Raw genomic sequence first — 121,896 nt, 5'->3', positions numbered from 1 at the left:
ATATAAAAGTCTGATTCCCCCGATGTGAACTTTTGATCCTTCTGCCAAGCTCCGCCCACTAAGTCCAGCTCTTCTCACCTGTCTCCAATCCATCCCTCCCCACTGCCCAGACTACTACCCACTTTGGGAATTGTCTAGAGCAGTGATTCCCAACCCTGTCCTGGAGGAACACCAGGCCAATTGGGTTTTCAGGCTAGCCCTAATGAATATGCATGAGAGAGATTTGCATATGATGGAAGTGATAGGCATGCAAATTTGCTTCATGCATATTCATTAGGGCTAGCCTGAAAACCCAATTGGCCTGGTGTTCCTCCAGGACAGGGTTGGGAACCACTGGTCTAGAGGCAAAGCCTGGGATCAAAATGTATCACTGACCCCTAGCAACAGTCTCATGGTGCTACTGCTAGGGGGTAAGCCATCCATATGAGGGTAATCCACTGGAGGAGGGGCAGGGGGCACGGGTGATCTGATCACTACAATATAATCTCGTTATAACGGACTCACTTATAACGGAACCTTGCCTATAGCGGACGAGGTCCGCTGGTGCCGGCCGAGCACCATTATAAACTTACAGAAAATCATTGGATATAGCGGACTCGCATATAATGGATTTTTGGATATAACAGACAACTATTTTGGTCCCCAAAGCCGCTTTTAGCTGTAGTTTTATTCGGCTATAACGGACATGCAGGCTCCGCCTTCAAGGCACGTGGCATGCCAGTGATATAGTATCAAAATACAGCCCAGAAAAAAATGACAGTATTTTTCTTTCCAGTATAGTGTTCTGGTTTGCAATCATTTCGTGCCATACCAAAGTTTTGCTGAGTTGTTATTGATGTTGCTGCTATACTTGTGCATCGATTTACGTCGTTTCAAGTTGCCCTAAATAAAGTTTTTAAAAAAAATGCAACTCTGGATATAACGGACTATTTTTCCAAGTCCCTTGAAGTCCATTATATTGAGATTATACTGTACTGAATTGCCAGTACCACTTCCTCATGAGGTGGTGGTAAGTGTAGCCATGCTATTGGCTGTCATGACCACTAATATGTAATAATGACCCACATGCTAGCTGTCACAGCCAACCATTCCTTTGACCTGCCTATGACGATGTTCAGCTCCTGCCTACTCCAACATTAAGCAGCTAATGCAGGGGTGTTTTGGGGTTTTTTAATTGCTTGGCTGCTTTCCAGTACACATTAACCTGTGTTAACTGCTTGATGTGACTTATTGAAAGAGATCCTAAGAATCTGTGTCTTTTCTGTGAATGTTGTATTGGTTAGTTCTCTAATATTGCACTGGAGAAATGCCACAAGAGGACAGAAAGAGCGCCAAAATCTTGAATCCAACACTACTTGCAAATAGCATATGTTCCATACATGCATGTTGCCTATAATGAACATGTTTCTCAATAGCAGCAGAAAGTAGAAAATCTTGCTCTTCTCAGACAGCATCACAAGATTTTATGATAATAAAAAATGGTAATGAAAAATCCACCGTGGAATATTTTCGGTTTTAACAAATTAAATTATAGAAATGTCCTTTAATGAGAACAGCTTATTCTGAAAAGAAATCATATTATTTACTACCCATTTAGAACAAGAGACAGAAAGCACGGGGCTGTATGAAAAGAGTTATTTTACACTGGGAAATTAATAAATAAATAATAATAATAACTTTATTCTTATATACCGCCACAATCTTGCGACTTCTAGGCGGTTTACATTCAAGAGAGCTGGACATTTCAGCGAGTTACAATATGCAGATAGTCAGAGGAAATATAGAGTAAAGAAACTTTGAGAAAGCGGAAATGTAAGCTGTACAGTTTGCTAAGCGAATTTATAAAATATACACTTTGCTAGGAAATTTCCAAGAGGACCTGTTAGGAAAAGGTTGCGAATTACAAAAAAATACAGCGAAAATTTCAATATACAGTTCGTTAAGGATTTTCAGTGGGGACATATTAGAAGACAGGTCCCGAATTACAAAATGCGATTTGGTTAGGATTTAGAGGGGGCATATTTGGAACGAAAAAAGAGAAACATTCTTCATCTCAGAGAGAAGTTCTTTGGAATAAGAAGAGAGGTTTGTCTTTGACCCGAGCAGGCCGGCGCATCATTTCTCCTCAGCCATGAATTCCTGCAGGCGCCTCGAAACAATTAAAAAAAAACAAACCAGAACAGGACGCCAGGAAGTGATCTCACAGCTGGGAAAAGGGAACACACCTTAACCTGGGTAGAACAGAAAAGCACGAAGGTGAGCAAGGTAGCAGGAAAAGAGCAGCATGGAGCGAGACGCCTCGGCCCCGGCCCCTTGGGACCTGGGGCTCCTCAAAACCTTCGACTTCACCGAATTCGGGAGCTGGGAGAAGATAGGCTCCGGGGGCTTTGGCCAAGTTTACAAAGTACGGCACTTGCACTGGAAAACCTGCTTGGCGATCAAGTGTCCTCCCAGCCTGCATGTGGACGAGAAGTAAGTGGCTTAAAATGAAAGGGAGACTCTGGGCCCCTGGCTCGCGCCTTGTGCAAATCAGGGCTCGGGGCTGTAGCTGAGAGGAGCGCTAGGAGCCGGTTTTTATCTAGGGTGACGGCGGGAAACGCTGCGGTTCCCCGGACCTTCTCTGAGCTTTGCAGTTAATAATTACTTCTTGGTTTTTAAAATTGGTTTTATTACTTATCTCTTGTAAAACTTTGCTTTGTGCAGCCTGGTTAATGAGTCCTGCGGAGGCAGCGCAGCGTCTCACCCGGGGGAGGCTCGGCTCTAGACTGGGACAGGGAGTCATGCGCTCTTTTCTGGCGCTGTTCCTCCTCAGGTGAGGTGATGCCCACCTTGCCTGTATAACTTGCTGTATTCTGGCGTGAGGTACGAGTTTTATGGCCCGCCAGGTCCTGTTTTGAGGCCCTCGGTATGTTTATCATAATCACAAAAGTAAAATTAAACAGTTTCTTAATCATATGTCTCTCTAGCTATAAATGACAATATTATTATTAAGACTTAGGCAAAAGGAAAGATTTATAAACTATAAGGAGTTTTACCTCATGCAAAAATTGTCATTTCTTTAATAAGACGTTAACTATTTTTTTTCCGAGGTCCTCCAAGTACCTCCAAATCCAAAATGTGGCCCCGCAAAGTTTGAGACCACTGCTTTAAGGTCTCTTATCTTATGCCACTTGGCGATGCAAAGAAGGGTGGCAGGTTCAGTGCTAGTACTGCCACGTTAAGGTGGTTAAGGCTTCACCTTGGACTTTTTAGATAACAAACGGAACAAAAGGTCCCTGTTAAAACTAGTGGAAATATATTTTTAAATCCGTGTTTAGTTTATAAATCTCAAATTGATAAGGTGAAGAATAGCAAAATGGATCCCTGCATTTTGCTATGCTAACTAGTTATTTTGGATATTGACTAGCAAACAGTATCAGTTTGTATCCTTTGCCGAGTGCCAGATGTGGACAGCTGCTGCTGTTTAAAAGGTGGATTATTTAAAATACTAGTCTTCCTTTATTTCCTTGCAATAAGCTCTTTTATGGTCCACAGATCAGTAGATTTATGGTGTTCTCCTTGTAGGCCTGTAGAAGTTTGTGTTTTTTTTCCAGTGTTTTCCTAGTAGGATGAAGTCAGTGGTGAATGTTTAATCTAGAGTCTTGTATGTGCAGAAGCTGTGGTTGAATCTGGCCTTGAACAGACCTGCCTTTCTGTCCTCAGTTAATAATTTACCTGTCAGCCCTCATTCCTTTCTTATTGGTTTTAAGTGTGGAATTTTGCTTGCCAGTAGTCGCCAGACTTGGCAGAAATTCTATGGTCTTGCAATGGATTTGTCTTTATTATTTTGGTTTTAAGATGGTCCTAAAAGGGGTTGGGGTGTGTTGGTGAGAGAACATTTTTGTCATTCACTTTTCATTTCCACAAAGAGGTCCAATACACCCAAAACCAAAATTGGATCAACTTTATCAGCTGTCCTGTCGCATGTCGCAGCTTAGGACCTTTCTACTACCATGACAAGAGAATTAAAACATTATTGGGCTTTACCAACTACCAGACCTCTATGATTTAGGGTGGGGGAAATAAAATTTTGTGTTTAAATTTCCCCGATTCCTTACGTTTACATTCTCACTACACTGGAAAATTCCTCTCTTCTTCAGTGAACTACTTTACTGTGAGACGGTATGGAAAAATATCTACTATGAGTCATTAAGTAATATTTTAATTTGCTCACATGTTTTTTAGCTCAGTAGCATTGGCATGAACCTGTTTAGATCCCTGTAGCTTAGAAATAAGTAAAGACTCGTCTTCAGTTCATTCATTTATTGTATTCAATTTTAGTAATCCAGTTGGAATAGGAATAGGTTAGACAATCAGCCTTAGGGGACATTTTATTCTGCAAAATTGGCTAAATTATTTGGAGATGCTCAACCTTGAGTGTGTGTCTTCCCCAAGTAAAGTGAAAAAGTATGCCCTTTGCAGTGTAATAGGCATTTGTGTGTTTTTTTTGTTTTTTTGAGGGGAGGGGGAGATTTGGTAGAAAGGCTCATGGTGTCTTCCTAGGTTGGTAGTGGGCTGTATTGGGAGTGTGCTCACTCACAAGTGGCATGCTGTATATTTGTCTGTTTTGGAAAGTGTAGGGATGTGTTTGTTTCAGTTGACATGCATATAGATGTATTCTTCTTTGCCATCCCTTCATTTGCTTCCATTCCCTTGCATACACTTCCTTTTTGTACTCTCTTCCCTTCTCATTCCTAGTACCTTAATCTGTGGCTGTGTTTGCTCCTACCAGTGGTGTAGCTAGACACAGTATTTTTGGATGGGCCTTTCCACACATCCCTCCTGAAGATGATAATAAAAAAAATAGTTGTGGGTTTTTTTTTTTTGTTTGTTGGGGGGGGGGGAGTTAATATACCCATCCAATATCTCTCCCCTCTCTCCTCTGCAGTGTCCTGCCATCTGCCCACCTATCTCTCAAGACCATCCCTCCCCAGTATACCTTACACGCATCCCCAGTACCTGCAGCGACTCATTATTGCTGCTGGTGCAAATTCTGAAGGCTTCCTTCTGCTGTGACCCACCAGAGAGGAAACAGGAAGCGACATCAGGGAGGGCCAGATGCAGCAGAGGGAAGCCTTCGTGACTGGCACCAGCAGCAAAAATGAATTGCTGCATACACCAGAGAGGGACAGGCTTGAGAGAGAGGAGGACGGATGGCAGGGGAGAAGGCTGTGTGGTGCTGTCACTGGGTGGCCCTGAACAAAAAATGATTGACGTGTGCCCATGCAGGCTCACTTGTAGCTATGCCACTATCTCCTACCATCAGGGATTGGATCCCTGGTGGTAATGTACTGGTTTGTTTGCTGTAACCACAGTTTGTGGGATTCCCTGTGACAGGCTGCCCATTTCTTCCTGCAGCTGACGCTTTTTTTTTCATTCTTCTGCTGCAACTTGAGGTAGGATCTCTTGGAGCATCTTGCAGGTTTCTTTACAATGGCCACAATTCCTTTGCTCTTCTGCTGCTATTGGGGGTTGGATGCCAGGTGGCACATAACCCAAGGTGGTGCCATTTTCTGTCTCACTTCTTTGGTATTTCAGGACTGGCTTTCACATTTCCCACTTGTCTTCTGATAGCAGGACCCAACTACCCTGCCACCTTACTAACTGTCCTCCATATATTCTTCCTTTTATTCTTATGCATAATTTGTTTCAGTGGGTGCAAACAAGTTTGTACATACAGAAGAACAGACCATCCAACACACAAATAAAACATACCTAAAAGAGAGCAAAACCCAGAAAATATCCCAGACTACACTATGACTGTAATAATCCATGGAGAAAAAGAACTAGTTAAAATAACCAAGAAAAACAACAAATGGATAGAGAGAATTTGTGATACATCAAATCATCGGCTAGAAAAAGGAGAGGAGCCCACAAAAATATGTAGAAAGAAGCTGATAATTTCCCCTGTTTGAAAGGAGAGATTTTGGCTTGCACAGGGCACATACAATTCCATATACTACAGAGATTTGATTCTTGTGCTTAAATTTTCACAAACCTATGAATTTTGCAAATCTTCCATAAAGGGTATAGTTCTCTTATAGTTCAATGAAAGGGTGATCTGACTACCAAGGTAACACTTTTATTTTTTTTTAATTTCACTTCAACCTAATTGGTTGTGGCTATGTCATGTTCCGGGGACAGAAAACAAACAGGTTGCATGATAACTTCTTTTTTTTTTTTTTGTGCAAAATGCATTTAGTTAATCTGGTGAAATATGTATTGACTGTAATTTATCTGTTGACCTTTATTTCAATGTATCTACGTGGGTTGACACAACTACAGTGCTAATATAACAAGCTGGAACAAGACAACTGCATCCCTGGAGTCATTACAATGAGTGAAGATTTCATCTAAAAAGAGTACAGGGCAAGACTGAAAATTTTATACCTTGGGATAGAAGTGAGAGGTGTACTTATAGGCATGTGACTGTGGTGCTGAGCATAACTGGGTCTCCAGAAGAAGCTGGAAGATTAGAAGGTAGGGCTGAATATGAGGATTCTTCAGGAAAGAAGGTATCTAGAAGCAGAGGATCACAGTTCATGGTCAATGGAGGAGCAGCCATTGGGCATTGTAGCATTGGGTGGACAGGGCAATTTATAGTAAGCAGGGTGATAAGTTGGAGTTTTGGCCAACTGCATCCTTTTCTAGTCCCTTCCAGTAGATGTCCATGTGCTGCAGGGCCTGCAACATGTATAGCATAGTACTCTAAACCTCTGGAATCATCTAAAAGGGTCCTTCAGTGTTTGAGTCATTTGGCAGCTCCTTGTCTTTGATTTTGATGTTTTGTTAAGTTCTCTGTTTCTGCTTGTTATTGTAGTTAATTTGTTAGGCTGGTATAAGATATGAGAGGGCTCCCAGTCTTGTGTGCCCAGACTTGTCTGGCGTTGATGTTCAGATGTCAGGAGTTTCCGGAGCTCCAATGATGTATGTGACTTGGGGGCAGGGAGATGCCTGCTATGGAATATTCATGAGCACTCCTGTGCAACGTGCCGTTGAGGTGCTCTGCCACCTTGGAGATAGTGAACAGTTCAGAAAGTGCTACTGGAAGCACTGCATTTTAGAATTAAGTGGTGGTAGGGGTTAGTGCACCCTTATGAACCAGGGCAGCCCCCTTCCGATTGAATTACAGTAACTCTTATTGTTGGGTATTACTCAAACTAACCTAAAATGTATTCAACTTTATACAAAATACAGCTGTGAAATTGAACTACAATGCGCAGGAAATGGATTATGCAACTCCTCTCCTAGTGGAACAACAATGGTTTCCTATTGTAGACAGAATTCAGTTAAGATATATTTGATGCTGACCCATCAAACTTTATCTACCCCTCTATCCGAATTCACTGTCTGTCCTGTATCAACCACTATTGTTTCTACATTCATCACAAGCAAATTTTTGTTCTCCCTACCCCTACCATACTACTTCTGGATTTTACTAGGCATTGGTGTTCTCTGTACTAGATTCCATTCTTTGGAATACCTTTTCCTCATTGTTTGGGGTCGAAGCTGGTAGTAGAGTTTCTGCTGCCCCCTTGAAATGGTGTGAATCGATGTCTGCCTTCTTTCTCCCCAACTCTCTGATCTAGCATTTTCCCTTAATCAATCTACTTTCTTCCCTTCTACTGACAATTTCATGCCTCTGTGCCTGTGGTAGCAATGAATGAAGGAATCATAAACACCAGAGTAGAGAATGACACAGGAATAAATTTGTCCCCATCACCGCAGGGACTCATTCCCCCATTCCATCCCGTGAATTTTGTTGTCTCTGTCCATGGCTTTGCCTTAACCGCATAAGCCTCAAACACTTATGATTTTAAAGTGTTTGAGGCTTGTGCAGATGAGGATGGAGCTTGCAGGAATGGGAAAGGGACAGGAAAAGAACTCACGGGGATGGGAAAAATGAGTTCCTGTGGGGATGGGGAGAAATTTATCCCCATGTCTTTCTGTACACCAGGGAGCCTACAAATTCATGTGCTCATGAAGTCCTTGCTTGTCCTGCTTTCTCTAACACATATGGAACAAATTGGAAGGAGGTGGGTGGGCCCTGTAGAGCCTTCATGAGCATATAAGCTCAAAGGCTCTGAAGTGCTTATTTTGATTCCTTCATGCTTTGACCCACGGACCATAAGGCAGAGGCAAAAGGAAGGGGGGGGAATGAGGGAGGACCAGCCTGGATGCTGTAATCTGATTCCCCCCTTTTACGTGTTCTCAGGGCTGCTAGTGCAACAGGTAAAGAGTGGTCATGTCACCTGCTCCCCACTAGCCCCTGAATGCCTACCCTCCCCCCCCTCAATTGAGATCAAAGCGTTCTCACTGTAAATTTAGGACTGGAGTTAATTTAGATTATTTGAATAATGGGTTCATTGACTAGGAAAAAACAATATTCTGTTGCAGTAAATCATTTTATTCTATATTTAGTCAATGTTTTGGAGATACTTAAACTCCCCCCAACCTCATTTTCTGTTTTTAGTGTTGCGCTATTACATTTCCTTACCTGTGCTTTGCCATTATGGTTTTATTCTGTCAGTTTGTGATGGTCAGCCTTTTAAACCTCTTCTGTAAACTGCCATGGTTCTATTTATTTCAGTTTTGAATAGTAGCATATAAAATATTTGAATAAATAAGTAAAGCTATGCTACCCAGGTAAACATGCATTCCCTACGTGCTACAGAGACTTTAGTGGGAACAGAAGTAGTTCAGAATCCCATTATGCTACTTGCCAAAGGCTGAAAAAATACAGGCATCATTGCCCAGGCACCTAAAATTCAGGGCTTAATATGTCTGAGAGGTGTAAGTAAAGCCTGAATCGGAGAGGAAACTGCTGCTGCCGTGGCTAAATCCAGGGACACAGACATTGTAGGGGCTGCAAAGAAGAAGAATACTGGGATTAAGTGAGTGGAAGGGAGGAAAGAAGAAATGGATAAAGAAAGATGTGTGAGAGAAAAAATTTCTCTGCTTCCTAAACATTTCTGGCTGGCAATTGTTTTTCTAAATACCTTCCACCTTTTTATTACATAGGACTATATTTAATGTGGGGATGGGGAGGTATGTTATGTGATTTAATGGGTTTATTCCTGATGAATGGGATGGGTGGGGGAGGGGTCTTTTTATATGCATTTGACAATAATTGTTAGAATGTCAAGTGATTTGTACGAATTATCTGACTGAATATTGTACATTTGTTGCAAGAGTTAAAACTGAATAAAGAATTAAAAAAAAAAAAAAAAAAATTACCTTCCACCTCTGCACATGCTAGCAATTAGTTCTCTCTTGTGGCAAGGCATGCAAAGGGCAGGGTGTCATCAGAACATTCCTTTTAAAGACACACCTCGGAGTGTATTATTATAAGCTATAAAATAGCCATACAACCAACGCCCACAAAATGTGTTTTGGTGGTGGTGATGGATATCATTAAAGTAGTGCACACAGCTTTATAGTGCATGGTCCTAAGATCCTGTCATATTCTAATCAATCTTAGAAATCACTAAGCTATGATCAGGGCTGGTTTAAAAGATGCTGGGGGCCCGGGGGGGGGGGGGGGCTGATCACCTCTCCTCTCTGCACCCTCCCCCAATATCCCCATCTCCTATTACTACCACATATAAAACAACTTTAAATGTCTTCATTACCCATAAAACACACTGACCTTTACCAAATACAGAACAAGGGATCACAATTAGAAATTGAACTGGGAATCCCAATAAATTAAAACACAAGTATTATGACGCTGGAGAAATAAAAACAGATATGCACTTTTTAGTACTGAACACACAGGGGGCCCAGGTTCACCAAAAATTAGCCACCTCCCTTGCTTTGGATGGTGGGGATCCTAAAACTTTGCCAGTTGAAGACCACCACATCCTTTCTGGCAGTCAGAAATTTCCAAGCTCTGCAGCTAGTACCAGGGTCCCTGAGCTACCGCCAGCTGCAGAGCTTGAAGAGGTCTGGCTCTCGAACTGGAGGGAGAAGTCTTCAGCTGGCAGGGCTTTGGGAAGCCCAATAACTTAGGTATTTATATTTTGCATTTGGGCAGGGCATGGTGGGAAGAGAACTTAACACCCACCCACTTTGGGTTCAATGCCCATCCCGTACCCCTCCCCCCAATCAGCTGTCTGATAAGCCTTTGAATTCACTACAAATATCTGTAATGCACATATTCCAAAGCTAACATGTTTTAGGTAATACATTTCAAATAAAACATTTGTTTCTACCTTTGTTGTCTGGACATTTTATTTTTCCATCATGTTGGTCCCATTTTGTCTCTTCTGCTTTCCTGTGGCTGCTGTCCATATGTCTTTTCTCCTCTCTCCTGTCTTGTTTCATTCCATCACTACTCCTATCTTTGATACATACACTGATCTTTCCTTTTTAGCTCTTCCTGCCTTTTTTTTTTTTTTTTTTTTACTTTTCTGTCTACTCAAATTTCATCCTTGCCCTTCTTTTTAACTTTTCAGTTACTTAATCAGCTCTCCATCTCCCTTTCTCATGCTCTAACTCAGTGTTTTTCAACCTTTTTACACCCGTGGACCGGCAGAAATAAAAGAATTATTTTGTGGACCGGCAAACTACTAGGAATAAAATTTAAAAACCCCGTTTCTACCCCATCTCCGCAAGCTCGGTCACTTCAGTAACTATAGAAAAATAGACAAATACTGTATAGTGCAAAATATAGACAGCAGATATAAATTCTCAAAACTGACACGTTTTGATCACTAAATTGAAAATAAAATCATTTTTCCTACCTTTGCTGTCTGGTGATTTCATGAGTCTCTGGTTGTGTTTCCTTCTGTCTGTGTATCCTTTCTTTCATTCTGCACTCAGGCCCAAGAATTGTCCCTTTCTATTCCCTCCCTCTTTCCTTCCCATGTCTTTAGTGCCCCCGGTGCCTCCATCCCAAGTCCTTAGTGCCCCTTCCCATGTCTTTAGTGCCCCCAGAGCCTCCATCCCAAGTCCTTAGTGTCCCCATGTCTTTAGTGACCCCAGTGTTCCTTCCCGTGTCTTTAGTGCCCCCAGTGCCTCCTTCACAAGTCCTTAGTACCTCTTCCCATGTCTTTAGTGCCCCCAGTGCCTTCTTCCCATGTCTTTAGTGCCTCCTTCCCATGTCCTTAGTATCCCTTCCCATGTCTTTAGTGCCCCCAGTGTTCCTTCCCATCCTTAGTGCCTCCTTCCCATGTCTTTAGTGCCCCCAGTGCCTCTTTCCCAAGTCCTTAGTGCCTCCTTCCCATGTCTTTAGTGCCCCCAATGCTTCCTTCCCAAGTCTTTAGTGTCTCTTTCCCATGTCTTTAGTGTCCCCAGTGCCTTCCACACTTTGTCCCACCCTCACCCCCGAAGCCAGCCTGCCTGCCTGTCTGCCTCTCTCCCTCCCTCCCTGGCCAAAGCCAGCCTGCTTTGCCTGCCTATCTCCTTCCCTCCCTGCCGCGCAAGAAAAAAAGCCTCCCTCCTTCCTTTCCCCGGGTCGGCTGCTACCTTACCGCCCTGCTGCTGCTGCTAAAGCCAACAGGAAGTCTTCTTTCCGACGTCAATTCTGACGTCGGAGAGGACGTTCTGGGCTAGCCAATCGCTGCATGGGTGGCCCAGAACATCCTCTCCGACGTCAGAATTGACGTCGGAAAGAAGACTTCCTGTCGGCTTTAGCAGCAGCAGCAGGGCAGTAAGATAACAGCCAACCCGGGGAAAGGAAGGAGGGAGGCTGTCCTGCTGTCCTGAAGCTGTGTATGGGGACAACGGGACAGAAGGTCTGAAAATGGGACCTATGGTCACCTTAATCTTGCTGGCCCTGCGCAGACTGGCAGAAATTTCCTGCGGACCGGCATCGGTCTGTGGACTGGCGGTTAAAGAACAGTGCTCTAACTCAGTGTTTCTCAACATGCGGTACGCATACTCTTAGGGGTATGGGTTGCTTGTTTGGGGGTACATGGCCTGGCCACTGCAGAGGATATTCCCTGCCTGCCCGTCAAAGCAACAACCTTAGCCAGGGATCCCTCCTTGTAGCCCACCCCACCCGCTGAAGCCGCTGCCGGAGATCCCTGCCCGCCCATCCATTGAAGCCGATTTCTCCTTGCATCCTGCCCCACCCACTGCCTGGGTTTCCTGCTCCTCCCTCCCTCCCGAAGCTGACCCACAGAACTTCATTCCGACATCAGGGAAAGCCTTCTGGGTAATTGGGGGGGGGGGGGGATGGCTTACCAATTACCTCCTCGCTCATTCTGCCTCCAGTGGCTTGTTGCGGGGACATGTAGCAGGCAGCGGTTCACATGCTGCATACAGCTGACCCAGAAACCTTCTCTCCAATGTCAGGGCTGACATTGAAGGTAAGGCTTGTGGGTCAGCCAAGTGCAGTATGCAAATTGTTGCCTGTTGCGCATCCCCTGAACAAGCTGCTGAAGGCAGGAGCAGTGCGGTTCGAACAAGTAAGAGGACAAAAGGATAAAGGAGTAGGGGAGAAGGAGCGCATTAGGACACTGGAGGGGTACGATTCTTGGACAACGGCTGGAAGGCAGGGAGGGGGGGAGGGGGCATAAACGATACAGAAGAAAGGGGGGCATGAGCAAGAAACACGGGCGAGAGAAAGGGGCACTAACTTGGACAGGAAGGAGGGAATAGAAAGGGAGAATTGTTGAGCATCAGTGTGTGAGTGAGGGAAAGGAAGAAAGAGGAAAATTGGGCTTAGAGATGGATGAGAGGAGTAATGGTGGTGGGACAGAGGGACAGATTGAAGGGGATAACGGGGAGGAAGGTTGGACATAGTGATGGAGGGAGAGATGTGGAGTGGTGCTGCAGAGGGGTAATAGAAGGAGAAATGGGCATGGGGCTGGTGGGCAGTGGTGAAAAATGCTGCACATGATCTGGGGGATGAGAGAGGGAGAAATGTTGGCTGTGACAGTAGAGGGGGTGGGAGAGATGCCTGGATCTCTCAAGACAGATGGACAGTGAGAGAGGGAGATTTGTTGCCAGTATGGATGGAGGAGAGAGGAATAATAATAACTTTATTTTTGTATACCACAGTACCATAACAGTTCAGGAAGAAATTCTTCTTTACGGAGAGGGTGGCTGATGTCTGGAATGCACTCCTCAGGGAGGTAGTAGAGAGGAAAACGGTGACAGAGTTTAAAAAAGCATGGGATGAACACAGAGGATCTCAAATCAGAAAATAACGATATATATTGAAGAGCTAAGGCCAGTACTAGGCAGACTTGCACATTCTGTGTCTGTATATGGCCATTTGGTTGAGGATGGGCTGGGGAGGGCTTCACAGCTGGGATAGTTTAGATAGGCTGGAGTGAGTTTTGACAGAGAATTCAGTAGATGGAACCTAATCATAGTACTGGGTAGAGCTTTGGGTTCTGGCTTAGAAATAGCTAAGAAGGAATTTTTTTAAATTAAATCAGTAATTTAAAGAGAGTAAGGCTGGGCAGACTGGATGGACCATTCGGGTCTTTATCTGCTGACATCTACTATTCTACTATGTTACTATGTAAATCATTAGAATTGTCCATAGTATCTGAAAATTGAAGTGACCAATGTAATGTCAATTTATAAAAACGGTGCTGGGGTAATTTGGGACACTAAAGACTGGTAAACTTGATGTCGGTGCTGTGAAAAATTGATAGAAACTAATACATAGAACAAAAATAATGAACTCGTAGATAAACTTGGTTTAATGAGACGGTTAATATGGATTTGGCTATGTACTGTATCTAGAGTTTAAAAAGATTTTGATGGTGTCTTGAGGAAACATAAAAAGCCATGGGATAGGGGGTGATTGATCTGTTGTGGATTGGGTCCAGGTTAAAAATAGCAAACATGGGTTAGGGTTAAATTAACAATTCTCTCAATGGAGGAGGGGGAAATGGTGGAGTACCACAGGAATCTGCACTGGGACCAGTGCTTTTTAATATATTCCCATTTCCCGATCATTTATACATGATTTGGATTATCAAATTTACAGATGTCGCAGAATTATGCAGTTTTTTTAAAATCACATTTGGGTTATAAGGAACAGCAAAAGAACTTATGAGATTGGAAGATCGGACAGCCAAATGGCAAGTGAAATTTAGTGCAAAGTGATGCATTTTGGGAAAAATAACTCAAATTACAGCTATGTGATGTTAGGTTCCATACTTCCACCACCACCCAGGAAAAAAATTAGGGAGTCAATATTCAAAGCAATTTTAAATAAGCAGGAGAGACTTCTGCTCAGTTAAATTGCTCCAGCAGACTAGCTACGGATTTCAGTGGCACTTAACCAGCCATGTTAAATCTGGCCAGTGGAGGAGTGAACTGGGGAAGAGCCAGGAAATTTGTGGGTGCTTGTGTCTGCATAGCTAAGTGAGCAAATAGACCCACGCAAAAGGCTGCCCTAATTTTGGTTGCTTTATCTTTGCAGGGGCTGATACTGAGTATTGGCTGGTTTTTACATGACTACTGGGTACTGGCACCCCATGCCTAGCTTAAGAGAGCTAGTGTTATAGTATAGGAATGGCAAGAGCAATCTCCACTTGCTCCTGCCCATAGTGGGTCTAGGTTTAAAATAGCTGTGGTGATCTCTATTGGCAGTCTCATGGTTCATTAGAGTATCACAAGACTGACACTAGATGTCAAGGCAGCCATTTTGAATCCAAAGTTGACATGGGCAGGAGCGAGTGGGGATTGTTCTTCCCTCCCTACAGTAGACCAGTGTTTCTCAACTCAGTCCTGGAGTACCCCCTTGCCAGTCAAGTTTTCAAGATATTCACAATGAATATGCATGAAAGAAATTTGCATATAATGGAGGCAGTGTATGCAAATCAAGTTTACTCAAATTCAATGTGAATATCCTGAAAACCTAACTAGCAAGGGAGTATTCCAGGACCGAGTTGAGAAACACTGCAGTAGACAACCAAGAACACTTAAGGTAGGCCTAGCAGAGTCCTATAGGGGGTGGGGGTGGAAGCCTTTATAATGGGAGCTGTTTGAAGGGAAAAGCTTTTTGTGTAGAGGGGCATTGGAATTGTGATGGATAGATGTAGTGGGGTAAAACCAAGACTGGTTCAACTCATCCTTCATGACTTGGATTTTATGTAGCAGCACAAAGATGGTCATGGACTGAGTGTTTTTTCTGTTACAAAGTTCAGCGGAGAGTTCCTGCATGGAGAGAGAATCCATTACTGGCAGCTGTAGAAATCTTTCTCATACGAATTGGCTATTTTAAAAGTGGGCTTAGTTGTTGTCAAGCAGTGATTAATATCTAGAAACCAGCCTAAAACAAAATGAGGTTATTTAACTGGCTACAGTTATGGAAAGAAGGGGGGGGTCCACTTGCTTTCCCCATTTATCCCTTTTCTCTCTCTTTTTTAAATTTAAACTTGTGCATTTGGGAGCAGAAACTAGAATCTGTCAATGATCACTTAGCAATCCGTTGCCATTTAACTAGCTATAAATGCTTCCTCCTTTCACTTAAGAACATAAGAATTTGCCTCCACTGGGTCAGACCAAGGGTCCATTGAGCCCAGCGGTCCGCTCCTGCGGCGGCCCATCAGGTCCTTGACCTGTAAGTGATCTTTTGTCTAACCCTTGGATTCCTACTTCCTTATATCCTGAAAACCCTCTTCTTCCCTCTTATCTTTGCCCTTTTTGCTCCTGTGTCCTTCTTTATCTGTAGCCCTCAATCCCCTTAAGTTTCAGGAATTTATCTAGTCCCTCTTTGAAACCTCTTAATGTAGTCTGTCCTATTACATCTTCCGGGAGCATATTCCAGGTATACATCACCCTCTGAGTGAAGAAGAATTTTCTGGCATTGGTTCTAAATCTGTCCCCCTTCAATTTCTCTGAGTGCCCTCTTGTTTTTGTAGTTCCTAGTACGTTGAAGAACCTGTCCCTCTCCACCCTCTCTATATGTTTCATAATCTTGTAAGTCGCTATCATGTCACCTCTGAGTCTCCGCTTCTCCAGGGTGAAGAGCCCCAGCCTCTCTAACCTCTCAGCGTATGAAAGGTTCTCCATACCCTTAATCATTCGTGTCGCTCTCCTCTGGACCCTCTCAAGTATCGCCATATCCTTCTTAAGGTATGGCGACCAATATTGGACACAGTACTCCAGGTGCGGGCGCACCATCGCCCGATACAGCGGTAGGATGACTTCCTTCGTTCTTGTTGCAATACCCTTTTTGATAATACCCAACATTCTGTTTGCTTTCTTCGAGGCTTATTACATTAGTGTCCCTCTGTTCATTAGCTGCAATATAAGATGTGAACTGTTCTTGTAAAACATGACTGACATTACATGCATCACTAATCGGGCCCATCCATCCTCGCCTTGGACTTAGCTACTCGAGAGCATTCTGAGCACAGATGGGACAAATGTAGTATTTTCATTTTGGGTCCAATTCTATATAGTGCGTCTAAACAATTGGTGCTAACTTCTGTAAAAGATGCACTATATGAAATCATACTTGGTGTCGTTAGGCATTTTAACGTTAGGTGTACCCTATTTATGCCAGGATTTTCTTTTGCGTAAAAGTCCCAAACAGGTGCCTACATACAAAACATGTTCACGATTCGCTCCCTAACTACACACATTTTGTGATAGGCATCTTGGACTAGGCGCCTACCCCCAAAGCGCTAGGTGCCTACTATGTTAGGTGCTTAACATCCAATTAAGTGTAATTTATATCAATTATCAGCGCAGCTTGCCTGTTAAACAATTAGGTTAGGTGCCTGACTTTAGGCAGACTTTATGGAAAGTTTCAGTTTGTACCTAAGCTACAAAATCAGAGTATTTGTTCAAAGGCTTTTGTAGGATTATTATAGGAATTGGAGCTTTGGAAGGTAATCAGTTTCAAAAAGGGAGTCGAGACTGATCCAAGTACTGCAACTGGTGAGCCAGATATTAGTGCTGGGTAATCTGGTGGAAGCTCTTGCTAAAAACAGTACCACCATGAATTTAGAAAAAGGAAGTTATGTTAATTTATTCAGAGTTTTTATAAAGGCATGAATAAGCATGTAGATACAAATGAACTGACCAACACTGCATAATTCTTATGCCTTAGTTTCTTGCTTTTAACCTCCACTTTCTTTCAGACTTCTATCTCCATTCATTCCCTGTCTGACTATTATCAGATGCACAGTTTCATCCAATTACTACCAACTCATTTAGAAATCTTCAGGCTATTGACCCTTGCAGTTTCTCTATTGGTGTCTCATCTGTCCTCCTCATCTACTATATTATTCAAATCTCTCAATGAGGTAGTCTCCTCCTGTAACATTATAATCTTCACTACTTTAGACACTCTTGCTCCTCCTATTTTCCATCCTGTAAAGTGTACCAAACTTCATCCTTAATTGACCTTCAGAATCCATTACCAACATTTGTGTTTATTCCGCATAGCACCTTTTGGCTAAATTCCTAATGACCTCCTTCCAATCTTCTATTGCACATGCCAAACAAGAGTACCTTCCCTAGCAACAGCAGCAGATGAATCCAGAGACCAATGGGATAGCTCACATCTACCAGCAGGCGGAGATAGAGAAAATGATTAACAGGTGGTCCTATTGGCTGGCACTCCTCCTGTCTCATCAGTAATCTCTATCTCCCAGCAGGAAAAGGTCGCTATTCAACTAGCTCCTGAATTCTGGCTATGGCTGGAACTTTATTTTCTCCTGTTGAGGTTTCTCTTCAGCGAGACTGCCATTCTGTTTTTCCTGTTGAGATTTCTCTTCAGTGAGACTGCCATTCTGTTTCTCCTGTTGAGGTTTCTCTTCAGTGAGCTGGCAGTGCTATTTCTCCTGTTGAGATTTTCTCTTCAGTGAGACAGGGGTGTCCGGCTGAACGGTGCCGGCTTTAGAGGTTACACTTGGGCCCCCCCTTGTCCCTGCCTCACCCTCCCTCCATTGCTAGAGGGTCTGACTGGGTCTCAATTTTTTTCTTCTTTCCCTTCTCTGTAAAAAAAAAAAAAAAAAGAGACCACAGTTGCTACATTATGCCATGCTTTTGCTGCAAATTGGCTTCAACCGGCCCTAACAACAAGCTGTGAGTATGTCTGGCTTTTACAGTTGTTTGAACTTCAGGTTCTGTTTGGGAGTCTTAGTACTGTGGGTTCGGTCATCGTACATTTAAGGCATGGATATTTTATTGTGGCTAAGTTTTATGACTAGAAATCCTTGGAGGGAGCCGGGACTTCCCGCCCTTTACATGCACGCGCTTGGTTTCCTTGTTGGTTACAGCGTGGCAGTAGCGGTGCGATTTCTTGGCTCGCACTTGTTCTCATTGTTGGGTTTCAGTGCAGCAGTAGTCCTGTTTATTCTGAGGCTCTCTTTCATCGGTGTTTGTCACGGCCAAGTGCAGCTGATTGTGCAGGTGCCAGTTTATAGCAGCATGAGATGGGACATGTTTTTTCCGGCACTGTGTGCCGTTCTTCTGGTTATTCCCTGAGTCTGATTTTATTTCTATGCAAGCCGCGGCAGGGTAAATTTTGCGGGGCTTGAATCCGACTATGTTTCTAGGAGCGTTGATGCAGCGGCCACGTGTCAGAATCAGGCGTATGCTTGGGTCTCCGGCGATGGCAGGAGAGCTGCGGCGTTCCGGTAGTTTATTTCCAGCTGACTTTGCTCAGGGTATGCCGAGGCTTCTCTCCTTTCCGGTTCAGACAAGTTGTATGTATTTCACCAGCTTTGGGATAAGCTTGGGCAGCTTTATATGTCTGTGTTCCTGCTGTACTCCCTTGAAGGAAGCTGCTTGTTTAATCGGACTCTGGGGTTAGCACTCAAGGGGTTTACCAGAGAGACTCTGACCTGTGCTAGGTCACCCAGTCTCGGTTTGTCTCCGGACTGGGGCGACATACGGCAACTCACGGCACGGTGAGATCAGCAGTAAGATAGTGCCCTGTATTTCACACAGGTATCTCATTGTCTCTCTTGGGGGTCCCTGCAGATTGAGCCTTTGTCTGTTGGTAACTGTCCTTATTTGGGCCTCTGTGCTGAGCTGCATGTGTCTAGTATTGGCACAGGATATATATGCCTAAAGGTAGTACAAACAGTTTCCAAGTTTGGGCTGTCTCTGTGGGCATAATGACACTGCGCATCTTCCTGTGGCCAGGACTCTCTTTCTCTATTTCTGAGGGGGACTGGACTTCAGATTTCCATGCTTATCACGCTGGTTTCTCCTGTCACCATTTTCTCATGGCACATGCTAGACGGGCCCCCCCGAACAGACAGGAAGGGCTGTACAGCTCCTTTTAACCAGGAGCCAGTCACCTATTCTATCAAACCCACGGAGGATCACGCGCTATGTGGCTGTTAGCCTCATCCCTGAAGCTCTCATTAGCGATGTGAGCTTTGTCTGCTACCTGTAAGGATGCTGTTGTTTTCCACAGGGCGGTAGATGCAACACCTTGATTGAGTCTAGTACGTATTCACTTTAAAGGACATACGTATTTCGCTCATGTTGCATGGGGCTAGTACTGTTTTCATGGTTCCAGTATATTCCTCTTTAAATTGTGAAACTTGATTTTTCCTAGGAGACTCTTCTTGCAGATCCTACAGTCTCATCCTGCCATTCCCTGACCTTCTGCACTTCATTCTGAGGGGATCTTGACTTCTCCCTCATGAGAAAGCCTGAAGAGTCATTGGAAGAAGATGCTATAATGTCAGGTCAGGGGGCTGTGAAGATTTTTCAGGATGCTTGCATCTTTGCATCCTCCTCAGGTTCCAGTTCGTTCTTGGAGTCTCTATGTTTTGTATTTCCCTTTTCAGTGTTACTGGTCCTCAGGACAGTTCTTGTAGTCCTTCAGGAACTAAGGGACGTTGTTCCACTTACTGCAAGGTGCCCGAGACGGGGCCATTGGGCAGGCTGGATCCCATTCTGCTGAATTAGTTTCTCGGGGTTACACATTTCTGCAGACAACCTGGGAGTATATTTACATTTTCTCTATGGACTCCAAATCGGCACTTGGTTTGCCTGCCTCTCTTGGAGCGGCGCTTTTGGTTTTGGCACATGCCATTTCGCCTACCCAAGGCTTCACGAATGTTTTAGGTGATGTGGGCGGTGGTACCGTTTTGGTGCTACCAGGCGATTCATCTAATTTCTTCTTGACTGCCTGCTTGATTCGGACAACTTCCAGTCGGGCCATTTGACTGACACGAAAAGGGTGATATCTTTTCCTCAGTTCTTTACACGTGCATCTTTGAATTTGCACAGCGCTCTTTTCTCCTGTACTATTTATAGGTATATCTGGGTGATGTTTTTATTCATATAGGAGAGACATGTGTTTCTTTCCGGAGACTTGGGCGTGGGGTCTCGGTCTCAGATTGGTATTCTTCTTCGCTTACCATGACCAAGAGTATGGGATTCTGTACAGTTTCTGGGATCCATATTGCTGACTCCACTGGGGACTTCGGCTTGCTTTCCCCTTCTTACGCTACAGCAGTCACTTTTGTTCCGGTGGTTCCCGGTATCTCAGGGCACCAATTATTTGGTATGCTCCTCCTGCATCATTCTTTATGCTTGCTTGCTGGCAGGGAAGCGGTTGGCGAAAGAATTTCATGACCATTCCGCTGGAGCGATGGCTACTTCTTGGGCTCGGCCCAGAGGTTTTTTTCTTGGAGGAGATTTGTCTTGCGGCTAATTGGTCTTCCGAGAGTGCTTTCTCTCCGCATTTCTGCTTGGATGTGGGGAAGCATGCGGTAGGGGCGTTTTGTGCTTTGGTTGTTGCGGAGGCGGCGTTTGCTTCCCACCCAGATTGAGGATTGCTTTGCTACATCCCATTGGTCTCTGGATTCATCTGCTGCTGTTGCTAGGGAAGGAAAAATTATGTTCTTACCTGTTAATTTTCTTTCCCTTAGACGCAGCAGATGAATCCAGAGCCCCACCCTTTCTGGATATTGTCTCTCGGTTTTTTCTTTTGCAACTTTCGCAGTTTGTTATTATGGCAGGTTGTTTTCTGTATTATTGCATTTTGAGATGTGTTATGGGAAAGAAGTTTTTTACATGCTATGCCTATTGCTGGTTACGTGTGCTTGGGCAAGGAGCTATACTGATGAGACAGGAGGAGTGCCAGCCAATAGGACCACCTGTTAATCAGTTTCTCTATCTCCGCCTGCTGGTAGATGTGAGCTATCCCATTGGTCTCTGGATTCATCTGCTGCGTCTAAGGGAAAGAAAATTAACAGGTAAGAACATAATTTTTCCATGCCCTCTTTTGCTTTTGGCCCTCAGTGTCTTTGCCAACTGAATTCCTTCTTTAAAGTGCTTCTTCCCCCTTTTTAGCTAAGCCTATGGAAGAGTACCCCCCATGATAAAGTTCATAAGATTAATCTTGAGTTCTGTAGCAGGTCACATACTGTACATCTCCTCTGCCTTCATTTCATTCTCACATTTTCAATCCCTGCCACCTTTCCTTCTCCAAAATCTTAGAGGAGGAAACTGCACATCTTCTCCTCTTTCAAATTCATGATTTGTTTCTTTAATCACCAAGGGGAGAGTTAATGTTTTATTTGTAAATGTTTATTATATTATTGTATTTGATGCATCATTATTGTACTATGCACCTTGGGGTCCTTGTGTTAATATTTTATATTTGTTTGCGTCAATAAAAATTGTTTGCACCTAATCACCAAAATTAATCAAATATTAACCTTTTTTTCTCTCCCCTACCATTATCCCTTCCATCTGTCAAAGCCTTAACCTTTCATGTTCCACTGCAACTGTTCCTGATGCTTTCAACGATGCCGTGATTTCACACCTCAAAAAAACCTTCACTGGACCCTACCTGTCCTTCCAACTATTGTCCCATCTCCCTCCTCCTTCCTTTTGCATCCAAGCTACTTGAATATACTGTGTACTATTGTCTTGACTTTTTTTTTTTTCATCTCAAGCTATTCTTGATCCTCTCCAATTTGGTTTTCACCCTCTACAGAAATGGCACTTCCTAAAGTCTCCTGTTCTTCATCAGGTCCTAGAGCATTTTACTCAATCATCATTCTTCTTTGACCTATTTGCTGCTTTTGACAGTACTGATATTACTTACTCCTAGATACATTGCCCATGCTTGGATTTCAGGACTCTGTTCTGTCTTGTGGTTCTTATCTTTCTTTCACTGTTATCTCACTGTCAATCAGTACACCTCATGGTTCTGTTTTAGGACTCTTATCTCCTGTACTTATTCCTGTAGTACTCTGCTCTCATCCCATGGTTTTTTCAGTACTATCTTTATGCTGATAACTTTTAGTTCTAGTTCTACCTTACTACACCAGGAATCCAGGACCAAGTATTGGCCTGATATTGAGCTTGTTGCCTGGATGTCTTTAACTGAACATGGCCAAGAAATAACTCTCCCTTCTCTGTATTTCTGTGGATAACATTATCATCCTCCCTGCTTTGCCTAAGTTATTTAAATTCTGCTTTGAAGTATCTGGGATGACCCTTTTAATCTTGTTTGGGTTATGTTTATTTCTAGAGAACGTACAGAGCTGCTAGAGGAGGCCAAGAAAATGGAAATGGCCAAGTTTCGCTACATCCTTCCTGTGTATGGTATCTGCAGGGAACCTGTTGGATTGGTCATGGAGTACATGGAAACAGGGTCCCTAGAAAAGCTCCTGGCCTCTGAGCCTTTGCCATGGGAATTACGCTTCCGTATCATTCATGAGACTGCAGTGGGCATGAACTTCCTGCACTGCATGTCGCCACCATTGCTACATCTGGATCTGAAGCCAGCTAACATCTTGCTGGATGCCCATTATCATGTCAAGGTATGTGGTGGTAAAATTCTAATTCTATTTGAACTACTACAAATTAATGCAACATTCTAAATGATTTGCAAAAATAAAATTAAATGAAAGGAGCAAGAAAAGGAGAAACAAAAACACAAGGATACAATAAAACCTGAAATGTGTATATAAAATATTTACATATGTTTTTTTCCTTGTTTAAATTATAATAATTTATTAGGATTTTAGGGAGAAGGGTCAACCAGGCTCAGTGTTCTCTGATTTGGGATGAAATAGATACAGAAGTGCTATGCCACAGAGACAGCTTTTACGGGAAGCAAGGCTGGGTGAAACTTCTGTATTTGGTAGTGTCATGTCTTGACTGTCTAAGAGAAACATTGAAGATTAGATTGTGAGCAGATAACCTAGGTCACAGGAGGTCATTGGGACTGAAAATTCCAGACTGAATGATGAAAGGTTTGTGGTTCTCCTGCAAGACAGTTACCTTTTTCAGTGTTCTTTCTATGTTGTTTTTGTTTAGTTTTTTTGGTAGTCACTTTTAGTGTGCATTCTGGCAAATAATGCTTCATTTGCTACTTTGGCAAAAAACTTACATATTTAAGATGATTTAAAGTAACAGTACAGTGTTGTTGGTTTCTTTATCACATTTCACAAATCAGTATACAGTATAATTTATCAATATAACATAAACACTGAGGGGCAAATTCTGTAAAGGACGCCTAAAGTTAGGCGTCCACAATGTGGACATCCAGCAACTTAGGTGTCCAAATTAGATGATAAAGCCCAATTAACGACTGTCACAAGCAATAATTGAAAGTTAGATGTCCAAAGGCTGTGCATGATTCACAAAATAGGCATCCACAATGTTATGAACACCCATCAAGAAAAGCTGAACCTAATGGGTTAGGCTTTAATATAGACGTCCATTTACAGAATCGCATGCCACTCAGCATCCTAACACGTTTACATTCTCACCTAAAATGTAGGCGTTGCAAAAGCAGATCTACTTTTGAGTATTAGGTGGACATCACTTAGGCGTCACTTAGGTGTGCCAGAGGCGTCTACATATAAGTGAACGGGGCTTCTATTTTGGGGGTAAAGAGGACTCCAGTTCCGGACTGGGGACGTTACTGTTCTTCTTGTTCTAGAAGCTTTCCTGTGCTGTTTGCCTGTATTCACACTCCTGCTTTGTATTCTGTTTAAGTCTGGTTGTAACCTTTTTTACTTTCAATAAAAATGTTAAAAAAAAATATATAATGCATTACTTAAACAAAGCACATTAAAAAATGTATATATTGCAAACTAAACCTCATTTCCAAAATGTTAAGAAAATAAAAAGAGAAACCCTACTCACAATGGCTGTGGTTCAGAGCAAGTGGACATGTCTGATGCACAATCTTGACATCATTGTGACATATCAGTATGCACCTAGATGGCAGAATGTCACTAAAAAATAATAGGAACCCCTGTCTAAAAGGAAGTGCCTAAGGCACAGTGGTTAAATGCACTTCTTCCACAGGTTATGGGTTCAAATCCACACAACCCCTACCCCTCAGTACCTTAACAGCTTTTTTTTTGTTTCATAAGCGAGTATGGATTATGCACTTTGCCATTTACATTTGCACTCTGCCCTTTCCAGGGTCCAGAGAAAATTTTTTTTAATTTTTACCCTGACATGGCTATGATCTCCTAAGATGATAACTTACATGGCAGGAATCCTTGCTTAAAAGAAAATGCCTGTGGCTCAGTGGTTAGAGGCACTGCTTCCATCTTCCACAGGTCATGGGTTCAAATCCCTAGTATGGTCAGGTACCCCAGTACATATTCCTATTTTTTAGTGACAGTCTGCCATCTAGGTGCATATTGATGTCACAATGATGTCAAGATTGCATCAGACATGTCTACTTGCTCTGAGCCACAGCCATTGTGAGTAGGGTTTTTCTTCTTATTTTCTTAAACTTTGGGAGTGAAGTTTAGTATGCAATACATTTTATCATGTGCTTTGCTTGAGTAATGCATTATTAAACTTCATTTTCCATTATTATCAAAGATGAGTTCTCTTTACCCTCAAAAATAGAAGCCCCGTTCACCTATATGTGGATGACTCCAGCACGCCTAAGTGACACCTAAGTTGTGTCCACATAACTTATGCCCAACTAACGTCCAAAAGTAGATCTGGTTTTGCAAAGCAAGTTCTCTTTATACACAAAATATTGAAGGTTTAGTATGCAATATATACGAGTATACATTTTAAACTGAACATGGACAAAACAAAATTTCTACTCCTCAAAGGATAAGAACCCCTCCACCACAGAACTAGAAATTAACTCCACCAAATACCATATACAACAAACCCTTAAACTCCTGGGAGTAACAATAGACAGATGCTGCACAATGCAAGCCCATATCAACAAGACCACCCAGAGAGCATTTCTAACCATGCGCAACTCACGTAAAATCAGAAAATTCTTCGACAAAGAGCAATATAGGCTCGTAGTCCAATCCCTAGTACTAGGTCTACTGGACTACTGCAACATACTCTACCTGCCTTGCCCTGCAACAATGATAAAACAATTACAGACAATCCAAAACACTGCACTCAGACTGATCTACTCGCTAAGAAAATTTGCCCACGTCACCACTGCCTACCTAGACTCACATTGGTTACCAATACAAGCGTGAATCCAAATAAAATTATACTGTCTATTATTCAAAGCAATAAATGGCTCAGCCCCCAATTACCTAAACAGCCGCCTGAACCAAAACCTCGCCGCTAGACAAAGAAGATCTAAGACTACATTTACCTACCCCCCACTCAAAGGCACCCAGCGCAAGAAGATGTTTGACAGTCTACTAGCGACGCAAGCAGTGAAATTGGACCACTCCATCTCCAACCTGCTGATGACAACAAGCGATTTCAAATCTTATCGCAAAGAAATCAAAACCCATCTATTCAAAAAAATTTATACAGATGTTGTAACTCCAACCTGGATTCCCCTCAGTGTGACTCCCCCATCCTCCCTTCTTCAACAGTTACCCTTCCCCTCAAAGCTCAAGCTTGTCAACTGCTTCCCTAACTGCATATATACTGAAACTGCACTATATCCTATCTGTACAGCATCCCGAATTATATATCCACTGGAATAGCCCAATCCTCCTTGCCGTATCCCATTCCCTAAACTATACTACACCTTTCTTCTTGTAACTCCTCTGGAAATGTTCTTCTTCTCGTAGAAGTCTCTTTGTAATCATCCTGGAAATGTCCAGATGTCTCTCTTGTAATCCGCCCAGAACTGCAAGGTTGAGGCGGAATAGAAATCAGTAATGTAATGTACTTTGAGGAACACAGAGGCCAAAAGAGGAACTGGACAAGTGTTAAAGGTACATGTTTGTTATTCATAAGCAGTCATTTCTCTAGGACAGCGATGGCGAACCTATGGCACGCGTGCCAGCTGTGGCATGCGAAGGCCTTGCAGCTGGCACGCGGGAAGGTCCGCAATAGAGAGCTGCACGGGAACGGGGCTGGATGTACTAAGTCGCGCGGCTTTTCTCCCTACCTGCTCTGCTTGCAGCACAGAGCCGAACGGAAGTCTTCCCGACGTCGGCGCTGACGTCGGAGGGAGGGAGGGCTGACGTCGGGAAGACTTCCGTTCGGCTCTGTACTGCAAGCAGGGTAGGTAAGGAGGAGTAGCCTCGCAGCTACCAAGGGAGGGGGGCGGTCCACCCCGCCCCGTGTGCAGCACAGCCGGCCAGGTCCCCTTACTTTTGTGGCGCTAACCCGACCGACAGGGCTGCCATCAGTCCTGCATTCAGGGGCCCGGAGCTGACCGGGGGCCCAGGCTCCCCAGTGTTCTCCCCAGCGCTTTTCAGCCGGGCGCAATGCCTAGCAAATTTAGATGCCCGCCCGGCTGTCATCTGCCGAATCCTGCTGCCGCCACTGCTTAATGCGCAGCCTGAAGAGCCGCTGAAAAACCCGCCGGACTTTAAACAAAAAAAACCCCCAGCAAGCGACTCGAACCCGGCTTCCCTCCGAAACCGGAAGTTACGTGGGGGGGTGGGTAGAGGGGGGGGGGTAGAGAAGAGAAGCTGGCACAGACCATTAGAGCCCCGGAGCATGCGGGAGATAGGCCAGCCACGGAGGGAAGCTTACTTGCTCTTGCTTACTTCGGGCCTTTCTCGCTGCCGGGTCCTGCCTACTTTCTGTTTCCGTGAAGGCAGGACCCGGCAACGAGAAAGGCCCGAAGTAAGCAAGAGCAGCAAGTTGTAAACTTCCCTCTGTCGCTGCCCTTTGGGAGATAGGTCAGCGACCAAGGGAAACTTGCAACTTGCCTTTGTCTGTAGCGAATCTCCCGGGTGTGTGAGACGGGGGGGGGGGAATGGGAGGAGTAATGCTGCTGCACCCAATTAGGGGGGAGAGGGAAGAGAAATGCTGCTTCTGCTGTACCCAATTGGGGGGGGAAGAGAAATGCTGATGATACTGCTGTACTCAGTGGGGGGAGGGGGAAGAGAAATACTGCTGTACCCAATTGGGGAGAGAGAGGGAAGGAGGGAGAAGGAAGATCAGGAAAAGGAGGAAAGAGATGCAAAGACCATGGGATGGAGGGAAAGGAGATACCATACCATGGAGTGGAAGAGAGAGATGTCAGGGCATATGGGGGGGGGGGAAGCAGGGCCAGATTAAAGGATAGGCCCTGTAGGCACAGGTCTAGGGCCTGAAATAGTCAGGGGGGCCTGCCAGTGCTGTGCTTTGGGGCCTCACCCTTGCTGGATTCGCTGGCAGCAGCAGCAGCCTCATCATCCCGGGCGAACCCCAACCCGATCCGACCCTCCTATCTCTCCCTCCTTCCCTCATCAGTGACGTGCCAGAGGGAATCATGGCAGGAGAAAGTCCTGAAGCAGCCTGCTTAGAGTAGAGCAGTGCTGTTTAGAGTCTCGTGATGGGAGGGAGGGAGAGTTAGGAGGGTCGTGGGGGGGAGAGTAGCAGTCTGCCCCAGGTGTTCGACCTGGTGTCATGAACTTTTTCGGCTAGCATCAGCATTTACAATTCACTGCTGTTGCCAGCTTCAGGCCTTCCTCTCCGCTGGGTCCTGCCTACTTCTGTTTCCATGAAGGCAGGACCCGACAGAGAAGAAGGTCCGAAGCTGGCAACAGCAGCAAATTGTGAATGCTGCTGCCTGAAGAAGTTCATGACACCAGGTCATGGGTGACAGAAGGAGGAAAGGGAGCAGAGGGGGAGAGACTTGCTGCACCCAACTGGAGGGAGAAAGAAGATGAGGGAGGGAATGGAATGAGATGCCAGGGCATGGAGGGAAGGAGGAAAGTATGCCAGACCAAGGGAAAAGGAAGGGGGAAAGGAACGAGGAGAAGACAGAGCATGGAGGGGGAGGGAGAGATGGAAGAAAAGGAAAAGAGTGAGATGCTAGAGAATCAGGGAAGGGAAGATACCAGACTATGGGGTGCGAAGGAAAGAAAGGAGAAGAGAGAGATGCCAGAGCATAGGGGACGGGATGGTGACAGAGAGAGAAAAATGGAGAGGTGACAGAGCTGAAATCAATCATGTACAAAGGAGAAGAGAAGGGGCACAGGATAGAGTTTATTGAAGGAGCATAAAAAGAGGGAAGATGCCATATGGAACGGGGAGAGGGCAGACAGTGGATGGAAGGGGCTGATGCTGTATGGAAGACAGAGCGGACAGATGCTGGCTAGAAAGAAGAGTGAAGACAAGATGATTAAAGCAAAAACGACAAAAGGTAGAAAAAATTGTTTTGTTGCTTTACGTAGAATCAAGTAGTATTGTATCTATTGATTAAAGTTTATAAATAGGAAATAGAAATAAGGCAGTTTTTTGGGGACTAAACCCCTTTCCTCAGGTCAGGACAGGATACCATAACAGCAGGGGTGCCCAAATGGTCGAGTGCGATCGACCAGTAGATCGCAAAGGCAATGTGAGTCGATCGCGTTGCCTTGCCAATCTTTTTCTTCCTGCCTCCCTGAGCCAGGCTAGGCGCGTAGAAGCGCCGGACTCACAAGACTTCACTTCCGACGTCAATTCTGACATCAGAGAGGAAGTTCTGGGCCAGCCAATCGCTGCCTGGCTGGCTTGGAACTTCCTCTCCGTCGTTAGAATTGACATCAAAGGTGAAGTCTTGTGAGTCCGGCGCTTGTACATTCCTGGCCTGGCTCATGGAAGCAGGGAGAAATCGGCATGGTGGCTTAGGGGGTAGGGAAAGAATCGGGGAAGTGGAGAAATTGGCGCGATGGCTTGGGGGGGCGGGGGGAGAGAGAAAGAAAGAGACAGAAAGAAAAGGGGAGGGGCAGAAAGAAAAAAATATTGGATTTATAGTCAGAAGAAGGAAGTGCAAACAGAGACTCATGAAATCACCAGACAAAAAGATTGGAAAAATGATTTTATTTTCAGTTTAGTGATCAAAATGTGTCTGTTTAGAGAATTTATATCTGCAATAGCGGTTTTTAGCGCAGGGAGCCTATGAGCATCGAGAGCAGCACAGGGCATTCAGTGCATCTCCCTGCTCTAAAAACTGCTATTGCGATTTAGTGAAAAGGGAGGGGGTATATTTGTCTATTTTTGTATAGTTGTTCCTGAAGTGACATTGCATAGAATCGTCTGACTTGACCTCTTTGAAAACCCACGGAATATAAATGATAATTAACATTTTCTCTGCATACAGTGTGCTTTGTGGGTTTTTTAAAAAATTTTATTGTTGGTAGATCATTTTGACTTGGTCATTTTAAAAGTAGCTCGCAAGCCCAAAAAGTGTGGGCACCCCTGCTGTAGAAGCAAGGGCAAAGTGGAAATGTCCAATCAAGATGATGCACAAAAACAGTGTCTTTCAACTCATCTGATAAATCCAATGGTCTTTATTAATCCAAAACAAAATCGTACATCCAAAGCAACTCAATGACTCGACATGATCACGTTTCGGCCATCCGGCCTGCATCAGGAGTCTTAGAAGTCTTTGGGTAGCAAGTAGTCTTTAAATGGCAAATGGTCAAAAGTGAAACAATCATACCATTGCTCCAAGTCTGTAAATGCTGCAAAACCACACAACCTCATGTTCTTTACAGATTTTACTAACCACTTTAATGTACTAAACAAAAAATTACAAGGCATGGGAAAAAACAGCAGAAAGCATGTTTAGTGACATCAAAGCTTTTGAGAGAAAATTGCATGTTTTTGAAGAAGACCTTGAGAGTGGACAGCTAAAATATTTTCCCAACCTAAAAATACATTTGGATAATTCTACAACATTTGTGGACAGTCATAAAAAACACCAGGAAATCCACAAAGCATATTCCACCATTGTAGCCGAAGCAAAGGAGAATTTTAGTAAAAGATTTTCTCAGTTCCGTAAGATGGAGACAACCCTTTCATTTATAACTTCCCCAGAAAAGTCCACATTTGAAGATCTTGATCTTTCCTGCTTACAGTGGTTGGATATTCAAAATTTGGAAATGGAACTACTGGAATTTCAAGAAAGCTCTATCTGGAAAAGTAAATTCAATGACCTGCGTGCGGCTCTTGAACGTATTGAGTGTGACAAGGGTGACAAATGAAATCACTGCTAGCAGTTCTGAAAATGAAATCCTAAAAGCGTGGAATTCTCTGCCAGACAATTTTAAGTCCATGAAAGCACTTGGGATTGCTCTTCTTACTTTGTTTGGGTCATCCTATGCTTGTGAGCAGCTGTTTTCGGCTTTGAATCATATAAAATCTGATGCTAGAAACAGATTAACGGATGACATGAGTGCTGCATGTGTTGCTCTGAAATTAACGCACTATGAGCCAAGGATTGACAAGTTATCAGCATGCATGCAACAACAAAAATCACATTAATTTTTTTCAGAGCATGCCCAATGCATATGTTTACATGAATCAGTGTTTTCAGTTTGCAGTTAAGACACTTTCTAAGTTATTTAAATATTATTTAAAGATGTTATTTAAAAAAGGGACTTTACATGGCCCTGTTGTATTCCAATCTGGAATTTCCAATAAAAACGGTTGGTTTAATTGAAAGCTCTTTTGTTTTCTTTACATCATATTATTAGAAATGTAATGATTTAACTATTTTCTAATTTGATTGTAAATTTTACAAAAAAACATGTATAGACTCTTTGGGAATACACACCGAGTCTTGACACAGTTAACAGTTTTAAGAAGTTTATCTTTTTTTTTTACTCAGGATACATTTGACATGTTATGTGAATAATACATTTAAAATATATTGTGTAACTGAATCAAATTCTTCCTAAATTCATTAAATTGAATGAAATCATTAAAACATTATAAATTGCCAATAAATTGAAATGAAAACCAAAGGATTGTGAATCAAATTTATTCTCTGACAATACAAAGATTCCAACCTTTAAAAATGATGTTACATAGTTCAGGCAACTTTATAAAGATTTTTTAGATACTAAAATCTTGTTATTAAGGTTTAATTGACGTGCTGGCACTTTGAGGAAATTCTTTGGTTTTGTGCAGCAGTTTGGGCACTCGGGCTCAAAAAGGTTAGCCATCACTGCTCTAGGATAAATCAAGAGGGTATAAGCTTGACTTTTAAATTAACAGTGTGTGTGGTACAGTGGTTAGTGCTAAAGCCTCAGTTTTGTGAGGTTGTGGGTTCAAACCCTTCACTGCTCCATGTGACGCTGAGCAAGTCAATTAATCCCCTTGAGCCCATCAGGACAGATGGGAAATATGATAAAGTAGCCGAAATATAAAATCGGGCTGCCTTCTGCATGCCGTTTTACTACATACAATTTTAATATAAAAAACAGCATAAAATTGACGTTATAATGACATCATAATGCTAAAATGCGATAACGTTATAGATGTTGTGCAGACATCTTTGTAATGCCTAAAAGGCGATTCTATAAAGCATGCCCAACTATATAGATGCACTTAAATTCACTGAGCTTGATTCTCTATTGTTCATCTATGCTTAATAGAATCATGCTCAGTGTTGTGCTGCTGCACATCTAAACGACACCTAGCTTTTAGACGTCCTTTACAGAATTTGTCCCTGAATGTTAACTTCATGACTGTTCACTCCTTTGCTCTATCATTCTACTCCTGCATTTTCTGTGCGTATGTAAACAGACTAGTCTTTGTATACAGAGTACTGGCTTCTGTTGGCTTTAGACCAGGGGAGTCCAACCTTTTGGCTTCCCTGTGCCGCATTGGCTGAAAATATTTTTCTGGGGCCGCACAAACACTGCAGCAAGACAGAGGAGGGAGCCGGCAAGACGGTAAACACCCGGGGGCAGCAGAGGAAAACACTGCATCGCCCTTGACCGGGGCTGCACAAAATACTTCTTGGGGCTGCAGGTTGGACAACCCTGCTTTAGACTCTTGTTCAGACTGGTTGTGTTTTTGTTGTTTTTTATCTGGACTGGAAGAGAGATAAGCGCACTACAACAATGAAGCAAAAAAGGGGGAGTATGCATACACTTCCTTCCTAACCCACAAAATATGACAAAAAACGAATAACAGAGCATCTGAAGAGGCAAGTGAGAGATCTGGTTTCCAACCTACAGTTACGTTTATTATGTCAAAAACAATTCCATAAGAATCTTTGGAGATATCATGAACAGTCCATGTCTAGTACATAAGTCCCAGTGTAAGTGCATAACGATCCCAAGAAGGATCCAAGTTTTGGCAAATAAGTTGCCTTTCTCAGGGGAATATGTTTGGTGCATTGTCTTTGAAACTGAAAGCACGCCAAAAAACAAATAACAAAATGCAGAACCCTTTTTTTAAATTTTTTTTTTGTGTGTGTTTTATTGGTTCACAGTCATAAGCGCGCAAGACAAAAGCGCGCCAACATTACAGAGCAGACAATTGAGCGCAAGACTCCAGCACGCTGCCATAAAAGTTTATTTTAAAGAGAGCTCTGAGGGTGTGTGTGAGGGGAAACTTATAGAGGAAACTTAACTTTTTTTCCCTATTTTTTTCAGTGGAAAAGTTAAGGTTTCTGTATAATGTGGGGGGGTTACACCCCCCACATCCAACGGCAGCGTGAAAACTATTAAGTAAAGTGAGGGGGGTTCCCCCCACACACCCCCTCAGAGCTCTTTAAAATAAACTTTTAGGGTGGCGTGCTGGACTCTTGCACTCAATTGTCTGCTCTGTAATGTCGGCGCGCCTTTGTCCGGTCACCGTTTTATTTGCACTGGACAGAAAAACACTGTTTGACAGCTTTACTCTTTAATATTTCCTGGGCAATTTGACTTCAGCTTTTGCTCACAAATGGTTCTTTGTTCTATATTTATGCCATGTTGAGAGAGAGAGAGAGAATGAAGCTGTCTGTTTTGGGTCTGTTTGTTTGTTTTGTTCATTTTATATCTGGTTACAAACTTACATACAGAACTATAATATTACATAAAAAATACATACACCATCAACAAATACTCCCACAATACAAAACAAGAAAATGCAAACCATAAAATACATAGGCACGGGTGGGCCAAGATGGCGGCGATGTGAGGAGCCGTGAGAGACACATTGAGATCGCTCCATGTCTGTTTTCCTTAATTTAAAATAATACCTCGTTTCCTGATGCCTCACACAAAAAGGAAAGGGATGGTCAGGGTCATTTCCTCGCTGGCCCTGGCGTCCATCCCGGTACAGCAGACTATGGACCGTTTATTTTAGGCCCTCCCGGCAACTGCATATTCCAGAGTGGAGAGCCTGGCGTTGGGCAGAGATGAGAGGGAGTCTCTTGCCCTTTCGGGCACGGAAATATCTTTGCCTCCTCCAGGGGCTCCCTCATACCTCTGTGTCCAGCGACCGCCAAGACGCTGAGGCGAGAAACACGCAATCCCGGAAGTGGAGATGCAGGGTCTTCCAGCGAGGGCACGACGTCTACGGCAAGACAGCTGATGGAGGCAAACAAGAGAGGGGAGTTCTTATACTCCCCGACGGAGGTTTCCATGTAGAGCATCTGACTGCTGCTTCAGCGGATGGAGGGTAAAATGGAAAAATCAATGGAAGAGGTAACTAAAATAACTGAAAAACTGTATTCATTAACTAAAAACAGTTGAAGCAATGAAATTAGATTTTACAGTTCAAACTAAGCAGATGCAGGAAATACAGCATTTACAACAGTTTAAGATGGCTTCAATTAAAGATAGTTCCTCTATACATAAGAAACTGGAACAATTTGAAAATTTTAATAGATGTTTAAACCTCCTATCTTAAATTTTCCACAAATTCTGGGTTTGTTACCCCTTGACTTATTGAAAAGATATCTGATTGAAAATTTAAAAGTTTTTTTCAAATTGTATTCCTCCAATAAATAAAATCTACTATTTACCAAATAAGAAGATTCCCGGAAGAGAAGAAGGTGGAAATGGGAATTAAAGAGATAGAGGGGAAAAAAATGAGAGAGATTTTGCTAACATGACTGCTCTTCTTGAACAATAACAACTGATACTGATAGAGCAACTCTTGTAATATCATTTGTATTTGAGAAAGATGTAAATATTATTATGAAACTGCTCTTTAAAAACTCACAAAAACCATTTGGGAAACAGAAAATATGGATTTATCCCGACGTCGCTAAGACCACTCAAGAACAGAAGAAAGAATTTCTTTCTATGCGTCACGAGACTATTAAATTGGGAGCAATGTTTCTTTTAGCATACCCTTGCAAATGCTTGGTTAGGTATTTAGGAGTTAAATATACATTTTTCTCTCCAAACCATCTGAAGGAATTCTCAGATGTTAAGAAGATCATCAGGGATTGAGGGATAATGGAAGTACCGGTAAAGCAGTTCTATAGATACATTAAGCCTATTTGTTTTAAATAAATTCCTCTTTAATTTTCTCAAATAAATCATTGCTTGACCATTCCCCCTTTATGGTAGTCTAAGAAGGGGATAAAGAATGTATTATTGTAAGAATGAACTTTCATTATTCTTGGTTTGGTTTTCCTCCCTGTGTTTATTGGTGCAAGATATATTCTTGTAAATTTTGATGTATAATTAGAAATAAAAAACAAACAAACAAACAAAAAACCACATATGCGACCAGCACCTTATTATCTTCTCCCTATATTTCATCTGGCAAAAAGATGCTGCTTCAACAGTTTTTTAAAGTTCTGTATATTCTGTTGCCGTTGAATATACTCAGGAAGAAGTTTCACGTTAGCTACCCCTGATGCAGCCTTTTGACAAAACATATTGGGTTTTATGTGATCACCTTTTGCAAATGAAGTTCTTTTTGCTGCTGCTGCTTTTTTTTTCCTTTTTGGAGGGCAAACTAAAGGCAGCATTGGAAAGAAGTTAGAGTGGGGCTATGATGGGGGGAGTTGGGGACAAATTTCTCTGGGGGGAAGACATTTTTATTGTGGTAGTGATGGGAATAGAGAAACCCATTAAATAGAGTAGAAATAGTGTTATGTTAGCATAAAGCTAAAGAAGCATAGCCTGGAGTCTTGCATGGCTGTTGGCATTGTATGAAGAAAAAACAAAACCACAAAACCTAATATGCAGAAACCAGAATGGAATTGTCCAGATCAGAATGATGTGCACTAAAAAAGTGTCCTCCAATTCATCTGATAATATAAAAAAAACTTTATTTCTCCAATGTCACAATGATGCATACAACGACTCAATGACTCGACATATACATGTTTCGGCCAATAGGCCTGCCTCAGGAGTCTTAAGAGTCACAAATGTGGACATTTGAAGTGTACTGCCGCTCAGATAGATTTTATACAGAATTCAACCATACCAGAATGTCATCTATGTCTTCTTGTAGTACGAATGCTGTTAACTTGCAACGAGCATCGGATAAGGCCCGACTTAGTGCAGGAAGAGGCAGTTGGAGCGTACCGCGAGTGACTTCCTGCACTCGCGGCGCTCCGGCTGCTCTCTCCTGCCTCTCCTGCTGCCCTCGCCATGGTCAGAAAATACCACGAATGACCGGGACCACGAACCGCGAACCACCAGGTTAACACTATATATCATTTATTACTGTGGGGTAGTGAGGGTAAAACTGGAAAAATAGGTAGGGTTTGCAGCAAGAATGGAAAGAAATAGAACAGAGAAACTTCAAAGCTTATCTCGTTTGTCCAATGTAAAATAAAAATAATTTCTCTCTAAAGAATAGTCATGGGCAGTTATCAATCAACTGCTAGGCATCCTTTTATAGAATCGCACCTAGCGCCGAAGTGGGCTTAGGCTTCGCTGGGCATTCTAGAGGTAGGCGCTGGTGTATTAGGCCTAATTTCCCAGCACCTACCTGCAACACCTAAGTCAGCCATAACTATTCTCCGCCCCTAACTATGCCTGCTTTTTAGGTAGGCTTCATTAGGCATCACAGAGCGCCTCAGCTTAGGTGTTGCTAGGTGCTGTGCGGTATTCCATGTGCAACTCAAATTTAATAATTTTTAAAAAATATTTTTTTATGGGTTTTTAATGACTTGGTCAATTTATCATGCCATTTAACTCATTAAAAGCAACATAGGTGTAGATTTAAGTTAGGCACATCGTTAGGTGTCCTCAATGCAAGCACCTCTTACAGAATCGGGCCCTTTGCATATAACTGTACATAGCAGAATCTTTACTGTTCAGATGCTTTAAACCAGGGGTGTCAAACTTGATCGCATTAAGGTGCTGAAATCCAAAACGCAAGCTAAGTTACAGGCCAGACCCTGCCCAATCTCCACCTCAGACCCCGTCCCCATAATAGTACTAATTATAACACCATTTTATTCATTTTTCATATATACACACACAATATAATCTTATTAACACATAATGGCAATGGTTAACCACAAAATTAAACTATACAAAGCACACTATATGCTTCTCAACATTCATTCCTACCAGAACACAGATAACCCCTATGCAAATACAGGACCAAAAACTAAAAGTACTAATATATATTTTTTTTAAAATACCCAAAAGTTCAAGATTCTACATGCAGCAAAACCCCCATAGAAAAAGAAACAAATGTGTTTCTTCCTGAGCAGTGCAAAACATAGATAGTAGATTAAAATGCTCAAAACTCAATTCAAACACTAACTTGAAAATAAAACCATTCCCCCTACCTTTTGTCTCCCTCCCTCCATGCTGTGCCTCCCTCCGACGGGTGTCTGACCTTCTGGCCAGCTCCAATCTGGCTGTTTTATGCGGCCCGCAGTCTGATGCCCCCAGTTTTACCTTGTGGGCAGCTCCCTCCTTACAGCCGTAGTGTGCATGGAGCCACATGCAGCGGCTCCTCATGCATCCTGTACCTGAACCAGAAGCCTTTTCTCTGACATTGCAACATTATGGCTGTGAGAAGGAGGGATCCAGCCACAAGGTAAAACTGGGGGCATTGGACCGTGGGCCGCATAAAACGACTACTGCAACTGGACATAGCTGTTGTACAATTATAGTTTCAGTGTGAGCATCATAAACTATTTAGATATCAACATAATAAATATATATACTGTATATATATATAAAAGGTAGGATCAGGCACTAGGCCTTTTCCATACTTTTTATTAACCCAAAACTGTTTTATATAAGGAAAAATAATGCAAAGAGACTCGACACAGATCTGTTTCAGCAGGATGCCTGCATCAGGAGTCACAACATTAGAAAGATCCATATAAAAGTATTGATATTCCCTCATTGGTATCACCATCTGAATACAGGGACATATAACAGGATAGAGTCGTTTAGAGGAAAGCTACTAAAATGGTCGGTAGTCTACATTATAAGGTGTATGGGGACAGACTTAAAGATCTCAATATGTATACTTTGGAAGAAAGGTGGGAGACGGGAGATATGATAAAGAAGTTTAAATCAAAACAAAAATGTTATTAGCCAAGTGGTGGGAATACCCACTGAATAAAAACATTTCATTCAAGTATAGAGAAAGCCTCAACCCAATTTCATATGAAGACGCCAACCCAATTCGTTTTTTAGTCATTCTTATTATGTATCATAGACAAAAAAAACTCCACAATTACTCAAAAATGTAATTTTTCAAAACGGGAAAAGGAAAAAAAAACAGGGAAAAGGAATACAAAACAGAGACAAAATTTCACTTATTTTCATGGATGTCATCAGTCAGAGCAGAAACCGCAATCCAGTGCGTTGATCTTCCTGCTGTAACATGCAACAAGTGGCTGCATCAGGGAAAAGAAGTTTAAATATCTATGTGGCATAAATATGCATGAGACGAGTCTTTAATTTGAAAGACAGCTCCAGAGTGAGAGGAGGCATGGGATGAAGTTAAGAGGTGATAGGCTCAGGAGTAATCTAAGAAAATAATGTTTTTACAGAAAGGATGGTGGATGCATGGAATAGTCTCCCGGTGGAGGCGATGGAGACAAAAACTGCCTGAATCCAAGAAAGCGTGGGACAGGCACGTGGGATCTCTCAGGGAGAGAAAGAGATAGTGGATACTGTGGATGAGCAGATTGGACAGACCATTTGGCCTTTATCTGCCATCATGCTTCTATGTTTCTAGTTGTCAATTGTCCAAACATCTAAAAAAAACACTTACTCTTGATTTTCATACACAACTGTTTTTGGTTAATAAAGTATCCTTTGGATTACAACTTATAGTTAGAAAAACCAGTGCTTGCCCCTACTTTTTTCATTATTCATTGGTTGTGTTGCTTAGGGACTGTTTGGGGGTTTTGTTTTGGGTTTTTTTTTTCGCCTCCTTTTTTTGTTTTTCTTAGTTTAGTCAGTTGCACATGCTAAGGGCCTGTTCTATATATATAATGCCCAAAAAATCAGCGCGGACTAGAATTGGCAGTTAACACCTCATAATTTACACCGAATGGAACAAAAAGTTACACACACAACTTGAAAAGCATAATTCTATAAAAATTATGCACCAATTCTAGTGCGTGAATTTGAAAAGGGAGCATGGCCAAGGGAAGGGCATGTGTGAATTGTGGGTATTAACTAGAAGTTAAGTGCACTGTTATAGAATGCCTGATGTATGCACAAGTTGGTTTTCCTTAGCCTAAATTGGTGCACTTAAGCAAAATTCTAACGTAAGCAAAATTCTATAACATAAGCGTGCTAAACACTGTTGTTGGTGCCAATTAGGCTTGTTCCTCAGAGAAGCTGCTTTTTTCTGTCCCTTCTCCACTGCCAACTCCAGACATCTAGCTGCCCCATATGCCTAGAATAAACTGAGTTTGCCCATCACGCCCCTTCCCTGAAAACCCACATTTTTGATACAGCCTTCAATCCATAACCCTACTCCTACTGCTCACCACCTTATCCAGCAGATTAACCATTCCCCCTAACTGTATCCAAAGCATCCTGTTTGTTTATCTTGTCTATTTAGATTGTAAGCTCTTTCGATCAAGGATTGTCTCCGTCGTGACTCTGTCCAGCACTGGGTGTGTCTGGTAATGCTCTAGAAATAGTAGTAGTAAATTGTGCATGCAAATCAGCTGTGCGTACCAATTTGCATGCACAAATGTAATGCACCATATACAGAATTTGGGGGTAAGTCTGCAGTATGGGCAATTGAACATGTCGGATGGAGAATGGATGTGATGCTATCCAGCTTATGTGTTGGGACTTCACTGGTGCATTAACTGGTTAGCAGATCCATTGTGCGGGAGCCCTTAGCAGCTCCTAAATAGGAGGCAGTAAAGTCCTAATTCTATAAATGACGCCTAGTGGCACCTACTTTGTAGGTGCCGCTTATAGAAATTATCAATCAACTGCTAATCGCTTTTATAGAATCACGCCAAGTGCCTAAGCGAACTTGGGTCTCGCTAGGTGTCCTAAGAGTTCGTTGCCGAACTCTTAAATTATTTAATGTTTGGCTGAAAAACGGTCAGATACCATGTTGATTAAGCCAACGTAAAAAAAAAAAAGTTTGGGATCTACATGGAACTTAGGTATTGCTAGGTAGCTGCAATTAGGGCTCCTAGCAGTGCCCAATGTAGGCTTCCTATATAGAATCGGGCCCTAACTGTTACAGCATTACATTTTTTTAAAATGGTTGTATTCTCGCTACCGCAAGTGCACAGCCAGAACAATGGCTGTTTTATGGGCTCAGCATGTAGGAAAGCTCTATGTTGCCGCTTGCTAAGCATATTTACTAGCACAGTTTACTGAAAAGGTCCTGTAATTTTATTGTATGACTTTTTTTTTTTTTTAATTTTAGAAAAAATATTTTTAGATGTCTTTAAAGATGAATGACATATATTTACCGGTAATTTTAATGTATTTTGATCTATTGCAAACAGAGGAATTTTAAGTGAAATCAAATGACATTCTGACCCTGACATTGTTGCTCTAATATCAGGAGATTGCTTTTTCTGTGCGGTCTGTGGTCTATGTCATAAGGTGTACGGGGATAGACTTATTGAGTGAGTACTGAGTGATAGTGGAAGTGAGAGAGTGGAAAAGAGTTAACTTATTTACAAATCTAAAGAGTAGGAGGTCAAGAGTGGAGAAAGCAAACTCCTAAAGAGATTTTTTTCTGTGAATCAACAGAGGAATTTTGATTCCCTTTTGAAAAGTCTCGGATTGAAATTTCAATCCACCTCGTAGTATATGTTGTGGGTTTATTGGGGAGAGTGGCAAGAGGGAACTGTACTGAGTTGTAACGGGAGAAAAGTATGGAGCAGGATTGGAGCCAAACCAGTCTTTTACAGGTGTGTCACCCCCCCCCCCAAAAAAAAAACCAACAAAAAAAACACAACAACAACAACAAAAAAAAACCTATCCCTACAGTTCAAAAGTGGGAGATTATCTTTAGAATAGTCATTCCATTCGTGTTCTGAGGAAGGGGCCTTGGGGATCTTTTGCCTGCTCTTCAGGTCCTAAAAGAAAAAATTGTTCTGAAGCCTACAAATTTGCTACCAGAAAAGGGGTTTGCCAGGGCTACCTGCTACAACAGAGGTATGGTACTTGTGATATCAATATAATATTTATTTTGTTCTTCAGAAGAAAAACTCAGAATATGATTTGACTGGGTTTCAGATTTTTGTGGAATTAAGAAATGGGAGACTTTTTTTCCAGGAGCCGAGAATACACTGCTTGAAAACACCCTTGAAGGGTAATAATATTGAAGTAGTCTAGGTCAGTGTTTTTCAACCGCTGTTCCGCGGCACACTAGTGTGCCGCGAGATGTTGCCTGGTGTGCCGCAGGGCCGCCATCAGGGCAGTACTACCAGTCCTGCATTCAGGGGCCCGGAGCTGACAGGGGGCCCGAGGCAGGGGCGCCAGTAGCTCGCCAAAGCAAAGTGAGTCGATCACCCAGGACTCACTTTGTCTTGGCGATCTAATCTATCGAGCCGATAAGTCTTCTTCTCCCCGACGTCAATTCTGCAGTCGGAGAGGAAGTTCGGGCCAGCCAATCGCTGCCTGGCTGGGCGGAACTTCCTCTCCGATTGTAGAATTGACGTCAGGGAGAGCATGCGTCGGCGTCGGCTTTGGGGCCTGTTATCCATTGGTGGGTCCTGTTCCCCAATGGCAGCGGCAGTGGCAGTGGCTTGGGGAACGGCAGGGAGAAAGAAAGAAAGGGGGCAGGCAGGGAAACAGAAGGAAAGAAGAGAAACAGAAAAAAAGAAAGAAAGGTCAGGGAGAGAGGAAGAAAAAGTTGGGGGAGGGAATGAGGTGTGGAGGAGAGAAAGCATACAGGCTGATAGAAGGGAAGAAAGATTGGATGCACAGTAAGAAGAAGAAAGTGCAACCAGAAATCACCAGACAAGGTAGGAAAAATGATTTTCTTTTAAATTTAGCAAAGTGGAGGCAGTATTACCACAGTTTTCAAAGGAATTTGCCCAAATAACTTAATAGTTAACTGGGTAAATTCCCAGAGATGAAAACTTCCCTTCACTTACTATGCACAGTTCTGAATTTATATCTGCTGTCTATATTTTACAATATGGTCACCTTTTACTAAACCGCAATAGTGATTTTTAGCGCAGGGAGCCTATGAGCGTCAAGAGCAGCGCTGGACATTCAGCGCAGCTCCCTGCACTAAAAACTGCTATTGTGGTTTAATAAAAAGGATGGAGGGTATATTTGTCTATTTTTGTATGCTATAAAAACCAAATACAGAGAGAGACTGAGAGCTGTTGACGAAGAGCTACGTGTGTGTCTTTCTTCGATTCCAGCCAGAATATCAGCTTTGTGTTCAGCCAAACAGGCCCAGGTTTCGCACTGAATAAAGTATTTTATAATTTTTATAATTTTTATTTCGTAATAAAGTAATTATAAAATACTTTCTTTGTGTTTATTTGATTCTTATTCAAGAGAATTACTTTATATATAGTCAATATAGGCAGAGAGTTAAATTTTTTAACATTTTCTAATGGTGGTGTGCCTCGTGATTTTTTTCATGAAACAAGTGTGCCTTTGCCCAAAAAAGGTTGAAAAACACTGGTCTAGGTGAATAGGATATGTATGTCATGCACAGAAATATAGGGCCTTTAAATATATTATCAAAAGAGGAAGGGGGGCTGAGAAGACATTCAAAAGCACTGGGGTCAAGATCAAAGCCTGAGCCACCCCACAAATGACAGTTTGAGAAAATGACAGTTGAGAGGCTGATTGAACCTGATAAGAACAGTCAGAGATGAGAACCACTGAAGCACTGCTGATCCCAAGGCTGTCGAGCTGCTGCAGAAGAAGGGAATGATAAACCAGATCAAAAGCAGATGAAAGGTTGAGTGAGATGACAGAATGTGTATGATCAGTGGTGGCCAAATTTCAGTGAGCACTGCAGTTAGTAAAGTTTGTAGGCAAGATTCTATGCTAGACATTGTATATCATGGGTGAAGAGCCAAAGACTTTTGTTCTCTTAAGTATGTACAGAGAAAATTGCAATAGTATTAGTTTCTCCAGAACTTTTTCTAGTAGAAGTAGAGTGCCTCTGATTCTTGAACCATCCAATTAATCGCCCAAAGTTACAGTTCTTAAGGGATGGAGGGTGTTAAGAGGGTAACACAATGTGTTTCCACATAGCCCTGGGTTAGGCTAGCCTGGAGTTTCAGAAAAACTGAAGGAATAAAATGGGAAATCCAACTTAAGAAGCAGAGGGGCTGGCCAAGCTCAACAGGGGTGGAAAAGGGTTCAAAGTAGATGAGGCTTTTAATGACTGAACAAGGAGTGGGGTGTGGAACTCGCCGTAAACAGCTGTGTGGAGTAGTAGAAATGGGACCTACCAGGCACAAAAGACTTAGGCATGGAAGCATGAAGTACTTCTATCTTGGCTTGCTAGAACTTAGCCAAAATGTCTGATGGCAGAGAACTAGAAATGGTGACCAATTAAAGGGCAGAAACAAAATAAGATAGCAATAAAGTTAAAAATGTAGTGAATAGAAGGCACTGGAGGAAGCACTCCAAGGAGAGCAGGTTCTGCTCCTTAAGCACTTGCTCATTGTAAGTAACCTTACAGGCAGTGTGTTCTTGTAGCATTCTAGAAATTGCATCACCTTGTGGAAGCACCAGAGGTTCTGGGGCAATTGTGGGAGAACAGAGCAGAGTAGTGGGATCTGCAAGGGAGGGAGAGAGAGCAAAGTACTGGCTGAAAATATGTAGCGCAAATACTTGTGGCCTTTTCTTTGTGTGTTGCTTTCTAGAAATAGGTGGTTCCTTGGAGAATTACCCTTCTAGAGAATAGGTTTATACATAAAGACAGAGGGACATTCTATAAACAGTGCCCTATTGGCGCCTAAGTTAATTGGAATAAGCAGTTTGAAACGGCAAATATCCCAATTTAAAGCGCCTACCAGTGCCTAAATAAATGTGCTGGAGTCGCCTACCAGCGCCTAACCCCACTGTAGGCATGGCTAATTCCGGATGTGGAGTTAGGTGCTATTCATGGCAAGGCTAGGCACTGGAAATGTAGGCCTTGAAAACCTTGGCATACATTTCCAGCGCTTATCTTTCCCAGAGGTGCAGTTCTCTAAAAGGCGCCATCACGTGATTGGTTGTTTTTCAGGTGGCCACCTGTATCGGCACTGTTTAGAGAATATAGATAGATAGAGATGGAGGGAGAGATGGAGATGTGATTTTGTAGCTGTTGAAGTTTCAGTAAGGATGTTCTATGCCTGGTTGTTTTCTTGGCCCTTTCATAAACCATTTTGACACCTTGTCATTATTGAAGGGATATGGTCTCTTGATCTCGTGTCTCACAACACCATTGTGAAGAAATTTTAAAATCCTTCAACTAATATTACCTACAGAGGCCAGATGAGCCAGTCTTACCTTTACTTTGCTGCATGTAAGAACTTGTAAGTTTGATTTTCTACAGGAAGGGAGGAGTGTAGGCCATAAATGCACAAAGGTAGATAAAAGCCTGCCTCAGCCTGCCTGTGACGTGAAGCCATGGGGTAATTCTGTAAATACTTTCCAGCATGTGTACAAACACCTTCAGCAACCAAGCAGCATTAGTATTGTAAATGGGTGAGAAAAAAATCAAATTTCAACACCCCCACCACCCCCAGCCCAGAAAAAATAATTTGCATTTGCTAAAGTAAATTTTAAAAAAAGACAGTAAGAATATTCAGTCCCAATTCCTCCTTGTGACTTTTCGGTGAAGCCCAATCTTCTGAATCTCTGTTCTTGTCTTACATCCTGAAAAAGAGGGACTAATGGTAATGGGATGGGGATTTGGGTTTAGTTTATTCCTCTGAGCAGTAGTTCAAGGTACATTAAAATATTTATCTGTCCCTGGAAAGAGTGCAATATGTTTGTACTTGAAACAAGGGAAGATTAAGTAACTTGCTCAAGGTTGATCTGTGGGATTTGAATCTTGGCTCCTCTTCTTTCTTGGACTGCGGCACCTGTGTTTATAGAACCCAGCTCCAAATCATTAAAGAATACAAATGGAGCTATTGTCAGTGGCTGCCTAAATAACGGCCACCGATCGTGTGTCAATCATGCAACGGTGGTGTTTTCTAAAATCATGGCTTTGTGAAAGGGAGGCCCTAGAAATGTAGGCCAGGTTTTTAAAAGCCTACATTTCCGGCACCTACCTTTCATGAGAATCGCAGCTATGGAGGTGCTTTGTTGCCTAATGCCATTTCTGGCATTAGCCACACCTACATTGGTGTTAGGTGTCATAAAGTGCCTCTGTAGATGGGAGAATGGCAACAGTTTGGTTGCTACCATTTTTTAATCAGTTTTTAATTGGTTTTAAACAATGCAGGCAATTACTGAGCCACCTAACTTGACCCCCCTTTTTACAAAACCGCCATAGCAGTTTTTAGCACAGGCTGGCGCGCTGAATGCTCTGCACTGCTCCTGACACTCGTTGAGTTCCTATGTGCGTCGGGAGCAGCACAGAGCATTCAGTGAGCTCGCCTGACTAAAACCACTATCACAATTTTGTAAAGGTGGTGTTGGGGGGGGGGGGGGGGAAATACTTCTTCACTGAACGGGTGATTGATCGATGGAATGATCTTCCCCACTAGGTGGACGAGGCCAGTAACGTGCTCGACTTCAAGAGTCGATGGGACAAACAGGTGGGAGTATGCTCAATTGATAGATACTCCAGGGAAGAAGGGTCCTTGAGCAGGCAGACTAGTTGGAGGGAGGATTCTCGAGTGGGCAGACTTGTTGGGCCATCGGCCCTTTTCTGCCATCATATTCTAAGTCTAAGTCTATTACTAGAATTGGGGCCTTTAAGCCTATTTTATTATAACCCACCTAGGAATAGGTGGGCTGTAATGTTTTTTAAATAAATAATAAATGGCGATTAGGCTACTCCTGTACTCCAGCAGACATTAGATGGCAGTCTTCAGAAATCCTCTGCTAATCCCATGTGGATCTTATTTCCACTGCTAGAAATAAATTGGGTAACATTTCAATCGATGTACTATAGCACTGCTGTTATATATATTTTTAACACCAGGAGTTTTGATTGCATGATCCCCCCCCCCCATCCAGTACAAACTAAATCCAAAATTCCTTCCCTTCTCATTCAGCCAAGGTATCACTGGCCCCTGGTAAGTAGTAGAATAAAATTCAAAATCATGATGCTGGCCCATCTGGGATTTGTTGTATTTAGCATCTCTTTTTGATTTTGTATTACCCTAGCCGGTCCTTTAAATTCAGCTCAGTATTTTGGCTATTCCTCTTCTAATTCCTTACACTGCCCAGCCTTCTGTTTTTTTTTCTCTCTAACTCATTGCCTACACACACATATTAATGGAGGGTTGTTGCACAAAGTTCAGATCTAGTGTAAAAACACAGTTACTTATTCTTATTTTGATAATTAGGGCAGGTGCTCCAGTAATCCTGGCAAGTTCTTCTTTTTTCTCTCTTTACCTCCACTTTATTTTGAATAAGGGTGTAACTGCTACTACTATGCCACACAGGTTAGCCTTGTGCTTCATTTCCATTTTTGTATGCTTGGAGATCTTTTTTGTTTATCTCGTGCTATTTTGAATTCTGGTACACTTTTTGTTTTTATCTCCATAGTTCTTTGCTGTAAAATAAAATTTAAAAAGTTTGCTGCTTGATTAATATTTTGTAAGTATTTATGTACATTTCTCGATCTCTTTTCCAAGGCCCGCTCAAGGGTTTATTTGATCTAACCTATTTTTTGCACTATAAGACACACCTGACCATAAGACGCACCTAGGTTTAGAGGAGGAAAACCAAGAAAAAAAACCCATTCTGAACCAAATTGTGTACTAATATATTTAATAAAATATACCAGGCTATGCACCCAACCCTACACTCCTTGCCAGGCTCTGCACCCTGTCCACCCTTCCCTATGAGGCTCTGCACCCTGTACACCCTTCCCTCTGAACCCAGCCCCTTTCCCTTCCTGCCCTTCCAGGCTATGAAGCCAGCCTCCCTCCCTCCCTGCCCTGCCAGGCTCTGCTCCCTGTTCCCCCTCCCTGCCAGACTCTGCACCCTGTCCCACCACCCTGCCCTTTACCCTGTCCCCCCCTCTGGTAGTCTAGTGTTAGGCCTGGGCAGGAGGGATCCGTCTCAGCTGACTTAACATTTTTAACACACCCCCCCGGTACCTTTTTAAATCCTGGTGACCCAGCGATGTATTGGCAGGAGCGAGCTTTCCACACTCCTGCCCCTCGTTCACTAGACGGCTGCCTCAAAAGTGATGGTAGTCATTCAGGGAGCGGTGCGGGGCCAGGCTTGTGCGCAAAAAGTTTGCTCCTGCCTTGTGTGCTGCTGGCCGCAAGATATGATGAGGCACCCGTCCAGTGAAGGAAGGGCAGGAGTGCGGAAAGCTCACTTCTGCTGATACACCACTGGACTACCAGAATTTAAAAAGGTACTGGGATGTGTGTGTAAAAAAATGTATATTCGCCCCCATAAGACGCACAGACATTTCCACCCACTTTGGGGGGGAAAAGTGCATCTTATGGAGCGAAAAATACAGAATCTATCTAATCTACCTGTTGTTCTTATATGCCAACTGCCAGCCCAAAAGCTATTGAACCAATGTACATTTCCAATACAGTAGGCATTTTTCTGTCCCTTGAGGGCTCACAATCTGTGGGGGCAGTTGATTCCAGTGGTTCGGTATGAAGTGGAAATAGGAATGTTTGGCAGTTTAGAGTTAAAGGGCACGACTAGGAAGCGTTTTGAGGCATATTTCATCCTGGGAGTGGAGGGACGTATTAGAAACATATAGAGGAATCTTGCTAGTCATATAGCCTGGCGCCATGTTATGTAAGGATTTCAACGCTAGCATCAGGCACTTGAAGACGCAACATTTGGCTACGGATAGGCAGTAAACCGATGATAGAGCCTGGGTGACAAGAGTCACGGGCACGGAGGTTTTTTTAGGAGTCTGATTGTACATACTGGAGACATATGTTCTTTGCCGTGAAACCATTGAATAGCACATTGAAGTAGTCCATGCGGGAGAGGACAAAGGCATAGAGTAGCTGGGTGAAGTCGGATTCAGAAAAGTAGTTCCTTATTTTTTGCAGTTCTTGCAGGTAGTAAAATGAAAGAGATGGTTGGAAAGAGACAGGTTGGAATCAAGGAGTATTTCTAGGCTGCGTGCTTGGTCTTTTGCAGTTGTATGGCATTTAGGCCCATATTCTTAAACGGTGCTGGGTTTTTAGGTATCAGTAGGTGCTCAAGCTAAATTTAAAAAACTCCATTTAAGTGATGTTTTTAAACTAATTTTTAGGGTGCCTAAAAAAACGGCGCCAATCGTACCTCCATAGGCGCTATATGGCACCTAACGCTACTGTAGGTGTGGCTAACACTGGAAGTGGTATTAAGTGACATTCACGTCAAAGGTAGGCGCCAGAAATGTAGACCCTGAAAACCTTGGCCTATATTTCTGGTGCCTACTTTTGCCGGAGGCATGATTCTCTAAATGGCATCATATCGTGATTCACATGAGATTGGCGGCAGCTTTTAGAGAATCTGGGCTTTAGTGCGCATAACCTGAAAGTAAATTGATGGGGAGCACTTAACTGCCTCCTATTTAGGAGTGCTAAAAGTTCCTACATTAGGAGTGCACTAACCAATTAGTGGTAATTGTCCATTCTCTTCTGACATGTCCCCTGCAGAAAATACATACAAAAAATAAATACCATATGCTTAGCAAATAACAAACAAATTACTTACATCTAAATACTTTAACATGCTTTGTAGTAAGCGTTTTCAAACACGCTAAGTGTGTTTTAGGGCTTAACACCCTTTAGTGGACGTACCCCTATGTGTCTCCTACAGTATATGTATAGCTTTCATGTATCTACAACTTGAACCTTTTATTTAGACCCAGCTGAGATGCAGGCTATTTTACAAGCTTTTGTTAGTTGATTATTGTAATGCTTTGACTTTAGGTCTCCCAAACTACACATTGAACAGATTGCAGCTTCTGCAAAATAAATATAGCCACTAGAAATACTGGTGGATTAACATAAGAACATAAGAACATAAGAACATAAGCGTTGCCTCTGCCGGGTCAGACCAGGGGTCCATCGTGCCCGGCAGTCCGCTCCCGCGGCGGCCCCCCAGGTCCATGACCTGAAAGTGTTCCCTACCTAACTTAAAATACCCATACCCTGTTCACTCAATGTCCTGTAAGGTAAATCTCTATCTGTACCCTGTTATCCCTTTCGCTTCCAGGAAGTCATCCAGTCCCTTTTTGAACCCCAGAATTGTACTCTGTCCTATCACCTCTCCGGGAAGCGCGTTCCAGGTGTCCACCACCCTCTGAGTGAAGAAGAACCTCCTTGCATTTGTTATGAATCTGTCTCCTCTCAACATGATCTATTGACTTGGCTCCCAATTCTTTTTAAGTTACATTGGCTCTCAACATGATCTATTGACTTGGCTCCCAATTCTTTTTAAGTTACATTGGCTACCAATTAAGTGGAGGGATATTTGGGGTTTTTTTTTGTTTTTTTTTAATTAAGATGCTGGTTTTGAAATGTCCAGTATTATCCTGTTATGTAACTGGATGCATACTGTATTCATCCCAGTAAAATATGTTCCCTCTGTAACTTTGGCTAGCCTGGCTTCAAAAGACAGTTCAGATTTTAGCTTTGCTACCTCTGTCTTTTGAAATAAACTTCAGTTTTCATTGCAATTGAATCAGAATTTTGACATTCCAGACACAGCTTAAGAGAAGGTTGTTTAGCCAGTCCTTCCCTTGTATTTAGCTTGATTGATAGGTTTATTTGGACTAATGAGTGGCAAGTCCAACAACTATTTTGTTGTAAGTATTTTAGCTTTATTATGTTTTTTCATCCTATATAATAAAACCCTAAGCGCACATGCGCACTTAGGGTTTCGTGTTCCCTGCCGCCGTGGTGTGTGATCCGTGGCCGTGTTCCATTTTAGAACCCGGCGGCAGGGAACACTCTGGCTACTCCCCTCCTCCCGCCCTCACTCACCAACCGCTGCTGCTGGAGGAAGCTGCAGGCAAGCTCTCTCCCAGCGGCGCCAGAGACGCATCATCGCCGCTCAGTACCGCTGCTCTTCAAAGGAGCCTGGTGAGAATAGCGGCCGCCTGTAACAAACTTCGCAGGCCGCTCAGCACCTCAGTGGCACGTTTTCTCTGACGTACGCGATCACGTCAGAGGGAACTTGCTACTGAGGTGCATAGCGGCCTGCGAGGTTCGCTACAGCTGGCTGCTATCCTCACCAGGCTGCAAACGAACATGTTGGACAGGAGGAACAGGTAAGGAGTGCTGATGGGCCGGGTAGCAGGGAAGAGGGACAGGGGGAGCAAGAAAGAGGTGCTGATGGGCCAGGGAGCAGGGAAGAGGGACAGGGGGAGCACGGAAGAGGTGCTGATGGACGGGGAACAGGAAAGAGGGACAGGGGGAGCACGAAAGATGTGCTGATGGGCCGGGGAGCACGGAAGAGGGACAGGGGGAGCACGAAAGAGGTGCTGATGGACCAGGGAGCAGGGAAGAGGTACAGGGGGAGCACGGAAGAGGTGCTAATGGACCAGGGGGAAGGGAAGAGGGACAGGGTGAGCACAAAAAGAGGTGCTGATGAACTGGGGAGCAGGGAAGAGGGACAGGGGGAGCACAAAAGAGGTGCTGCTGGACACGGGGGACATAAAAGGAAGGGAAAAGGGCTACTTCTGGACAGGGGGAACTGGCAAGGGGTAGTGGTGGACAGCGGAGGAAAAAGAGACAGAAAGAAAGAAAGACAGACAGAAAGCAGCCAAGGAGAGAGAGAGAGAGAAAGACACATCTATTCTAGCACCCGTTAATGTAACGGGCTTAAAGATTAGTAATGTATATATTGTGAACTGTTAGAGACTATTATGTGGTACATTAAGGGCTCCTTTTACGAAGGTGCACTACGGGTTTTACCACACGCACTGGATTAGCGCGTGCTAGCCAAAAATCTACCACCTGCTCAAAAGGAGGCGGTAGTGGCTAGCGCACGCGGCATTTTAGCGCGCGTTAAGGCCCTAGCGTGCCTTTGTAAAAGGAGCCCTAAGTATGATAGTTGAGGTTACCATGTATGTGCCCATCCCACTCCCTGATAACTTTTTTGTGCATGGTATCCTAGTCACACTAAATTTTCAGAATGTCGGGGGTCCAAGAGGATCTTGACGGGTATTAAGGATTCACATTTATATTCACATCTTGAGTGTGTTCCAGAAAGTAAGCTTTATAAATTCTCAATGGAACTTGGTTTTGTTTTTGCTACCTTTTTTTTATATCATTACACATGAATTTTGCTTGGCAGGGTGGGGGAATAGTCACCAACATATGTTTGCAGTGTTTCCTTATGCCCCTCCTGTACGCATGCTGTGGGAACCCCCTATGGCAAAATGCAGCTCAAAGCCTTTTAAACTTTAAAGTGAGTCATCACATTAATCAAAATCTGGCTAGAACACCAAAAGAAATGTCTCATGTCCAGACATTTTTTGGCAAACTCCTTCAGAGGTAGAATATACAGTATTACTACATCCCTTTTCTGCATGTTGATATGGGTTGCTCATGTGATCCCAGGGACTTCTGCGCAGCTCATATGGAGAGTTGCTAGGAATATCTGATACATATGCGTATGAGTCGAGTCTCTTTAATTTGAAAGGAAACTCTGCAATGAGAGGGCTTAGGATGAAGTTAAGAGATGATAGGCTACGGAGTAATCTAAGGAAATAACTTTTTTACAGAAAAGGTGGTAGATGCATGGAACAGTCTCCCAGAACAGGTGGTGGAGACAGAGACTGTGTCTGAATTCAAAAGGGCCTTGGATAGGCACCTGGGATCTCTTGGAGAGAGAAAGAAATAATGGTTACTGCGGATGGGCAGCCAAATGGGTTATTTGGCTGTTATCTGCCATCATGTTTCTATATGTACAAGCTCTGTGAGGATACTCCCAGAGTCGGTGAGGGGCCTGGGTCATTTGATACATCATTAGATATGTTATATTGTGTTGACATGATAATGTCGCTTGCATTATCCTGCACTAGAACCATTAATGTCCCTTTTCAAATCCACTATTGACTTTTTTTCATTTAGAACTGAAGAAAGATGTTGTATGCTGCATGGGCTTCATGACACTAGAGAAAATTTGCGAGTATTGTTTGCATTTTCTGATGATAAAACATGATGGCAGATAAAGGCCAAATGGCCCATCTAATCTGCCCATCTGCAGTAACCATTATCTCTTTCTCTCTCTGAGATCTCACATGCCTATGCCACGCCTTCTTGAATTCAGTCTTTCGCCACCACTTCTTCCAGGAGATTGTTCTATGCATCTACCATCCTTTCTGTGAAAAAGTATTTCCTTAGATTACTCCTATCACCTCTTAACTTCTTCCTATGCCCTCTCGTTCCAGAGCTTCCTTTCAAATGAAAGAGACTTGACTCGTACGCATTTATGCCACGTAGGTATTTAAACATCTCTCAAGAAAAAATATAAAGAGTAACAATAGAAACACTATCTCAAATCAAAAATTTTTTATATTACTCGCCAAAAGTGGGCTGTGGTCCCACGATACATTTAATGCAAAAAAGGTGGAGAGAGAACCTAAAATTGCATAAATATTCAGCAATCAATAATGATTCAAAGCTGCTTAAATTCTTTTCATTGGCAAAAAACTCCACCACCACCAAAATGTAATTATCATTTTTGCATTAAATGTTTATCGTGGCACCACAGCCCATCTCTAGTGAGTAATATAAAAAATTTTTGATTTGAAGTGGTATTTAAACATCTCCATCATATCTCTCGCCTTTCCTCCAAAATATACAGATTGAGCTCTAAGTCTGTCCCCATACGTCTTATGACGAAGACCACCGACCATTTTAGTAGCCATCCTCTGGATCAACTCCATCCTTTTTATATCTTTTTGAAGGTGCTGTCTCCTGAATTGTATAAAATATTCTAAATGAGGTCTCACCAGAGTCTTATATACAGGGACATCAATACCTCCTTTTTCCTACTGGCCATACCTCTTCCTATGCAACCTAGCTTTCGCCATCACCTTTTCAACCTGTTTGGCCACCTTAAGATCATCACATACAATCACACCCAAGTCCAACTCTTCTGTCATGCAGATAAGTTCTTCACCCCTGAAACTACTGTTCCCTTGGGTTTTTGCAACCCAAATGCATGGCCTTGCATTTCTTGGCATTAAATCTTAGCTGCCAAATTTCAGACCATTCTTCAAGCTTCGCTAGGTCTTTCTTCATGTTCACACCATCCGGGGTGTATACTCTATTGCAGATTTTGGTATCATCCACAAAGGGGCAAATCTTACCTGACAGCCCTTTGGCAATATCGCTTATGTTAAAAAGAACAGACCCAAGAATAGAACTTTGAGGCACCCCACTGGTAACATCCCATGCATCGGAGCGATCTTCATTAACCACTGCCCTTTGTCTTCCACTCAATTAGTTTTTGACTCAGTCCATCACTTTGGGGACCATCCTGAGGGCACTCAGTTTATTTATTAGATGGGTGGAACACTGTCAAAGGCTTTGCTAAAATCTAAATATACCACACCGTATCTAGCGCACTCCCTCTATCCAATTCTCTGGTCACCCAGTCAAAGAAATTGATCAGATTTGTCTGACAAAACCTACCTCTAGTGAATCCATGTTGCTTCTGGTCCTGTAATACACTGGATTCCAGAAACTTCACCATTGTTGGTTTTAAATGCGTTTCCATTAATTTGCTTACCACAGAAGTTAGACTTACTGGTCCCTACTTCCTTACTTCCACTTTTGTGTAGAGGGACCACATCTGCCCTTCTCTAGTCCTCCAGTACCACTCCCGACTCTAGAAAAGCATTGAAAAGATCAGTCAGTGGAGCCACCAGAACTTACCTAAATTCCTTCAGCATCCATGGATGTACACCATCCGGCCCCATCGCTTTGTGTACCTTTATTTTAGCTTGCTTCTCATGAACACAACCCTCTGAAAATTGATCAGTCTACACTCCTCCATCCCTATTCATATTTGTCTTCTATGGTCCTGCTCCTAGTGCTTCAGCTGTGAACACAGAACAGAAATATTTGTTAAGCAATTCAGCCTTTTCTTTATCAGCTTCTGCATATTCTTCCCCTTCTTTTATGAGCCTCACAATGCCACTTTTGCACTTCTTCCTATCACTGATATATCTAAAAAAGTACCGTGTCGGCTAGTTTTTCTTCCATTTGTATCTTTACTTCTCTGACTGCTCGACCAGCCTCAATTAACTTTTCCAAATATTTTTCCCTGTCTTCCTCTGTCTGCAATCTTTTTTGTAGTTTAAGAAGGCTAACTTCTTATTCCTTACTTTCTCAGCTACTATTTTTGAGAACCAAAATGGCCTTCTTTTCCTTTTGCCCTTTCAGTTTTTCCCACTGCATTTCTATTCCTTCCAGACAACAATTCCTTGACGTAATCCCCCATCTGAACAAAGTTTGTTGTTTTTTTTAAAGTCTAGAACCTTTTACTTTTGAATGAGCTCTCTCTATACCCATCTCAATATTAAACCGTACCATGCAGTGATCACGAGATGCCAGATGATTACCCACTACACTTTCCCTATTTGTAAGCACTAAGTCCAGTATGACCCTATTCTGCATGGGTTTCATTACCAACTGCTGGAACAGAATCCAGAATCTCTCTACTTCTAGAAGACCCTGCAATAGGGATACCCCAATCAACATCATTAAAATCACTTATTAGTTAAACTTCCTCTTTTTTTTTATATATTCTGAATGTCTACTATTAAATCTCTGTCCACTTATTCCGTCTGTGAAGGAGGCCTTGTATATAACACCAATGTAAATATATTTACCATTCCTTCTTTCCAAATTGATTCACAGTGCCTCTTCCTTTCCTTGCAGATCCTGCAATTGTGTGGCTTTAATATGATTGTTAACATATAATGCTACTCGTCCTCCTTTTCTTCTTACTCTGTCTTTCCTGAACAGATTTATAGCCCAATATAACTACATCCCAGCCATGGTTCTCCATGAACCACGTCACTGTGATCGCCACTATATCCAACTCATTATATTCCATCATAGCTTCTACTTAACTACTTATTCCTTTGTCAGTGATTCTGAATGTTAAAATCAATATGTGCTTATTTCATATAGAAACTATTGGAGAACTTGGCATTTTAATTCAGTTTTATAGATTCTCTGGTGCACTTGATTTTGGATGTCTTCCTATTTAAAGCACAGTGAAGGGCAGTGATTCAGTACTGCTTAACATGTATTCATCCAGCAGGTGCGCCCAGGCAATGAGTCAGACAGGCAGAGTGTACCTCCCATTTTTAGCAGAGTTAGTCTTTAAAGCCCATCCTGTAATTAAAGCATGTCTCTCCTAGTTAAAGGCTGGTGCTGCCTGTCTGGTGGGAAAGAGTACAAAGTGAGAGAATCATGACTAGTGGATTGCTACCAGGAAGAAGAGGCTGTCGGCAATTTACTACCATGCATGAGTAGGAGCACTGCTTCCAGGATATCCAATTGTCAACTGATTCAATTATTAAAATAAAACTGAAGAAGCTGCTTTTGGATTTCAATGAACTGTTGAATGACATCATATGTGTCTTGTGTGCTATCTGCAATGTCCTTCCATCATATTCCCAGCTGTTCAAGCTTCTTACTGCAACAGATTTCATCCATTATTGCTGGTTTCAAGGAACATTTCTAACATTTAACAGACACTTATTTTCCTATTTATTCAATACACAGTATAGGTTCTCTTCTACACCCAAGTCTGAAGACAATCCAGTTACCTTCCCAAATGATGTAAAAAATCATAGGCAACTGAATCTTTGGGAAGGTTATGCCTGATAGAAGTGGAAGACTTTCTCTATTTTTGATTTAAAAACAGTTGTAGAAAATATTGTCCCTTTTTCATACTTGTGCAAATGAGGATGGAGTCTGCAGGAACAGAGATGGAGCCTGCAGGGACAGGATGGGGACATACTTTGTCCCTGTGTCAGTCTCTAGATGCAACAATGCACTCTTCTCTTCGATGGTAGGAGGAACATTCTGGTCTCTGCTCCAGCATAATGCCAGTCAAGTATAGAGAGGAGAGGTCTGTTTTGTGGAAGTAGCCCAATAGCAGTAGATACTCAGAAGTAAGAGGGAAGTATAAAAACAAGAGTCTAGGGAAGAAACTTGCCTTTTGTCCTCAAACCCTAGATCCAGTAAAGATGCAATGTAGGCATATATATATTAGACCCTCTCCCTTTCCTAGCTCACACACCAAAGTGAATTCCTCTTATGCATCGTCTCTCTGCATCCTCTTACTCCTGTGGTTCGGCATAAGTGTGACATTACCCAACCTTGCCACTGCACCACAGCCATGAGGATACAACGGACAGGAAACAATTTTGGCACTCCCCTCTCCCTTGTGCCCTGTGTAGGCTGCACCACTTGCTGCCTTTAGTACAACCCCTGATCCCTTCTTTCCATGGGTTTGGTATCCTCTCTCTTCCCCTACCTCTAATCTTGTTGTAGGTTGATTGCAGCAGGAGCAGCAGCAGCAATAAAGGCACTGCCTCTTGCCAGCCCCAGGGCCTTGCATCACAGAAGACAAGATGTGGCAGAAGGAAGGCCTAGGACTTGCTGGAGGCAGCCTTTTTTCATTGCTGACACTACTAGTGACTGACTACAAGTCTGAAGGATATGGTGGGGAGGGAGAGATGTTGAATTTGTGGGAATGGAAGAGACCAATTTGTGAGAAAGGGAAGAGAGCAAAAGAAAGATGCTAGACTAGGGAAGGGGAGTAGAAAGAAGTGTGGGGAGGGGGTGGGATGGGGTAGAAAAGAGAGAGACTGAGTAGGGGTGTTGAGACAGGAAATACTGGTCCTGAGATGGGAGATATGGAAGGGAAGTGAGGGGAGATGCTGGAGACGGGAAGAGATGGACACAGAGGAGAGATGTTGAACATGGAGGGAGCATAGGGATAGGACACGGAGGGATGGTGCTAGACAGGATTATTTGGAATGCAGAGGGAAGATGGAATGGTGGTCTTCGTGAGAGAAAAAAAATATCAGATTGACAGGAGACCTTGGAAAAGAGACACCCCCCCCCCCCCCCGAAAAGCAATAAAGAGACATGGAGCCAAAATGAATGGAAAAGACAATAAAGATATAAATTAAAAATTAATTACATAGTGTATGTTGGCTTTGGAAAGTATACATCTCTGATATCTTACATCTTAATTTCTACTGTTTGTCCTCATAGCTCTGTTACTGATCTGACGTCCCTTGTTTCATATTTGTAGAGGTTTGTGTTTTTTTCATTTCACAAAGGCATGGTATTCTGCTAACGTGTAGTTTCTGTGTAGAAATCTTGGAGCAGTCCAATTTGTTCTGTTTTCTTGCTAGATATGGGATATTTCTGTGTTTGGGCCCAGTGAAATTTATGGTGCTGCCTTTTCATGGGCAAGGTTGTTGCTCTGAGTCCTGGGAGTTAGTGCTGCTTTAGTATGGTAAAGTTCTGAGTGTATGTTTGCATAAGTTTGTGAATATTATTTATTATGCAGTGGAGGGATTGTATTGGTCTACTTTAGTTAGTCACAACATCAGACAAGGTTGTAGAACATTTTATACGATCTGATGTTTGTTGAGGTGGCCATCTTTATAGTAGATTTGTGTTTTGATCAGATTTAAATTGAGGCATGTTTTGAGAGAGAGCTTTAAATACAGTTGAATTGTTTTTATGGATATATATTTTGTTTAGTGTGTTAAGCACATGAAATAATTGAGCTTTAAAAATGTAAAATGTTGTCCCTGATTTTATAAATCTATTTTTAGGTGTTTGTGAAGGCATTACTTATCAATAAGAGGTTAGCCCTTCCTCAGACCTCGGTCCTTCCACCACCATCACCATGTCAAATTTCTACCTCTGATGCACTGAAAGAAAAATCTTGCTCATACATATCACTCTTTACAGAGATGCAAAGGTTGGCCCGTATCAAACATAGTCCACAAAGTGATCTGTTTCCCATTCTGGAGTTTATCAAGGCTTTAGTCTTCTATCCAAGAAGCTAAGGATAGGTAAGAAGAAGGGGCCTGTTCTTTTAAGTAGAGAGGGATTTGTAAGTATGAAAGTTAGTGGAATCATGGGGCACAACATAGGCAGCAGAACACTTTTTTTTTTTGGGGGGGGGCTTTAAAAAAGCTATGCTCCAGACCCCACCCAAGCACCACGTCTGATCTGCCCCCATAATAATATTACTAATTATAATACCATTTTTCCATTCATTTTTCAGGTATACTAATAAGATCTTATTAACAACACAAAATGCTTAACAACAAAATTAAACTATACAAAGCACACTGTATGCTTCTCAACATTCATTCCTACCAGAACACCTGGCCTTGATCAACATGCAGAACACACATAATGCCTATGAAAATACAGAACCACAAATTAAAAGTACTAATATACACAAACGAAATCCTAAGATGCCAAACTCTACATGCAGTATAACACCAGAGAAATAAAAATTTCATTTATTCCTGAACAGTGCAAAATATAGACAGCAGATATAAATTCTCAAAACTGACACATATCAGTCACTAAATTGAAAATAAAATCATATTCCCTACCTTTTTTTCTGGTGATTTTATTGTTCTAATCATCTTTTCCCAGTCTCTCTGGTTGCACTTCCTTCTGTCTGTGCTCTTAACTGTGTTTCTAGGGCCACCTTATCCATCTGCTGATTTTCTCTCCTTCACTTTCTGTCCTACATCCATCTTTGTTTAAGAAAGCATACAGGGACTCATATATAAACACTAGTCAGTAAGGTAGTTTAGATATTAGATAAGAAACTGACTATAATAGTGATAATTACCAGTGAGGAGAAAGCAAATAACTCTTAGAAAAATGCTCAGAGAAGTGAAACTCTGAAGAGGAGGTGGATACCTCCTCTTGAGAAAAGAGTTTACCGTCCAGTCATTGCATTAACTTACAAAACATCACTCTCTGACCACTGGTAAAAAATCTTAATAATTGAAAAGTATTTGCAAAGTCGACATAAAATGTTCAAAATGCTTATGCACAAAAATCTCTCTCTCATTGGAAAAGTGATACTGTACACTTATCTGTGGCAAACTCTTATGGTACTAAGGGTTTATAGTTGTTAGGGCTCTTAGGGGTCTCAATGCGGCCCCGTTTCGAGTTCTGCTTCAGGAGACACAGAAACAATGTTCTGCACACTTTTTAACCCTCTGTGCAATCGTAATGCCTTTCCAAGAGATGATCTGAAATACAACAATTCTTTATCAATACCACTCACAGCGCAGAAGAAAGCTCAAACAGGCTGCGTTGTGGGGAAACTTGGCTGCTTATTGGCAAAACAGGAGAAGAAAGAAGACACTGAAAAATCACATACCGTTCGCAAAATTCGGAGATTCCAAACGACGGAGACCGCTATCCACCTCACCAACTTTATACTACAGTGAGGAGGAAAGGGGGAGGGGTGACCTCCGACGAAACGTGATGACGTAATAACGTCAAAAAGGTTATTATTGTGAATGTACCACTGTCACTGTAAATAAAGACTGTTGAAAAATGAAAAAAGAAAAAAGAAAAATTAAAAAAGGCATTTTTGAAATTTTACAGGAAAGCCACCCACTCGATCTCATTATTTAACCCATTAGGGTGGAGCGTGTTTAATTCAAAAATCCACTTTTGTTCTTTGCGCCAGAGCAATTTGGGTATGTCACCCCCCTCTGATAGTGACTACTGAATCCAGCATGGAGAATTTCAGATCAACTATATTGTGTTGCTGTTGAATCCAGTGTTACACAAGGGGAGCTTCTTGTATGCCTGATTTAATTCTACTAATATGCTCACCTATCCGAGTTTTGACACTGCAAATTGTGCAGCCCACATATCGTAACCCGCACGGGCACTGTATTATATACACCACGTGTTTAGTATTGCAATCTGAAGCTATTAAAATGGATTTCTTTTTGGTGGTGAGATTCATTTCTTGTAATGAAACACAGTGCTGACACATTCTGCAATGCCCGCACGGGTTGTGCCCGCTCACAATGGTAAAAGCTTCCTGGGATGGATTTATAAACTGAGAATGAACCAGTCTTTGTTTCAAATTTTGGTTTTTGGAAAATGCAAAGCGAGGAGGTTCCTGAAACTCTGGGTGATACTGCATAATGTGCCAATGTTGCTTGATAGTGCGTTTAATAGGAAATGCTAAGTGTGAGTATGGTAAGACACACACTAAAGATTGTTCCTCGGGTTTAGGGTGAGACTCTAACAACAATGGACGGTTGGCGTACAGTCCCCTTTTGTAGGCTTTGTTTATGACAGTGGCTGGATAGCCTTTTTCTTTGAACCTGGCTTTCATGGCTTCTGATCTAAAAATATAATCCTGTACTGAAGTGCACAGTCTCCGAAGCCTTAAAAATTGGCCCGCTGGAATGTTATCCCTCAGATGTTTTGGGTGAAAACTGTCATATTATAGGAGATTATTTCGATCTGTGGGTTTCCGATATATACTTGTTTGAAACCTGCCATTGACCAACAAAATACTGATGTCCAAAAAAGGCACTTGATGATAATCTTTAGTTAAAGTAAATTGCAGATTGATGTCACAGCTGTTCAGCCATACTAAAAACTGATCCAATTCTTCTGCAGTGCCCATCCATACTCCAAGGATGTCATCTATATATCGTTTCCAAAACATCAGATGTTGCCAATGTGTTGAAGGGTATAGAAATGTCTTTTCAAACTTAGACACGTAGAGACAGGCTATGGATGGAGCCATTTTGGCTCCCAAGGCGGTGCCCTTGATTTGCTTGTAGAATGCATCACCAAACTGAAAATAATTCATACCCAGCGCAATTGAGGCCAATCTTGTCAAAAATTTGATCCTAGTGTCAGAAATAGCCAACGCCTGTAATTCCTCTTTGATGATAACAATTGCTTCACGTTGGGGTATGTTTGTGTATAAAGCGGTGATATCCAAGGTGAAAAGTATGGCACCGTGTGGAATGTTGTTAAACGTAGCCAAAAACTTAATCATGCTAGCTGAGTCCAAAACATATGAGGGTGCAAAGGGAACCCGATCTTTAAGATAGGAATCCAACATAGATGACAGGGGTTCTAATACTGACCCTATGCCTGAAACTATCGGTCTTCCCGGGGGGTTGGTTAGGGATTTGTGAATTTTCAGAACGAAGTAAATAACTGGGGTTTTGGGGTACTTACAGGATAAAAACCTATATTCCCTCTCAGTTATAACACCCATTTCCAACCCCTGAACCAAACAGTGTGAAATGACATCCTGAATGTCCTCTATTGGATCTTGATGGAGGACCTCATAATATGTGGTGTCTGTCAGTTGGCGATGGGCTTCTGCCACATACTGATCCGTGTCCAAAATGACTACTCCACTTCCCTTGTCAGCTGGTTGAATAATGATGCTGTTATCTGTGGCTAAAGAATTCAAAGCCATTTGCTGTGAACGAGAGAGGTTGAAACGGAAGGGAGAATGCTGATGTTCCAAGATTCCTACATCTTTTAATATAAGGTTCTCGAAGGCCTGTATATGAGGGTCCACAGTTCCTGGAGGACACCATGTGGATTTCAATGGTAATTTTAATTGTACTGAAGACTCTGAATCTGGTATTGTCTTTACTGTCAGCCTCATTTTTGTGAAAAAAATTTTTGAGTTTGCATTTCCTAATGAATTTAAATAAAGCAATGTGGGTGTCAAAAGGTTGATAAGTGCTTGAAGGCTGATGACATCTCTGAGCATTTTTCTAAGAGTTATTTGCTTTCTCCTCACTGGTAATTATCACTATTATAGTCAGTTTCTTATCTACATCCATCTTTGGCATTAACTTTTAACTTTCTTCTATTTTTCTGCTTTCTTCTCAAAATCTAAACTAAACTAAACCTTAGGTTTGTATAACGCAAAATCTATCTACTTTTCCATGTTTTATCTTCCCTTCCCATCTATCCATGTGTATCATCTCCTTCCTCTGTCTTCTCCCCTATTCCCATCTATCAGCAAGAAGCATTTCTTCTATCTCTCTTCCCTGCCACACCCATTGCTATGCACATCTCCTCCCTCTCCCATATGTATATCTGCCTTCCCCCTTCTCCCTCCTATGATCTGGCATCTCTCTCCTTTCCCTTCCCGTGGTCTAACCTCTCTCTCCTCTTCCATCCTTCTTGCAATCTAACATCTCTCTTTTCTCCTCTCCTCTCCCATGGTCTGGAATCTTTTTCCCCTCCTTCCCTTTCATTCCCTGGTTTGGCATCTCTCTCCCTCATTACATCACCCTTCTCTGAAATCTGACATCTCTCCTTCCTCCCAGTGTAACATTTCTCTCTCCCTTCCTCCTTTCTGCCCCCCTCCCAATCCAACGTTTCTCCCTCCTTTCCCTCTACTGCCAAATCCAACATTTCTCCCTCTGGCTTCTAAACAGTACAGCATCTTTTGTCCCTCCTCCACCAGCCCAACATTTCTCCTTCTATCAATCCTCTCCAACACCATGCTGCATATCTGCTTCCCTTCCCTCCACCACCATGTTCAACATTCCTCTTGTATCCCTTTCCATCTGTCCCACCCTTTCCGCTCCACAACAACATCCAATATTTCTCCCTTCCTCCCTCCTCTCCACCACTATCATGTTTAACAATTCTCCTTATTTCTTCCTTTCCCCATATATGCCATCTCTTTCCCTCCCACTCCACGCACCCATGTCCCAATAATTCTCCTGTGGCACAACTTCTCTCTCCAGCTTCTGACTCTCCTACCTACCTCTTTCCTGGCTGCTGTAATTTTAAATCTGCAGGCAGCAGCAATGAGGTGAGCCCGCTGCTGACATCCTGTCCCAGAAGTCTTCATTCTGTAGCAATTTCATGTTCCCATGAAGACGGAACACTGCAGAACGAAGGCTTTCGGGGCAGACTGATGGCAGCAAGCTAACCTTTTTGCCGCTGCTGGCGGCCCAAAGATTTAAAATTCCGACGACCAGGGAGGAGGTAGATGGAGAAGTTGGGAGAGCCATAACACTCTTTTGATCTCCGACCACCAAATTTGGGGAGGCCATGGCCCATGTGCCCCACCCCCTCATTCCGGCACCTATGCACAATATTGGAGAGCTCGTTGTCTTATTCTCAACGAGAAGTATAGAGAATGGTGCTGCCACCTGTCCCACATCCAGGTTGGGGAAAAGGATTGAAACACAGAAGCAGTGTGAGTACAAGCTGGAAGTCTGTGTAATAGGAGATGGTATCCTACTTTGCCTAGACCAGAAAGGCTAAGCAAGAGAAACATATGCTAATGAGCAAAGATCATAAAGCTCTAAAGAAGAGAGAGAGATTAGAGATCAGAGTACCTCGGGCTCTAAAAGCTGACCAAGGAGGGCATAGGGACTGCTAAAAGTTCTGAGAGCAAAAAGGCACTTACAAAGGAGTAGAGAGGGGGTTCAAAACCCAACTGCTAATTAAGTATGAGACGAGATTAAGAGCTATAAATACTTTGAATATGTTTGATACTTTTGTCATCCCTTTACTTTGTTTTTCTGAACTTTATTCCTAATACTATAAAATCAATACATCTTTTATATTTATGTGCACATGGGGAGGACTAAGTAAATGTTTTATTCTAATCCATATGAGCCTTCTTAAGTCAGTCTCCTTCCCCCCCCCCCAAAAAAAAAAAAAAAAAAAAAAGTTAGTGTGCTTATACAGACTAAAGCAGATTTTACACACGGCCATCAAGGGCCTTTTTGGATTCTGTATTCTTTGGCAGACGATTTTGGAGGATATTTTAAAATTTATAGTCACACACACTTAACGATAATGTGTATACCTACTCCTGGTGTTACGTTCAGCCGCAGCACACTGGTGATCTGTCTAGACACAAGAGTAAATCCATGCCTGTTAGACATGTTTAGATACACTGGGCTGTTTGAGCCTGCCTCTGCTTGTTCTTCACAAGTTCTAACTGCTCTGGAAACCCAGTTTATTTCCTGAAGCCTGACAGCACACAGAATAGGTAAATCCACTGAAATGTTTCCCTAAGGCTAGAGTGGTTTTCTCTATTATATTTGAGCTTAGTGCTCATTAAAAGTTCCTCCTTTCTAGAGGCAATAGGGATATCTTACGTGTTCTTATAGCTGCTTCCTTACTATCCAAGAGGCAGTGGATGCATGAAGCACCCAAGCTGTGGCTGAAAAGGATTCAAACCAGGTTCTTTTTAATTCATTAACAGTATACTAAGAACATCATCATGTTTCTATGTGTTTAGAATATTTATAGCATTTAGACATGTTTAATATGTACATGTGTGACCCCCCTCCCTGAAAATGCCCCCACTGTGAAAACACTGTAGAGAATTTTTCACGTAGTCCACCAAGGTTTGTCTGTGGTTAGCACAGACTGAAGGGGAGGAGTTGGGGAGCCTTTTTCCTCTGTGGGAGGGGGAAGGTTATAAAAGGGGAGTGCAGAGTAGAGTTGCCTGATTCAGGGAAAAATATTTCAATTTGATTTGGCCTATTGTATCGTTTTTGTTTTGTGTTTTTTATTCGCTTTCAATGACACAGCTTTTTAAGTTTAAAATTTGAATCAATTTTTATTATATAATTAAACAAGCCAGATTAATATAGATCGACGATCTGGCACAGTCAATGCTAACAGAAAACCATGTCTCTCTTTCATACACACAGAACACAGATATACCCTCCCACAGTATGGAATAAGTAATCGCAAACTAAAGACAGAATTATGTAGACAAAAGTTAAACTAAACAGCCAAGAAGCCAGACTCTGCATACAGTGCAATACCACAGAAACTGCAACACATGTCCCCTAATATTGTGCAAAATATAAAGATGGCAGATGTAAATTTGAAAATATTGACAGATAACATTCGCCACTTTACAAATTGACAAATAGAAATAAAACAAAAATGGAAAATAAGAAAATGCCATTTTATTGGACTAATCCATTTTAAAATTAGCTTTCAGAGGCCAAAACCTCATTCTTCAGGATAATACAGTGTATACTGCTGTTACGGCATCCTGTCCTGACCTAGTTAGTAAAAAATGAATTTAAAAACATTTATTAATAGAGCTACAATATTATTTATTTTATTTATTTTATTTATTAAATTTTCTATACCGTTCTCCCAAGGGAGCTCAGAACGGTTTACATTAATTTATTCAGGTACTCAAGCATTTTTCCCTGTCTGTCCCGTTGGGCTCACAATCTACCTAATGTACCTGGGGCAATGGGGGGATTAAGTGACTTGCCCAGGGTCACAAGGAGCAGCGTGGGTTTGAACCCACAACCCCAGGGTGCTGAGGCTGTAGGTTTAACCACTGCGCTACACACTCCCCTACAAAACTTTTTTCTACCTTTTTGTTATTTCTTTTTTTTTTTTTTTTAATTTCTTTATTGATATTTTGAACTTGACAATGTATACATTTGAAAAATCGAGAAAAAAAACTATATGAAAATACACTATTAACATCAGAAATATTACAATAAAATTTTAAATCCCTTCTTAATCTATAACAGTAATGATATTATATTATACTCATCAATATTATAGAATATTATGAAATTTATACCTCTAAATAAATAATACACCCCCCACCCACCCTAGATGTGCAAAGGAATCTAACATAAAGAAAAAGGAATCACTTTAATTATAATGTGACAAAATTAGTTAATTGACCCCAAATCCCCTTAAAGGATTTAACAAACCCTAAACGCTCTGCCATAATCTTTTCATATTTATATGTTGCACATACAGTTGCCCACCAAAAACTAAAATTAATCCTATCATGATTTTTCCAATTAGATGTGATCATTTGAACCCCTATTCCTGATAAGATCATGAAAAGGCGACTTATTTCTATCCAAAGTGGGTTTATCATGCAGAATCGTTCCAAAAATTATTGCTTCATATGTCAAAGGAATAGAGGATTGAAGAATATTATTAATTTGCCCCCAAATCGACTTCCAAAAGCCAAGTATCAATGGACAAAAAAATAAAAGATGATCCAAAGTCCCAATATCAATATGACAATGCCAACATCTATTAAATTTAGAACTATCTACTTTATTCAACCGAACTGGAGTCCAAAAAATTCTATGTAATAAAAACAACCATGTTTGTCTCATAGATGCTGACATTGTACATCTTAATCTCCAAGTCCAGATTCGTGGCCAACGAGAAACAGAAATATGCTGTTTTAACTCGATACTCCAAATATCTCTAAGACTATTTTTTGGTTTTTTATTTAAAAATCCAGAAATCAATTTATACCACTGGGCAGCCTGATGTCCTATTAAATCTGTTTGGTAGCAAAGGATTTGCAAGCTAAAATAAGTTTTCAAATTTTTCCATTCAGGGAACCCCATCTGAATAGCCTGCTTCAACTGCAAGCACCTATATTGTTGAGTGTTTGAAATACCAAATGAATGCTGCAGTTGTGAAAACTCAAGCAGATTACCATTAGAAATAAGATCATCTAATGTCCTAATATTTGCCTGCATCCAATTCTTCCAAGTGATTCCAGCACCGCCTATTTGAATATTGGAGTTTAACCATAAGGACTGTAAAGTAGATTTCATTATTGGTACCTCTGTTAATTTTTCAATAAATTTAATAGTTTTCCAAGTATCCAATAAAATTATATTGTCCTTAGCATATTTATGAAATCTGATACTTAATACATGTGGAAATCTCATAGGGGACACCAAATTCCGTTCCAAATATAACCAATCTGGTTGATGATCAATAAGCTCAGGGAGGATCCAATACATACCTTGACGCAATATATAGGCTTGATGGTACCTATAAAAGTTTTGAAAATTTACCCCACCCTCCACAATTGATTTTTGCAACGATACTAAAGCAATTCTTGGTTTTTTCCCAAGCCAAACAAATTTTGTCAAAATATTATTTAATTTTTTGTAAAAGGACTCTTGAAAATAAACTGGTAACATACTCATTTGGTAACAAACTATAGGCAAAATCATCATCTTTACTGTTTGCACTCTCCCCCACCAAGAAATATGCAAAGGATTCCATTGCTCACACAATTCTGTAACTTTTAATAATAAGGATTTTTTATTTACCTTCATTGTTTCTTCCAATGTACTTTTTATCCAAATTCCTAAATATTTTATTCCATCTTTCTTCCAACTAAACTGAAACGAATCAAATAAGCCTTTTATACAATGTACATTTAGTGGAAGAATTTCTGATTTATTCCAATTTATTTTATAACCTGAAAATTTTCCAAATTTATCAATCAAATCCAATAAATGTGGAATGGTTGACTCCGGATTTCTCAAATGAATCAAAATATCATCTGCATAAGCAGAAATTTTATATTCCCGACCTGCATAAGGAATACCTTCTATCTCCCTTGATTGTTGAATAGCTAAAAGTAGAGGTTCCAAAACAATATCAAATAACAAAGGAGATAATGGACAACCCTGTCTAACTCCCCTTTCTAAAAAGAACCTTTCTGAAAAAGTATTATTTATATATAATCTAGCAGATGGGGAGCTATACAGGGATTGAATCATTTGTATAAATCGAGAACCAATACCAAACCAATCCATTGCTTGATACATAAAAGTCCATTCTACCCGATCAAATGCTTTCTCTGCATCTAAAGAAACAGAGAAAGCCGGATCTTTTATATCCTTTGTTAAATGTAAAATATGAAAAGCTAATCTGGTGTTATTTGAAGAATGTCTTTGAGCAACAAAACCTGTTTGATGCATACCAATAATATAAGGGAGAGCCTTATTCAAACGCAAAGCCAATATTTTAGCTAACAATTTCCCATCAACATTAATCAAAGAAATAGGCCTATAGTTTGAAACCAACATGGGATCTCTGTTTGGCTTAGGCAAAACTATTGTTAAAGCTTCTGCCATAGTACCTGAAATACAACCTTTATTTAGTTGAAACTGATATAATTTGAAAAGATGGGGTAACAAAATAGTTTGAAAAGAGTTAAAAAATTCTACCGTATATCCATCACTTCCTGGAGCGGATCCAACTCTAAGGGACTTTAAAGCCCTCTGAATTTCTTTTTGTGTTATAGGTTCTTCGAGATTTTCTTTCATATGATCTGGAACTTTAGGCCCATTAATCAACTTTAAAAATTCAAAACCATCTTTCTCTTTATTAAAATAATGCTCAGAAGAATACAAGCTTTCATAAAATTTCAAAAATTGTTGTAAAATATTTTTAATTTGAGAATAAATTATTCCATTATCATCTGAAATAGCCATTATATTAGCTTTCCTTTTTTTTTGCTTTTAAATAGTTAGCTAGTAATCTTCCCGCCTTGAGGTTCCATAATACAATGCCTTATAGGACACAAACTCCTTTCTAGCCAATTGTGATGATATCTCATTGTATCTAAATTTTACTTTTAGCAAATTCTGATAAATACTTTGTTCCCATTTTTCCTTTAATTTAATTTCCAATTCTCTAATATTTTGTTCTAAAATTAAAAAATATTTATTTAGTTGTTTTCTAACATATGCTGAGTACGAAATTATGTGTCCTCTCAAGGTAGCTTTAAAGGCATCCCATAAAATTTCCTGAGACATTTCTTCTGATTCATTAAACTGAAAAAATTCACTTATTTTTAACTTAAATTTTTCTATAAAATTGGAATCTGCTAGCAATGTATTATTAAACCTCCAAACAGGTCTATTATTTTCTTGTTCATCTATCTCAAAATCAATCCAAATACCCCCATGATCTGAAAGTATAATTGAATCTATATTCGCCTTCTTAACCTTCTGTACTAAATTATCTGAAACAAAAAAATAATCAATTCTAGAAAATGATTTGTGAACATGGGAATAAAATGAAAATTCCTGATCATTGAAATGAAAAATCCTCCAAATATCTTTTAAACCACAAGAATTTATCAAATTATCTAATCCTAAAGATTTTAAAATTTTACTAGGCTTTTTATCTAAAATAGGGTCCATTACTGCATTAAAGTCCCCTGCCAAAATTAAATTGGAGGAAGATGATGGTAAAATTATTTGTTGAAGGTTTTTAAAAAACTCAGATTGGTTCAAATTAGGTGCATAGATATTGAACAATATCAAGGTATCTTTCCCTGAGCTCATTTTTACTTGGACCCATCTTCCAAAAGGATCCATAGATAACATAGTAAAAGTAGCCATACATTTTTTATGTATCAAGATAGCCACACCAGCTTTTTTGCCTACAGCAGGGGCAAAAAAACACTGTTTAACCCAACCCCCTTCCAGCTTACTTGATTCTAATGCAGATAAATGAGTTTCTTGCAGGAAATAAATATCTGCCCCCTGTCTTTTAAGAAAAGATAAGGCTTTCTTTTTCTTTATAGGGTGATTGAGTCCATTAACATTCAACGAATACATTTATATTTATATTTATTTTTATTTTAAGGAACCAAAGAAAATGACCTGAAAAGATTTTAATTCTTATATATAAATTATCCCAATTACACATCCAATTACCCTCCCTTAAAACCCCTATATACCCTCCCACACCCATGACCCATCCCCCATAACAAATATAAGTGAATGACAGCACACATAAAGACCAGGAAATCGAAAGAAATCCCCAACCAGCAAACTATCAATTCATACTATAATAAAATCTTAAAATAATGAATTAAATTAAAATCATTACTTAAAATTACCATAAAATGAAATATTGAAAATAATAAATTATATTATATAACTAATATCATTTTTCATTATAGACATTAAAACTTATTATATAAAATTTCCAACTTATCCAAACAAAACAAAAATCACAAAAATTAATAAATACCAAATATAAAAAACTAAATGAATAAATAAATTAATGTTTATGATTAATAGATACCCAATAAAATATTAAAATAATAAATATTGAAATATGAAATGTTAAAATTAATATATTAAATTATATAATTTATATTATCTAAAATTAGAGACAGTAGAAATTATTATATAAAATTATCATCCTATTCAACCAAAACATGTAACAAATTTAGAAAAATTAATAAATATTAAAAATGAAGACTAAATGATTAAATAAAATGATTATTACTAGATATCCAGAATATAAATGAACATTAAAATAATAAAAATTCCAAATCTTCCCAACCTTTAAAATTCATATCCATTCATTCCCTCATTATAAATTTTATAATAAAATAAAAACCTAAAATCAGCAAACAAAGAACATATAAGAATAAATATATATAAATACTAAATACTTGTCACACTAGAAGAAAATCATATCTAAAGATAAAAGTAATCCATTTCTCAACTTATAAAAGATTCAAATCATCTTTACTAAACACTAATGTTACAGCTAGAGGATAAAAAAAAAAAAATAAAAATAAAACTCATATCTCTATATTATTTATGTTATTATGGAAGTATCTGCCATAATATTAAAAAAGATATATAAATTATAATTAATAAATCAAATAAACATCTATCATCTGTTAATCCATAACATCAGAAAAAATAGAATTAGATTTCAAAAAATTGATGACCAGAACAAAATTTCCAGGACAAGCTTGTCAAATCAATATTAGGTTTCATAAGAAGTTGCAAAACCACAGAACCAGTCGACCTCAAAGACTTGTTATATCCCCAGGAAAGTCAGTCTTGTTAAAACCACAGGAAAGACAACAGAAAAAATGCTCAAAAAATTAATAGAACTTTGTAAAAAAAAGTCTTTCTTCAGGACTCTTCCTTTGAATGTTAAAATGCCTTGTTATATCCCCAGGAAAGTCAGTCTTGTTAAAACCACAGGAAAGACAACAGAAAAAATGCTCAAAAAATTAATAGAACTTTGTAAAAAGTCTTTCTTCAGGATTCTTCCTTTGAATGTTAAAATGCCTTGTTATATCCCCAGGAAAGACAGTCTTGTTAAAACCACAGGAAAGACAACAGAAAAAATGCTCAAAAAATTAATAGAACTTTGTAAAAAAAAGTCTTTCTTCAGGACTCTTCCTTTGAATGTTAAAATGCCTTGTTATATCCCCAGGAAAGACAGTCTTGTTAAAACCACAGGAAAGACAACAGAAAAAATGCTCAAAAAATTAATAGAACTTTGTAAAAAGTCTTTCTTCAGGATTCTTCCTTTGAATGTTAAAATGCCTTGTTATATCCCCAGGAAAGACAGTCTTGTTAAAACCACAGGAAAGACAACAGAAAAAATGCTCAAAAAATTAATAGAACTTTGTAAAAAGTCTTTCTTCAGGACTCTTCCTTTGAATGTTAAAATGCTTCAATGAAATTACAATTCAGGCAAATTAAAAGTCTCGTATTATATGATGAAGTTGTAATAGCAGTTAAAACATTTCTGCTACAAACTAGTTTGGATTGAACTAGTTTGGATTCAAACAAATTGAAGAAGTTAGTAACAAATCATAGCAGTTTTTGTTTAAATCTTGGATAGTATCCTATTCCATACGATTTTCACAGCCTTCAATATATTGTTGAAGTTTAACAGGATCATCATATTTTATAGTATTATCATGAGTTACACTCATGTAAGCAGGATAAAAGAGACCATATCTTGCCCCCTAATTGCTGTAATTGCAGTCTCAATAATAAAAACTGTTTTCTTTTTTCAGCTGTTTTTGGGGCAAAATCAGGAAGAAACATAAGAGCTGAATTTTTATATTCTATTTTCTTTTTTTCTTTGGCAAGCCGCAAAATTTCAATTGCATGCTGAAATCTGAGAAGTTTTAATATTATAGGTCTTGGTCTAGGCTGCCCATTTAACTGCCTCACAGGAATTCTGTGTGCACGTTCTATTTCAAACGGAAACTTCGTTGAAATTGAAAATAAATTTGGCAGCAAATTTTCTAAAAAGGTGACACAGTCTTTTCCTTCCGATCCTTCAGCCATCCCAAGGATCCTAACATTACATCTATGAGAATAATTCTCATAAGCTTCCATACGTTTTTGCAGGTCCTTAAGCTCAGCGTGATCTTTTTTGCACTGCCTCTGGTCCACTTCCATTTTCTCAATGCGGGACTCTAACTGATCCACCCTTCGATTAGATATCTCCAGCTGCTTAGTAACAGTAGAAATCTCCTCTCTCATAGCTGCCATATTTTCTGCGTTATCTTTTAACATTGATTTAATCACCCGAACTTCCTCCAGAATATCCACCGATACAGGATCTGCACTCTCTTTCGGTAAGGGAACTTGAGCAGCTATTACCGACTCAGGCTTCAATCTCTTTGCTTTAACTCCGGTAGAAAAATAATTTTCTAGTTTTGTTTGTTTTAATGAAGCCATTTCAGCACTTTCTTTAAATTTTTTTTTTTTAAATAAACTAATAATATATTCAAAAATAACTGCTGAGTATGAGGAGCTCTTCAATCAGCCAGCCATTCTATTGCACTGACATTTCTAATTTAATCATCCTCTTCACTCTCTCTTCTTTCCATCCAACGTCCTCTCTCTCTCCCTTCCATGCATCTGAGCTCTCTTTGCCCCTTCCATTCACTGTGTCCCCATCCCTCCCCCTGTGGCCCCGCCTCTCCTTCTGTCCAGCTTTCTCCCCCACTGTTCCCTTTCTCCTACACTCCTCATACAAGGTAAGCATCTCCCTTTTGTTTTTCTCTCCATTTGTGAATTAAACATCTCATTTTTACTCACCCCCCCGTCCCAGCATTTCTCGATCTCTCTCTCTCTTGCTCACCTTCCCTGTCCCAGCATCTCCAGGACAAAAACTTATTGTAAGCTCACTAGGAACAGAGAAAGTACTTGTATATAATATATTTAAGTAGCTTTGGTTATAGCGTAGAAAGGGTATATATCAAATCCATGACCCTTTTACCTTTACCTGGATCTTAAATATTGGGGCTCGGCTTCTTTTAACTATTGGGCCTGCTGTTTTTGTTTTGGGGGGTTTTTAGATTGAGGGAACACCATTTACTCAGGTGTATTTTGAGTTATCTGGGTAAAAAGTGGCTGCTTGAAAATTTGCACAGCGCTTACCCTGGAAAGAATATGCTTGAGGAATTAACAATGCAAATGGTTTTTACTCAGGGTAAAAAGAAGATAGTCTCAGAATTGGTGTTTGCAGGAGGGAAAGAATGCACATAGATTAGATCAGTGTTTCCTAAGTCAGTACTGGAGCACCCCCTTGCCAGTCCTTTTCAGGATATCCACAATGAATATTCATGAACTTGATTTTCATACACTGCTTCTATTGTGCAATCTCTTTCATGCATATTCATTGTGGATATCCTGAAAACTTGACTGGCAAGGGTTACTCCAGGGTTGATTTGAGAAATGCTGGATTAGATTTTTAAATCTGTAAATTTGTTTTAAAGAGAAAAGTATCGACGGAAAAAAGAAACAAAACAGATGAGATACTTTCCCTGAGAAGAAAGTACTCATGGAGATTTAAGTTAATACTTTACCTTTGAGAATAGGTGCAAGGTCCACAGGTTAAAGTACCCATGGAATTTTTAATCTATGCAGATACAGTGGTGCCTCACACAACGAACTTAATTGGTTCCAGGAGCAAGTTTGTTATGCGAAACGTTCGTTATGTGAAACGCGTTTTCCCATAAGAATACATGTAAAAAAAAATAATTCGTTCTGCAGCATAAAATATGCTAAGATGACATAAAAAAAGATAAATTTTTGGTTATTATTTTTATTTAGATACATCTAAAAACATAATTGTTTTTTAAAACAACACACATTTTTTAAATTTAAAGACAGACTAAGTAGAGTCTAATTTTACAGTGAGAGAGGGCAGAGTCTCAGCGGCAAAAACTGGGACTTAACTGTTCATTTTTTTTTTTTTTTCTACCGTGTTTCCCCGATGATAAGGCAGGGCCATCAAATAAGACAGCCCCCCCTTTTTAGAAAAAAATGTAAAATAAGGCACCCCCCCGCAAATAAGCCACCCACCGATACCTGCGCTTACCCGAATCGGGTGGTACGGTGGGTGACTCCGTGTGGTCCCTGGCACCCCCGACACGATCGGGGCAAGAGGGAGCTCAAGCCCTCTTGCCCCCCCGACTCCCCGACACGATCGGGGCAAGAGGGAGCCCAAGCCCTCTTGCCCCCCCGACTCCCCGACACGATCGGGGCAAGAGGGAGCCCAAGCCCTCTTGCCCCCCGACTCCCCGACACGATCGGGGCAAGAGGGAGCCCAAGCCCTCTTGCCCCCCCGAGTCCCCGACACGATCGGGGCAAGAGGGAGCCCAAGCCCTCTTGCCCCCCCCGACCCCCCGACACGATCGGGGCAAGAGGGAGCCCAAGCCCTCTTGCCCCCCGACTCCCTGACACGATCGGGGCAAGAGGGAGCCCAAGCCCTCTTGCCCCCCCGACTCCCCGACACGATCGGGGCAAGAGGGAGCCCAAGCCCTCTTGCCCCCCCGACTCCCCGACACGATCGGGGCAAGAGGGAGCCCAAGCCCTCTTGCCCCCCCCGCCTCCCCGACACGATCGGGGCAAGAGGGAGCCCAAGCCCTCTTGCCCCGCCGATTCCCCAACTCCCCGACACGATCGGGCCAGGAGGGAGCCCAAGTCCTCCTGGCCACGGCGACCCCCTAACCCCACCCTGCACTACATTACGGGCAGGAGGGATCCCAGGCCCTCCTGCCCTCGACGCAAACCCCCCTCCCCCCAACGACCGCCCCCCCCAAGAACCTCCGACCGCCCCCCCAGCCGACCCGCGACCCCCCTGGCCGACCCCCACGACACCCCCAACCCCCTTCCCCGTACCTTTCTGTAGTTGCCCGGACAGACGCGAGCCAAACCCGCCTGTCCGGCAGGCAGCCAACGACGGAATGAGGCCGGATTGGCCCATCCGTCCCAAAGCTCCGCCTACTGGTGGGGCCTAAGGCGCCTGGGCCAATCAGAATAGGCCCGGGAGCCTTAGGTCCCTCCTGGGGGCAGGGCCTGAGGCACATGGTCGGGTTGGGCCCATGTGCCTCAGGCCCCGCCCCCAGGAGGGACCTAAGGCTCCCGGGCCTATTCTGATTGGCCCAGGCGCCTTAGGCCCCACCAGTAGGCGGAGCTTTGGGACGGATGGGCCAATCCGGCCTCATTCCGTCGTTGGCTGCCTGCCGGACAGGCGGGTTTGGCTCCTGTCTGTCCGGCCAACTACAGAAAGGTACGGGGAAGGGGGTTGGGGGTGTCGTGGGGGTCGGCCAGGGGGGTCGCGGGTCGGCTGGGGGGCGGTCGGAGGTTCTTGGGGGGGGCGGTCGTGGGGGGGAGGGGGGGTTTGCGTCGAGGGCAGGAGGGCCTGGGATCCCTCCTGCCCGTAATGTAGTGCGGGGTGGGGTTAGGGGGTCGCTGTGGCCAGGAGGACTTGGGCTCCCTCCTGGCCCGATCGTGTCGGGGAGTCGGGGGGGCAAGAGGGCTTGGGCTCCCTCTTGCCCCGATCGTGTCGGGGAGTCGGGGGGGCAAGAGGGCTTGAGCTCCCTCTTGCCCCGATCGTGTCGGGGAGTCGGGGGGGGCAAGAGGGCTTGGGCTCCCTCTTGCCCCGATCGTGTCGGGGAGTCGGGGGGGCAAGAGGGCTTGAGCTCCCTCTTGCCCCGATCGTTTCGGGGAGTCGGGGGGGCAAGAGGGAGCCAGGCGGAGAGAGGGCAGTTAAGCGCAGTGCCTGCGCGGAAGGATGCAGCTCGGGCGACTTCGTTGTGTGAAACGAAGTTCGTTGTACGAATCAAGACATAAAGTTCGTTGTGCGCAGCGTTCGCTGTGCGAGGCGTCCGTTATGCGAGGCACCACTGTACTTTTGAAAATTATTATCCACTCTCCCCCCCCTCCCCCCCCCCCCCCCCCCCACACACACACATTCACTTATTTGTCCTTTTCATGCAAGATTGGTGAAATGGCTCATTATTTTCTAGTGGCTCTCAATTTCTTAAGCAAATGCCCCACAGCTCTCCCAGATGTAGCAGGACTACTTGTGGATGTTGAGCAAGAGACATAGAAACATGATGGCAGATGAAGGCCAAATGGCCCATGTAGTGTGCCCATCCGCAGTAACCATTATCTCTTTCTCTCTCAGAGATCCCACGTGCCTATCCCAGACACCATGGCTATTTCTAAGGAATCAATTGTGGCAGGAGCAGTGGCACATTTGCTGCTGGACTACCAGAATCGCATCAGTCCCTATTGGCAGGGGTGGCCCTATACTGAGGCCAACTGAGGCGGAGGCATCAGGCAGTACTCTTCTAGGAGTGACATCCTGCTGCCTGCCCACCAGCCTTCCTGCCCATCTGTTACATTTATTGCAATCCTTCCCCAGCATCTCTCCTTGCATTCTCTCCCCCTCACAGAAATCTCCCTTCCTCAACCCCCCCCCCCTCTCTCTGATCTACTAGAGGTTCTTATGGTCCTCTTCTGTACCTAGCTCGGAGGACCAAGTATTTTTTTTGTTTTTGTTTTTATAACTCCTGGTAGAGGGCTTCCAGTACACTCCTGAGTCCTCTTTAAATGTGCCTGCTTAGCCTTCAAGATCCTACAGGGCATCCTTCCTCCCGTCATCCCTCTCTTTTGGAACTCCTCAAACCCCAACTCCACCAGACCCTCCCAAAAACTGAAACTATCATTCCCCTCTACAAAAGGAATATCCCGCGCAGGAAAACTTGGAACATTGTGAGCCTTCGGGACAGTAAGGGAATTTTTTAAGTACCTTCTTACTTCTCATTTATAATCTTAATGTATATTTTCTTCAAACCGCTTAGAATCTAAAGGATATAGCGGTATATAAGAAATAAATTACATTACATCCCTCCCCTTTAGAATCACAGAATAACCTCATATCCCCGCTCAGAAATTCAAGCTCCTTCCAATCCTTCCGCAAACACTTGAAAACTTGGCTTTTTTCAAAAATCTAATCACCTTCCGCTCTCTGGTACCCTTGTCCCTCTCTATCTTCTTAGTTCCTCTCCTATAACCCTTCATTGTAGTTCCTTTCTATCTTAACTCTGTAAATCGTGCCGAGCTCTACGCTCGAGGAGATGGCGCGGTATACAAACCCAAGGTTTAGTTTAGTTTAGAGGTACCTATCTCAAAGAGTTTATCTGGCATTCTGGACTGTTGTGAGTAAGACCAGAGTTATGTCTCTTTTAAACCCAGATCTTACTAGATGCCTGGACTATGTTCTTTATCAAATTCCATAGTTTGGATTGAATTGAATATACAAAAAATACCCTTTTTTTCCAATTTGTTTTAAATTACTACTTACTAATCTTATGGAATTTTCTCAGGTACCTGTTTCTTATTCCATCCTCTGTTCTCTATAAAAATGCCTGTTCTAGCATGTTTTCCTAATACTATGACAGTAGGAAGTAAAAGAAGGGCAGGAGAGAGGAAGAAGGAAAATGGAAATATTTGGAGGATCTGCATGATTGGAAATGAAATCAATTCCATGAGCTAACCTTGTCAATTCTTTCCGCAGATTTCTGACTTTGGATTGGCAAAGTGGAATGGCTTGTCGCACTCCCATGACATCAGTATAGATGGTCTTTGCGGGACCATTGCGTACTTGCCCCCAGAGCGCATCAAGGAGAAAAACCGGTGTTTCGAGACCAAGCATGACGTGTACAGGTTAGGGTAAAATTTTAGTATACATGATGAGTAACCCTCTACTGCAAGAGCATATATTACCATGGGCCATTACACATCATGTGCAATAGAATTGGGAAGAGGAATATGCAAATTCAGACAAACTGGGATCAAGTATAACTAACACAGAATTTATGGTGACTAATTGTTTTATGTTCCCAACCTGGATAATTCTCAGGTTTTCCTTCCTGGAGTGTTTTACTCTTTGAATAGCACAAAGAAACAAAAATGTCCCCCTAATGTTATAAAGAGCTTGTTGCCCCTGGGTTGTAGTCGGGCATTTGTGAATCCTGGGATGATATGAATCACAGACCTATGAGTTAAAGAAGCTATTGGAACTTGTAGATTTGTAAATCTATCCTCACCAATGACTCTCACATTGAGGAAGTTGCTTACTCTGACTCAATGTGACCCAGAGACATGGCAGCATTTCTTTTTGCCGGAGTTTATTTGGCAGTTAAGCATAATTATGTGCCAAAGTCCACTGAGAGAAAAATAAATGTACTCCTGATTTATTATATGTTGTCAGTCTATCACAAGAAGGGAGACTGTGGAAAACAGTCACAAGCAGATTAAATCATGAGAAAATACCATGGGCCTTTGAGTCTCTGCTTCTTTAGAGACTGACTAGAATAGTGCTTTCCCTAAACTTTGAAGCAAGATGCTTAGTGACATTAACTAGTAATGCAAAGATGTTGCAGCTGTGTTGACCTGCAAGCAGGGCAGGTTTATCCCTTTTGTGAGTCCTAAACTTACTATTTGTACTATTGGGCTCCCCATTGCAATATACTGTAACTGCATTTGAAAACTCCCACAAATAAGGCCACACATAGGGCTGACTGCAGAAGAGAACTATTTGGGGGGGGGGGAAGGGGGAAGGGGAAGCAGCAAGTAAGAAACATTATTCTGACACCTGACTGGAGGACAATGCACAGGGGATGACGAGAATAGAAAAACTTTTGCTGGTAGCAGTGACTCTGATCCCCTGCCCTCATTCTTTCTGCTAGCGGCTGTTATATCAGGACAAAATCTGCCTTTGGGAGCCATTAAATTATACATTTTGAAAGGGTCTTGCCTAAATATTTTGGGCCCTAGGCATGTACCTAGTTTTCTTATACCTTAATCCTACCGTGGTGACACCTTTTTAATGGACCAATAAAAAGATGTATTCCGTGAGCAGCTTCAAATTAATTAGCTCTGGAGAGATGAAACTCCTATCTTATTTTCATACATCTCATGCCTCTGATGTGCGAAATTTTCCATTGTTTCACTTTTCAGATCTGTAGATTTCTGTATAATCCTTGAATCATAGACTTATTCATAACCAAGTGATCACATGATTAATGATTTTTGTTAAAAATGTGATGGCATCTGCCAGATATCTATAGAAAGTTTCAAATTATGCATTTTAAAGAAAAGAGCTATCATCTCTCTTTTTATTTTTTATTATTATTGTGAACTAAGACAAAGCTCTGCAGGATTTCTATGGAAAACATATTATCACCTATGTGCCTGACCCTGGTTATGCAAGTGGTTCTAGGAATTTCCTGTACTTACCGGTAGTCTGAATTCTCTTTCTTTTTAATGTTTTCATTTGCTCCCCTCTTCTACGAAATCGCGCTAGCAGTTTCTAGCATGGGGAGCTGCGCTGAATGGCTCCCGCTGCTCCCGCCGCTCATTGTAGAAGAGGGGGTTAGTTTTGAATAGACAATATAGCTGCTTTAAACTAGGCCAAGGATTTTTTTTCCTTCACCTCTCTGTGATTTATTGGCATTTCATTTACCTTATAAAAAACTCCTTTAAAATTAAGTCTTTAATACTGGTTTGTATGTTTGTTTGTTTTTTAATTACAGTTTTGCCATAGTAATGTGGGGAATTCTTACACAGAAGAAGCCCTTTTCAGGTAATATCTGCTTTTTTTTTCCTTATGATACATTTAGAAGACACTTTTCTATAAAAGATTGCCCAAATGTGGCTGCTGAAATACTGAGCATTGAGTAGGAATTCTGTATTGGTATCTGGGTGCTCAGATCCCATAGAGCTTAAGTCAGCGATTGTGCAATTACATTTAGGTACCAGGTCCGGCTTTACCTATGAACCAGGTGATAGTCTGGTCCAAGAAGCCAGCACTAAAAGGCGCCAAATGCCCAGGGCTGTGACGTCACCAGCCCATAAGTTATGTTATCTTGCATCTTTTCTCCTCCTCCGTCTCCTGACACTGCTACCTGGTCCCAGCAGGGTGTGGCTTTATGGATCAGCATCAGTTTCGGAGGAGGAAGTGCAGCACTTCCCCCTCTGGCCTGTGAAATTGCATTCTGCTGGGACCAGGAAGTAGTGTTGGAGGAGGAAACTGGCTGGGGGCAGGACCAAGGGGCAGGATGGGTCATGGATAATGTGGCCATTTATTTTTTTCATCAAAACGGGACATCTACTGATTTTCAGTCCCGCCCCCAGTTTCTTCCATTCATTTTTCATGTATACACAATATCTTATTGATTCATAATGGTAACCATAAAAAATTTTTAAAAACCTCACAAAGCACACCGTATGCAGAAAAAAATGTTAATTTATATTCGGGGTTTTTTTCATAGAGGTCAAGACAGATGACTTTAAAATATACAATATCACCTCAGTAACAACTATAGACAAATATAGTGCAAAATATAGACGGCAGATATAAATTCTCAAAACTGACATTTTGATCACTAAATTGAAGATAAAATCATTTTTCCTACCTTTGTTGTCTGGTGAGTCTCGTGTTGCACTTCCTTCTAACTGTGCATCCTTTCTTTTTCATTTCTTTCTTTATTTCTCTCTCCCTGATCCCCCCCCTTTTTTTCATTCTCCCTGTGCCCCCTCTTTTCTTTCTGTCTGTCTCGCTATCCCCCTTCTGTCTTTCTGTCTGTCTCGCTGCCCCTCTTCTATCTCGCTGTTGCCCTTCTGTCTTTCTCTCTTCCTGGCCCCCCTCCCCCCACGCCATAGATGAAAATTTCTCCCTGCTGCCGATGCAGTAACAGGGTGAGGCGAGTGCAGCAACGGCTCAACATCTGGCCCAGAAGCCTTCACCCGACATCAATTCTGATGTTGGAGAGGAAGTTCCGGGCCAGCCAATCGCTGCCTGGGTGGCCCGGAACTTCCTCTCCGGCGTCAGAATTGATGTCGGGGAAAAGGTTTCTGGGCTGGCCGTTGTGCAGTCGCTGCACTCGTCTCGCCTGGCCCTATTGCTGCGTCAGCAACAGGGAGAGAGCCCAGGCGATTGCCTGTTCCGTTGTCCCCAGCTTTGGGACGCTTTCTCTGAAACGGGATATTTTGGCGTCCCGAAGTTGTGCATGGGGGACAACAGAACAGGGGATCTAAAAATGGGACATATGGTCACATTAGTCATGGACCATGGGGTGGGATATGAGCTGGGGCACCATAATCTCTTATGCCGGCTCTGTTAGGCATTATCCTTAAGCTTCACTAAATTTGTACCTTGAATTGTAAATCCAAAAGCATATAACCTTGCAGAATACCAGTAACCACTGTAACAACATGGGCTGAAAAGTGCCAGATATTTTTCAGCACGTGGTGTTGCAACAGTTGCACAGTTTTGATTTACAATTCACAGTACAAAATTTAGCAGAGCTTGCTGAATTTTTTTTTTGCTGAGGACAGTATATGCCAAATCAAATGCTGATGAGCCTACACTAGGAATTTGAAAGTGTCCTGTTCATCTGAAATATGGCCCGTGTCTTGTTATTTTGAATATACTTGTTAGATTTTTGAGCACTGTCGGTATATATGTATTGTCACCTCCCCTATTTGTTGTGCTTTGCTGCAAAATGTGGTTTGTTCTTCTGTCCCTTTTTAGCATTTTAGCATCTAACTAACAGAAAAGTATAAGTAATTCACCTTATGTGGGACCTGACCCATGCCCCCACCCCCTAGCAGCTTTAATCTACATTTGCCCGGGTTTTGGAAAACCCCCGATGAGCTCTGGCTGCTTTTGGAGGCTTCTGAGCCTGCGCAGATAACGTTGCACACATCCATACATGTTCCAAGCCATGCAGGCACAGCTGGTGCTTATCTGGAAGAAGAGAGGAAGCTTTATGGGGAGGGCTGGGGGACAGAATGGGTGGATCTAGAGGCAAAATGGGGTGGGGCTGGAGGCGGAATAGGGAAGGGTCGTGTCCGGGATTTCCCAGAGAAAAATATGGAAACCCTACCCTAGGGGTCCTTTTAGTAAGTGTGCTATCTGTGAAGGCCAAATAGGCACCTATTTTATAAAGACACACAGGTGCCTATGTGACTATCAAATAGTAGTGGCAAAGGTCATGTACATGAGGAATGATTATACTTTTAAATTTTAGTAATCTAATACCTCTATTCTTGTTTTGTAGAAGAAAAGAATATTTTGTTTATCATGGTCAAAGTTGTAAGCAACCAGCGCCCAGAATTATCAGCACTGCCCAAGTCCCGACCTAAGGAATGCAGCATCCTGATAAAATTGATGCAGAGATGCTGGCATGAAAACCCTGACAAACGGCCCTCGTTTCAAGGTATGGTAAAAGCAAATTACAGAATTCTAGGCAAATTATTAGATTTATATCAAAATGATAATTTGCGCATGATATTTTAAAATCAAAATGGGGAGGAAAAAAATTGTAATGGTTAGAATTTTGGACAGTGAGTCGGCAACTGTTGGAAAATCAGTTTGATTCCGCTCTGTCACTAAGGAATATAATGGGTATCCTTAGTGGTTAGCGTGCACTTGTACACATGAATGCATTAGCATGCACTAACATGCTTAGTGCCCTTTGAATTCCCTCTTAATATTTGACCTTGGAACAAGTCCTTTTAACTCCCTTTTGCTTCATTTCTAACTCTGTTCTGCTACCATGTGACATAGGGGCATGTTACTTTTATCTTTGGGGGGAAGGCTGGTTCAGATCTGATTGAGATTCTTTTTAAAATTAGGGGGTCCTTCTATCAAGCTGCGGTAGGGGTTTAACGCGCGTAATACCACGCATTAAACCGCCTGCTGCGCTAGCCACTAATGCCGGCATTGAGCCGGCGTTGGTTTTTTTTGCCGGCCGCGGGAGTTAGCACGTGATGAAATGTCCGACGCATTAACCCCGCTAGCGCGGCTTGATAAAAGGACCCCTAGATCTTGGTGTTGTCTGCGTATTCTAACTCCATGATGGTTCATGCTTCTCAGTCTGATAGAGATCCATTTTTTTGTAATGCCACTAACTACTTGGTAATTTTGCAGAGAAAACTCTGGATGTATGTGTATTTTCCTGTAGCTTAAGTCTTCAGTATCAATCAGTGGGGTGGCACCTGGTGGTGATTATGGTTCTAGCCCCAGGAGTTTTCCTAGCCCTAACTAGACCAGACTAAAGTAGTATGAGCATGAAAACATTTGCATTTTCTCTCTTGTGCTATCCAACCGAAATATTAGTCTCATAGGCACGTATCACAGTTCCTGCTGCACCTGGGATAATTGTACACATGAGCTTTGCAGTGGATCACTGATGCACAGTAGTTATAAAAGTTGCCTCTGCAGTATTATCAGTTCCAGCTGGCCCAAGGAGCAGGAGCCAGATTTGGGAATTAAAATATTGAAATTCTATGCCGGAACATGCAGGATAGCCTGGATGGCATGTAGAGAGCTTCACAGGAATGGGGATAGCAAGAATCCAGTGGAGTCGTCATCACGGGTATGAAAGAAGTTGCCATGGGATTTCCTTGGGAGTTTAGTCATCTCAGGTGACTGCAGAATGAGGCTTGGCATGCACAGAGAGGCAGCTGGAACACCAGACTTAAAGGGGGCATAATCAGAACTTTGAAACGTCCAAAAACCCGCCTAAGTCAGCATTTGGATGTCACAATAACAGGGATGTCCATGTGCTGATAATCAAAACCAGCTTTCTGGATGTTCAGCAGCACTTCTAAGCCGTTGTGCGTCCAGTGCTCAAAAGGGCATGTTGAGAGGTGTGTTATGGGCGGGCATTGGGCAGGCTTAGACCTGGACATCCTGAGGGAATAACTGAAGCTAGTTACACCTGTTTTAGTTGTGTCTAAGTTCTCTAAAGGTGCCCAAACTAACAAGACTACTGGAGGGTTTAAGGCGTGACCCTCTTTTACTCTCCCAGGGGTCATGACCTCCTCCCATTACCCAAATAGGACCTCCCCACATCCCCCTGACATCCTAGTAATAATAATAATAACAGGACCATGAAGTTCTATGCGGTTTACAATGATTAAAAGATGCTACAGATTGAGTGGAATTAACAGTTAAAAGCTAGTGATTAACATCTCTAGGGATCAGTTATTGTGGAATAAGATTGTGCAGGTTAGTTGCCTAAATACTTCAGGATATGTTTTTAGGCGTTTCCTAAATTCCCCATAAGTAGTAGACGTAAGCAATTGTTCTAGATCTTTACCCCATAATGCTGCCTGATGTGAGAAAAGATGTTGTTGATGCCTTTTAAATTTACATCCTGTAACCGGTGGAGAAACATAGTTCAGATGTGAGCTTCTCTTATGTCTGTTGGCTGAGAAAGAGAAAAGGTCAGTTATATATTTAGGGGCTAAACCGAATAGTACCTTAAAACAAAAACAACCAAACTTAAATTTCACACGTGCCTCCATCGGCAGCCAATGCAGAAGTTGGGTGGAAGGTGTTACATAATCAAACTTCTTTAACCCGAAAATCAGTTTGACCGCTGCATTTTGCACCAGTTGTAGTTGCCGCATAACATGTTATGGAATGCTCTTCCAGAAAATGTTCATCAAATTTCTTCATTTTTACTTTTCTGTAAATTTTTGAAGGCTTATTCCTTTCATAGGGATTTCTTTAAATCTGTGATGGGTTATGATGTTATCAGAATTTGATATTATTGTTTTATCTATGTTTTGAAAAATTTGATCATTGTTTTTGGTTTGTTTGTTTTTTAATGACTTGTGTGATTATGTATTTTGTGGAAGTTTAAGAATTGCATGTTAGAATTTTAAGATCAGGGTATGTTTGTTCACCTGTTTGCGTTTTCTTTTATATCCTACATAGGTTTTTGGTTATGAGGGATATGAATGTTTAAATAAATAAATAATGACCCTGGTACTTTAGATTGTGAGCCCACCAGGACAGATAGGGGTTATGCTTGAGTGCTGCTTAGATAATTTTGATAGGCGGTATATACATTTTTTTTCTTCTCCCTGCCAATTCATTTAATCTTGGCAGGGGAATCCACCATCAGCTGAGCTGGCAGGACTGCACCGAAACCGGCTGAACTGACGGGGATTCCCCTGCCGCAATCAGAAAAGATAGTTGGGTACATCTGCAAAACTTGCTTTTGTGTGTTTTTCATATGGATGTTTTTATTTTTGAAAATGGCCAAAAAAGATAGACGTTTAAGGACCAAAACATCTACGTAGGTCATTTTCAAAAATAAATGATAAACGTCTGGCTGTTTTGAAAATGGACATTTTTTCAAAACATCCAGATTAGACTTAGACGTCCTATCGAAAATACCCCTCCATGGTTTGAAGCACTCATTTGTATTTGTGAATACCATCTGAAAAACCCACTGGAGGCTGTTGGGGTTGGGAGGAAACAGGGCTGACGGCAAGTAAATATTAGTGTTGACTCCTGTGGGTTCAGGTGGGGATGGAATGTATCTTAGTGGGTATAGGTGAGTACAAGTTAGATTTCATTGGGGATGGGTGAAATTTCCAGCCCTAAGCAAACCCTCTAAATGACTTCTTGACCCTCACTGTCATGTGAACACTTCTTGTACTTTGTATTCCACTTGCTTACTCTTGTCCTCCCAAGACAGGGGGGGGGGGGCTAAACACCATGTCTTTCTCCTTCCCATTTCCTTCTAAAAAGTGTTTTTATTTGGAACCAACTTAGTACTGTGTTTCCCCGAAAATAAGACAGTGTCTTATATTCATTTGGGGCCCAAAAAAGGCATTAAGTCTTATTTCCTTTCTCCACATGCAACATCTTTCCATCCCTCTCACCCATCCTCTTATGCCTTCCCTCTGCAGCATCTTTCTATCCCTGCAGCATCTTTCTATCCTGCAGCATCTTTCTATCCCTCCATCCCTCCCATTCCCCTGTGCAGCAGATCCCTTATCCAGCTTCCATCCTTCCCTCGCTTCCATCTCTCGTGCAGCAGAACCCTTGCCCAGCTTCCATCCTTCCATCCCATCCCTTGTGTAGCAGAACCCTTGAGCACCTGCCGCCAAATCCCCGCTGAACTGCTGAACCCCTGCTGACCCTCCATCCTTCCCTCCCAAACCGATCCCCGCCAACCGCAACCATAAATACCTTCTGGCAGAGGAGTGTCGGGCCAGCAGCACTCAGGCTGCTTCGCGGCCTTCTCGCTGGGGCCTTCTGTGTACTGATGACATCACACAGAAGACCCCAGCGAGAAGGCCATGAAGCAGCCTGTGAGTGCTGCTGGCTCGACGCTCCTCTGCCAGAAGGTATTTATGGTCGCGGTTGGCAGGGATCGGTTTGAGAGGGAAGGATGGAGGGTCAGCAGGAATTTGGCAGTTTGGCTGCGCGGCAGGGGCGGGTCGGGGGAAAGCGTGTCTGCCTACGACTAAGGCTCATTATCTGGGGTAGGGCTTATATTAAGACCTACCCTGAAAATCATGCTAGGGCTTATTTTCGGGATAGGTCTTATTTTCGAGGAAACACGGTAATATATAATTGTGTAGGGGAAGGGGAGGGAGGGATTGAGACTTGTATACCGCCTTTTTGTAGTTTTACAATCACACTCAAAGCGGAGAAAGTACCTTTATCACACCGGAGAAATAGGAAAAAAATAGTGTAGCCGACCTCTGGGTTCCACAGTATTTTATTCATACACATAGACTCAACATTTGTGGCCTAACCAGCCTGCATCGGGAGTCTGAACAGAAATGTATTTAGCTGCCCCCTATTTTCTTGAAACATGGATACACTATTAAAGTCATTCTCAATGTGATGGTAATGAGTTCCTAAAAATTGTTTCATGAGAAGAAACTTTTTTATTTCCCCTCATTTCAAGAAAATAGGGAGCAGCTAAATATATTTGAACCTCACGGTATAGCGATATACAAGAAATAAAATAATAATAATTATTATTATTATATTTCTGTTCAGACTCCTGATGTTAGGCCGAAACATGTGCGTGTCGACTCTTTATGTGAATAAATAAAATACTGTGGAACCCAGAGGTTGCCTTAGCTCTAATCAATATGCCGCACACTCCTAAAACTATGATATGCTCTCCTCCATTTGTCTCAGAAATAATAATAATAATAATAACAACAGTTTATATACCGCAGGACCGTGAAGTTCTATGCGGTTTACAATGAATTAGAAAGATTCTACAAATTGAATGGAACGTTCATAGTTAGAGATTAGTGGTTAACAGTTTACAAGATCAGATTTGGGGGTGGGATTGTGATGGAGTCTATTGTCCAGATTCATTACCTAGGTATTTCGAGAACAGGTATGTTTTTAGGTGTTTCCTAAATTCACCATAGTTGTTTGTGTGTGTAATTAGTTTTGTTTGTTTGTGTGTGTGTAATAAGTCTTGTTTGTCTTAACAGATGTGTTAAGGAGTATGGCAGACTGATTATTGGGTAGTGTTTATGTGAACTGGGAATGTGTTTTGTAGATGGAATATGTATAATATGAAATTTTTACCTCGGGGAGGAGTGGGGGAGGGAATGTGTTGATAACATAGTGGGCTTTGTGACCTAGCTGCATGAGCAGAACTGGGAAGATGAGGCGATTTCTGAGTGTTGAATGTGCCCTTATTATGATGTGTATGAGAATCAATGGCTGTTAGCCTGTGCTGCTGACGGCCACCATTTACTGAATGAGTGTCTTGTAATGTCTTAAAAGAAATTACTTCAGAGACAGAGATCCTCTGTGAGAAACCAGAAGTTGGAATGAATGAAGCAGATCAGCGTGGAAACCTCCAAGAAACGGATCCTGAGGTACTTCTCTTTTACTTGGAAGAAAATACTTTAATTCAAAATATTGAACATAAGAGCATAGGAATAGCCTTACTTAGTCATCTAACCCAGTATCCCCCTCTTCACTTGTTTTCACTATTTTGCCCGTCACTGAAGTCAGGCATTTCCCGGATCTCCTCTGAAACCTTTTTTAAAAAGTAGGGTAACATTGGCAACCCTCCAACCTTCAGGTACTACAAATGATTTTAGCGAAAGGTTGCAGATCACTAACAGCAGATCAGCAATTTCATGTTTGAGTTCTATCAGTACCCTGATTTATCACTTTCTTTAACTTGTCAGTTTGGCTTAGTACATCTTCCTGGTTCACCAAAATTTCTTGCAGTTCCTCCACATCACCCTTGAAAACCATTTCCAGTTTAGGTAGATCTCTTAATCTTCTTCCATAAAGACTGAAGCAAAGAATTCATTCAGTCTCTCCGCTATGGCCTTATCCTTCCTGAGCACCCCTTTTGCTCCGTGATCATCCTCATTCAATGGTCCCATGGATTCCCTCACAGGTTTTCTGCTTCTGATGTACCTAAAAAAATTGTTACTATGAGTTTGCCTCTTTGGCAATTTTATCTTCATATTCTTATTTTAGCTTTCTTTATCAATGCTTTGCATCTAACTTGCCAGTGTTTGTTTCTTCTTATTTGGATCCTTTTCCCATTCTTTGAAGGATTTTTGTTTGTTTTAATAGCCTTTTTCACTTCATTTTTTTAACCATGCTGGCTCTCGTTTTCTCTACTTTTCACCTTTGTTGATACATGGAATACATCGGGTCTGGGCTTCTAAAATGGTATTTTTAAATAACATCCACGCCTGGTTTATAGTCCTAACCTTTGACATTGATCCTTTATAGCTTCTTTTTAACCTCTTTCCTCATTTTATTGTAGTCACCCTTTTTGAAAATGCCACAACAGTGGATTTCTTCAGCAACGTCACTCTAGATATCAACTCAAATTTGATCATGTTATGATCACTGTTTCTCAGCAGACCCAACACAGTTACCTCCTGTACTATGTCCTGCATTCCACTAAGGACTAAATCTAAAATAGCTCCCCCTCTTGTCCAAGAAGCAGTTATTTATGTCTAGGAATTTTACCTCCCTAGCACTCCTGATGTAACATTTTGAAATCGCTCGTTATACTGTTGCCCAATTTTCCAGCTTTCCTAATCTTTGAAAACATTTCTTCATCTGTTTGCTTATTCTGTCCCAGGGGACGGTAGTATGACCCTAGCTGTATATTCCTTCCTTTCACACATGGAATTTCTATCCATACGGATTCCACACTTTGTCATGCAGAATGTTTGTTTTGTTTGATTCAATTCCCTCCTTAGTGCAACCCCCTCCAATTTGATCTACTCTATCCTTGCGGTATAATTTGTACCTTGCGGTATAATTTGTACTTAGGTAACAGAGTACCATTGATCGTCCTCCTTTCACTAGGTCTCTGATAAGCCTATTATATCTACCTCATCATTCAGTGCTATATACTCTAACTCTCCTATTTTATTTTTTAGACTTCTAGCATTTGTATATAGACACTTCAAATTGTGTGTTTTTCTTGTGTTTACAGGCTGCTAAGATGACAGGGATAATTTGAGTCCTTTACTCTGTCTTCCTCTTAAACGCTCCTGACTTTCTTTCACCACTATTGAAACCTCTCTATTGGAACTCTAAATATCATGTTTCAATAGTATCCTTCAAGGATATTCCACATTGAATCATCCACTCCTGGGTGACTATCTGCCCCCCTCCCCCACCCCATCTTAGTTTAAAAACTGCTCTATCTCCTTTTAAACGTTAGTGCCAGCAGCCTGGTTCCATCCCAGTTAAGATGGAGTCCATCCTTTTGAAATAGGCTCCCCCTTTCCCAGGTTATTCATTTCCTAACAAACCTAAATCCCTCATCTGTGCACCATCGTCTCAGCCACATATTGAGATTTCAGCACTCTTGTCGGCCCCTTGGGTCCTGTATGTGGAATGGGGAGCATTTCTGAAAATGCTACCCTAGAGGATCTGGATTTCAGCTTTCTACCTAAGAGCCTAAATTTGGCTTCCAGAACCTCCCCCCCATATTGGTACTTACATATACCAAGCCATCTGGCTCCTTCCCAGCACTATTTAAATCCTATCTAAGTGATGTGTGAGGTCCACTACCTGCACACCAGGCAGGCAAGGTGAACAGGCAATCCACATGCCCACTTGCCACCCAGCTATCTACATGCCTAATGATCGAATGCCAACTACAACAGCTGTCCTAACTTTTCCCTCCTGGGCAGAAGTCCCTGGAGATACAGTCTTAGTGCAAGAGGATATTGCATCTCCTGATGGGCAGGTCCTGGCTACAGAATTATTTCCTACTTCACCTTTATAGGAGACCTCCCACCTTCAAGGCAGCACAGGGGCTGCCAGTCTGGAGGTGGGACTTCTCTATAACATACCTGTGGGTCTCCCCTATGTACTTCTCTTTCTCAGCTCCTCCATGTCTGCTACTCTGGCCTTAAGGAAAATGGATTCATTCTGTGAGAGCTAGGAGCTTTTTGCAGCGAGCACCCATATAACTTTTTGCCAACTGAAGCTTGGCCATGTTGCAGCCCTTAGGTCAGCTCTTGACAACTTTTAAACTGGTTTGACAGCTAAATTTCAGTGTTTTGCACAGGACTGGTGCAATTCCATAAAAACACACAAAACTAGACAAAAAGAGGACAATTTTTAAATACCATTAATATAGGGGATACGGCTGGTTTCAAAACATCATCCAAAACAACTTAAGTATGCATGGTTCAAAGTGAAAGTATGTTGTTCAGAAATTTGGGCAAAGCCAAAAGTTACTATAGACTTTGCACAAAAATATACAGTTTTGAAAATTGCCACAAACTTTTAAACAGTAAACATTTTGTTTTGTAGTTATTGTATATACAGTACATAATACAAATAGGTTCTACAGATCTTGTCAGTTTGTTTGAATGTCATCTAATGTTTTTTTGCAAGCATGCTTCATGGAAATAATTTATTTTATATGAATTCTAAAATTTATTGTGAATTATTTGAAAAGACAGGATAAATTTCAAAGTTATTAGCACAGACCCCAATTTCTTGTGGTAGATTTCTAAAAGATGACACATCCTGCAGCAATTATGTGGCATATTTCAAAAATGTGTATACATTTGCAAGTTAAATTTTTGTAAACTTTATTTTCAATTCTATAAAGTCATTTTCTGGTTTTCTGTCCAGTTATTTGCCCCTCCTTGTTTTTGGGGGTTTTTGGGGGGTTTTTTTTGGGGGGGGAGTCCAGAAAAAAGGGATCATCGTCATTGATTCCAGGAAGAGAGGAATGAGAGGGATCAGGGAAAGGAAAAGGATGTGTGTGTGTATGGCAGGGGGGGGGGGAGGAGGAACGACTAGAAGAAAGAAATTGCAGCAGAGAGTAAAAGAGAAGGAGAGGGAGGGATGATCAGGGAGTGGGAGAGAAGAGGAAGGAATTGGAATGGGAAGATAGGGGAATTGGGATAGGGATGGACAATGTAAACAGCCCTCTTTCCTAACACTGATAATTTCCTTTCATTGACACCCTTCAGTATTGCCACTCCTTCTCACAGCTCATGCACATGAACGCACACACACACACACATCTGTTTGTAAGTTGTATAGCATTATTTAGGGGGAAAGCTATCAATGTGGGGTACTATCAACCCAGATGATTATTAACTAGGTCTTGTTACATAAAATGGGATCTGTGCTAACACAGCATAACTTAGTGGTAAAATAATCTGTCATAACGGTAGCCCACATTCATAACTTCCTCAATTTATTATGTGAAAAATACTCTTGCATAATTTACTTAATTCTGTAGCTTTTGATGCATAATACCATGGGGTATAACATTTTATACATTTAATCTAATTTGCTGCACCTATCTCCATTCTTCTGTTGAAGCAGGTGTCTATACCACCCTCTCAGAAATGTGGCTCTGTGCCAGCACTTGACCAGGACTGCAGCCTCTCCCAATTACTCTCTCAGCTGGATTCAGGGCTTTCTCAAAGTCTGCAAGAACCCCAAGATCTCAGCCAGAGTACTTCAGATTCTAAGCTTGGGACCAGCAGCAAGAGACTTTCTGGGGTTTCCTCTGTGGATTCGGCCTTTTCTTCTCGAGGCTCCCTCTCCTTGTCTTTTGAGAGAGAGAATTCTGGTTATGGTAAGCCTTTAGGATTATAAGACAGGCTTTTTGAAATATTGTACAGCCAATGAAGAAAACAGCAGATATGACTGCAGGGCCCATCTATTTTTCACCATTTTTCTGCCTATTGCTATACTGCATTTTTGAAAGCATCTCCATGTATAGGCTGCACATGCAAATAGCAATTTCAGAAAGCTGCTGTTTACATTAAATAGTTGTGATGCGGAGACATCAAAGGGGGTGTATGTTGGGTATGGATAAGGTAGGCACAAAATTTATACATGTATTTCCCATTTTACAATGAGAATACCTAAGAACATAAGAGTTGCCATTCTGGGACAACTGAAGAGTCCATCAGGCCCTCCAGCAAGTACATTCTGAGTATCTTAAGCAAGTGGGTCCCCAACCCTGTCCTGGAGAATCACCAGGCCAATCGGGTTTTCAGAATAGCCTTAATGAATATGCATGGAACTGATTTGCATGCCTGTCACTTCCATTATATGCAAATCTCTCTTATGCATATTCATTAGGGCTAGCCTGAAAACCCGATTGGCCTGGTGGTCTTCCAGGACAGGGTTGGGGACCACTATCTTCAGCTATCATTTGTAGGGTTTCTGTTGAAGGCCCTATCTGTATCATTTTGGTACCCTTTCCATGATCTGCATCCATCTCCTCAGAGCATTTTATGTTGAGGTTTCATTTTTCTGACCTAGCATTTCTGTGCTTCTCCAAAGTCAATCAGAACTAGGCTTGGATCTAGTACCTTGATTTTTCCTGTATTTTATATTCCCTAACACCAGTGGCGTACCTAGGGTATGTGGCACCCGGGGCCCATCATTTTTTGACACCCCCCCCCCCCTCATGTAAAAAATTTTTTTTTTTTTTTTTTTTGCAATAACCATGAAATGGAATAAATGGTCAGAATAGAAACAGGCAGTGAAAATTTTCTTTTATTGAACCTCATTTATGTAACCATTATTCCAAACATAACATAACATAAATTATGTCTGAATTGTCATGACATCAGAAGTACATATGGAGTAGTTGCAGGTGATGCTTGGGACAGTTCTGATTATGTTAGTTTGGTTTTATGTGTTTTTTGAATAGAAGGGTTTTTATTTCTTTTTTTAAGGTTTTGTAGTTTGTGGTCGAGGTCAATAGGTTGTAGAGTTGGGGGTCAAGTGTTGCAGCTCGAATGGCTAGGAGGTTGTCGAACAGTTATTTCTTTTGACGTTTTTGGTTGGAGGGTGTGTGAATGGTGCGTGAGTTCTCCTATGTCTGTTTGAAGTGGATTGAATTATTTAGCTGAAGAAATTAGTTACCCCCCCATTCCACACACATTAATTCTCTTCCATTTTTGTTCCCATTATAAAAAAACACTGATAAGTTCCCAGGAAAAAAATACATTAAAATAAGAAGTGAAAACAAAGGCCCCTACAGATGAGAACATAACATAAGAATAGCCTAACTGGGTCACACCAATGGTCCATCATGCCCAGTAGCCCATTCTCATGGTAGCCAATAGTGCTGCCCGATTCAGAGAAAAATATTTCATTCGATTCGATTCACCCTGTTGAATCGATTTTTCGATTAGATTCACTGTTAATGACACCGCTTTTTAAGTTTAAACAAAGTATAACAATAAATTTCACAACAACAATAAATTTCACAAAGTACTTAAAAAAAAAAAATCAAATTTTTCCATTAAAGCAGTTCTGGAGACATTTGCTTGAACAGTCTTTTTTCCCAGTCCATAAGCAAGCAATATGAAAAAGATTTCCTTAATTATCTACTCAAACATTTTTGCTATTTACTTTCATTGTACCTAGACTATTATTCAGTAGAAAAAATTTAGTTTGTTCAATCAAGCAGAACATTCACTCATAGAAGTCCAATGTCCACACAGGATTTGATTGAACAAACCAAATTTTTTCTACTGAATAATAGTTTAGGTATACTGAATAGCAAAAATGTTAAAGCCACACAGAAAAGCAGTAAAAGTCAATAGGTTCTCCAAGTGGGAACAACCTGATGTCTCAGCACTTGAGGAAAAGACCACGTAATAATGTTTATAAGATAAATCATATAAATGATTATACTGAAGCAGGGTGTCCTCAGTGTGAGAGGTAAGCGAGAGGAGAGAATTCTCCAGTGCTTTACACAATAAGGCTCCTCTGCCTGCAGTGCACACCATCATAGGACACCTCAGGTGTGCTCAAATTAATCAATGTGATAAATTAAACAGTGATAAACAATTGGTCAATCACAAGAGTGCAAGATCAAACAGGTTGTTCCCACTCAGAGAACCTATTGACTTTACTGCTTTTCTGTGTGAGTAGATAATTAAGCAAATTTCTGATAGCCTACAGAACTGATTCTCACCTTCCATCCCCAGCCCCCAAGACTTACCAGACCCCCCCTGCCGATGCATTTACTTACTGCCTGAACTGGATATTAAATCGTGGGGAAGAGAGGAGAAATGCGGGGAAAGAGCCAGCCAAAACTAGTATTTGTTGCTGCTGAGTGCACCAATCCAGGGCAAGCAGACGCTTCCCCCATGTCTTAATAACAGACAATGGACTTTTCCTCCAGGAATTTGTCCAAACCTTTCTTAAAACCAGCTACGCTATCTACTTTTAACATAACTTCTGGCCACTTCATTTTTAAGCTTAGATCTTTCCTTCCAAACAGAGACCTTGCTAGATGTCAAATACAGCACAAGGTAACTTCACATGGACTTAACTGTGCAGGAAATGAATCTCCTCATACACCCACCATATAGTGCAAAAATGTGCAAAGGTCTGTTTTTTTCTTTCGATCACTACATAGCCTAATGCCACACAAGCAGCGCTGTTACAAACATATTCTGAAGGTCAATGCTAAGGTTGACAAAGTTTCCTTCCTTGGACCAGAAGGAGATACTGACAAACCACTGGAAGAGATTCTAAAACAACTACCCAGAAATAACACCCAAAGACCCACTCAGTGTGTGAACCAGTTGAGTGGAGTGGACTAACTGGGGGTGGAAATGGGCCCAGAGTTTGCTCAGCAGAATTTCCCAGACTACCTCTTCCTCTCAACACACTGACATGCTACCACCACCACCAACACTAGGAACACCTCACCGAGTATGCCAGCAATGCTTATAAACTTTATAAAACACATTATTATATTTTCTTATAAAGCATATATTTTAACTGAACTCAGCCTTGCCATTCACAAAAATAGAAAAGTTCCCATTTCAAGCTGTCTCATGTACACTTTTCAAATCTAACATATTGTAATCACAAAACAGAAAATAAAATTATTTTTTTCTACCTTTTGTTCTCTGATCAATATTCAAATCTTGTTGGTCCCAGGCTCTTGTTGTCTTGCTTGCCAGGGTCTCCTTTCTCCGTGCTAACCATCCGTCTGCCATCTCTGTTCTCCCCTTCCGTTTCCCTTCCCTCTCCCGGAGATCTGGCATCTTTCCTTTTTTTTGTCTCCATCCACAGATTCACCTTTTCTCAACTCCCCACCACCCCAGGATCCACCATCTCTCCCTTTCTGTTCCCAACTATCCTCCTATCCAGTATCTCTATCCCCCCTCCACACCATCTCCTGTTTCCAAGTTCTCTCCCTTTCTGTTCTTTCCCTCCCTAAATCCCATTATGCACCATCTCTCTCCCACTCCTCTGTTTTTAGACCCATTATTTCTAACCCCCAAAGTCTGGCATATGCACGTATCTTTGAACCCCCCCTTCCCTCTCTCCCTCTGTGTACTTTTACACCAGGACCCCCCTCCCCCGAAGGTCTGTCCCCCCTCCGAAGGGCTACACCCCACCCCTGAAGACCTGCACACCCCCGAAGGACTTTACCTCCCACCCGAAGGTCTGTCCCCCTCTGAAGGCCTAAACCCCACCCCTGAAGGCCTGCACCCTCCCCGAAGGATTGTACCCCCCCCCCGAAGGTCTGTCCCCCCCTGAAGGCCTGCACCCATCCCGAAGGCCTGCACCCACCCCGAATGCCTGCACCCACCCCGAAGGCCTGCACCCCCGAAGGCCTGTCCCCCCCCTTGAAGGCCTGACCCCCCCTTGAAGGCCTGCCTGCTTGTCCCCCCTTGAAGGCCTATCCCCCCTTAAAGGTCTGCCTGTCCCACCCCCTTGTAGGCCTGTCCCCCCTTAAAGGTCTGCCTGTCCCCCCCTTGAAGGCCTGCCTGCTTGTCCCCCCTTGAAGGCCTGTCCCCCCTTAAAGGTCTGCCTGTCCCACCCCCTTGTAGGCCTGTCCCCCCTTAAAGGTCTGCCTGTCCCACCCCCTTGTAGGCCTGTCCCCCCTTGAAGGCCTGACCCCCCCTTGAAGGCCTGCCTGCTTGTCCCCCCTTGAAGGCCTGTCCCCCCCCTTGAAGGTTGGCACTCCCCCAAAGGCCTGCACCCCCTTGAAGGCCTGTCCCACCCCCCTTGTAGGCCTGTCCCCCCCTTGAAGGCCTGCCTGCTTGTCCCCCCTTGAAGGCCTGTCCCCCCCTTGAAGGCCTGCACCCCCCCTTGAAGGTTGGCACCCCCCCAAAGGCCTGCACCCCCTTGAAGGCCTGTCCCCCCCCCTTGTAGGCCTGTCCCCCCCCTTGAAGGCCTGCCTGCCTGTCCCCCCCCTTGAAGGCCTGTCCCCTCCCTTGAAGGCCTGCACCCCCTTGAAGGTCTGCACCCCCCCGAAGGCCTGTCCCCCCCACTTGAAGGCCTGCCTGCCTGTCCCCCCCTTGAAGGCCTGCACCCCCTTGAAGGTCGGCACCCCCCCTGAAGGCATGCACCCCCCTGAAGGCCTGTCCCCCCTTGAAGGCCTATCCCCCCCCTTGTAGGCCTGCACCCCCTTGTAGGCCTGTCCCCCCCCCTTGTAGGCCTGTCCCCCCCTTGAAGGCCTGCCTGCCTGTCCCCCCCCTTGAAGGCCTGCACCCCCTTGAAGGTCTGCACCCCCCCCCCCCGAAGACCTGCACCCCCCCCTTGAAGGCCTGCCTGCCTGCCTGTCACCCCCCTCCCCCTTGAAAGTCTGCCTGCCCGCTCGCCTGCCCGCCCCACCCTGAAGGCCTGATGCCCCGACCCACCCCGAAGGACCATTCGCCCCCCTGGCCTCCCCGCACTACCTATGAAGCAGCCGCAGCAGGATCGCGACGTCAGCTATCTTTGCGCTGCTTAGGAGCTGCTTCCTGCGCCGCGGTCCCGCCCCCTCCTCTGACGTCAGAGGAGGGACGGGACCGCGGCGCAGGAAGCAGCGCCCAAGCAGCTGAGGGATTGCTGACGTCGCGATCCTGCTGCGGGCTGCTTCATAGGTGTGCTGGAAGGTCAGTGGGGCGAGCGGTCCTTCGGGCGTGGGGGGGGACTGAGCGGCAAGGCCGGGAACACCCCCTCAGGGCTGGTACCCGGGGCGGCCCGCCCCCCCCCCCCCCCCCCCCTAGGTACGCCACTGTCTAACACCATTACAGTAATCCTCCTAGGTAGAGGGTATTGCCACATTCCAATTAGTCCTAACTCTGACTACCTGTGTGTCAGTCCTATAACATAATGCACACATTTGACAGGAGAAAATAATTTTTTTCAAGAATTGTACATTTTTCAAGTACACAGCATTCATATACATTAAAAAAAACCTTGCTTAAATTTCAAAATATATAAAGTGCTCGGTCATAAGTTTTTCACCATTCCAACCAGCAATGGTATAATTGCATCATTGTACCACTTGCCTGCCTAACCATTTAACATTAAAACATACACTGGAAGCTGTTCAACTTGTTCTGAAATTCACTTGTTCTTGCTCAGATGTTCCAAGTTGCAGTGATCCAGGCAGGTAGCATCCAATGCCAGATTCAATCTTTTCTCAAGATGTCCCCACTGCAAAAACCACACACAAAAAATAAAAATCCAAAAACATGCTGGAGTGACAATTAAAATTGTTACAACACATGAAAGACATTTGGCATTTTCTCCTGTTTTGGGATTTTTGTTTTTTTGTGTTTTTTTTGCACAGGGGTCATCTTGAGAAAAGATTGAATCTCTTTAGCTATAAATTACAATATTATTATTAAGTCTTTAGCCAAAAGGAAAGATTTATAAACTATAAAAAGTTTTACCTCATGCAAAATTGTCATTTCTTTAATAAGACATTAACTATTTTTTCTGAGGCCCTCCAAGTACCTACAAATCCAAAATGTGGCCCTGCAAAGGGTTTGAGTTTGAGACCACTGGTATACAGTATGCAGCACCTCTGGAACAGAATTGTAAAGATAGTGCCTTTTTAAAAATTTTTTTGGCTTTTTGATTTTACTCGACTACTGTATTTTTTGCTCCATAGGACGCACTTTTTTTCCACCCAAAAGTAGGTGGAAATCTCCGGTGCGTCTTATGAAGCGAAGGTACAAATTTTATTACCCTCCCCCCATACCATTGTAAAACCTGCCCGCCACCGCACCCCCTTTTCTTAACCCCCCTTTTTTAACTTCCCCAGTCCGTCCATCCGTCTCCCCGCCTGCCTGCCTGCCATCGCTTCTGTTTTACCTGGTGGTCCAGTGTCCAACCAGCTCCTCATTTCCCCATCGGTGAAACAAATCGGCAGCGCGGCCGCCAGGAGCAAGCTTTACACTCTCCTGCTCAGCCCCACACTGCTTTCCGAATAGCTGCCGTAAGTTCTCGCAAGAACCTATGGCAGCCATTTGGAAAGCAGCGCGGGGCTGAGCAAGAGAGCATAAAGCTTGCTCCTGATGCCCACGCTGCTGATTTGTTTCACCGCTGGCCAGGAAATGATCCTGGAAGAGCGAAGGCTGCCACAGCAGGCAGGGAGGGAGCGAAGCTGGCTAGAACTTTTTGAAAAATTTAAAAAGGTACGGGGGGACTTGCCTGGGGCTGGCTGATTGGCCTGGGTCTTGCTGGCTGGCAGGTTTGGAGCTAGGGCTGGCTTGGAACTGGCTGGCTGGCCTGGGACTGGCTGGCTGGCTTGTTTGGGGCTGGCAGGCTGGCTTGGGGCTGCCTACCATTAGACATTCCCACCACTAGATGTGCCCTGTACTCTGATGTGACCACCAGAGGAGGGACAGGGTACAAGGCACACCATTTGGTTTAGAATTTTTTTTTTCTTGGTTTTTCCTCCTCTAGAGGTGGGTGCGTCTTATGGTCACGTGTGTCTTTTGGAGCGAAAAATATGGTACTTTATACTCTCTTTATCTGAATGGAACTACACTGCTTCAACTCAAATGCCACCAGTATCTGGACCAACTATCTTCTGCTTGCAAATTATATAGCAATAGCTTTTGGACTAATATGTTCTACTTGCAGCCTGTATGCCATAAACTCTCAGGACTTTTGCGCCACTTGCTGTATGTAAGGCACTAGTTTTTGGACTAATATGTACTGCTTGCCACTAGCTTTTAGAATGATTAAGTTCAGCTTGCATGCCACTAACTTTCTGGATTCCTAAGTCCTGTTTGTAGCTTGAAAGCCACTAGTTTTCGGTTTTGTTTTGTTTTTAGGACTGCTTTGTCTGCATGTAATTAGTATGCCTCTAACTTTAATTACTTTATTTACTACATATACAAAGGCACATAAATGCAGCAAAAGAAGGGCCCTCCTGGACAACACCTATAGCTTGCAAACATAAGTAGAAACACTCCCAAAGCAAAATATGTTTTGATAAGGGCTAAGTAAGATCAACACTACCAGGAAGAGGGAAGAGAACACAATAAAACACAAATAGGAGAACCTGGAAACAACCATCAATGAGATGACACAAAAACAAAACACTATGGAAAGGAGGCCTACTAAACACTAGCTCTATGAACAAGAAAGAAATCCAGATTGCAGACCTAATAGAGGAAAAAACACTGGATTTCCTAGCGATAACAGAATCCTGACTCACAGAAAACAGTGGTGTCATAATAAGTGAGGCATGCCCACCAGATTTTCACATCGTGCTCCAAAACAGAGGAGGGGGGAGGGTGGGTGCAATAACACACAAATCCAACCTGGGTTTCCAGCAAATGGGAAACTCAAACACAATGGACATAATGGTGTTATATGCCATCCCCGACCAAGACACAGAAGAGTGGCAAAACATTGTGAACCTCATCGCAGAAACTAACCTAAAATTCTCCTCGTTCTGGGTATGCAGAGACTTCAATCTACATGTAGATGACCCGACATGCCAAAAAGCCTAACAGGTAGACCCACAACTGGAGGGATTAGGACTACACCAATCGGTGAAAGAACAAACCCGCACTAAAGGGCACACATTAGACGTACTGTTCAGCAGAGAGGAGGATATAGGAGGAGACTGCAAACCCACCACTAGGAAAGTGCCATGGACAGACCACCACTTAACTTCAGAATAAGACAACCAGAAAATAGAAAACAATCAAACGCCAATGGAGCGAGACCAGGAATGGGGAGAGGATTCATAGTGAGCACCAAATTCAAGAACAGACTGGAGACACATGTCAAGGAAACCAAAATAACCGAGATCAGACCTCCCATAACAGGTGAGATGCTGGGACAAGGCACTGGACCATAGCCTAGAGGAAGCCCCATTAAACTACAAAAAACAAACAAAACAAGGATGGGTTCACCCCCTTGAAGAAATCATGAAACTAAAAAGAGAAAAAAGAAAATGGAGGAGATCAGATGAAGAAGCTAGAGTCAACAGAATTTACATTAAAAAAAATAAATAAGAAATAGAAAAGATTTCCTCTCAAAAAAAAGGTTCTCAAAGCCGGAAACTCCACAAAAATCCTATACCAGATAGGGAGGGTGGGTGGGTAGGTGGGGGAGGAACCAGAAAGAAATAACAAATAAAAGCTCACGTACTATCGAAGAATTCAACAACTTCTTCAAAGAGAAAATGAGGAAGCTTCAGAAAGACAACAGCCTAAATAACATACTAATGGACAAACATTCTATAGTGTAACAGAAGACATAATGGAAGATTTCAAACCCATCACAGAGATCCAGGTGAAGAAACTATTAAGGAGAGTAACACCGAGCCCACCATCCCTCGACACATGCCAAATTACACCCGATAAGAGAATTAAAAGGCCCGGAACTCTCATATCTCACGGCCATCATTAACAAATCCCTACAATCAGGACAAGTTCCACTTAAATGGAAACTCTCAGTCACCAAACCTGTTCTGAAAAATAAAGTAAAAGACCATGAAGATCTTTCCAACTACAGACCAGTAGCCAATCAACCGTGGATATCTAAACTAATAAAATAACCTGCCAACAAATATCAGATTTCCTAGAAAAAAACAAAGCTCAACCAGGCCCATTCAAGTTTCAGTCAACACCTGGGCACGGAAACTGTACTAGTAGCAGTACAGGACTGTGTTCTGAAACACCATTCAAAGGGAGAAGACATGGTAGTAGGGTTCCTGGACCTCTCAGCAGCCTTCAACATAGTTGAACACACACTGCTAAAATTTAAGATGCATGACCTTGGGCCTCAAAGGAAATGTCATAGCATGGATTGAATCCTTTCTTACAAATAGACTAACGAGGTTAGAATAGCAGGGGAATACAAGCAACTGGAAAGAAACAGAAATAGGAGTACCACAGGGATCAGCTATGTCACCCATGCTTTTCAGCATCTTCCTCCAGCTACTAGGGAACTTCATCAGAAAACTGGGATAGGATTGTTACATCTACACAGATGACAACCAACTGATGATCCCACTAAACAAATAAAATGTGAAAATGGGAGGGGGGTATATCTTTTGTTTTGGTATTATTCCTGATGGAGATTGCTCAGATGATGATCTGAGCACTTAATTAAATTGTAAAGTTATGTGAAAAATTGTTTTGTGATTGTAAGTCATTAGGTTGAATAATTTTAAAATGAAATGTTTCCATAAAGAAATGAATTAAAGAATAATTAGAGGGCATTATTTGTATGTATATAAATCCAAACCTAGACATGACAATACAGATCCAGCACATCGTAAAAAACGCATATGGCAAATTCTACTGAGTCAGAGGGTTTAAAATCTACCTCACCCACCAAGCAATGTCTAACATAATAACCCCGGTACTCACAATCCTGCTAGGCATTCCAAAGTACATGATTAAGCAGATTCAAATGGTACAAAACAGAGCAGCAAGATTTCTGCTGGGAAAATCGAGGCGGACAAGTACCGCCCCACTACTGAAAAAACTACTCTGGCTCCCTATCAAAAGCAGGGTGAAATTCAAGATCTTACTACTGATACACAAAATTGTTAACCTCTCAGAATCAAAATATCTAGTGGACACTAAACCGCATGCACAGTATGCTCAAGTCAAAATCTCCTGCTAGAAATGCCATCCTTCAGATGGGGGGGAACGGATGCCAGGGGGGGAAGCCGGACAGCAGCACTTCCCGACTGACCCTCCCCTCTCACACTCTAAAGCAGGTGCAGCAGCGGCTGGCCAGCAAGAGCAGCACTGCCGCTCCTGCTTTAGGAGGCAAGGGGGGAGGGTCAGCCTAATCGGGAATCGATTTTTTTTTTTTATTATTATTATTACTTTTTATATATATAAATCGATTCGAATTGATTCACCCGAAGTGAATCAGTGAACTGATTTGAATTGTGAATCGGGCAGCACTAGCTTTCAATAATAAATTCTGATCTGGGCTTTGAATCAGAGATTACCTATACGGTAGTACAGGGCACTTACATCTGAGCCAGTTCTCATTTACATTTCTTTAAATATATCTGTCCTTTGGTATAATGGGGAAACTCATTTAGGACTAGATTCTGTAAATGGTATCCTAATTTTTCTATAAACAGTGCTCTGAGTGTGAGTTTTATAGAATAGCATGTAACATTGCGATCCACACCCAGCTTTGGGTGCAATAATTTACACTAGCTGAAATCTGGTGTAAATTATACTGATCCCCCAAATTCTATAATAGTTTGCGCATCTTAAGTGAATTGGCACTAATTGTCTCATTACTCAAATTGTGTATGCAAATTTATATACATGCACTGAAATTTGCGTGCGCTGTGCAGTTTTGAGCATCATAGACTCCTGGAGTTAGTGGGTTCCAGGATGAGGTTCTAACACTATGGAGGGAGGATAAGTTGAAATTATTTTGCAAGCTGAAGTAAACATGATATATCCTTTGTGTTTACATAATACATCCATTGTAATATAATGGATTGGGAATGCATTATTAGCTGGCTTCTACAGAACATGCTTACATAGTAATGACTCTTGATGTTGGTGTTTCCTAGCAGCTGTTGCTTTGATTTGGATTCATCCAGGCCATTAAGCTACCATAGCATTGACAAACAAATACAATTTCCTTGGATGTAAAGGGTTTGTTTTTAAATTGTAGTGTTCAGGACTGATACAGAAAGGGTAAAATTTTCACGTTTTCAGTCTATTAAAGGTAAGGGTAGTCTCTCTACGCCAGGGGTGTCCAACCTGTGGCCCGAGGGCCGTATGCAGCCCAGTGATGTATTTTGTGTGGCCCCGGTCGAGGGTGATGCAGTGTTTTCCTCTGCTGCCCCCAGGTGTTTACCATCTTGCAGGCTCCTTCCTCTGTCTTACTGCAGCGTTTGCATGTTTGTGCAGCCCCAGAAACATTACGGCCCAGCAAAGCCAAAAGGTTGGACACCCCTGCTCTACCCCATTAGTAAGTAATAAACAGCTTATGGGGGCCACCACTTTTTTGTGTGTGTGTGATTGGCTTCTTGGTAGACTTCAGTTCATTGTTCCTATTATAATTCAGTAAATTCTAAAATAAGGCAGCTGTTCTTCAGTAATGCCCAGTTTTCCCAGAATTCTGTACTAGATTTCAAGATTCACATCCAAACATTCGTACCATGCATTTTAAATTTGTAATGGGAATGCAGTGTGTGCCTTTGAGATCTGGAAATCACTGAAATCATTGTGTACATAAAGTTTGATAATGATTTAAGGAGAGAGCTTAGGTTTTAGTATGAACCTTTTATTACAAACAATCTCTTTTTTTTTTTTCTTTATCCTAGATATTGGCATATTAGATCTTCAAAAGAGAAAACTCACAGAAGCAATTATGTCCGGAGACACTGGCAAACTGATGAAGATTTTACAGCCTCAGGATGTGGACCTTGTCCTGGATGGTAATTCGAGTCTTCTGCACCTGGCTGTAGAGGCTGGCCAAGAAGAGTGTGTCAAGTGGCTGCTCTTGTACAATGCCAACCCCAATCTCACCAATAAGAGAGGATCTACACCTCTTCACCTGGCTGCTGAAAAGAAGATGAAGAGCATTGTAGAGCTGCTTTTAGGGAGAAAAATCAACATCAATGCAAAGGATGAAGACCAATGGACAGCTCTACACTTTGCTGCACAGAATGGGGATGAGACCAGCCTGAGGCTGCTGCTTGACAAGAATGCTTCACTCGATGAAGTGGATTTTGAGGGCAGGACACCCATGCATGTAGCATGCCAGCATGGGCAAGAAAACATAGTGCGCATTCTGTTGAGACAGGGTGTTAATGTAAGCATCAAAGGGAAAGATGACTGGTTACCTCTGCATTATGCTGTCTGGCAAGGTCACCTATCCATTGTAAAGCTTCTAGCCAAACAGCAAGGTGCCTCTATCAATGTTCAAACCCTTGATGGGAGAACCCCCTTACACCTGGCTGCACAGAGAGGTCATTATAGAGTAGCTCATGTTCTCATTGAACTCCAGTCTGATGTGAACTGTTGTAGCTCACAGCTGAAGACTCCTCTACACATGGCTGCTGAAATGGGTCGTACCAGTACATCTCGGCTCCTCCTCAATCGGGGTGCTGAAATTGAAGCAGTAACAGCAGAAGGATATACTGCTCTTCATTTAGCCTCTCAGAATGGTCACCTACCAACTGTGAAATTGCTGATTGAAGAAAAAGCCAATTCTGGTATTGGTGGGCCCTTAAAGAGAACAGCACTCCATTTGGCAGCAGAGAATGGGCATACCGCAGTTGTTGATCAACTTGCTAGCTTAATAAATCCCAATGTATTAGATAAAGAAGGACTGAGTGCCCTTCAACTGGCAATCCGAGGTGGATACTTGAAAATGGTTGATGCTCTCCTAAAACATGGAGCCTTTATTGACTCAAGTAATCTGTTGCCTCAAGTACCATGTCAATATGCAAAAGAGAACAGCAGCATTTCAGCAGCTTTGCCGCCATCCCAAAGTGAAAGTTAGTAGAACAATACAAGTAGTTTTCTTCCATAGGACAGCAAAGCAAATGAAAATATACAAAGATACTAGCACACTTCTGATGTCTGAGTGAGATTGGAGAAGCCTCCTGCATATCTCTCAATATAGAGAAGGCTACTATTTTCTTTTCTTCATCTTATTATAAACATGGCAAAAGCCAATAGCTGGCAAGATTTTGATCCTTGAGTTCAGTGGCCATGGACCAGCATCATTCCACTTTTATGTGTGCTAGAGTATGCCTTTCAAGGGCAATTTTCACAAAGACTACTGATGATGATATAATATGTATCCTGAACTCTTGTGCCATTCAAGATGCTTATAATGTTTTGCCATTATTCTTTTTGGATTGCTAAGATATAGTCCTTCATTATTTTATAAGTGAATAAGTTTAATTCTTTTTATAGAATTTGCTTTTGACATATTAGTTAGACCTCTGTATATTTTAGTCTTTATTTTCCAGCCCAATGGAAGTTGGCAAAAATTATACAAAATGGGCTGAGAATGTCCATGAATTAACTCTCTAAACATTTAATGGAATGGGCTAAAACTTTGACACATTGGGGAAACCCCCCCCTCCCAGTAAAAAGACACACACAAATCCTTTTACTATGGTGCTTAAAGTTGTAACATGCAAAATGTGACTACGTTAACAGCTACAGCACAAGGACACCAACTGTCGGCACCATATCATACAGTCAATCTAATCTGAGATTTCCGAGTCGCACTTTGCCTAAATAGGTTCAAGGTGACTTGCAATGCAATTTAAATAGATACAATTTAGTATAGTACAGGAAGCTCTTAGTGGCACTTTATAATACAGTTTTGAGGTGGGTACACTTCTCCCTTTGAATCTGCGGTTTCAGTATCCGTGGATTCGGTTATTCACGGGTTTTTTTTTTTAATCGATTTTAATTTTTTGGGCTATTTTTAAGCTCTCTCAAACTCCCCGGAACCTTACCTGTTGGTCTAGCGGGCTTTTGAGGCAGGAGCGATCTTCCTACGCTCCTGCCCTGTGCAGATCAGTCATAGGAAATGGCTGCCGTGAGCTCCCGTAGTCTCTAGCTCTAGCAAATATTGAGGGAGAAGTGTATAGTACAACAGGAGAGCTAGTATGTTTGGGATGGAAGCTATGAGGTAGAGATTTCCCTACAGTACAATTTTTTAAAAAAATTTAAAACAATTCAGTGCTCTCCATGGATGTTAAAGAAGTTACATCCACTTATGCTATGAGGTACAAAATGTCTGTTATAGTCCATCAGGTGGTTGAACTGTGCACATAGTCCAGTATATGTTAATTCATAAATGTGCATGCAATTGACATGTTGTAGGGGGTGGAGATTCCATGCTCTTGGTTATAACCACATATCACCATCACGTTTGGCTGCTTATATGGTTGACATAGTGGCGACTTTACAACCAACATTTAAACACAGGTGACTGGGGTCTGCGGCATGCACAGCTCTGGCTGTCTTGTTAGGCAGACTGGATGACCCATGAGGGTCTTATTCTGCTGTAGTTCACTAGTGGTTTTACAGATGGTGTGTAGTACATACTGCGCATTAACCGTAACTTTTGCTGTTAGCACAAATAAATAGGAGGTACTAATTTAAAAAAATGTACCCATGTTAATGAACTTTTCAGTGAGGTAATGGGTGAGGACTTGCTGGACATGTCCCAAACAAGTAGCGCAGAACTTATGCACTCACCTTAACAACAACGGTTAAAGTACACTAAATGCAATACAGCATGCTATAGTAAAGGATCCTACAGAGTTCAAAATATGTGCAAAATTAGACCAGCATTTCAGAAAAATAAGCACCCCTCCCCCCCCCCTGAAAAAAGGCCAAATACATTTCTGTGGAAGCATGCTTTCCAGTAACTGTAGCATAGAAGATTTAATGCAGTGGGCTGAAACTTGGCTTGTGGGTAAAACTGATAAAAAGACCATCAAGTTTTGAAAGTTGGCCTAATTGGGCCAGTGATCAGAGCAAAACGAATTGCATAACTGCAAGTTCAAATCTTCCTCTTTCATTGACTGTTGCATTAGAAAATTGCTTTTATCACTGTTAAATAAGAATACCATTTATTGTCTCTGTAAAAAATATGTTTCCATCTCTGAGGCTGCACCTGAAGTCATTGCAGCTGCAATCATAGGTGAGGTAAACTTTTAATGAGCTGTGCAATTTGTGCAGCAGTTACACAAAGAAGTTATACTAATTTTCTAGGGAAAAATATATGCATTCTTTATTTTTCATTCCAGCTTTACTGGTTGATATCAAGCATCTACTTTACAAATGAAAAGGAAGAAGAGAAAATACAGTGCAAAACAACAAACTCTGGGGTCCCTCTGACTAAGCTGCACAAAAAAATGGTCTATGCTATCACTAGTGCAGGGCTTTCCCACACGCTGAGGCCACTTCTAACGCAGTTATAAAATGGCTGCATTTTCCATTTCATCAATTAATGCTAATTTCCACGATTTTAACACATGGCCATTAGTACAGGCGCACTTATACCTATTTTCTAGGCAATAAGGACTCCTGAGCTAATTGCACATGGCAGTGTAGCTTTGATAACCAATTAGCACAGATCATGCCTGCTCTCAGCCCCATCACACACACACCTACACCATAAAAAGTGTTTAGTGCGTGGGAAGTGTGGACCAATTCAAAAACTACCACAAAATGTCTGGTTACACCCTACTGTCGAGCCCCTCTGTACATTGAAATCATACTAATTCCCATATCTCCTCAAGACCACATAATAGATAAGACCCAAGAAAAGAGAAATCCTGAACTCAGAGAAGTAAAAGCAATAACAAAAGGAAAATTTCACATTTGGAAGACAAAATAACCTTTCAAATTAATATGTCCACCCATATAACCTCAGAGCCCTTATCCTCTGAGCTTAGATCAAACTATATTGAGAAAAACCTGTAATTGGGTAGGTTAAGAATGGAAGGGCTACACCTTTGATATTGAATACATTTACAAGAAAATTGGATGAAAGATGCATACAGCTCCCAAGGCCATAGCCTCAGATTGTATCTCTAGAAACTTCTTCCTCCTTTTCTGTCGTCTGGAAAAATGAAAACCTTGGAAAACTTTGAGTTCCTGAAATATATTTTCAGATTTTTCATCCTACAAAAATAAGGCTAATATTGCTATTCAACAACTTCAGATGAAGAATTCAGAATAGCAGAGACTTCTTAACTATTAACAGTTTCATTTTTATATCATTTCCCTCTTGCCCATTAGTACCTACTGTTCCAGTCATGGATAAACTATTTTCCTGATGGAGGAGAGACTTCTGCAGTAAATTTCAAAACCTCCTTCTAACGCATCTTGCAGATTTTGGAAAATTCAAGATCTTTAAGTTAAGAGACATAAGATTGGGCTACTAGGCTTGATAGACCATTGGTCTGACTCAGTAAGACTATTATTATGTTCTTATGTTTTATACATTTTCCAACAGATGGTGAACCACCATTTGTAATGAGCTAACTCTGCTTATGCTGCACTGCCATCATCTATTATAGATGTTTGTTCAGTTTTTCATACCTTTGAAGCCATCACTTTAATAAATACTGAGACTGAAATTTATATGAATTAAAATAAGGTTACAATAGCAAGGGAGATACATATTTTATGCATACCAGCCATGCTATTCCAAATAATCTAAAGTGATTTCTGGACATATTTAGCAGAGAATTAAGAGTTCCTCTGGGGAGAAACCTCCATTCTTCCTACCCTGCTGGTTCACATTTTTCTTGCCGAGTATTGACTAAGGAGGCAGCCATTTCCACTTGGTTAGTTCTACTTTCCAATGTTTCCAAATGTACTTCCTGCTCTTCCAGAGTCACAGTTCTTAGGGTTTTACCAGTTCTCAGGGCACCTTCCATGCCTAACCCCTCCCCAAAATTTTTTTTAAAACCGAACTGGCAGGCTTTCCTGTATTTTCTAAGGGTGCTCCCCATCCAGCTATTTCTCATTATCTTTCATAAACTCTTGTCAAATCAATATTCAAAGCCATTTATGCAGTCATTATTAGAGGCCAACCAAATAAGTGGTACAATCCAAAAAGATATACAAGCTGTGGCCTAGAGAATGTATCTATTTTGGTGGAAGCATCTTTAGGGATGAAATAGAGGTAGGCAAATCAAAATCTGTATCAATAACTACTGCTACTACCATTTAACATTTCTATAGTGCTGATAAGTCATACAGAGTGCTGTACAATAACATATTTGAGACAGTCCTTTCTAAAGTTATATGGCTCTTATCCTGCTGTACTGTATATCTAACTCTGACTATCCTTGTACCTTCTCTCTTCTAACAAGCAGTCTAAATATAATCACTATAATTTTCCTCTTCCTTCCTATGCAATCTGGGTCTGACATACTGAATTAATGAGCTTTCAGCTGCTGGCCCCTCTTTTTAGGTTAAATGCTTATCAACATATGATCTGAATTCCTCATGAAGACCCTTTTTTCCAAGAGATACACGCCATCATTGGAGAATAGTTTATTCCATATAGAGGCCCAGTTTCCCAGTGAACCTAAATGGCTCCTCTTGTATATCGGATTTAGAACCTCATAATGAAGTCTGCCATAAAACAGCCTTTCCTCTTCTTTGCCTTGTTCCTTCCCCTGTTAATTCATCTTAAGGGTACTCCTCAAATGGCTTTGCATACCTACCGTAGTTCCAACCTTGTTAATGCTTTGCCTTTTCACCTGCAATCAGAGCTTATCCTTTATTAAATTTAAGAAGGGGATAAAGACATTACTTTTGACTGTTAATAGCACGTGTCTTTTTTTTTTCCTTCTTCTTTTCCCTATTTTTCCCTCCACTTCTTTCCTTCCTTCATTAACTTTCTTATTGTCTTCTTTCCTCCTGTTTGTAGTCTGGTTTCATTCCATTTAACCAGTTTGATGGCTTCCTCAAAAAGCAGTATAGTGAGTGAAGACTGTATTATATTGACAACCAGGGATCTTATAGGGGTTTTAATACACACTGATGGCACTGGGAAACATTCTTGAAAGTGACCAGATTATAGTAAATTGAGCTACATGCCAAAATATTAAGCATCCACTTCCTGCCCCTCTCCCAAACATTGCATCTCAAAAATTATACTCATGAGTGTCACTCATTCTTCTCTGGCACTTCCACATTAGTTAGTGCCATAGTAAGTCTTATAATGAATGCATGAATAATTGTAATACAGAGCAATATAAATATACTGTGTATATAAGGTTTCTATTGCATGTATACAGTGTATATTTTTTCTGTTATAGCATAAGCTGTGTATGTTTTAATGCACACCACTTTGCTCAGCTTTCTTTAGTGCACCATTCTTATCAATAAAATCTATTGAAATTATTTTTGGTGCTGTGTAATGTCTGCATTTTGTAGAATGACCAATTTTCACGAGGGTCTGTGCATGGCTTCCAGTTATACTACATTCCTTATCGTCCCACCAGACCAGTCCAGATGCTTGGGTTTGTGCTGTCATACTAGAAGGCAGAGACTAAGAAACTGAGTTGTATTGTCAGAGAAATACTGGCTGGCCAAGAGGTTTTTAAGCAGTCTCCAACAGGTCAAGCAATCATATTCAGTCTGCAGTGATCTGGTAAGAATATTTGTCATTTTTTTGAAGCACATTTTTGACCTCTCAAGCAGTGAGTTTAAAAAGAAATGGAGGCTTAAGCAGAGAGATGGTACTGAATTTATTTCCTTCTTTGGGGTCCAGGTTACTCTCTACCCCCTTCTCCCCAGCCTCATCTTTCTTTTGAGGGGTAGCTAATTTGTGCCTCAGAGTTCCTTCTTGAGAACCTGAATTTATTATACATATCAACAGACAATTTGTTTGTTATCCTGTTAAGTAGGGTGTTTTTTGGTTGGTTTTTTTTGTGTTTTTTTTAGCATTGACTGCAGTTGGACCATCCAACAACTAAAGTTCTAGCCAGGAGAAATGGAGTTTGAGGACAGAAGATAGGGAAAGAAGTATTGGGAGAGCAAAGAGTTATGGAAAAAATAGGAGAAACACTGGATTAGTACATTATGTGTGTATGAAAGTGGAGATAAGTTGGAGGAGACATGGAATGAGGCTGGGGGGAAAAGAGGGTAAAGCGATAAGATTGTATAGGACAAGAAGACACAGCGGGTAGGGAGGGGGTAAAGGGATGTGTGCATGGGATGCTAAAAGTCAGAAACATGTTATGTGAAAGAATGCAGAGACAAGAGCTTCCTCTGCTCGTGGGGAATCTTCACTTGTGAATATTAGCTTACTGAAATTGTATGCATTTTAAAACTTGCGGAGAAGTTTGTATGTTAAATTAATTCTGTTAGCAGCTAGAAGTGCTTAAGAGAATAAAGAAACTTGCACAGAAAGAGTCAGGGATTCTCATTAAGTGAGTAATAGATAAGTTATCGTAAAATTGACTTCTACATAGAGTAGCTTGCTTTAATTACTTAATAAGTTTGCAATAAGAGTACCTTGTAGTCTCAAGGAGTCCTTATTAGTGTGGCTTGAAGGGTGATTAGAGCAGGGCTGGCAAGGACCAATTAAAGGCTGCCCTAGGAATAGGAAGCAGCAGTGAAGGTTGTCAAAATTGTACCATGATTGCTGGGATGCCCAAGGGAACTGCTGTTGTTTGCTGGTACCACGGATCCCTTAGCTGATATAAATGGAGCATGAAAGAATATCCTAGAAATTTTAAGAGAGAAAATGAAGGATGAATCCCTTAAAAATGCCCGAGATCAGATTCAAACGATTATGTAGATGGAAAACCAGTGGTATCATGAGTGCCCTCCTTTTACATCAGGCTCCCTATCTATTTTAGCCCCTAGAGTCTAGATATAGTGAGACTTCAACTGCCTTTGCCATGAGGCTTTAGCCATTTTAGGGATAACATGTCTAGATCTTCCAGCAAGAAGATCTATGGGAATGATTCATCAAGTTTCTTCTAGTGTGGCAGGTAGCTGTGTCCAGACTGATCTAAAATCTTGAATAGTCCTGACCTTAGCCAACTAGTTAGGGAAAACAAGATAACATTCCCAGTTTTGGCTTAACCCGCTGGGTTTTGATTAAGACCTGAACAGTTGGGTATTGCCTTTGGTCTCTAGGAACATAGGCTTAAATCACTGTATGCTTATAATTAATTTGTAGTCTTTTTATTGTCATCTGCCAAATGCTACTTCACACTTCTGCACTCCACCAATGCCTGTTCAGCTTGAATCACAGGGTTTTATATCCCTGTATGGGGAGAATCCATAAAATTACAGCTATGTGAGCTCTAGATCAGTGTTTCTCAACTCAGTCCCAGAGTACCCCCTTGCCAGTCAATTTGATTTGCATACACTGCCTCCATTATATGCAAATTTCTTCCATGCATATTCATTGTGGATATCCTGAAAGCCTGACTGGCAAGGGGGTACTCTGGGACCGAGTTTAGAAATACTGCTCTAGATTAATGTCCAGAGCCTTTGTCTACCATTGGACAACCTCTTCCAAAATATCCCTTTTCCTCACAATTGGAAGCTAACGACAAGTGTTTGAGCTCAAGATGGCGGTAGGCAGTGTATTCAGTGATTGTGGACCATTAATTTTATCCTTTTCCTTCTAACTCCTGGAGCTCAAAGGCTGCTGCTTCTACTTCAGTCTGTGACTCTTGGGCATCTCTAAGATCTGGTGGCAGGTCAATCAATGGGACACTGTTATAAGGGTGTAAAGTTATATTACAATGAGTTTAACAAAGTGGAGAGATGTGCTATATGTTAAAAAGGGAATAAAGTCAAGCAAAGTAAACATTTTGCATGAAACAGACAGCAGCACAAAATCCCTTTGGATAGTAATTCCATGTGTGAATGGAAATTGTACACTGGTAGGGCTAAACTACCATCTGCCAGGACAGAATGAACAGACAGATTTGAAATGTAAGTTGTGTAAATAAATGATGGTGAGAAAAAGTTTCAGACTTAAGTAGTAGCTCCTATATATTCATTTCATGCTCCTCTAATAATTATAGGCATTACAAAAAAAAAAAAAAACCAACACAAAAAAACTTCCATCTATGTTATTTTTAGTTATCGTTAAACACTATCCATGCAGATAGAACAATTTAATCAACCACACCATGGGTTCTTACAATCTCATTTATCTTCAGAAGGCTTTTGTCATACAGCCAAAAAATCATTCAGTTCACTTATCTTCACACTTATCTGCAGAAATATACTCCAAACAATTGCCCAGTAAAGATCATTGGTTTGCTAATCCCTTTAGCTGCGTCAGGGGCTTAACTCAATTTTTCTACCCACTGTGGAAAATGTTTTCAATTACTTCAATATTGACTGGATAAGTATTACATTAGGGAGTGCAAGAGAGGCAAAATTCCTAGAGGTAATAAATGACTGCTGCTTAAAGCAGTTGGTCTAGGAACTGACAAGAGGAGGAGTTATTTTAGATCTAGTCCTCAATAGAATACAGGGCTTAGTATGGGAGAAATAATGTTGAGCTCATAACATGATCAAATCTGAGCACACAGTAAAGTCACTAAGGAAATTTACTGTAACAGCATTTAATTTTTGAAAGGGTGACCTATAATAAAATGAGGAAAATGGTTAAAAAGAATCTAAAAAGATCAGTTGCAAAGGTTAGGGCTTTAAATCAAGCATGGATGTTTAAAAATATCATTGTGGGGGGGGAGAGCTTTTGGAGAAAGGTTCCTGGCAAAGGAGAGTGGAGTACTGTGATAATTACCTGTTGGAGCCAATTGGAGATGACTGGAGCAAGTGATCAGTGATTGTGCACCCCTTGAGTTTTTGTTGATAGTATAATTTCAATTTTCTATGGGGAAGCGCAAAGCCAAAATTAAAGTTTCAACCCCTGTCGCTTCAGGACCAATTGACAAACATTTGATGTTTGCAGTGACAAACACTATCCAGTCTAAGAAAATGGATCAAATATCAGGAGCTTCACTTAGCTCTCCAGAAAGAACTCCTCCTCTCCCTCCGGAAGTTCCTGTTAATCTGGGTCCCGAAGTTGGTCCCAGTGCTTCTGGGGAAGCCTCAGAGCCTCAGGTCTCTCAGACGATATCATATACGAAATTGCCTCAAATTATTTATTTAGCGGAAGGACTCGAAAGCTCTGATGAGAATAAATAGGAAGTGTCCTTAAATGATTTGTGGCAAATTAATATCAGGATGGAGAAAATGTTGAAATTAGTCATAACCCAATCTCAGGATTTTTCCAAAGAAGTAGTCGAGAAACTGGAAAATGTTGACTCAAATATAAAAATTCTAGATGCGCACACAACCAAGATAGAGAAACAAATTACTAACCTACAGGCAGTTTCTATGTCTGCTATGAAGGATTCTCACTCAATTCATGTTAAATTAGAAATAATGGAAAACGCCACAAGGGTACGGAATTTACGTATAATTAATCTTCCTGAAACACATATGATATCTCCTGAGATCCTTTTTCAGAAGTATCTTAGATAAATATTAGGGATTACTAATTCAGAATCAATGCCTATTTCATCATTTTATTATATTTCAAAAAGGAAAAAAATTACTAGACCAATTGGCTTCTACTGATGTAAATTTGACAGAATTTATGGAAGACTCACAGGACATAATACAAACCAGGTCAACTCTTTTAGTTTCATGTGTGGCGCAGTGGTTGGATCTACAGCCTCAGCACCCTGGGGTTGTGGGTTCAAACCCCGCGCTGCTCCTTGTGACCCTGGGCAAGTCACTTAATCCTCCATAGCCCCAGGTACGTTAGATAGATTGTGAGCCCACCGGGACAGATAGGGAAAATGCTTGAGTACCTGATTGTAAAAACCGCTTAGATAATCTTGATAGGCGGTATATAAAATCCTAATAAAACTTGAAACATGTATCAATGAAAGTGATAAGGCATTGATAATGAAATTATATTTTCCAGAATAAGCAAGCAATGTTCTGTGGCGCTAGAATTCAAATATTTCCAGATGTGGCGAGATCAACACAGCTCAGATGAAAGGCCTTTTTGGCTCTTAAATCTAGGGTTGTGGAATCTGGAGCCACTTTTTTTTTTTTTTTTTTTAATATCCATGTAAATGTTTAGTAACAGCTCGAGAAAAGGATTATGTGTTTTTCGATCCACTTCAATTGGAACATTTCCTTGAACATTGAGTTTTTCTTCTGTTATGATGCTTGAATTGGAAGTTGTGATATTTCACTGAAATTAGGAGTTCATAAATGCTAACCTTTCTTAAAGTAGAGGGTATATACCCTTTTTTGGATTTCCTTATTATTTCATTAAGATTTCTCTCTCCCCAAAATGTGGGCTTGATGGGATTTCTTTATTGACTATCTGTGATATAAGTTGTATACATAAGTTTGTTTTATTCCTTATTTTTATACATTTACTTGGTTGATGTAAATTGATAAATCTGCAATAAAAAAAAATACCATCGTAGAAGCCAAGACCATATGTCTTCCATTTATTAATAAAGGTAGAAAGAAGAGTAAATGACAGCCAGTATGGTTAAAAGGTAAAGCAAAAATGACCTAGATTGGCCACTGTTGGAAACAGGATACTGGGCTAGATGGACCATTGGTCTGACCCAATATGGGTATTCTTATGAGTTAAAATGTAATTGGCCAGTCATCAACCAATCTGGATTGAGAACCACTACATAAAAACTAGCACATAGTGTGTGGTGTGCCTATCACCCTGAAGAAAGCCACAGCAAGATGGCTGCAACATTAGTCAAGAAAACTCAGAAGTAGCACTATCTGGATAGCTGCAAGAACCATGACATCAGCTACAGAAATCTATGTGGACCTACCTTCCCGGGTTAGTCTATTGCTCTAACCCACTATTTCTCAACTTTGTCCTGGAGTACTCACTCCCTTGCCAGTCAGATTTTCAGGATATCCACAATGAATATGCATAATCTTGTTTTGCATACACTACCCCCATTATATGCAAATTTATTTCATGCATATTCATTTTGATATCCTGAAAACATGACTATCAAGGGAGGTACATCAGGAGTGAGTTGAGAAACGCTGTTCTAACCACTAAACCATTTCCTTATCTGATAGCTGCTTCAGAGTGGAATCTCCAGTGCAAGTCTTAGACCCTCCACAGAAAGACTCAATAACAAACTTTTTAATATAGATTGCACTGGCTCCCTTTGTTTAAAAAAATAAGGACTAGAATAATTTTGTGAAATTTACTGGTTTGCACTGTGACAAAGAGGATCAAGGCTTATCCAATCAAAACTGTTTTGGTTTCTTAATTCTAGAAATATTTTCATATTGAAAAGTGCAGAGTATGTGGTGTAGATCAGTATAAAAACTCCTTTAATGTATTTTGAATTATATTTTTTAGACTGTGATGCATATTCAAGGGTGTGAAGATATTTACAAAGAACTGGAACAGGCCAATCAGACTCTGTTTTTATTTTTTTGGTTCAATATTTATATTATTTTATATTATAAAACAATAAGAAAAGTTATACAACAACTTTAACATAGGTATGACAAGTTATAAAGGTATAATAAGTACACAGGTATAATATCGATACATGAGCATTTGGTAATATGATTAACACTTTATGCACTATAAGTATGATAGTGTGGCAATATAAACTGGCATCGCCAGGAAGAATTAGGAATGTCACAGTGGTATAACACAGAGAAAAACTAGCAAGGGCGACATCGATCTATCATTGGGCAGTTTCATGGCATTAATCCAAAGCAAAGGTACAAACTATACCATTATGAATGAGTCTGATCAGAGGGAAATAATTGAGCTAAGGGAGAAGTCAGATGTGATTTACAGTAACTAATGATTGGGTCCCATATAAGCATAAATTTGTGGAATCTATGCATCCTTTTGGCAGTTATGCCTTCATATTGTAAAATAATGCAGACTAGATTCCACCATGCAACAAATGAAAGTTTGTCAGAATGTTTCCAATCATTTAATATGGTTTTGATAGTTATCATAATTAGAGATTGGAAGAGAGCGATATAATGTTTAGACAGAGTAGAGTTTAGAGCAAACTCACCAAAAAGTATTTTCGCTAAAGATATAGTTTCCTTAATTGGTAAAATTTGGGAAATGAAGTCCCAAATTTGGGACCAATATTTGGATATGATGGGACAGTAATATATCGTGTGGTCAAGAGTCCCAACGTCCAATTTACAGGACCAACATCTGTTATTTCCTTCCGAGGACAATTTAGAGAGCTTGTATAGGTGTCCAGAATGCCCTATGTAATAAGAAATAGCAGGTTTACGTTATAGCAGAGGATCTAAGGAGTTTAAATGTATGTAATCAAATGATATGCCATTGTTCTTTGTCTAATTGTGTTCCTGTTTCTTTACTCCAGATATCTTGAACCCCGGGCGTGCCGGTTAATGATTTTAATTGTAAAGTCTTATACCAGTTGGAAGCTTCACTCCGTTTCTTGCTAAATTTCATACTGAGATCTAATATGGAGGGAGTAGAATCAGTAAGTGTATGGGAAGTACAGAAGTCTGTAATGCAGTGTTTCAGTTGGAGCCAAGAGAAGTATTGGGTCATAGGGAGATTATATTGAGTGGATAGTGTAGTGAATGGTATCCAGGCTTTATTATGTAAGAGTTGTTTGAAAGTCCAGATATCTGCTTTTTCCCATTTAGGCCAATGAATGGGTTGACCTTGTATCAGTAATTTGGTAGAGTTCCAGATGGGCATATAGCTAGTAGATAACCAGGGAGTTTCCAATTTGCCATCAATATATTTGATTACTTTTGAAGTATCTTGTATATGAAGGTGTGCCAAAAGTTTTGGGGGGTTTATCCAAAAAGGGAAAGAGAGCAATTGAGGTATGAGCTAGTAGTTTTTGTTCTACGTGGAGCCAAGTAGGAATTTCTTCCTCAGCTGATCTCGTGGCTAACCATTTTGAATTTTGTCTCATTATAAAGACAGTATGATAAGTTTTGAAGCAAGGAAAGTTAACACCACCTTCAGCTCTGGGCCTTTTCAGTTTTTTGAGACTAATTCTCGGGGTTTTGTTGTTCCAAATAAATTTCATTAGAATAGAATCAATTTTGGTATAAGTGTAGTTGGAGAGATAGAAAGGTAGCATTCCTAGAATATAATTGATAGCAGGGGTAATCATCATACGGACCGTCTCTATCCTACCCCACCATGATAATTTTAGTGGCATCCATTTAGAAGTGAGTTTGTTTGAAAGGTCTAAAAGGAGATCAGAGTTATATTTTTGTATATCTGAAATGGTAGCTGCAACTTGAATACCTAAATATTTTATCTTAATAGTGGAACATTGAAGTCCATATGATTTAATAATGTGTATAGCTTCAGGACAATTCAGTGGTAGTACTTCAGTTTTAGACATATTAAGTTTGTAGCCCAAGATTTCAGAGAATCGAGCAATATCTTGTAGTATATGTGGTATGGAGCTAGGGTTAGAATAAAGTAGCACATCGTCGGCATATGCCGACAGTTTGATTTCTAAGGAGTCAAATTTTGCTCCAATGATTAAGGGGTTGGATCTGAATTTAATAAGGAGAGGTTCTAGAGCCAAGTTGAAGAGTAGAGGGGAATAGCGGACAACCTTGTCTAGTACCACGTTTCGGTTGGAAAGGATCTGAAAATAAACCATTCACATAAAGTTTTGTAGTAGGGTTGGTGTACAAAATTTTAATCATATTAATAAGAGTAGGAGGAAATTTAAACCAGTGCAGGACAGAGAATAAATAGGACCATTCTATACGGTCAAAAGCTTTTTCCGCATCCAGTACCATAGCTACCATAGGCGTGGAGGAGAGGGAAGCTTGTGAGATAACATTAATTAATACTCTGGAATTATCGCTGGGAAGTCTACCAACCATGAAACCATTTTGATCTGTTGAGATGAGATATGGTAGAACAGTTTGTATTCTGGAGGCTAACAACTTAGCAAATATTTTTGCATTGTATTTGTTAATGATAATGGTCTAGATAGAGGGTCCTTACCAAGTTTCAGAAGGACTATCATGGTAGCTTCTGTGAATGTGCCTTTAGTCTCGTCTGTATTTATCATATGATTGAAGAACTGGAGGAGATGAGGAGCAAGAATATTGGCAAAGGCAATATAGATGGCAGCGTTAAGACCGTCAGGGCCGGGAGCTTTGTTCTTCTTCATGTGATTAATAGATAGCACTATTTCTGCAATGGAGATATCTGAACTAAGTGAGGTCTGATGAGACGGGAGAACAGTAGGATGTGGTAGATTGGATAGGAATTGATCTGGTATTTTAGCGGGATCAAATTCAGTAGCATATAGCTTATTATAGAAAAATTGGAATTGTTGAATTATAGCTTTATGGTCCAGTAAAACATTCCCAGTTTGATCTTTAATCCCAGATATCGCATTTCACCTTTTAGATATGATGCTAATTGGTGCCCACATTTGTTCTGTTCAGAATAGTATTTTGCATTCTGTGTAAAAAGTTGTCGAATAATGGATTTAAATAAAATTGTATTATATGTGAGTTTGGTGCATTGAATTTGTTTCAGGAGTTTCATATTGTTTGGATCTGTTTGGTGTAAGGATTCTAGTCTCTTTATTTCAGTTTCCAGTTTCTTAGTCTCAAGAGAATTTTGTTTTGATAGGGATGCTGTGTAAGAAATTATAGCACCCCGTACCGATGCTTTAAAAGCATCCCACAGCATGAACCAGTTTGTATCGGAGGTCTTATTGAAAAAGAAATAGTCCTCTAAGAGTTTCGTAAGGTATGGGATAAATCCAGGTTCTTGCAATATAGTGGGGTTAAATTTCCATGGTTTCAAGGTGGGAGGTTTGCATATGTTGTCAAGTTGTAAGATAATTGGGAGCGTGATCAGAAATAGCAATTTCTTTGATTTGTGACGTGGCGATGTGTGGAGCAAGTGAATTACTGATGAGAAAGAAATCTGACCTTGAATAAGAAGAGTGTGGAGAAGAGAAGAAGGTATAATCTTTTTCTTGTGGATGAGTTAGTCTCCAAGGATCAATTAATTGAAAATGTGTAATCAGATCTTGCAATTTCAGCCATGCTTTAGAGGTTTTGAATGGTGTGGACGATTCTGTCTAGTGTGGGGTCTAATATTAGATTAAAATCTCCACCAATGATATGTCTGTGGCCCAAATTTAAATTAATGGATTCCGCTAATTCTTCAAAAAAATATTGGGTCATCTACATTTGGATCATACAGGTTGATTATACAGTGGGGAGATCATTTATTTCTAACTGTATCCTAATCCATCTATCCTTGGAGTCAGTTGCATGAGAGATTAATTTACTATCATTACGCTTCCATATTAGGATTAGGACCCCATTTCGTTTGCCTAAAGCTGGAGAAAATAAAGGTGGTAAAGTCCACTGGGTCTTAATTTTCTGAGATTCTGTGGCTGTAAGATGTGTCTCCTGAAAGAAGACAATATCAGGTTTGAGCTTAGAAACATAATTAAGGATTTTCTTATGTTTAATGGGGTTATTGAATCCTTTAACATTGAAAGATATGCAATTTAATGCCATATGCAATGTAATAAAGTAATATGCAGTAACCTATGCATATACCAAACACAGTTAAATGTCTGAGCTAATATGGAAAACCAACAGTGCATAAAGCACAACCAACATGAGTACCAAGAGTCAGTGAGTCCGCAGGAATGACAACACAGCCAGTCCCGGAGACACCTTAATTGTAATTACATGAGAGAAAAATATGTAACATTGTTGTTTTTTTTTAATAGTAGTTCTGCCTGACATTCTTGCCTTGTACATTCGACTTAATGTATTCCAGTTACGACAGCAGCAAATATTTAATTTCCTTCCTGCTGCTATTAATGACTAATCCTTTTGAAAAAGACACCCTGCACGTTTGAAGTTTTTTCATGTCTTGTGCACAACACACTTTGGGTGTGGAACACCACAGTATAGCAGAATTTAAATATAACCACCTCAGCAAATTGTTTTGTGGTTTTAAGAATCCAAATAACTTGTTTTCTCTTATTTTACTTAAGCTAGTACAGGGCCAGTTTGTGTGAAAACAGGACTGGTTTTCAGGGAATGCAAAATAACCTGCTTCTCAGATAAAATCTATGTATCTATGTAAATGTATCTCATACATGGTAAATATCCTGTGAACTAATTTTAAACAAAAGACCTGGCTGCTGTATCATGCCACCAGTTCCCAAACTCAGGCCCAGAAATGAACAAAAGCATCTGAATATGCCATTAATTATAGAGAGTTACTTGGGGAAAGAAATTTCATTGATCCCTGCCCATTCCCAATGAAATGTAATTGTAGAGATGAAATGGATTTTAGCAGGTATGGTTTAATCTCCTCCATCTGCACCAGTCCCCGCAGGAGTTAACACTATTACTTGCTGATTTTTCAGCTTTGTAGCAGGAGACTTCATTGGCTTCCCTTCCCATCTGTTTCTGAATACAATTCAAACACCTCTTATTTACCTACATGCACTCACTCGGCTGTCCGTCACTATTTCTCTTCACTTATCTCCCCCTATGATCCCTCCTTCCCCCATAAGCTCCGCTCAGCTGTGCCCTTCTCTTCAGCTGCTAACTCCAGACTCCATCCCTTCTACCTTGCTGCACCATATGCTTGGAACAAGCTACCCGGATTCCTATGGCGGGCTCTGTCTCTGGCAGTGTTCAAGGCCCACTTAAAAGCCCACCTCTTTGAGAGTGCTTTCGACTCCTAACTCCTCTCACCTTGGATTCTGCATCCCCAACCCTATATGTCTTGTTTGTTTGCCCAAGTTAGATTGTAAGCTATTCTGAGCAGGGACCATCTATAAATGTCAAATTGTACAGCACTGCGTACGCCTTTCAGTGCTATATAAGTGATAAGTAGTAGTGTGTATCAACCTTATTGGTTTTAATCCAAATTGCCACAATTTTATATAGTGCAGCATAGGATATTTGGACTCCTGATGAAGGTATAGGCTGCCGAAACATGGTCTGTGTTGGGTCCTTAGTGCATCTATTCATCTGGATTTTGCGGCTTCATTTTTTTATATAGAATTTTTAATAAAGTGATTTTATTTTGGACTTCTGCTCTTATCCTGGTTGTTTTGTGGCTTTTCCATACCTGCATTTTTAATTTCTTCCATCAGCACCAGTCCCTGTAGGAGTTAACACTATTATTAACTTGCTGGCAGCCTTCTGTTTCCTCCCAACCCCAACAGCCTCCCATAGTTTTTGGGATGGTATTTACTA

At 41.5% G+C, this 121,896-nt stretch overlaps 1 protein-coding gene across 4 annotated transcripts; it reads left to right on the top strand.

The window, feature by feature from the left end:
• Positions 1–2,188: 2,188 nt before the first annotated feature.
• Positions 2,189–105,575, top strand: RIPK4 (receptor interacting serine/threonine kinase 4). 4 transcript variants are annotated; one of them, XM_033942308.1, is made up of 8 exons: positions 2,189–2,472; positions 22,472–22,763; positions 77,090–77,238; positions 79,110–79,159; positions 81,639–81,797; positions 87,146–87,240; positions 91,202–91,460; positions 103,425–105,575. In XM_033942308.1, the coding sequence occupies exons 1-8, from the start codon at positions 2,285–2,287 to the stop codon at positions 104,606–104,608; spliced, it is 2,376 nt and encodes a 791-aa protein (XP_033798199.1). In that variant the 5' UTR covers positions 2,189–2,284; the 3' UTR covers positions 104,609–105,575. The 4 variants fall into 4 exon arrangements, with proteins under 4 accessions (XP_033798199.1, XP_033798200.1, XP_033798201.1 ...); XM_033942309.1 differs by having other exon boundaries at positions 2,190–2,472; positions 91,205–91,460; XM_033942310.1 differs by lacking the exon at positions 2,189–2,472 and adding an exon at positions 2,725–2,812.
• The last annotated feature ends 16,321 nt before the right edge of the window (positions 105,576–121,896 follow it).

Source organism: Geotrypetes seraphini, chromosome 4 (genome assembly GCF_902459505.1).
Source record: "Geotrypetes seraphini chromosome 4, aGeoSer1.1, whole genome shotgun sequence".
NCBI lineage: Eukaryota > Metazoa > Chordata > Amphibia > Gymnophiona > Dermophiidae > Geotrypetes > Geotrypetes seraphini.
This window is presented reverse-complemented; position numbering and strand designations above follow the sequence as displayed.

Coding starts and splice junctions, on each gene's coding strand:
- RIPK4 (XM_033942308.1), top strand. CDS start 2,285: ATGGAGCGAGACGCCTCGGCCCCGGCCCCTTGGGACCTGGGGCTCCTC. Junction 22,764..77,089: donor ATGCCCATTATCATGTCAAG/GTATGTGGTGGT, acceptor TTCTTTCCGCAG/ATTTCTGACTTTGGATTGGC. Junction 91,461..103,424: donor GAGAGAGAATTCTGGTTATG/GTAAGCCTTTAG, acceptor TCTTTATCCTAG/ATATTGGCATATTAGATCTT.